The 144,179-nt window shown below is 39.5% G+C and overlaps 3 protein-coding genes, 4 long non-coding RNA genes and 1 other non-coding gene across 11 annotated transcripts in view; 5 read left to right on the top strand and 3 right to left on the bottom strand.

The window, feature by feature from the left end:
- The window catches only part of LOC143860921 (UDP-galactose/UDP-glucose transporter 3-like), a 17,907-nt gene extending 12,288 nt beyond the window's left edge, over positions 1–5,619 (top strand). Inside the window, exons 4-7 of the mRNA XM_077371777.1 lie at positions 1,715–1,745; positions 3,148–3,251; positions 3,468–3,589; positions 4,981–5,619. Of these exons, the coding sequence (XP_077227892.1) occupies positions 1,715–1,745; positions 3,148–3,251; positions 3,468–3,589; positions 4,981–5,383 (660 nt within the window). The 3' untranslated portion in view covers positions 5,384–5,619. The remainder of the gene's footprint in view (positions 1–1,714; positions 1,746–3,147; positions 3,252–3,467; positions 3,590–4,980) is intronic.
- A 10,333-nt stretch (positions 5,620–15,952) lies between these two features.
- On the bottom strand, positions 15,953–17,093 carry LOC143862090 (Serine/Threonine-kinase). Of its 2 annotated transcripts, none has more exons than XM_077373088.1 (2): positions 16,863–17,093; positions 15,953–16,583 (listed from the first exon to the last, which is right to left on the bottom strand). In XM_077373088.1, exons 1-2 carry the CDS (start codon positions 16,950–16,952, stop codon positions 16,059–16,061), a joined length of 615 nt encoding a protein of 204 aa, XP_077229203.1. In that variant the 5' UTR covers positions 16,953–17,093; the 3' UTR covers positions 15,953–16,058. The 2 variants fall into 2 exon arrangements, with proteins under 2 accessions (XP_077229203.1, XP_077229204.1); XM_077373089.1 differs by having other exon boundaries at positions 15,953–16,533; positions 16,863–17,042.
- A 13,489-nt stretch (positions 17,094–30,582) lies between these two features.
- Positions 30,583–108,126, top strand: LOC143861080 (BAG-associated GRAM protein 1-like). 3 transcript variants are annotated; one of them, XM_077371974.1, is made up of 18 exons: positions 30,583–30,944; positions 37,666–37,716; positions 37,971–38,068; positions 38,808–38,883; positions 47,163–47,291; positions 47,381–47,427; positions 65,309–65,423; positions 65,578–65,694; positions 70,489–70,518; positions 70,633–70,732; positions 92,361–92,467; positions 93,105–93,248; positions 93,337–93,441; positions 94,478–94,624; positions 94,742–94,795; positions 96,285–96,348; positions 106,258–106,319; positions 107,750–108,126. In XM_077371974.1, exons 1-18 carry the CDS (start codon positions 30,732–30,734, stop codon positions 107,867–107,869), a joined length of 1,779 nt encoding a protein of 592 aa, XP_077228089.1. In that variant the 5' UTR covers positions 30,583–30,731; the 3' UTR covers positions 107,870–108,126. The 3 variants fall into 3 exon arrangements, with proteins under 3 accessions (XP_077228089.1, XP_077228088.1, XP_077228090.1); XM_077371973.1 differs by having other exon boundaries at positions 93,316–93,441; XM_077371975.1 differs by having other exon boundaries at positions 30,805–30,944; positions 37,647–37,716; positions 93,316–93,441.
- Positions 97,888–100,740, top strand: LOC143861904 (uncharacterized). The gene is made up of 3 exons (XR_013240066.1): positions 97,888–98,096; positions 98,892–98,959; positions 99,704–100,740. It is a non-coding gene; the product is annotated as an uncharacterized LOC143861904 (long non-coding RNA).
- On the bottom strand, positions 102,958–104,912 carry LOC143862255 (uncharacterized). The gene is made up of 3 exons (XR_013240232.1): positions 104,704–104,912; positions 103,841–103,908; positions 102,958–103,096 (listed from the first exon to the last, which is right to left on the bottom strand). It is a non-coding gene; the product is annotated as an uncharacterized LOC143862255 (long non-coding RNA).
- Positions 108,127–115,399: 7,273 nt separating the features above from the next.
- LOC143862740 (U6 spliceosomal RNA) lies at positions 115,400–115,502 on the top strand. The gene has a single exon (XR_013240457.1). It is a non-coding gene; the product is annotated as a U6 spliceosomal RNA (small nuclear RNA).
- A 5,545-nt stretch (positions 115,503–121,047) lies between these two features.
- Positions 121,048–121,560, top strand: LOC143862704 (uncharacterized). The gene is made up of 2 exons (XR_013240436.1): positions 121,048–121,220; positions 121,295–121,560. It is a non-coding gene; the product is annotated as an uncharacterized LOC143862704 (long non-coding RNA).
- Positions 121,561–138,718: 17,158 nt separating this feature from the next.
- On the bottom strand, positions 138,719–144,125 carry LOC143862411 (uncharacterized). The gene is made up of 3 exons (XR_013240291.1): positions 143,392–144,125; positions 139,896–140,235; positions 138,719–138,965 (listed from the first exon to the last, which is right to left on the bottom strand). It is a non-coding gene; the product is annotated as an uncharacterized LOC143862411 (long non-coding RNA).
- Between the last annotated feature and the right edge of the window lie 54 nt (positions 144,126–144,179).

The raw sequence follows: 144,179 nt of genomic DNA, 5'->3' as shown, positions 1-144,179 counted from the left end.
CGATGTATGGAGACATGTTTTGGGTTGGTTTTCAGTTTCTGGTGCATGAGTGCGTATCTTGAATTACTATGAAATCAGTCCGGTTCAGATAGTGCCGAACGGTTGGCGTGCTATGGTCGATTCGCTTTCTTGGTCTGGAAGTTGATGGTTGCTCTCATTTATTTGCACCTGCAGGAGATTTCAACATGTCTATTTTTCTTGATTATAGATATGCGTCATGCAGATTTTTTGAGCTTTTGAACTTCCAACTTCTGCACAGGTGGATACTTGAAGTTTGAATTTTGAACTTTGAAATATAGGTTTTGTATTTTTTTTTCCTTGGGTCCCATTTGGTTTGGATTTTGAGAAACAATTGTTAGTCCAAAACTGATTGTTGGCCAACCTGATGCAAAATCTGGAATCTAGAAATTATTGAGTTGAGAACAGAGATCCCTCTGAGGCTGCAAGGAAGCGACTTGATTCCATAATTACTTCACCTGCTGCCTTCAAGTTAATGATATTCTAAATTGATATATAAGGTCCAAGTAAATGTGAGCAGAGAATACCTGTTTCTATGAATTATTAACTTTTACTTAGAATGTGTATTTACTTAGGGGCTCACACAGACTACAGATTTGGTGCCAGTTGCCAACAGTTACAAATTAAGGCCGAGACAATAACTGTATGGAAATTTGAAATTCTAAATGCATGTTTCAGTTGATAACTTCTGGTGTGGGAAATGGGGGTATCCTTCTCACCTATCAGGCCATTACATGTAACTCTGTTGTTAAAATCTTACGATTTACAATTCGAATCTTACAATTCAAATCGATTCGTGGGTTGAACGATTTACGATTCGAACCCTGTTACGATTTGTAATTCGACTCTGATTTTCAGAACCTTGCATGTAAGAGAAACCCTCTTGGGGCCTAGAAGGCTACAAGCTATGAAGAGACAACAGCTCTTTTTTATTTGTTGCTTCTTAAGATTCCTCCAGGAGCGCTGGTACAGATTTTTCCTGGTTGCATTTTTGTGTTGGACTCTGAAGATTCCATTGAACTTGATCTCCATTTCCTTGGGTTAACTGTTTATCATTGCACGTGTGGGTGGACTTTGGTCCTCATGCTCCCTATTTCTATGGTGGATGACATCTCCATTTTAACACTATGCATTAGTATTTGAATTGAAGGATATTATTGCAATTGACACAAATACTTGGGGCAATCAACTTCCATTGCTCTCTTTTGTGAGTAATCTTTGGCCCTTTGTGGAAGAGTGTATCTTTGGTGGAGCATGGGTTGTCCGAACTTGGGTTCCCAAGTGTATGGTGGAACTGCACCGGTATAATGGGATTTGGATGCGCCTATAATGCAATTCATGGCATTGTTTATCTATAGAATAGTAAAATGAACTCTGCTAATATAACAATTGGGTTTTTTTTTTTCGGATATTCAATTATCTGTGTTTTAACTATTTGTAAATTGATAATTTGATCCTTATGTGGATTAACATATAAATTGTTGATTTTCTTTGAATAATGATATTTGCACATTGGAAAATCTTTTGCCATCCTGGCTTCCATATTGTAGCTTCATTGCATTTTCAGCATTGTCATTGGGAATAGCCTTTAATTCATTGATTTGGTTGCAGAATATGAATGTTCTCAACGTTTGTAATTCTTGGACTGGAGGCTTTCTCAAGGTGTAGCTAATGTGGCCTTGTTATTTGTTGTCAGGTACTAGCAAAATCCTCAAAAATGATTCCAGGTGAGCTTTTAACTTGGTTATAGAAGGATTAATTGAAGTTCTTGACCTTCTCTTGAAACTTTGTATTGCTACTTGTGGATTCTGTATGTTATGTGGGACAATGCCTAAAATTGCTTCAAAGTTTGCTTCTATATGAATCTGAAAAGAAAACAATCCCAGAGAAGTTTGAATTTGTTGCGAGAAATTTAAGTTAGCACCGAACACAGTGGCTGCCCATAAAAACAAACATCCAGTGGCTGGAGAATATATGTAATATTAATACCATGCAAGTCAGAGCTAATGACCTGTAGAGCATGACATTGAGCCTAAATTGCTCATACTTCTCAATACATAAAAAGAATTGACCAAGCAGTCTGCTATTAAAAAAAAACGAGCTCTAAAAAGTGCATTTTTCGTGTACAATAGCATCTGTTGTGAGTTATGATTGCACAATCTGCACAGTAAAATCAGAAGGAACACCTTAGGTTACAAGTGTTGCAATTTCAATGGTTTTCCAAATCTCTAATAACATAAATTTCCATGTGTAAGAACTTGGTCATCAATCGTCTCAACCCTTTAAATAATGAATTTGCAGCTTATTACACATAATGCGAAACTTTTGAATCTTCAAATATTTTTTTTGAAAAATGACAATTGTATTCATACCATGAGAATTACATTGGAGACCTGGAGTCCCAACCTGCATTTACATAGCATGATAGGTCAGGGTGTACCCTAGACCAAAACATGAAAACAAAAATAAGTACCCACAGTACCACTCGTAGCTTTAGTTACTATAAGTTGACTTTTTCTTTATACAATACCAAAAACCTCCATCCCAAAAGGCTCGATCAGCACCCTGAACCAAGAACACCTGTGAGTCATCACGAGATGCTTCCACTGCTGTAGATCTATAAAGTCACTTATCTACCTCCTACTGATTCCAAAAAGCAATGACCATTTCTAAACTTTGCGATCTTCCCACGAAGATCTTGAGAGCAACTACAAAAAGACCAAACCTGCCTCAATCTTCAAATATGAAACAGCAAACAAAACTATCTCTGCTAAGATGCTCTGGATTCTAAAATGCTAATACCACATGATTAGAAAACCATGTGGCTACTCTAAACTTGAAAGTTCGCATACATGGACGATTGGGTTTTAGGCTTTTACCTCAATTTCAACAACAATTTAAGACATGGGTAGGCCATTGAACATTTGTATGTAATAATTGCTTCATATTTAATTTTAGATTCCCCTGAAACCATGTTCCCACCACCCATTCTCCATTTTTTTCCTGTTTTATAACTTCATATATTCCCAACGCTCCAAAGATTTTTAATAGTCTGTGTTTTGGATCTCAATAAGTTTCTTAGAGTAATGGTTGTAACGACTGACCAATGCATTACTTCCCTTCATGCAGTGATGCTGATGGGTACACTTGTTTATGGTATCAAGTACACTTTTCCTGAGTATGTATGCACTTTCCTTGTTGCCGGAGGCGTATCCGCCTTTGCTCTTTTAAAGGTAAATATTTTTATCTCTATTTAATACCATAAATACAAGTCTTGAGTTTGACGTTAGTATAATCTAGCACTGGCAATGCTGTTCACAGTTTTCACCGGACTTAGATTGAAAAATGTGTCCTTTGCTACTTTTTTTACATTAATCTTCTCAATACGAGTGCACTTTTAATTTGAGCTCAACACTTACCTTCTCTCCTCGCCATTTGATTTGTTACAGACCAGCTCAAAGACCATAAGCAAGCTTGCTCACCCAAATGCTCCTCTTGGCTATGGCTTGTGTTTTCTTAACTTAGCATTGGATGGATTCACTAATGCTACTCAGGATTCCATATCAGCAAGGTGTGTTAGTTTAAACATTTGACTCTTTGCCTTGGATTTATGGAAGTTTTAACTGTTGGGAGTTTTGAAATGACAAGGAAGCTTTATTTATTTTCTTTAAACCACTGGATCCTTAAAGACACAAAAGTTGTTTTAGCCGCAAATATTCTGAATTAGTAGCAGATCCTTATATAAAAGCCCACCGCACAAAAAGCAATTTTTCTTGGGTTTCATGTTGCAACATGTGGGAAAACAAAATTCTGGAAATTTTATTTGAAATGTTATCTTTCAAGTTTCAATTCATCTTGGCAAAAGTTTTATGCTGAAACAATAACCTACCATGCGGAATATAATTAAGTGGCCAAATGGTTTCATCAAATTGTTTTAATCTGGATCCATTTTACTGGAAGGGCATGAATTCTCTCAAAAGCCACTGAAAATTCCCTAGATCTAGAACTCAACTAAACCCTATTATGGTACTAATGGAAGGATCCATGTGACAATATTTTACACAGTTAAAAGGTATGGTTCTAAAATTTAGACATGGGAATCTTATAAAAAAAAAGAAAAAAAAATATAGACATGGGATTGTTTTTGGGGTTGAGCATTCTTTTTCATTTGTGAAAGGCTTTGTTCTGCAACCTTGAGGTCAGAGGTTCAATCTCAGCTTACCTACCAAAAAAAAAACAGAGACTAGGACCTTGCTTGGTCAAACTTCTAATCAGTTGTATCACCTTTGTTTCTTTACAATACCAAGTACCTAGTTAAATTAAAATTACCCTTTCATTCTAAAAATAGCTGAAACATCACTTTTTTCCTTGTATGTATCATTTCCTCTCATCATTCAAGGTGTAGGCAAGTAGGTTTTCTTTCCTCAAGAATATTGATCTCGTGAGTAAATGCATTCTCATGCACCCTCTCATAAACTCGAAACTGCCTTTCTTTCTATCTACTCTTCTTACACCAGAAATGCATAATCCACATACGTCACTGCATATTCATGCATCCATGCATATTGATAAAGAAACATCTCCGGAGGTCCCAAATCCTTGACTGGTACTTGTCATCAACTCACAGCATATCTCTGTGCTGCTAGTTGCTGGTTTTCGGAAATTTCAGGTAGTTTCTGGTGTACTGGTGTTGGGATATCCCACCCCCTACCATGTATAGCAAACTTTTGGTTTTAATGAAGGGAAATGATATCAGCACAACCATGTTTTAATAATTGCAGACCCAACTTGTCTTTTCTTTTTAAATTGGCTTGTGAGAGCTTTTTGGGACTGTAATAACCTTTTGACTGCTCTACTAAAAGATTCATTAGTGAAGATATCAAAACACGGGTGTGCTGATATCATTTCCCTTTAATGAAAAACAAAGTTCAACTCACAGCATATTTCATATTTTGTCACCAGGTACCCAAAGACAAGCGCGTGGGATATAATGTTGGGCATGAATCTATGGGGTACCATATACAATGTCATCTACATGTTCGGTGGGGGCCGCCAAGGGAGCGGTTTCGAGGCAGTCAAATTCTGCAAGCAGCACCCTGAAGCAGCGTGGGACATATTCCTCTTCTGCCTTTGCGGGGCAGTGGGCCAGAATTTCATATTCTTGACCATCAGCCGCTTCGGCTCCCTTGCAAACACTACCATAACTACAACACGCAAGTTTGTGAGTATCGTCGTTTCTTCGCTTCTTAGCGGCAATCCCTTGTCTGCAAAGCAGTGGGGGAGTGTGTTCATGGTATTCAGTGGGCTATCTTACCAGATATACCTCAAGTGGAGGAGGCTGCAGAAGAAGAGAAAGCCCATGTAATAAGGATAGAGATGCCTTTTAGAGCTACTGTGTCTTTTCTTTCTGTCCTAATTTTGAATCTAAGCCTAAGGTTTAGGTAATAATCCCTTGATTAATAGTAATTCTTGGAATATTTTGCCAATGTATCTCTATTATTATAACTTTAAATAGCAAAGTCACAATTTTCATGTGTCTTTGTTCTCTCCTATGTATCCAAACGATTCGAAATTAGATATTCAACTCAACTTGAGTATAGAGATCGGTGGGGTTTCCCCTTGTTATTTTAGTTTTCTTTAATAAAATTCTTTACCATTCAAAAAAAAAAAAAAAAAAACTCATCTTGAGTATAGATGTAGATGATTTATTTTCTGACAAAGAAGTTTGAGATCCAGTATTTGGTCATACCGATAGGTCATCATCACAGGGCAAAGTTCAATGTCAAGATTAAGGTGAGCAAAATCAACGGTTCTTAAAGGACCCCTCCTTTCCATCATGTCTGATCAATGATCTGGGATCATCTTGGTGAGAGTGGGACCAAGAGCAATAGATCGGATTTGTGATGACCAATAAAATTCATTTGACTTAATCACTGTACACGTGGCGGTTGGATCATTGTAATCAAATGGCCCACCTAACCGATGTAGTCTAGTCTACTAGAGGCTTTGACTCTAGAACATGGCTGGATGGCCTCATGCTCTATTCTTATAGCTTTGATTTGTATTTGAAATTTGAAACCGATGTTGCTTACTTTTGAGGTTATAGTTTTTGTGTATGGTGATCGAGTATTGACCTCACCTCATTGATTTAAGGGAAAATGACCAAATAGAAGGGGTTTTTACTGACTATGACATTTGAAGAGGGGTGTTTTGTAAATCACCAATCAAGAGTGCATATGACTTAAATGCCATTGATTCTCTCTCTCTCTCTCCCCCTATCAAATCACCTTTTTGAAATGATTACATTTAGAATACAAATCCCAAAACCCACCTTTTTCTCTATTCTTCTTCTTCCTCCCACCTACGTACGTATGAAAAACCCAAAAACCTCCATTTTTTAAACCCAAAAACCTCCATTGTTAGATGCCAAAAGCTCTATTCTATTGCTGAAAACCTCATTTTTAGATGTCAAAGCCTCCCTAACCCTTCATTGCATTGAAAAATGCCTCCATTTACAACAATTATTGCAAAAAAACATTATTAGATTCCGAAATCGCAAAAATCTTCACTAGAAACCATCATTCCATTGCACAAAGCCTACATTCAATGGAAATGTGTGTATTTCTAGCCCTCTCCCATCTCTTTCAATTATAAGGCATGTTTATAAACTTGAATGAAAGTTTTCCATGTTAAACTAATGTTTTTCACTTTATAATCATTGTTATTTTACTGTAAACCACTAATTTCTTAAGTTAAACTATTATTTCATTACGATAAGCCACTACTGAAATGGATGTTTATAAGTGGTTTATATAGCTTCTTTGGTTAAGAATCCTCAGTAGTGGTTTATAATCCTAAGTAGTGGTTTATTAAGGCTTACCAGTGGTTTAGAGTGTTTATAATTGGTTTATAAGGATTAACAATGGTTTAAAGTATTTATAAGTAATTTATACAGGGTGAGCAGTAGTTTATAGTGTTTATAAGTGGTTTATACAGGCTTATCAGTGGTTTAGAGTGTTTACAACTGGTTTATATAGGGTAAACAGTGGTTTATATAAGCCTATCAGTGATTTAGAGTGTTTATAAGTGGTTTATATAGGCTTACCAGTGGTTTATAGTGTTTATACATGGTTTATACAAGGTAAGAAGTAGTTTATAGTGCTTATAAGTGGTGGTTTATATAGGCTTATAAGTAGTTTAGAGTGTTTACAACTGGTTTATATAGGGTAAACAGTGGTTTATATAAGCGTATCAGTGATTTAGAGTGTTTATAAGTGGTTTATATAGGTTTATCAGTGGTTTAGAGTGTTTATACATGGTTTATACATGGTAAGAAGTAGTTTATAGTGTTTATAAGTGGTTTATATAGGCTTATCAGTGGTTTAGAGTGTTTACAAGTGGTTTATATAGGGTAAACAGTGGTTTATCTAAGCCTATAAGTGGTTTAGAGTGTTTATAAGTAGTTTATATAGGCTTATCAGTGGTTTATAGTGTTTATACATGGTTTTTACAGGGTAAACAGTGGTTTAAAGTGTTCATAAGTATTTTATATAAGCCTAACAGTGGTTTAGATTGTTTATAACTGGTTTATATAGGCTTAACAGTGGTTTAGAGTGTTTATAAGTTGTTTATACAGTATAAGCAATGATTTATATAGGGGTAAGCAGTAGTTTAGAGTATTTATAAGTGGTTTATATAGGGTAAACAGTTGTTTAGAGTGTTTATAAGTTGTTTATACAGTGCAAGCACTGGGTTAGAGTGTTTATAAGTGGTTCATGTAAGCCTAGCAGCGGTTTAGAGTGTTTATAAGTTGTTTATATAAGCCTAACAGTGGTTTATAGTGTTTATAAGTGGTTTAGAGTGTTTATAAGTTGTTTATACAGTGTAAGCAATGGTTTATAGTGTTTGTAAGTGGTTTATATAGGGGTAAGCAGTGGTTAGAGTTTTTACAAGTGGTTCATATAGGGTAAACAGTAATTTAGAGTGTTTATAAGTTGTTTATACAGTGTAAGCACTGGTTTATATAGGGGTAAGCAGTGGTTTAGAGTATTTACAAGTGGTTTATATAGGGTAAACAGTTGTTTAGAGTATTTATAAGTTGTTTATACAGTGTAAGCAGTGGTTTAGAGTATTTATAAGTGGTTCATGTAAGCCTAACAACAGTTTAGAGTGTTTATAAGTGGTTTATATAGGGTAAACAGTGGTTTAAAGTGTTTATAAGTGTTTTATATAAGCCTAGGAGTGGTTTATTGTGTTTACAAGTGTTTAATATAGGGTAATCAGTGGCTTAAAGTGTTTATAAGTGGTTTATATAAGCCTATCAGTGATTTAGAGTGTTTATAAGTGGTTTATATAGACTTACCAGTGGTTTTAGAGTGTTTATAAGTTGTTTATTTAGGATTACCAATGGTTTAAACAACTGAGAGGGAGAGACTACCAACCTGTGAGAGGAGGTTCACTCAGAATCAGAGGATACCGGAGAGAGGTGCACGAACCTGCGGGGCATTGTGACCCTCTAATGGACGGTTGGGATCATCCCATGAGAGAAAGAGGGCATTGGGGCCCTCTAATGGACGGTTGGGATCATCCCATGAGAGAGAGAGGGGCATTGTGGCCCTCTAATGAAAGGTTGGGATCATCCCATGAGAGAGAGGGGGGCATTGTGGCCCTTTAATGGACGGTTGGGATCATCCCATGAGAGAGAGAGGGGGGCATTGGGGCCCTCTAATAGACGGTTGGGATCATCCCATGAGAGAGAGAGAGGGGCATTGTGGCCCTCTAATGGAAGGTTGGGATCATCCCATGAGAGAGAGGGGGGCATTTTGGCTCTTTAATGGACAGTTGGGATCATCCCATGAGAGAGAGAGGAGGGCATTGGGGCCCTCTAATGGACGGTTGGGATCATCCCACGAGAGAGAGAGAGGGGGCATTGTGGCCCTCTAATGGACTGTTGGGATCATCCCATGAGAGAGAAAGAGAGGAATTGTGGCCCTCTAATTGATGGTTGGGATCATCTCATGAGAGAGAGAGAGAGAGAGAGAGAGAGGTGACGGTATTTTAAAAATGAGGGTATTTTTGTCCTAAACCCTTGCAAACCAGTCACCATCACTATAGATTGGTTATTTCCAAGTTTCCCCTCTTCAAATGTCATAGTCAATAGAAAGTCCTTTCATTTCGTCATTTTCCCTTGATTTAAAGGTGTCCCAAAAAAAAAATTCAGCAATTAAAGAGAGGTGGGGCCTATTGAAATAAAAGGTCCAATCTGGATTGTAGAGTAACACACAGATATCAAATGGACCACGGTCCAAAAGTTCCTCACTTCAGGCAATCCTAGCTCTTCAATTTGTGCCTCTAAACGGATAGTTAGGGTGAGAAAGGGAGATCATCTGATCATGTGTTCTCAATGGGATTTGGCAGAATGGTTTTCATTCGGATCAATGGATTTAATTATGCAAGCTAGGTAGAAGTGGGGCCCAATAAGTATTTTATGAAGGAGCGTAGAAGTGACTTTCTTTCTAGGATATTCTATTTTTTAATGAGATTCAATGGACTTAGCCATAATGGATTTTTTTGGCTAAAAATAAACATAAATGTCATATCCATGTCTCTTTCATCATCTTTGATTTTGTATTGTACCAAGCATTTTCTTATATACATGGATAATCCTTCCTAAAAATTGGAAGATTTTTTTTTTTTTTTTCTTGAAAGAGAGACAGAGAGAGGGTTAGGATCAACCTCTGGAAATGATTTTTGGGGCATAACCTATTTAGGCTGTGGCCATCTAATGGATAGTTTGGATCATCCTATGGTACGGGCCGTACTGTACTTTTAATAAAGTGAGGAGTGCCCCTCATCAAAATAAAGTAGTGCCGATAACATTCCCCTGCGGCTGGTCTGTTGCATGTCAAACCAGCAACCTCGTGAATGGAGACAAAAGCTGTTGTCTTCATTAACGAGGTGGCTGATCTGATGTGCGATAGACCAGCTGCGAAAACCCTTTTGCAATGGACCTAGCTATTCCCTTCTAATATATATGGATAATCCTTCTTGAAAATTGGAAGACCTTTTTTGTTTTTTTTGTTTTTTTCTAAGAGAGAAAGAGAGTTTAGGGAGAGAGAGAGAGAGAGAGAGTTTTGCTCATACGCCACTCAAAATGCATTTTGAAGGGATCTTACTTGTGAAGGTTGGTGGTTCAACCTACTTACTGCCGGGGTTGTTTCCAACTACTTGCTCTCTCATCTCTTAAATCTTTTTGTCAACCTCTCCATCTAAATCAACTTATAAGATCCACCTTAATCTCTCTCATCTCTTAAATCTTTTTGTCAACCTCTCCATCTAAATCAACTTATAAGATCCACCTTAATCTTTAAATCATCTTACACTACCCATCTTAGAACCCTATGCATATACTACTGTCATATGTCCTTGTGGGCAACTTAAGCGAATATATAGCTGATTTGGAATTCAGCCGTTAGGGGCTTTCTTCACTCATTTAATACAGTTGTTTATCTCTCTCTCTCTCTCTCTCTCTCTCTCCTCTCTCATGCATTGCATTGCATGCACAGTTTCAAAGCCCAACTTGTCAACTCAAGACTCCCAAGTAAACTAGGCTTGAGTTAAATTGTTGGATCAATTCCCCAATAGACAGTGTGTATAAAAAGAGCAATGATAGATGGGCGCCCTTGCATGAAGAGCCAGAAAAGGGCACTTGATTGGATCCACATTGTTAGGAGAAGCCATGGATACTCAAAGTGGATAAGTTGGACGCCCAAGAGTGATCTTTAGAGGACTTAGAGCTGCTCCACTTTCTTCAATAGTCTTTTTTCCACTCCATGGCAGTTCCACCTATAACTTTATTGTGACATCAATACTCATGAAACAAACCAACTGATGAGAAAGGGGCAGGTTGGTGGCTAGACCACTAACTTTGCCACTAGGCCTTCGTCAAGCAGTTCACCACTGTCCAATTCATCATCTATTTGTCAACAAAGTCCTCACCCCCAATCAATGGTATACCCCTGGTGGTGAAGGAAAAGGTTTTGGCTCTCAAACAGGAGAAATTGAATCTTCTTTGATTACTGTAGCATAAGCCTTTGTCGAGATCTCTTATAAAAATTCATTGATTTCTTCTACCGGAGCAGGTGAGTTTGCTAAGCGGTTTCGGGAAGCACGTGATGGAGTACGAACTATAAAATCAGGTTAACAATTTCTAGTTTCAAGGACGTGGATCCAATCAAGGGCCATTTCCGGCTCTTTACGTAAGGGCGCCCTTTGCATCTATCATTGTTCCTAGAAAAAATAGAATAAATGAATTTTCTCCTTTTTATGTTTTTAAAAAATTATTTGGTAAATTGTCATTTAGTAAACAAAATTTCAAAACCATTTCTTAAGTACAAAATTGTCATTTAGTACAAAATTTCAAAACCTAGTCAATCCAGTTGGTAACCAAGAAGCGGGTAATAGTAGTTGATTCAACATATGTAGAGTCAGTTCGTTCTCATCCCCAATGGAGCAAAACCAAGCAGGACCATGACCCTTAGTTGTTCTTTACCTAGCAAGAGCAGATACGGAGGTTGAAACATCACTAGAGGCATAGATAGGAACATATGATCTACTAGTAACCAATCCAATTGACTTTGATTGTTGATCCAATCGATTATGCAGTTGATTGACCGGATTCGTGGAATCGAGCAGCAAGCAAGAAATTAGTGGCTTAGCATTGTGTTCGGAAGCAATTGTCTTTCTTTTTGCTTTTCTTGCTGGTTTCAGCGAGCAGCCGCGACCCCTTCCTTAGCGGCCCTCTCTTCCTTGCAGTTGTTTAGTCCTTCCACTATTAAACCGAGTCTTGCAGTTATCTTTTGCTTAAAAGCAATCCGATAAAAACGGAACACTAACCTAATAATAAAAAAAAAAGGGGTGGCCCAGTGCACGAGGCTCCCACCATTGCAGAGTCGATCTGGGGAGGGCTGGATGTACGCAGTCTTACCCCTACTTTGCAGAGAGGCTGTTTCCGTGTCTCGAACCTGTGACCACCAGGTCACAATGAGGCGGAGGTAACTGCGCTATTATATGGTCTTAAATGGTATCCACTGAACAATTTGGGACCATTAATAGTCGAAGGGACTCGACTAATACTATGGCCTGGGCATCAAATCAGAAATGCGGCCCTTGGCGATTAGCCCACAAGATCAATGAGATTAGGGATTTGGTGATAATCCTAAAACCTATGATTGTGCATCGGCGAAGATCGGCGAATACGGTGGCGGATGCACTTGCAAAAGAGTGTGAATCGGGATTGTATATTTTGTGAGGAATTTTTATCTCCTCGATAGTGTCTTGTTTTCTGTATCTTCTGTTGCTTTTGGTCTGACCGGATTGGGGACGTCTTGTCCCTGCTGTAATTATGGTTTATGCAATAAAATTCTGTTATCTTTTCAAAAGAAAAAAAACCAGGTCACAATGGAGCAACCTTACCGTTGCCCCAAGGATCGTCCTCTAACCTAATATCGACGAAAAAAGAAAACTACAATTAGCAGCATAACCAACACTAGCACCAGATCAATATATATTGAAGTATATAGTGTAACCATCAATAGCACCAGAGTAGTATATATTGACGTATACAGGCCTGTTGTGAGCCTGATCGATATGCTACTGATGGCAACTAGATCTCGCTCTGGAAGAAGGAATATAGATATAGGCTTACTTCCTTCTTGCCGTTGTTAATGACACTTATGGATCAATAGGATCTACTACTTATGTATGGGTATGAGTGTAGACTAGGCACATAGCTATCAGATCTACTATCAGTGCTTTAGCCATAGCCCCCCTACTTCTTTAGGGTATGTAGGTTCCATTGATAGATCATGATCATAAGACTTTAAAGTGTTCATGCTTAGTTTGTTCCAGCTATATATGCTTGTAGTGCGAGATATGCTTATGCCTATGTTTTTAATTTTCATCTATTTGAATAGAAAAGAATAGAAATTAAATAAAGAAAGATAACTCTTGACTTTTAAAGAAGGATTCTTCTTGTTTTTCCCCAACCTCATGTTCCTACTTTAGATTTTCTAATATTAGCAAGTGCTCCTAGGAGTTATGCAGTAGCGAAGGCTTATGCTATAGTAATCAACGAAGATTCAATTTCTTCTGTTTGAGACCCAAAACCTTTTTCTTCCCCACTAGCTTCCAAAGTTAACTTACATGAGAGGGGCCAGCACCACAAATGCCCTTACTAGCACATATAGTAGCATTTTAGGGGATACTAAGATATTTTCTCCTATGCGGGTCCTAAGAAATCCCGGCTTCATGGGAATGAGGAAAGCATTTGGCGTACCCATATGCTGAAACATCATATCTTAGGGCTCGACAACTAAGACAAAGTAGGCTGGGCAAGCTCCCTCTTGTGAAAATGGTGTGGGTTATCAGAGGCTGTTTGTCACCCCATGGCCAACTCAAAGGGGCTTAAGTTTGACAAAAGTTTCTTTGGTTATTAAGTGATAGCAGCACTGAGCAACATCGAGCAACTCTAGTCCTCTGGTTTGCACTAAAGTGCCTTAAGTAGCCCATAATGAGTCCATATATTCTCTCTGCACAAGCTTTCAAAGATTTATTGACAGTAGGTAGCTGGGCATCAAACACCTACCATCGTCTTCTAATATTACCGACCTTCAAATATCGGATTTTAATAAACTTTACATAACATTAAAGCCCTTTTCATCATAAGAAACAACTAGATTTCCTACCTCTTGCGTCACAATCAAATTTTAAATCTACGTACACCTGCTACCTATCCCTACTCTTCTACTCTATGCGCTCCGGAAGCCCGTGCTCCAAAGTTTGAACAATGTTCGCAATAGAGCCCGTATCCTCTAGTTGATCTTGCATCGGTCTAATTACGTTCTGATGGTGGGTGAAATATGTCGCCGAAAGTTTTTCTGTCTCCTTCCCACTGCTCAGTTGTTTCTTACGCATTCATTAGCTTCGTTTGGCTTGAAATCGACCATTCCAAGTTTGAACTTGATGCAACCAACGTTGGTTTGATTCTCCAACTGCTTGTAATGACTGCTTAATGCACTCCGAACCTTTCTTTATAATTTCGTTCTCAATGAAAGGTCTAGCAACTACATTCTGCCACAACTACATTCTGCCAATGTTGGGCATCCAATAGCACCAGAAGAAAATAAAAGTCATGAACAAGAAAAGAGTTCTTAGAGACAAGATTCGAACATCTACCTCCAAGTTTGTGATTTTAACTGCATCAACAAGGGATTTCAGTAGGGGTCTTGGAGGAAATGGTAGGGATCTTCTTGACTAGAATAATGGCCCATTAACCCTCCGAAAGGGCATTTGGTTTGTAACATGACAGAAAATTTAGTTTTTTGCAATCAAATGACCAAAAAAATCCTTTAGATAACTCAAATCATAAATTACTCATGTAAATCATACGAGAAATTGCATCCCTTGCCCAATGAAGTAAATGAAGCTGAGAAATATGCCTCTTGTACGTAATCTACACATTAAAATGTTAATGATCAAATTATCCTTTAACGCATGGATCAAGATGTTAATGGATGAAAATACACTTTATATGCCTAATTCAGATATCCCTCATATCTTTCATGAATATTGATTGCTTCGTGGAGGGAATGAGGAAAACTCAAATGACCATCCAACCCCTTTATGGCCCATACAAAAAGTTAAAGTCTCGTTTTCCGTCTTAATTTCGACTTAAAATGAGCATAACATAAAAGTTACCCCCATTTGAATGGCCGTAAAATTTATGTTACACCTGTTTACATGGAAAGAAATAGAGCCTAGATGATCAAAATGATCTAATTCACATATATTATTATTTTTCCACACGTCTAATTAGCGGAAAAAAATATTGTGACATTTTCGTTCCTACAGAATTTTCCAACCAATCGTTTTTATATAGCGCAATGGACGATTCTATCATTTATAGTCGAAAAGAAAAGTCACAAAAAAGGTTTTTCCAACAAAAGTTTACATTAAATAAAGGGAAGTGATATATCCGCCCCTTTTGATCACTACCCCTGTCAATGTGTGTCTGTGGCAATCATGGGCATTGAATTCTTCTGACAAAAGTACAACAGCCCCTCTTTAGCCACTGATACACTGATAGGGGGTGTTCCTTGTGATCAAAAGGGGCGGATATATCATTTCCCTAAATAAATGGGCTCCTGTTTGACTACCCAAAAGACTGACGTGGTAACTGTCAAAATCTGAATGGTTCAATAATCAACGAAGGACCAGATCTATCAGAATTTCAAAATTGGGTGTAAACAGCTTTACTCAAATATGCATCTAAAGTGTCAATATTCCAAAAGCTATTCATCCCTTCAACACGATCATATTAACTAGTAATGCATACTTCGTTTGTCCAACAAGAGTTGTACCATGACTTCCATCTCAACCCCTTGTACTTTGCTCCTTGCCATAATCATCCAACCAAATAAAACAGTTGTCATGTTTCTAAACAACATAAACTAGTTACATTGAAGGGATTAATACTCTTCCTAAAGGGGAAATTTGTAAAAGCATTGACCATAAATTTTTATACTGGCTTAGGCCCTGTTTGTTTTGGATTTTGATAACTGATTGTGAGTCCAAAACTGTTTATTAGACTAAAAAATAAGGCCCGTTCGTTTTGGATTTTGAGAATTAATTTTTGAGTCCAAACTGATAATTGGACTCAAAACTAAACAAAATTTTGAGCCCAATAATTGGTTTTGGACTCACAATCTGATCCGTGATGTGTGGATAAAAATATGAATTTCTTACAAGGAATTAGTAGGGAAAATGATAAAAATTAATCATTCCCTAGTTTAAATTCAATATCATAGCTATTTTTGGCATTTTAAGAAAAATAAAATCCATCATAACTACTCTGCAATCGCATGAAAAATGGACATGAGAAAGTACCAAAGAATATCCAAACCAAAACCCCAATTACACAAGCAATTTAAAAGAAAATTCACATCTTTTCTTCTTTTCTCCTTTTTGGAAAAAAAAAAATATTAGTCTTCTTCCCCTGCCATTACCATTCTACTAAGAGGACTAGGCCCAAGTTTCTTCTTTCTCATGGAGTTCCTCCTCCTTATAACTTCCACCTGGTTCCTCCTCCTAACTTGCATCATTGCTTCTTCCTCCACCACAAATCTCCTCATCAGAACATCATCAGTTAAGGACTTTCCTCGGAAAACTCTTCGGCTTTCGATCGGATTTCTCACTATTGGGAATTTCACTTGGGGCGCCACAAATGACTTTGTTCTAGGATAACTATAGCTTCTCCTTGGCGGAAGTTCAGAACGAAAAACTTCTGTATAGGAAGAAATCGGGGCGCATAAACAGCCTCGAGTGAATGAAGATGCAACCTTTAGAGAAGAACATTTAGTTAGCTTTGGTCTCTTAGAATTCGCCGGGACTCCCGTGGATTTTGATATTGTTTTCCATAAATTTGCTGCTTCCATTGCTCTTTGGTACCAGGGCTTCCTACAACATGGGAATGGATATTGTGTATGTACATGAGTAAATAAATATACCTGAAAATGAAATAATGTTCTTAGCATGGTTTTATGTATACATGCAAATATGTGTATCTCCTATAATTAAAATGTTATGAATCACAAAACCATAAAACCATGCAAATATATGTATCTCCTATAATTAAAGTGTTATGAATCATAAAACCTATATATCTTGAAAAGGAGTATATAGTTCAAATTTTTAAAAGAATGTTAAATATATATCTACACACACATATATAGAGAGAGAGAGAGAGGGAGAGAGAGGGGAGGGGAGGGGGAGGTGTTTTTCATTACCTTGTTTGTGGGTTTTTGGGATCTTGCATCAACAAGGAATGATGAAGTATGAGGATAAAAATGGGGGATGATGACAGTGAGGAAGTTCATCTGGGGGTATTCAGGGATCTCCTTTTGCTTGAATTTGTGAAGGGGAGATAGGAAGGGAGAATGCTCCTTTTCCTTTTTTTTCCCTTTCTTTATTGCACCATGCTTTTGCTTTTCCAGGTACCTTGAGAGAGAGAGAGAGAGAGAGAGAGTTGCAAATAAAAATATACAAAGTTGAAAATTGGTTTGAAATTTCATTTAAAAGTAAAAGGCTGCTTTTTATTGCACTTATTAAAGGACTGTTCTCTAATATAATAACTGCTTAAGTTTCATTATATTCTTTCTTTCAATCACATAATCGTGTTTGAAAATGCTAAAAAAAGTCACTCTTTACACTCCTTCCTAAATGAGACTTATTGGGCCCCACTTTGCCTCCTTTACTTATTAGATCCGTTGGTCCAAATGCCTTTGAGAACACCTTAATCAGATGATAACAGGGCCTTGATCCATAAAGCCTTGTTTATGGTTTTACTAAGAAAAGTTAAACCATTGATTCTCTTTAGTGCTCCATCTTATGCATTAGATGTTCGTTCAACAACTCTAATTAATTAACCTATAAACTTTACTAAAGTCAGTCTGCCCCGTTTGAAAAGTACATAATTTTCTAAATTTTAGATTACTGTTTTGCATTATATATATGTCCTTGAAATTGTTCTAGCTAGGAATGCCAATTTGAACTTTATTGACATACATTTCATATCATGATCAAGTCCTTTCCAGTTTAAATCAATGATATTCCCATTACCTAAGAAATGAAATACATCATAGAAAGGAAAAATAAATAAAGCAAAAAGAGATGGGAATAAAGATATGTTTCTGTGTAAGATAAGATATTGACAATGGATGGCATCATGATTCATTTGTTGGTGGTGTAATGTCTGAAGGCTGAAAAAGCAGGTGGAGAGAAGAAAAGGATATGATTATTAGGGTTTGGATGTTGGGGTATTATCCAAGCACTATTAAAAACCAAGTTTTTATTTTTAAAAAGAAGAAGAAGAGAGTGGAGCCCACATTATTTGATGATCCAAACCATTCATTTGTTGGTCCCCAACATAAATAACCCATGCCCCAAAACTCATCTCCATATTCGATGATCCAAAACGTTCATTGGTTGGGCAACAATGTAAATTGGTCATGTCCCAATGATCTTCCCTATCCCAAACCGTTCATTTGTTGGCCCACATTATTTCCCCTAACAGCCGATGATCCAAACCGTTCATTTGTTGGGCAATGATCTAAATAGGTAATCCCCCAAAAATCATCTCCACAGGATGATCCTAACCCTCCAATCCTGTAGAGTTTTCTATAATATGCTGTAATCTACAGATGATAAGAAAATTGAAAATGTCAGGAAAGAGAGCCCCCATCTTCACCCATTTGAAAATCCTTTATTCGTCAAAAGGCAAAAGGGAAACAAGTTCGCTTTTCCTTTTGTCATTGTAGACCATGGGAATCATTTTGTCCAAGGGGGTTTTAACATCATGTTGGAAAAATTATTTCACCACTAGATACATCACGTGTAAGAGGACAACTCAACTTGTAGTTTTACCCTTGTGCCATGTGGCATCATTAGATGAATAACACGTGGCATTAATTGTTTCTTTCATGCCATGTCACATTCAAGCCACATGGCAGCATTTTAGCATGACAAATGTCATAAAAAAACTAGCATATTCCACCAGATTATTGAAAAGATTACTTTTATGACATGAGGCTCTGCCCCTAAATCCCAGGGCTCAACCCGCGACAGGCAGTGGAGCTGACCAAGCTGGAGTATGGTTAGGGGTGCAACTCGGGTCGGGTTCAACCCAGGAAAAAGTTGGTTGGGTTGGGTCGGGTTGAACTCGAGTCGGGTTTGGGTTCGGGTTCGGGTTGAATTTTCACAACCCAGGCTGAATTTGCACTAACTTGGATAGAAAATTGATGGAATTTTCAGAATGGGTACCTCTAATTTCTTCACTAATTTCTCAAAATGAAAGATAACAAGGAATTATAGTATCTACAATCAGCAATCCAACCTACCAGATTTGGCAAATTAACTTGGTTATGCAATATAAGAGATATGAGTTCTAACCAAACAAAGTTAAGGAACTCAACTTCAACTCCCATCATCATACCCATTAAGCCAAGAAACCGAAAAATCATGGGTTGAGTTGCTCGATAAGCAACTATTAAAATGAACAGAAGTTAAGTGACCATAAGTTAGTTAATCTAGTAAGCCAATACCAAAGCACTACTCACTAAAAGCAAGACAAGTTTCATGAGAAGTTACTTGCTTGGATTCCACTTCGTTCAACGTAAAATGTACTCACTAAAAGCAAGACAAGTTTCATGAGAAGTTACTTGCTTGGGTTCCACTTCGTTCAACGTAAAATGAGCGTAAATTTTGTTTTACACCCATTATTCCACTTAAAAATGGGTGTAAATTTTGTCTGTTCAAAAGCTAAAGTGGCCCTTGAATCCTATATTTGAAGTGTGCAATCCCGTTTTTGCTTAAGAATTAATGCTTCTGACAAAAGAATCAAAGACAAACTTTGTTTGGTTAGAACTCAAGAATCTGTAGCAGATGAATCTGGTAGTAGGCCCGTGATACTGGATGAGATTACATTTGATAATCCTTCTTCAAATGTGGTTTCAGATCCGTTAGCTAAAGGCAGCGATTCACAAAATCTGAGCTACTGAAAAGGCCTAAGCTCTCAGCAAGGTTGTGATTGGATTATAAATTATGTGAATGGGTCAGGCAGTAATGTTGCTTTGTTGGGCATGTTATCTAACAGTCTCAAGGAAGGAGATGTTACTTAATCTTCTCCTTATTTGAAGTCTAGTTATTCTGGGTACGAGATATACAATCTTCTTTGAATAATCCATTCAGTGAACTTTCAAGTCAAGGTACCCCATAAGCAATATGGGGAAGTAGCCTTTAGTTCCCCTTCATTTTATCAAAATTCCCTTTATTCTCTTCTACTATGGGGGACCCATGGATTAGAAATGCCTTCCTTAATCCAACAAAATATTAGGGAAACTGGTCATCGTGCATGTGTAGATGGTGGCAATGAACTGGTTCTTCTACCAAGCTATGGAAATCAAACTCCCTCCTTACCAATTAATAATAATACTGCAGAATGAATGAATAGACCTGTGGAGCGAAGTCATCAATGGAACAATGGAGAGCATTTTGTTGCAGCCAAGGGTGAAGATGATCTTAGAACTATTGGAAGAGATAATAAAGCACAAGGCCAATCTCTATCACTTTCATCGCTCCCAACTACTGAATTAAACATAACCTAGGTTGGGGGAAGATTTGGGCATATAGATCAAATGAAAAGGAGCTGGCATAAACTCTTGTCTAAAAAGCTTAGTATATAGACAGGATTCTGATTCTAATTCCTTTTTCTACCACTTGTAAGCACAAGTAATCAGTAACAGGAAAGCACATGGTAGCACTCTGTCATGACATTGATTTAATTCTACCAATATTCTTATTCCTTCACTCAACAATATCACAAGTATTCTATTAGGGCCATCCAATGATGAGACCTATACTCCTGTCAAATAAACAAAAAAAATACAGCACCCTAATGAATACAACAAACATGTCGTATGTATTGTGGGCCCTATCTAAATATCGTCAATAGTAGTTTATGTGCTTTGATGGAAGAAATGATGTAGAAAAATGATGCTGCGACCAAATCCACAACCTCACACAAACCACAGACCAATTCCAGTGAGAAGCAACCTGAACTGCAATCAGGTAAACCATTCCTTTAACCAAGAAAATTATCTAACACAATAGTTTTTGTAAGCTTGAGTGCAATTATTCTTCTACTAAAAGCAAGAATTATAATTATTACAATTACAGTGGACTCAACCAAGCTCATCATTGAAATATCCCGTACCATAAAATGATCACACTTGCTAGGAAAATTTCATAAAGCAGTGTTGAGTTGGGTGTCTTGAATTCAAACCCGATCGGGGTCCGAAATATTGTGTGCGACCTGAATAGGCCAACTTGGCGCGGCCTGTTTTATGTGTTTTCGGCCTGATAAGACTAACTTATGGCCCGCTTTATGTAAAACGGCTTTTAGGGCTTATTTCCCATTCTGGTCTTGCAAAGAGGGTTGAGAGCTCAAGAAGGGGGACAAGGGTGTGCTAGGGTTCCCTGTGTGGGTTTTGGTTAAAGACCGTGATCTTCTCTTGTAATATCTTGATCTTATAGTGGATTTTCTCGTTGCCTTTGCCGTGAACGTAGACTTTGCCGAACCAAGTAAATCTTTGTGTCTTTTGTGTGATTGCTTTTGTTTATTGTTTCGTTTTGCTTTGCCATTGAAATCGCAGATCGCTTTAAAAGAGGGGTTTATCATAACAAGCAGGGTAAATGTCATGACAGTAGCCGTAGTAGCAGCAGGAAGAAAACAAAAAATACACAACTATTATAGAATTAGAGGCAAAACTGTAGAAGTTCTTACTGATAACACATACCTTGATGACCCGACCTGCAATTTCGAGTTTTCTGTTCAAACTTTGAGCTGCCTTTGCATGCTCAAGCTGAGCAAACTGAAAAATACAAACAGAAAATTAGCAAAAGAATACAAACAAGACTGTATCTGAACATTTAAATTTATTCTCACTTGAACAAAACCCAAAACCTTTGCATTATTGCATTAGTGATATAAAATTACTTGGGAATTACTTCTTTAAGAAGGGGATTCTTGGAACGTAGTTTATAAGCCCACTAAAGAGGGTTTTATCTTTAGTTAAGGATTAATTCTAAAGAGTGAGGTTAAGAGTTTTTCTCTACAAGAAAAGGGGTTTTCTTCTTCTTCTTCTCTTGCAAGGGGTTTGATCCAATGTTATTGGGTTTCTTTTATGGTGTTTCCGGGGTTGGGAAGACATTGGGAAGAAGGTATTGGGTTTTTGCTTAAGTTGAAAGAAGAGGCTGTTGGTGGGGTTTTACACCATTGGTGGAGAGGTAAGGGTTTTTACCCTTGTCTGTAATTTTCCATCATTGTTAGTGAATTTATACTTGCCGGATTGCCCATGGAGTAGGCCAAGTGCAGAACCATGCAAATCTCTTGTGTCTCTCGATTCCTTGTTTCCTTTCTTTATTTCACTACACACTTGATTTGTTGCACACACTTGTTTGGGCTAATTCTGTGGGTTGTTGGTGGCTATTTGTCATTGTTTGCTTTGAGTAGTCTCCGGTAACCAGATTTCTGGCGGTGGGTTCTTGCCGCAACATGCATTGTCTTGTTTTCAGGTCCAGTGGCAATTGTAATGCCAGTATAAATTGTAGATTCATAAAGGCAGGATAGCCAATTACAACAATCATGTTTATATTTAATAATCAAAAGGGAAATATAAAGAAACTTGGATACAATATGCGAGTAAACATTACTTCTATAAGAGTGAAACTATGCCTACAAGTTTGCATTCACCAGTCAGCTGGAAATGGGCATACACATCAAGATTTTTGGGAAGACAGTTCCAATTGCAAGTTCTCTTTCATTGCTGCGTGGTCTTGCTTAAAATACATAAACAGGTTGGAGTTATTTTTTCTCTAATGAGTGCACAACGATATTTTTAGTAATCTAAGCAACGTTCTCATTACTTGTTCTTTTAAACTCAACAAGGTCATATAATGAAAAATGGAAGCAGAACCATAATCATCAAATTTGAATGTTGTGGAGACCAAAAGAAAAACTAGAAAAAAGTAGTTGGAGTACTCAGTTAAAACATATGATGTGACGAACCTTGTCATCAATAGCATTCTGTAGAGTTTTCATCCTCAAAGACAATGCTGCTATGATATTGTGAAGGACCAGTCTAGTATATTACAATTAAAACATAGAACAAACTCAATTAACCAAATTTCTATATGAAAAATCCCATAAAAAAGGAAGGTTTTGATTTGGTCTTGTCATGATTTACAGGGATAGACCTGAGCATGGAAGTGACTCCAGGACTTACGATACTTAAGGGTAAGAGGTGTGTTTATTTAGGGTAAGAGATCTGTTTATTTAGAAGGTTTTTGCAGTGTAAATGGAAGGAGTGAATAGATATCTTTATTATGATGGAATTGTAAGTAGATGGTCTAATTTTGTTCTACCTTATGGTTCAGGATTATGCTCTTGACCAGATATACTATGTAAATGCATGGTGGGACCTCTGGTGCCAATGTAATTCTCATAGTATAAATATACATTTTTCAACTTTCAAAAAAAAAAAAGAAGAGGTGTGGTACAACAAAACCAAAACAAACAAGTTCATTTCAAATTTTAAGTGGATTGAGTAAATACCCAGTTAGAATAGAACCAACTACATTAACGCAAGAACTTACAGCAAAAAACGAAAAATAATCTGAATCTCCCGGTCTCATAAGGAGGACATGGAAGTCAATGTGGGATCATGTAGAAACTGATTCAGCAGCAGCTGCTCTTTTCTTGGCTAAGTAGTCATCAGCACGAGCGAGTTTTTGTTAAAATTTTTTCAAAATCAAGTGTTTTTTGTCAAAACAATTTTTGGAAAATATTTTCTTTAAGTGTGTTTTGGAAAAAGAAAAACTTTTCTTTGGAAATAGTTGCTTTTTGCAAGAGAAAGAGAATAGTGTAATGTAGTTGAAAAGATAGTCCCAAATCGGATGAGAGAAAAGAAAGAGAAGGGCTTATAAAGCACTATTACTTGTTTGATTGCACATTGGGTTGAACCCATGGTTGGACCCGCGGGACGGTGCAACGCACCGTTCGCGCACACGCACGCGCGGCGTGGGCAATGGGCTATAGGGCGCATAGTGGCGCTTTTTTTAGGCGCACTTTGCACTTCGTGCGATTGGAGCCTTTAATTTTTCCAGATCTGATCTGGACCGTTGGATCTAGACGATTGTGGATCGGTCTAGTGGGTGGGCCGAATAGTTCAAAGGCCCATCAAGCCCAAGCCCGGTGTCGAATAGTTCGATTGGGTTGGGCTTTGATTCGAGCACAACGGTCGGCCCAGCGGGCCCAGTGCTCCAACGGTCAGTGGGTGCGATCCATTGGGTTGTGTCCCTTCCCAACGGTCAAGGATCTAAGGGGTGCGATCTGTACCATAGATGGATCATCTAACGGTTAGATGGGAGGACGGGAATTTAAATATCCCAACAGACTCTCTAGGATTGATCTGGTTCGTTGAATCGCGTATGGGCGCGATCTAACGGCCAGAATTCAAACCGATCTGGAAAGACTCTATACAGGGGTGCTTTTCACACTGAAAAGACACCAGAGGCTCTATAAAAGTTGCAGAACCCAACCATTTCAAAGTACAATCGAATTTACCCATTTCTGGATAAATTCTTAAGACTTCTAGTGCATTATACTTTCTTTCTTGCTCCCACCAAAATTCGTTTTACTAAACTATTTTCTTATTGTTTATCTAATTACTGTTATACTGCAGTAACAGAAATTAGACTGATTCTCTCAGGCTTGTAAGATTCTAAGGGCATTTCGGATTTGACTCCGCTTGTGCATAGCGTCGTCAAATTAGTAGGACATTCCTACTGGCTTCATTGTATCTTGGAGGCAGTTCGCGGATCCCCTTTGCACACTTCTAGTGGGGGCGAAATCTGTCTTAAGGAAAGCGATTTCGTGCCTTGAAGCAAACTGGTTACTGCTTTTTCTTTCCAACAGATACAGAATTATTTCTCTAACAGTTTTTTCGCAACTGATGGCTTCACCCACTTCTTTCGGCCCGGCATTACGGTGAGATCACAACCAGCAGCCTCGACTTTTTCCTTTGCTGATGCAGAAAAGGCACGAGCCTTGACTTTCAGCTTCACAGATAATTTCCCATCTCCCAAAATCTGTAATTTTGGGGGAGATCAGGAAAAGTTGCATAAAAATTTGCATGCGCGCACACACACATCATTCTTTGCAATAATGAACAAACAATTGGAGCCATGCTTATGACTCTGGGTCTAACTGATATTCACTAACCATCACTTGAATTAAGTCCTCAAAAACCTTTCCGACTAACAACGTGGGATGCGCCTTTCCTTTCCACGGGGAAAGATATATCAGGCAACTTGCAGCTCACGTCTTCGTGTATCTTCTCCAAATAAGAAGTTGTTGGTAGGTTCTTCCCCACATCGAAAACATAAGAGAGAGAGAGAGAGAGAGAGAGAGAGAGAGAGAGAGAGAGAGGAATTGATCCCAAAACTCGTATTTTCCCTCCAGTAAGTTCTATTTCAAGGAGATTTCATGGTGGTGGGACATGAACATTTTGATTTCTCTTCAAATAGCAAACAAATGAGAAGAGCATTTTCTTTTGTTCTACAAATGCGACCCATGCCCCTAGTTCAAATATTACATACTATATTATATAGGGATTTGCTAAGGTCCATCGCAAAAGACTTTTCGAGGCTGGTCTGTCGCACATCAGACCAGCCACCTCGTGAAAGGAGACAAAAGCTGTTGTCTTCATTCATGAGGTGGCTGGTCTGATGTGCCACAGACCAACCGCGAAATGCCTTTTGTGATGGACACTAGCAATTCCCTATTATATATGAGGAATGCTGATTAAATTGAAGGGTCCCTTGAAAAAACTAGCTACAAGGACGCCCCCAATGGACCATCTCATCAAAGTGAGTTTAAAAATAAATGCACTTTGGAGACGGTCCACTGGGGCAACATGGGCGCGCACCCTTCATTTTAGCATTTCTTTAGATATGTAAGCAAGATTGTAGTCCATAAGAGAAGTTGGTAATTTTTCTAATTTAAGTTTGAACAGGGATGCATTGCATAGGCTTCGTTTATTTGGATGTTAAATGCGCATTAGACAACTTTAGACTGATTGTTTCCACTTAAAAAAGGGCATCAAATTTGTTTTACATCGATTTTATGTCCAAAGAAATAGATCCGTAGGGAAAATTGTGGGAAAACAACTTAAATGAGTAAAAATCTTGATTTCTTTGGGTTTGAGCGAGCAGATAGGTGTTGGGCTTATCTTGAATTTTGTAAGCAAGTAGCTTACCTAAGGTGTTTTGTTTTAACACCTTGTTGATGTCAAATGGTTTGCCAATGGTTTGGGTTTAGGAGTCCACTGTTAAGAGCCTCATTTAATGGGTTTGTAAATAAGGTATCCTATTTACATAGAAAACCTTGTAATGATTTTGAGAACCTATCCATAACAAAAAAAAGAAAAGAAGCAAAGCTGGCCTAGTGAGGCTTTTAGCTAGAGTACGACTTCCAACAAAAAAGGAAAAAAAATGGAAAATGGCTTCAAGGGTGAATATTACGGTAGAACAAGGATTGAAACTTGTAGGTTTTTCCGGCTCCCTCTTGTGAGAAAAGGATACAAAGACTCAAGGGATATTGGTTCACTTGAGGAGTGAAGGTGAAATAGAATGGTTAACAACAAGGAAGAAGAGATTGCACCGGGATCCTAGTTATGATTAGTTGAAGCAGGTAAAGTACAAAGTCGTTGGTACACGTGTTTTTCAAGCGTAGATTGCACTAGGCTTGTGCTTGTGTAAACCGGTGAGAACTTGTATGGTGAGATCTTTTGAAGTTTTCTCCCATTGTCGCGGTTACACACTGTGGTGAACCACGTATGTCTGGTGTCCTTTATTTGTGATTGTCCTGCACTTTATTTTTTTTTCATGCAAATCTAGTTCAACAAACATTGCATATTGTTAACACATAAAACCAAAAACATACTTATATGTTTGGATTGTTAATGGGTCATTGGTGTGGGCTGTTTAGTGCCCTAAATTCATACCAAGCAGTATTAGAGCTTTAGTTTTACAATGAAGGTGATGGTTTCTAGTGCAACATTTGAAGTGGAAAGACTTGACGGGAACACAAAATTTAATTTTTGGCAAGTCAATGTCAAGGATTTGCTGGTTCAACAAGGACTATACTGAACACTGTTAGGGGAGGCTAAGAAGCTTGTAGAGATGGTTTTGAAGGCCATGAGTTCTATTCGTTTGTCACTGAAAAACGTTGTCAAATACCATGTCGTGTATGAAAAATCTACGGCCAATATGTGATTGAAACTTGAGAGCTTGTACATGACATAGTCTTTCACAACCAAGTTGTACTTCAAACGACAACTTTAAACTGCAAAGATGAATGAAGGGACTAAAATAATGGAACACTTAAATGCATATAACAACATTATCTATCAATTATCAAATATTGGTGTTAAAATTGATTTTGTTGACATCTCTACCTCCATCGTACGAACATCTAGTCACAAATCTACTTTATGGTAACGATACGATAGAACTTTCAGTTTCTAATGAGATAAAAAATACGCTCAATGGTAAGAAGCAAGTAGAAGGTTTAGTTGCCAAAGTAGACCCCAAGAGAGGGAGAATGGGAATAATCGAAGCAAGTCAAGATCAAAATTCAATACAAGAAAACGTAAAGATAAAATATTTTATTGCCATAAAATATGAAATATAAAGATATACTGCTGAAAATATAAGGGACATTAGGAAAAGAAGGAAAAAGAATCCTCAAGAACAAGCAAGTGTGACAGAGGAGATGAAGATCGTGGCAAGGCACTAACAATCTCATTAGGCAGTGATCATTATCATGACGCATGGATTCTTGATACTTTTTACATGTGCTCACATAGACATTGGTTTTGTAGACACCCCATTTTTCCAAGTTTGGACTAACGATAGGTCACCATGAGGATGGTTCTAATGATGAGTCTCAAAAGTTTTGGCACTCTGAATATGTTGAATATTTCTCTTTTATAAAGACAAAAAGTGGAAGAATTCCCATGCTTTGGGCTCTAGAAATACACCTAAACCCAGCTCAAAACTTGTCAAAAACTAGATCCCTATGATCAAGCTCAGAAACCAGCAAATACCAAGAATATTTCAAAGTTTCTAGAACACAGACGGGACTTACAATCGTAACTTCTAGCTAGAATTGTAAGAAGTGATTATTACGATGGTACAATCTAGCTCAAAAATCGTAAATTTCAAATTTTTTTACTCCCACTTTGAAAATTCACATATTTCTCTCCACTTTTAGCGCCTAGCGCCTATAAAAGGCCCTCATTCAATGAGTTCGGGGACAACATTTTCTAGTTTAAATTCTTCTAAAAGAGGAACAATTCCCTCACTTTGAGAGTTTGAAGGGTTCGGAATTCGTTGGAGATGACCGGAATCTGGCCGGAAGTCTAGCCATGAAAATACCAGAGAAGAAGTTGGGCCGGCAAAGGTTTTTCCGAGCTTCACCTACGTGTTTCCAACTAGATCCCTGAGGAACCGGAGCGGCACCCATCGGAAGTTTGAAGATCTGCATTTTTTCAGGTAATTTTCTTCCTTTCCTTCTCTGTAATTTCCAGTGCTTTCCTATTTTGAATTAAATTAGAGGGAGGGGGAAAGCCATGGAAATTAGGGTTCTAAGAACCCTAAATTCCATGTCAAAGCCCCAATTCCATTAGGACTAGGTAGTAGGAATAAATTTCTTTTTAAATTCTGCATGTCCTCTCTTTCTTTCTCTAGTTTCTCAAATCAGATCACGAGAACTACACGAGAACTACAGATATTGTTCCATAATTCCCATATATCTAATGAGAAAACTCAAGAGAATTTAAAATTTCAAATAAGATCTTGGACTGATACTATTTAAAATCAATTAATAAACAAAGCTCTGAAACCCTACTATCACTGGAATTTATTGGATACCTTAAAATCCAAAGAATTATTGAAGTTTCCCATGAAACTTCAAATTTACTATTCTGGAGATCATCTTACGATAGCAAGATGAGATATATGATCGTAAGTTTTGAAGTTCCCGGGAAATTCAAATTTAAAAACTGGCGGGAATTTCCAGATCTTACGATCCTAAACTATTGAGAGGATCGTAAATCATAGGACTTATGATTAGCCACGCTATCATCACTGGAATTGGTCCGATATCTAAAAATCTAGAGAATTGTTGAAGATTCCCATGAAACTTCAAATTTACGATTCCAAGATGAGATATACGATCATTAGTTTTGAAGTTCCCGGGAAATTCAAATTTAAAAACTGGTGGGAATTTCCAGATCATGTGATCGTAAACTATTTACAGGATCGTAGATCTTAGGACTTACGATTAGTGAAAGAATTTACAATCGTAAATTTTTTCAAACTAGAAATCTAGAAATTCTCGATTCCATAATCTAAATTTCATAATTCCAATGTCCAAATCCAACTAAGATTGCAGAATTGATCTGGTGACTGGGATTTCTCACGTAGGAATGGTGCATAACATCTTCCATTCCTACAACTAAGCCACGTATTCGGCTTCTGGTGACAAGATCACCAAAAGCAGAGTTGTCTAGGGTCCTTAGCCCACCAAGATGCTTCGTTATGTCGTTAGAAATGACGAAAATACCCTTTGACCATGTAGGCCTAATATTGCCGTGCCATTCTCGGCTTGTCGGCGTGAATTTTGGAGATGAACAAATTTCAAAGTCTACCTCACTGGGCTTGTCGAGTCCGAATTTTCTTGTTCATACAATGGGTTTTATATAATTACGAGATTAATGGGGGGTATTTTCTCAAAACGACACCCATCGTAACAGTCCGGTGGTTTGCGAGGATGCCGCGCGGGTGCTTGAAAATTGAAAGTTTTTTAATGACTTAAATACCCTTTCAGACTCATTTAAGAATATGGGGCACTTTGGTCATATCAGGAAATTAGTAGTCTCACATGTTCCATGTTTTACGGGTCAAATTAAACACCTATAAAAAAGGGAAATGTTATCAGCAATACGGTATTTTGATAATGGCACTCTCACTTCATTAAAAGTACTGTATCGCCCGCACCATAGGATGAACCAAACCGTCCATTAGATGGGCCACAACCTAAATAGGATGTGCCCCAAAAATTATTTCCATAGGTTGATCCTAACCCTCCGATCTATAGAGGGTTAGGATCAACCGTCTAACATTTAGATCGAAGGGTAAGGATCGACCTATGGAAATGATTTTTGAGGCACAACCTATTTAGGCTGTGGCCCATCTAATGGATGGTTTGGATCATCCTATGGTGCGGGCCGTACCGTACTTTTAATAAAGTGAGAGTGCCCTCATCAAAATACAGTAGTGCTGATAACATTTCCCTTAAAAAAAGCCTCCCTTTTTCCCGTTTATTTCAAGTCTACTAAAAGTGGCATTTTCCACATTTCTCAAGATTAAAGGGATACTTTCTAAACTCTCATGAAATGCTACATTAATCAATAATCATTGTTATTTCCTTCTCATCATTGATGTCGGCACTCGGCAGTCGGTACCACCATGTTTTGATAATGCCACTAAATCTTCTTGTCAAAGTTTATTACAGTTCCTGAAAAAGCTCTCAGAACCAATTAAAAAAGAAAGGACAAACTGAGTTTCTGCAATTATTAAAACACAGCCGTGCCAAAAATCAGTTCTCCTTTTCAATTAAATTTCAAGTGCAGGGGTATTTTTGTCATATTAAAAAAGCCGAATCGTGGCCATCTTCGATGTTTTAGAAACAAACAGGGGTTGAAAATCCCTTGCGTTTGTAACATGTTTAACTATGTGGGCATTTCCGGCATTTCAGGATAAAGAATGGGTATTTTAGGAAATGTACCTCTATAAATGGCCACTTTTATAGTTCTTTTCTCCCTCCAACTAATAACCTCACTTTGACTCTGAAAATGGTCTCACGCTCTTCTCATTCCCTTCTCTCATGGATCTTCTAAACCCTCAAAACCCTAGAAATTCCAAAACCAGAACCTTGAAATTACCTCTCACCGATCCTTTTACACAAAATTCAAATGGAAATTAGTGAAATCGCTTTCAATTTTCTACTTCCGTCATGGTGGGAGATCAAGATCGCAGTCTCGGCGGCGCTTTTTGTGATCGCCGCGTTTTCTTTTCTGACGAATTTCTCTTCTGAAGATGGAGGATTTGGAACTGATCGTTCCCTTGGCGATGATCCAGTCGGTGCCAAAGACGAATTTCTTCGTGATTCATATGACAAAGATAAGGTCAGTTCGTGATTTTTAGGGTGTGTTTGGTTATGATTCTGATTCTGTTTCTCGATTTTTATTTTGATTCTTTATTCTGTTTTTTATTCTAAAGAATTAGAATCATGTTTGGCAACTCAACTCAACTCAACTCAACAAAGCCTTCGTCCCAAACTAGTTGGGGTCGGCTAAATGAATCCTTTAGAAAGATTTCATGAAGAAGGTGAAAGGAAATCATGTTTGGTAACTGAAGTAGAATTTTTTTTTTCTATATTTGGAACAGAATCATGTTTTGGTGATTAATTTAATTATTAGTTACAAGTAGTAGAGAATCAAAAGATAATCAGTTAAAAATTAAAGCAATCAATTAACCAAAGGTAGATAATCGATTGTTGCCATTTCTTTTTCTAAGACCGTTGCCGGGCTTTGTTTATTCATGGGGATAACTGAATTCCAGTTTCACTTTGATGGAGTGATCTCTGGTTGGTGATTATGTATGAGACTTGAGTTTCAGATAATTTATTTTCTGGAATTCAAATCTTGGTTTTATATTTGAATTCTTTGGTCTTCCTTTACTTTTTGTTTTCTTACTGTAGTGTGGAATTGTTAATTTTTTCTCAGTTCTCAAATAGTGAAAATTTTTCATAGACATTTAAGTGTAAGCATTGAAACATGTGGAGGAGTCTGACGACGATACAAAATTCAATTTTACGATGCTGTTATGCTGGTTTTTTTTTTTCTTCTGTTCTTCTATTGTAGTATTTGGATTTCTGTTGACGTTTCTATACTGTTACCTCCATGCTCGTATAAGCTTCTATTTGGAGTTCTTGTTGTGCTACATGTGCAATTCTGACGAGTGATGCGACTTTTTTGTCAACTTCAAGTTCCAAAAGAGATTCTAAGTCATTTCAAAGTTTCTAATATTACACCTTAAGGAGTCGTTTGAACTCAAACTTGATTTTGTTGACTTGGTGCATTTTGGTGGATGCGATTTCAACATTGCATTTTGCTCTAGTACTTCTGATGGTTTCTTCTTGTAGATTTTTCTTTACATGAATGTGTAAATTAGAATATAGAAACAGAGCTATGGAAAGACTTTGATTTTGTTTCGCACGTACTTGTTTCACAATACTTTTTGTTCTTGTAAATTGTGTAGGTCCTAGACATGGCATTTGGACTGTAAAAGTTAAATAAATAGTATAATTCGTGCACAAAGCCTCATCAATGTGCTGCCAATTTTTTAATTGTTAGGCTGATTTAATTTGAAAAATAATGGCTTCCTCCATACTGATGTATCCCTTTGGTGAAGTGGGAAAATGTTTGCAAACCAATCAAGGGTTGAGGGCTGGTAATTCGAAAAATTAAGAAAACAAACATTGCTTTACTAGGGAAATGGTTATGGAGATTTGGGAATGAAGGGTCCCATTTATGGGCAAGAGTTATTGTAGTAAATATGGGGCTCTTCCTGGACAGTGGGAGTCGAAAGAAAACTTTAGACACCAAGGAATCTCAGTATGGAGAGATATCGTGAGCTTCAATAATGTGTTTTCTGCTAGGATGAGATTTAGAGTCTACTCAGGGGATAGAATCCAATTTTGTCTAGCTAAATGGTGCTCTGATAGTCTGGTAAAAGAATTGTTAAATGGTGCTCTGATAGCTGATAGCGTGGCCCAAAGACAGCTTAGTAAAGGATAAAATGGAGAAAAGAACGGGGTAGCTGGATGCTGCAGTTGAGAATGAATTTCTTTGACTGAGAGCTTGCATCTATCGCCCGTCTCCTGGAGATTTTCGAGAGGGGGGGGGTATGTGAAACAGAATGGGGAAGATAAAAGGGTTTGGATATGGAATACATTAGGTGACTTCTCAGTAAAATCATTCTATCATATTCTAGTGGCTAGCCCGACGTCTTCAAGGATAGCTAGAGTGTGGAAAATCCAGGCTCCTCCTAGGGTGTGCACCTTTGGATGGGCGGCTCTAAAGAAGAGGATTCAAACAATGGACTTCCTTCGCAGAAAGAAAATGCTCATTATTGACCACTGTACTCTATGCCTTGAGGCGGGGAATTTGTAGACCATTTATTTATCCATTACAGAGTTTGCTAGGGATTTCTTGAACAAATTATTAAGAGATTCGGCATTAGTTGGGTCTTCTCAGCTAATCTCATTGATTGCGTAGTAGGATGGTCAATGAATCCGTGGAAGAAAAAAGGTAAAATATTATGGAAGATATGTTTCCTCGCTACGATATGGGTTCTTTGGAAGGAGAGAAATGTTAGAATTTTCAAAGGAATTTCAAAGAGTTCTGCTTTTCTTTTTGTTAAAGTGATCGCTTTGATGATTGTGTGGGCCAAAGCTCTCTCTCAGTTTAGTTTTATCTCATCCTATGATCTCTAGGAAAGGTGGTGCAAAATATGTAGCAGTCTTACCAGTCGTAAAATTGTGCAAACATGATCTCCTTTGTCAGGATTCTTCAAACTAAATTTTGATGGGTCAAGTTTGGGAAATCTTGGCCTGGCTGCAATTGGAGGTGTTCTTAGAAATGAATTAGGGGAGGTCTTTGGGGCCTACACGGGTCCTATAGGATTGGCAGATTCTAAGGAAGCAGATGTGCGTGCAGTCCATCAAGGGTTGAAACTGGTGGAGTGAGATCGGTTAAAGAATGTGGTGGTTAAAGGGGACGCGCTGAACGTCATTGGCTGGTTAAGTGGATCTCAGAAACCGCCATAGAGATTTGACAGTCTATTTGATGAAATGTTTGGTTGGATGAAATCCTCTCCTGTGAGGTTTCAAAACATGCGCAAATCGGCTAAGTCGGTAGCGGATAGTCTTGCCAGAGAGGGAAGTCCTAAAGGAGTCCTTGGCTCTTTATGATTCTCTTCCTCCTTGATTTTCTATTTTTTTTCTTTCGACTCTCCTTTCTACGGATGCATTTGCTTTCATCATCTTGGTCCCCTTGCTTTTTTCTATAAATAAATTGGCTACCATTTTCAAAAAAAGTATATATATATATATGTATATATATATATAGAGGAAACTGTTGAGCTCACCACACTTATGGTGAGCTAGCTTGCCCAATCACATGGGTCCCACATTTTGGGGAGTGATCCAAACCATTCATTTGCAAGGCCTTATCATAGAGAAGGGGTGTACCAAAAATCAGCTCCATAGGATCATCCTAACCCCTCCATTTGTGGAGGACAAAAATGGGGCAGATTTGTGTTTGTCCATTTTTGTCCTCCACAAATGGAGGGGTTAGGATGATCCTATGGAGCTGATTTTTGGTACAACCCCCATCTATGTAAGGGACTTTCAAATGAATGGTTTGGATCATCCTAACAAAGTGGGCCCCATGTGATTGGGCAAGCTAGCTCACCATAAGTTTGGTTAAGCTCACCAACAGTTTCCTCATATGTATATATATATATATATGAGAATAGAGTTCCTAAGGTGTCACCTCATATAGCTTATATGAGGTGGCGCTTAAAAACATAAGGGGCCCACTTTGTTTGGATGATCCAAAGCATTCATTTGATAGGCCCTCACATAGATAGGGTGTGCCCAAAAAATCAACTTCATAGGATCATCCTAACCCTTCCATTTGTGGAGGTTGAAATGGATGGGTATAAACCTCCATAAATCTGCCCATTTTTAACCTCCATAAATGGAAGGGTTAGGATGATCCTATGGACCTGATTTTTTGTAGGTACCATATCCATCTAAGGGCCTTTCAAATGAGTGGTTTGGATTACCCCAAAAAATGTGGGCTCCTTATCTTTTGTGAGCGCCACCTCATATAAGCTATATGAGGTGACACCTTAGGAACTCTATTCTCTCTCTCTCTCTATATATATATATATATATATATATACACATTAGTAAAAAACCCAGTGCGATGCACGGGCCGACAAAGAACTGTACGGACCACATCATAAGTTGATCCAAACCGTCCATGTGATGGAACACAACATCAATAGGTTGTGCCCGTAAAATCATTTCCATAGGCTGATCCTAGCCCTCCAATCTATAGAGGTTTCCATAATCTATTGTTCGTCTGAAGGTACCCGGAATTTGTAAATATTTTTACAGGTGTGCGGAATTCGTAATATCCTTAAAAAATTAATGAGGAAAAGTAGTTTTTTCGTAATTGTCATATTTTGATATCTCTTCTTTGTAGTTTTTTCTGTAATTGTCATATTCAGGTACCCGTTGTTCGTAATTTTCCTCCCAAACTTTACTACGCAATGATTATTATTGCTAGCTTCTTTCTATACGTATTATTGCTAGCAACCTTTCAAGAAATAGTATTTTCGTGCAGTTTTTCATCACATATAATAAGACAAATCTCTGGATACATAAAATTGCAAAGGATGGACGAGACATAGCGTTTGGAGAAGGTGGCTAGCAAATCAAGGTTCGAAATTACCAGGGAGGCATTAATGCTACAGATTTTGCAAATAATTTCGAACATTTATACCGTTTTTACCCTCACATAGATAGTATGCACAGATATGTGGGGAGGGCAAAAAATGGTAAAAATCATCCACATTGACGTGGACAAAATTCTCTCCTTTTCTCTTCTGCTATATATATATATATATATATATATATATATATATATAAAGGGGGTGAGGTTTCTGAGCTATAGCTCAGATAGCTTATATATATAGGGTGTTCCTATAAATACACCATCTCCCATGTTGTTTGACTCATCCAACCCATTCATTCCATAGAACCTGACATAGATAGGGTGTTCCTAGCAAACCATCTCCATACAATCATCTTAAGTATTCGATCTGTACAAGCACAAAATGGACCCATTTTCTAGACGTCCATTTCAAACCTCCACAAATCAATGCTTACCATGATCCTATGGAGATGATTTCTTAGGGACACCCTATCTATGTTAGGTCCTATAGAATCAATATGTAACATAACCCAAAAATCATAGCTACCTACCCCATTTATATGAGCTACCTTAGATAAGCTATCTGAGGTATCTCTCAGAAACCTATATCTGATATATAAAACTGTTTGTGGAGGGGAAAGTGGGAAGATTTATGTAGAAATAGTATCTGTCCATTTTTCCCTCCACTTTTGGATGGGTTAGGATGACCCTATGGACCTGATTTTTGGTACACACCCTATCTATGTAAGGGCCTTTAAAATGAATGCTTTGGATCACCCCAAAAAGTGGTCCCACATGAGTTTTTGACTATCGTTCAGAAACAGTCCCCCCCCCCCCCCAACACACACACACACACACACACACATATATATATATATATATATATATATATATATATATATAGAGATCAAACCAACCAATTTAGTGGGTATTGTGAAATTTCATCCTCTTTTCCTTGGATGTCACTCAATGCAGGCCAATGATCACAGAAATCTTGTTTCCTTTCTTCTGTTGATGTGTACTCAAATACATGAACGGAAGACATCAATTTACGACTACGCATGGGTCCTGGTAGACTGGTGTTATCACACACATGTAAAAACTTCTGATAAATGAAAAACAGTGGTGGTTGTGGTTGGGTCATCAGAGGGGTAGGAGCAGGTTGTAGGTGGGGCCCAATCATACAAATTCTCCATAAAGAAAAGCAGCAAGCAAGCAAGCACCATTCAAAAAACAAAAAAAAAAGCAGCAAGCAACAGCTCCACCACCTCTGAGAAACACTAGAAGAGAGCCCATTTGAGGGAGAACTTGTCTTAAAGTTTTGAGGAAAGCAAGAGATGGGTACCATTGAAATTTCATCGAGATTATTTTCTCCCTTAATGAGTCTTACCAAAATATGAACTGTTACAACGACATATCAAACTGCATGTGGTTTGTTTTGGTTCGGGAAACATTAATTAACCCAGTAAACCAAGTCAGTATTTTGTTTTATGTGCTTCTCATATGGTTTGTTGAGGCTATTTATTTGGTTCAATTTAATCTACTAGTCTAACTAATTCAGCTACTTCATAGCTGCGAGCTTTTCATCTTGTCACAATGTGAGCCATTTATGTTTTCCACCATAGTTTTAAAACTCCGCGATGTCATCGTAGACTCCCTCGAGTCGACTCCCTTTTACGTTGGCCGTGTTCTGCGTTTTGTCGCGTGTTCCGCTTTTTGCCCTACAGAGTCAATAAAAACTCCTTTGAACTCTCCCGGATTATGACCACGTTAACCAAGTACTCATCCGTGTCAATTGAGTACTTGACCGCGTCATGCTGAGTCGACTAGGATTTTCTTCGGCCGTGTTCCGCGCCACATCCGCATTTTGAAACAAATTTCCAGCATGTAAGCACCCTACTATATTACATTTAGATTCATCAAACTTTGTATCACAGAGTTGGGGTTATGGTAGCTAGGTGGTGTACTATCAGATATTTTTGCTGCAAATTCTCAGACTCTTTAATTTTAAGCAGAGCAGCAGATTCTTTTTCTGAACGATGTGTAATGATGATGTAGATATATTGTGCCTTTATGATCGATACTTTGATAGCATTTTTAGATTGTAACACTTTCTGATTGCAGTGTTTTCATTACGTAATAACTGTTTTCTTCAAGTTAACGTTGTTAACCTTGTTATGTAGTTGATTGTTCAAGCTATGAAACTAATACCAGTTCTTACGTCTTCATGCTTTGTCCAATGATACACATTGCCTATATTCCAGTTTGCAATTTGTCACCTGTGTCATGCAATAATCTTCCCATTTGTTTGACATGCAGTTCTGCACTTATTTTGTAGATGGTCCAGTTGAAAGGAGAATCACAAGGCGCTTCTACATATGTCATTAAGGTATTTCTGATCTTATACAATCTACACGTAGTATTTTATATATATGTATGCTCTTCTACGTGAATTAGAACTATCATGCCTTCTCTTTTCTTATTTTATTATCATTAACTATGTTGTACTGACAGAAATGTGTTATTAAGTCTGTATAAATGCTTTACTTTTTATTTACACTGAAAAGGATATTAGTACTATTCATTTAATAAATATTTTTGCTTTTGTTTTTTAACAATGCTAATGGTTGTTTATTGTTTCAGTTGGAACTGTTAGCAGCAAAGAACCTAATTGGTGCAAACTTGAATGGAACATCAGATCCTTATGCAATTATTACATGTGGCTCACAAAAACGATTTAGGTGATTCCACCCTGTTTCCTGTCTTTTTTTTTTCCTCCCTTTTTGGGTGGAAGATGTTTTATTATACCTATTTAATTAGTAAAATGTGTTCCTCTCCTTTTTCCTGAGATGATGGGACCTTATGGGATGTGGGACTTGTCATTTTGGTATATTAGTTTAGGCTACTGATATCGGCACTACCATGTTGTAATAATTGCACAAACTCAGCTTGTCTTTTCTTCTTTAGTTGGCTTGTGAGAGCCCTTTGGGAACTGTAATAACCTTTGGCAGCTGTTTAAATAATAAAAAACAAGATGAGTTAGTGCAATTATGAAAACATGGTCGTGCAAACATCAGTAGCCTTAGTTTATTTATTCTAATAAATGTTACATTACTCTCTTTTTATCTATGAAAGAGAATTTGAGTTAATTTTCGCCCTGATGTTTGTGTTTTGTGGTAATGGATAATGTTTGTGTTTGGTGACAATTGGCAATTGATCACATATAAAGAGGTGCCATACTGCTGTGATGGAAACTCTCTGTGTTGTGTTTAGATTTATGGTGCACCTATACTTGAATCACTGGAAGTCCATTTTAACAGCTTCAAGCCTATGTCTTCTGTTTGTTTGCTTGGCATATGGGATTTCTTGGAAAATTTTAATTTATTTTTGGTTGGACATGAAATTTCCAGCTGCACACATGGTATTTCTAAATCCTGGCTTCTCAAGATTTTCGTTCTTTTTTTTTTGTTGCTGACACAGTTCCATGGTTCCTGGTTCAAGAAATCCGATGTGGGGAGAGGAGTTCAATTTTTTTGTTGATGAGCTTCCTGTTGAGGTAGGAGCTCTGAATATCAATAGATTGGCACAATGAGGCTACTTGTTTTGGTTATAAATGCTTAATTGTGGGAGATCTCATATTAAGAATTGATTTTATAATTTTCTAATATATTGTATCTTAGGCCTGGCCTTCTCAAATTCTCTTCACAATTCATTATTTTCTTTTTCTGTCCCTAGAAGGCCCAACATGAGGCAGGCGAAGCTATATCCTGATGGAGTCCATCTCTAGTCTTTCTTAGCCAGAAATTCCTCAGCTTATTGTCCTAATGTCAATATGAGACATAGGTAGATAGAAGAGCAAGTCAAATATATCCTTAAGTGTTGACACATGTATACAAGGTGGCATGGAGTCATCTTTGTCTTGCAGCTGCAAGGATTGACATATTACTCGTTGCTCAAAACTAGGGATGAGCATTATTCGGTTAAAACCGAATAACCGAACTGAACCGAATTGGTCGGTTCGGTTCGGTTTTTTTCTTTTCGGTTCAGTTTCGGTTTTCTTAAAAAAAAATTCGGTTAATCGAATAACCGAAATTATGGATGAAAACCATTTTTTTCCAAAAAAAAGTGCTATATGTGCACTCCGTAGGATGATCAAAACCGTCCATTTGATTGATCACAACTTAATTAGGTTGTGCTCAAAAAATCATTTCGATCGGATGTTCCTAGCCCTCCGATCCAAACCGAGATTTTGATTTTTTCCCTCTTTTTCTCCCACAATTCGGTTATTCGGTTATAACCGAATTTTTATTCGGTTCGGTTTCGGATAATTTTGGTTCGGTTTCGGTTACCAAATTTCGGTCTATTCAGTTCGGTTTAAACCGAATAACCACCCCTACTCAAAACTGGTTAAGAGATCAAACTTTTATGTAGCTTGACTTGTTTGTGGCTGAAAGTTCGGGGCTTTTTTCAGGAAGCTGAAAAATAATGAGAAAAAGGGAAGATACAAAATGCTAAACTTTCCAAAGAAAAAAATCCATTTACATGTGTTGGATATATTGTGTTAACTTACCAACTTCTCCAAAAGCTTAAGCTGTTGGAGAAGGGCAGTTTAATCTTTTATACTTTAACACTCCCCCGCACGTGTGGCCCACTTGGCAAACACGTGTCACATGCGGTCCCACTTTGGGCCGACCATTGCATGTGGATTTTTGCTATCCGGGAGGTTTGAACTCGGGACCTTTGGCTCTGATACCATGTTAACTTACCAACTTCTTCAAAAGCTTAAGTTGTTGGAGAAGGGCAGTATTTAATCTTTTATACTTTAACATATTGTATTGCCTAAGGGCATAGTTGTCATTGTACTTCTCTTGGCTATATATATATAAATACATAAGTGAGGGGGAGCTTTCCCTAACTCACTAATTCTCTTCTCTAATTCCATTAACATGGCATTAGAGCCCTAGGGTTTGGCTCCCTAGGGACCACCATTGTTTTTCCTCTTCTTCTTCTTCTTCCCCACTTGAAACCCTAACCCTAATCTAAAACAACCACCTCTCCACTCAAAACCCACCACTACCACCTCTTTACTCAAAACCCTAACCCTAACCTAATCCTAATCTAACCCTAATCCTAATCCAGCACCCCACCCCTTCGTCTCCCACCCTTCACCACCTCCCGCCTCTTCACCTCCCACCGTCGCGCCCTCTGTCTCTAACCCCCAGCCCCTCCCGCCTCTCCGTCCCTAGCCCCCAGCCCCTCCGTCTCCCACCCTCTAGCCCTCGCCTCCTTCGTCTCTAACCCCCCAGCCCCTCCCACCTCCCACCTCCCACCTCCCCCCCCCAGCCCCAGCCCCTCCGTCTCCCACCCTCCATCCCTCCCGCCCCTCCGTCTCCAAACCCCAGCCCCTCCCGCCCCTCCTATCCCCTCCCCTCCCTTGTATCCCCACCCCCTCAGCCCCCCCGACCACCTTTTTCACTTACTAGACCCCTTTTTTTCATTAATTTCAATCCCCCCTATTTTCTTTCTATTCTTTAATCACACCTCCATTTCTTTCACTCTTTTGTATTTTTTTTCTCTCCACACTTCATACCCTCATGGTCTAAATCGCCTTCTTCAGAATTCTTCTTTCTTTTTGCGCGGTTCCGATTATCTTTGCCTTTCCTTTATCACTCTATGACTTGCATTTCTCGCCCCTACATTCTGTTTCTCCTTCGGGGTTGCGCTCTTCTCTCTGGATCCTATATACGATTTCCTTTTATCTTTCTTTATCTATCTTAATTCTCTTTTCTTCGTTTGTGGGTGTGCTTGAGTTCCTCGTCGGTTCTCCCTCTCTCTCTCTCTCTCTGTCTTTCGGCATGGGTTCCACAAGTGTTACGGATCTTCCTCCTCTTATCAGCCCCTCTCTTGTTGACACCCTCTCTGCTTCGACGCCTTCTTCTTCTTCGAGTTATACTTCGTCATCTTACTCTCCGTCGGTTGAACACTCCTTTCCTCAGATGACATCCGAGTGTCTTGACGGCTCCAACTACTTGAGTTGGAGTCTCGCTGTTGAGACCTACCTCCTCGCTCGAGGTAAGGTGTCTCTTATTGAGCAGGATCCCCCTCCTTCCTCGGATCCTTCCTATGACCGGTGGCGGCAGGATGATGCCCTCATTCGCACCCTTTTGTGGCAGAGTATGGCCCCCCAGGTGTATAGACCGCTGATGACCTTGCGTACCTCTAAGGCCATCTGGGATCATGCCGCTCTCATTTACTTTGGGGTTGATAACCTCACACGTCTCTGCTCCACGTACTCTGAGTGGATATGTCTTCAGCGTGGTGATGCCTCTCTATCTGATCACTACAGCCGGTTTACCTCACTCTGCCAGCAGCTCGACACTTATATGCCCCTGACCACTGATCTGACTGTTCTTACTTGACAACGTGACCAGTTTCGTGCTGTTCACTTTCTCGAGTCTCCGGGGTCGAAGTTTTTACCCTGTCGTCAGCAGATTCTCGGCTCTGGTTAACTTCGATCTATCACCGAGATTTATTCACGTGCTCAGTAGTGCTTACTCGGTGCCTCGTCTACTGTTGTTCCCGCCGACGGTTCCGCCCTTGCAGCTTATGACGGCGGTTTTCGTTCTGGCCATGGTGGTAGCTCGGCCGGGCATGGTTGCGGCCGTGACTTCGGTGGAGGTCGCGATGTTGGTGGTGGTCGCGTTACTGGTGGCCAAGCCCGTTCTTATTGTACTCACTGCCGCCGCGAGGGACATTATATCGATACTTGTTATACACTTCAACCAGAGCTTCATCCATCCCGAGCGGCCCACCGTACTTGATGGCTCGCCAGCACCGTCCATTCTTGGCAGCGCCCCCCGCCCCACAGAATGATACTACGACTGTTTCCAGGGCCGACTACAATGAGTTGTAGCGTCTTCGTCTCAGCAGCCGGCCGCCTACTGCCGGTTATGCCCAGCCAGGCAGTTCACCGGCCTCTCTCCTTACTAGCTCCAGCTCCTGGATTATTGATTCAGGGGCCTCGAACCATCTGTTTGGTAATGCCTCTTCCCTTAGTTTTTTTCTCCATTTTCTCCTGCGACTCATTCTGTTACTTTAGCTGATGGGACCTCTACACCCATCACTGGTATCGGTACTCTATCCCCACATTCTAGTTTTACATTATCCTCCGTTCTTTGTGTCCCCAAATCTCCTTTCAATTTAATTTTTGTTAGGCAACTTACTAAGAATCTACATTGCTCTGTCTCATTCTTTCCTTCTCACTGTGTTTTTCAGGATCTCACGACTGGGAGGACGATTGGCTCGGGCCGTGAGGTGGATGGCCTCTATCATCTCGACAGTGACTTGCCTCGTGTTGCTTTGCACAGCTCTGTCGACTCGTACCTGTGGCATTGTCTTCTCGATCACCCCCCTCTCCAGAAGCTTCGGTAGACATCTACTGTGTCCTCCACTATTCAGCCTTTTGATTGCGAGTCTTGTCAACTGGGGAACCATCATCGTGTGTCTTTCCCCTCTAGGGTCCTTAGTAGAGTATCGCGTCCTTTTGATTTAGTACATTCTGATGTATGGGGTCCCTCGCGGACTGTCTCTTTTTTGATATAGATATTTTATCATATTTGTGGATGATTTCTCTTGTGTTACTTGGTTATTTTTATTAAAAGACCGTTCTCAGGTTTTTAATGCATTTCGTACTTTTTATGCTGAGATTACTACACAATATCAGTGCACCCTTAAATGTTTACGCACTGATAATGCACGTGAGTATTTCTCTAATGAGTTTAGCACCATTTTCTCATCCCACGGTATCATTCATCAATCATCATGTGCATACACCTCCCAGCAAAATGGTGTTGCTGAGAGGAAACTCTGTTACTTGCTTGACATCACGGGCTCCCTTCTCTTTCAGATGCATGTCCCTAAGTCCTATTGGAGCGATGCCGTTCTCACCACTTGCTTCCTCGCCAATCGCCTTCCATCTTCTGTATTGGGGGGCTCCTCTCCGTACTCGGTACTTCATCCTACGGGTGATCCCTTCCCTCTTACCGCCCGGGTCTTTGGTTGTGTCTGTTTTGTACACAACCTATCTCCCGGTCTGGAAAAGTTGGACCCTTGGGCAGAGCGCTGTCTTTCTGGGCTACTCCCGTACCCAGAAAGGCTATAGATGCTATAGCCCTCGGCTGAGACGGTTATTCATCTCGGTCGATGGACCGATGTCGCCTTCTTTGAGTCCACTTCTTTTTTTCAATCTCCAACTGTCCATGATGTTCTCTCTGATTCTGCCGTTCCTCTTCCCCTCCCTGTCCTACCTGATTTTGTTCCATCTACTCCTACTATTCCTTCTCCTCCTCCTCATCCTGTCACATGGTTCTATCAGCGTCGCCCAAGAGATGATGGTCCTGCCCTGTCGCCCGAGTTGACGTCCTCGCGACCGGAGATCCCGCCCTCCTCTTCTCTGGTGCCCCTTTTACCCTCTTCTGGTGAGTTAGTTGATTCTCTTATTGCATGTCGTGCCCGCTCTCGTACGAATGCTCATCCAATTTATTTTGTGGTTTACTATGACCATCTGACTCCTATGTTTCGTAGCTTTGTCTCTTCCTTGTCTTCCGTCTCTTTACCCAGGTCTGTTTCCGATATCCTTGCTCATTCGGGCTGGCGCGCTGCTATGGAGTCTGAGATGGCTACCCTTCGTTCCAATCACACCTGGGGTTTACCTGGGGTTTAGTTCCTCTTCCTTCTGAGGCACAGGCAGTTGGCTGTAGGTGGGTGTTCACCATCAAACATTTACCAGACGGTACTGTTGAGCGCCTTAATGCTCGTCTTGTCGCCAAAGGTTACACCCAGACCTACGGCGTTGATTACATGGAGACGTTTTCTCCAGTTGTCAAGATTCCCTCAGTTCGGGTTTTTATTTCACTTGCTGTCAACCGAGGCTGGCCCCTCTATCAGCTTGACGTCAAGAATGCCTTCCTTCATGATGACTTGCTTGAGGAGGTTTACATGGAGCAACCTCCAGGGCATGTTGCTCAGGGAAAGATGTCATCTTCAGTTTGCAGGCTACGGAAGTTCTTGTAAGGGCTCAAACAGTCTCCTAAAGCATGGTTTGGGCGTTTTAGTGATGCTGTCATGCGATTTGGCATGAGGCAATGTGCAGTTGATCATTCTGTCTTTAGTTGTCATTCTGATGCAGGACATGTTCTCCTCATAGTCCATGTGGATGATATTATTATTACAGGCAATGATACGGTATACAGAGACTCAAGACCTTCCTACAGGCAGAATTCTCCACTAAGGGACCTTGGTCGCCTACAGTATTTTCTAGGGATTTAGGTAGCTTATTCTGGTAGTAGTCTATCTCTTTCTCAGCGAAAATATGTGCTAAATTTGTTAGAGGAGACTGGATTTGTGGGGGCAAAGCCTGCTGGTGTTCCCATGGATCCAAACACTAAATTGCTTGCAGAAGAGAGAGACTTGATGGATGACCCTAGCAGGTACTGTCGTCTGGTTGTGAAACTTATTTATCTCACTGTTACTCGCCCAGATATCTCTTATGCAGTTGGGGTAGTTAGCCAGTTTATGAGTGCTCCACGTACCTCTCACTGGGTAGCGGTAAATCAGATTCTCCGCTATCTAAAAGGGGCCCAGGGAAAGGTTTGCTATTCAAGAAAAATGGGCATGTCAGCGTGGAAGGATTTAGTGATGCAGATTGGGCAGGATCTTCAGCAGATAGGAGATCAACCACGGGTTACTGCACCTTTGTTGGCGACAATCTGGTATCGTGGGAAAGTAAGAAACAAGAGATAGTTTCGAAGTCTAGCGCTGAGGCAGAGTACCGAGCCATGTCCCATACGAGTGGGGAGCTTCTTTGGTTACAGTGTTTCATGTCAGAGATTGGTTTTTTTGTTGCTTCTCCAGCTCAGCTTTACTGTGATAATAAGGCTGCGATTCACATAGCCACCAATCCCGTCTTTCATGAGAGAACCAAGCATATAGAGGTTGATTGCCATTTTATTTGCTAGAGAATCCATAGGGGCGAAATACATGTTTCCTTTACCCGATCTGCAGACCAGTTAACAGATATTTTCACCAAATCATTGCCTAAGTCAAAGTTAAATGATATTTGTAACAAGCTGGGAATGTATGATATCTACATTCCAGCTTGAGGGGGAGTGTTGGATATATTGTATTGCCTAAGGGCATAGTTGTCATTGTACTTCTCTTGGCTATATATATAAATACATAAATGAGGGGGAGTTTTCCCTAACTCACTAATTCTCTTCTCTAATTCCACTAACAACATGCTTAAATGATGCTTTAATGGTTGTTAGATTCTCCACTCATTGTAAGTATTAACTGTCTTATATTTTGGTTTATAGATGCATGTTCGAGTCTCTGCTTTATTTCAGTTTGATTGCTGACTTGGTATTCAAACTAGGGTTCCCTATTTTGGGGATTTGAAACAAAGGGAAAAGGGGGAAAAGGGCGAGAGTCCTTTTCCAACATTTTCTAAGGTTGAGAATGAGTTGAGCATGCAGCTTGTTTAGAACCCATTATGTATCATTTCAAACATATAGAAGTTAGACATGCAAAAATGCTCCGTATATCCCTTAGACCAAAACAAATTCATACTGTCTGAAACAAATCAGTCTATTCTAGATTTAATTTAAACAGATGCCTTGAATTTTGACCTCAAATAAATATTTTACTAGAGATGAAAGTACGGAGGGCTTTGAAGCCATGTATATGTTCCTCCATTTCCATGACAGTAAGATCAAATCTCTCATTGGACTGGCAGATCAAAGAACTACTAGCCACGCCTTATCATGGAACACGCCCTTGTAACTAGTTGACCGAGCTTGTCTTTGTTAAGTGCCAACAAATTTTGAGCAATTCTACATGTAGGACACATTCTGACTACAGCTTGTTTAGGTGGCACTTAGAACATAGTTTGAGTTATTATGTGAATAGGCAAGGAGGAAATTTTGGTGCTTTACATTGGCATAACCTTCCTGGGTGGCCACCTGATATGAAAATTTACATACTCTACTTCATGATGGACTTCTTTAACAGAAAGGAGCATGTCTTGTTATCTTTGTAATCTTGGATTTTGATATTATACAATAATGAGAGGTTTTTTCTTTTAAGTGTTACCCGCTGATAATCTTATCTTTTTTGTTCCTAACCTTCTTCAAACTGAGTAAACCAACTAAATGTGTTTGTATATATATATGTGTGTGTGTGTGCGCGCGCGCGCGCGTGCGTGTGTGTGCACATGTCCATATCTATACGTCTGTACGTGTATGTGCATACATGTGTGCACATACACCAACTGAGTAAACCAACTAAATGTGTGTGTGTATATATATGTGTGTGTGTGCGCGCGTGCGTGCGTGTGCACATGTCCATATCTATATGTCTGCACGTGTATGTGCATACATGTGTGCATGCAATTGGGTTTTTTCTGAAATAACTCTAATTATAATTGATACATCATTTCATTATCCTTACAGTAAGTGTATAGAGCAATATGAAATAATAATGGGAGCTTTGGAAATTCAAATACCTTGCATATTCATTTTGAAGGAATAACAAAACAAAGTAAAATAGAGTGTATCCCTAACAAATAGTATATTCCTTTTCTCTCAACCCCTCTTCAGGTTGGAATGCATGATTTGTACACTAAAAGCTTACTTGAGAGAAGGTTGTGTTTTTCTTGACTGGGCTTTGACAACATATATTGAAGAACGGATACATGTTACAAAACATTTCCCCCAATTTCTATATTGTATTTTATGCTGTTCAGCCTATCTGAGTTGAGTTTTTTAATTATCTTTGTAGATTAATGTCACAATTTATGACTGGGATATAATTTGGAAAAGCACAGTTCTTGGATCTGCGACTGTCCGAGTTGAAGGTGAATGTCAAAGCGGAGCAGTCTGGCACACTTTGGATAGCCAATCAGGGCAAGTAAGCTTTAGTCTATTTAAATCAGTGATATTATATGGTTGAAGTCTCATTCAAACTTTTCTCACTGGGGACATGTATTTTTTCCTCAGGTTTGTCTGCATATTAAATCAATTAAACTCCCTGTGAATTCTTCTAGGTAATTGCTTGCTTTGATTTTTCACTTCCTTACTGTTCCATTCTTATAATCACTCGAGTTACACTTCCTATAACAGCCAATGCATAATTGCACTTCACATGGCACTTTTGATGCGCAAATACTATCTCTCTGTTGGTTTGCAATATGTTGTTTGGTTCAGGTTTCTCGGTTTTCCCTTGATAAATAACTTTGTTTTCCCATCCTGACTAATAGTTTAATAACTGCATTAATTAGATATTTTGAGCTGGTCTTCTATGGTGGCAAAAAATATCTGTTGATTCACAAAAATTTCTGAATTGCAGATTGCTTCTGTTGTTCAGAACCAGATCCATGCCCCTCAGTACAAATTTCGTTCTGGGCGTTTGTTAAATATATCTATTTGTTTCATTTTTTAAAAATGAGAACAAGATTTAGTATTGGACCTTGAAACATATCACAACAAGAAAGGCTAGGAAAGCTCGACTTGATAGTTTTGGGAGGTGACAAAGAGATTGAAAGATAAACATGAAAACAGAAGAACAATGCACAGAATTCTTTGGAGGAAAATTATTTTGTATATCAATGATCTCACAAGTAACTACTAACTATGATTCCTAGTTTATTGCTGTAGCCTGCTTTAAAGTGGATAACTGGCCACATCAATGGAGTGGTGTTGCATTTTGTTGCAGTAAATAAAATGTGATTTTTTCCAGCTTCCATATATGCCCAATAGTCACATTATACAAATTTGTCATGTGTAAAATTTTCACTTTATGCCTGGTAATGCTATGTGAGACTTGTCTGGACCATTGATGCTTCGTGAAAATAGTATGTGGACTATATGGAGTGAAATGCCCCACTCCGTATGTCGTTTGGTATGGGGTCAGAAAATCCAAAGTGGATTGTGGAAATCAATAATGGGGGATTTGATATGCTAGAACCAATTGGGCATGGATGTAGGAGTAAATGCTGCATCTCCTTAGCTGGTAAATGTTTTTTGTTTTTTGGAATGATCTGGAATGATGGTGAAATCAAGGGCCTGATAAGAGAAGCTTCTGTTTTCACATGATGGCCATATGATGCAGGGCAAGTGGTGTAGATATTCCCAGGGCATGCTCCTGCATCACCATACTGCATGACAAAGTTTCAGACATATCTATGAAGATTGCATTTAATCCTTGTTAAACGTCTCCTATATAAATGGTGTAGTACTAAATTACCTTCTGGGATTTCCAAGAATAAATGTACTCTTACTTTAATCATGTGGGTAGACTATTACTTTATAGCTACCCACACAATATTAGCTGCACAACTTTATATATAAATATATATATATATATATATATATATATATATATATATATATATATATATATATATATGTGAGGAAAATGATTGTGAGCTTGAAGCTCATATAGCTTATATGAGTTTGAGGGCCCAAACACATGGGTCCCACAATTTTTGTGGTGATCCATTTGCAAGGCCCTATCATAGATAGGGTGTGTACCAAAAATCAGCTCCATTGGATCATCCTAACCCCTTCAAAAGCGGAGGGAAAAAATGGGCAGATTTGTGGCAAACGGCGTCTGTCTATTTTGCCCTCTACTTTTGGATGGGTTAGGATGATCCTATGAAGCTGATTTTTTGTATACACCCTATCTATGTAAGGGCCTTTCAAATGAATGCTTTGGATCATCCTAACAATGTGGGCCCACATGTGTTTGGGCCCTCAAGCTCATATAAGCTATATGAGCTTCAAGCTCACAATCATTTTCCTCATATATATATATATATTAATATTACACACACACACACAGACACACAACAACTTAGGTTAGAAATGGTTGTTATCACCTGGGCATGACCATTAATAGAATTCTAGCACAATTAAGCACATGGATCCATTGTCTTAACTGGTTGGAGTAGAGTAACTAAAACATTTGTGTTCGATCTTCGATGTATCCAAAGCTCCATGGAAGTAAGAGAACAATGAGAGAGAGAGAGAGAGAGAGAGAGAGAGAGAGAGAGAGAGGAGAAAAGTGTATTCTACCCCTCACTAAATATATTATATGTTGAGAGAAAGAATTAGAGAAGAAAAGTGAGTTAGAGAGATGATCTCTCCCTCACTAATATATTTATTAATAATGGAGAAGCATAATTACATCTATGTCCTCAGGCTTATTACATATATCCAACTATATCCAACACTCCCCCTCAAGCTGGAATGTAGATATTGTACATTCCTAGCTTGCTATAAATATCATTCAACTTTGACTTAGGCAAGGGTTTCGTAAATATATCAGCTAACTGGTCCACAGATTGAGTAAAAGAAAACTGTATCTCTCCTTTATGAATTTTCTGACGAATAAAGTGGTAATCCACCTCTATATGCTGGTTCTCTCATGGAAAACTGGATTGGTGGCTATGTAAATTGCAGCTTTATTATCACAATAAAGCTGTGCTGAAGAAGAACAAGGAAAACCAATCTCCGCCATGAGGGAACGTAACCAAAGGAGCTCCCCACTAGTATAGGACATAGCTCGATATTCTGCCTCAGCACTTGACTTCGAAACAACTTCTTGCTTTTTACTTTTCCAAGACACCAGATTGCCCCCAACAAATGTACAGTAGCCAGTGGTTGATCTCCTATCTGCTGAAGATCCTGCCCAATCTGCATCACAATAGCCTTCTATTCTGACATGTCCATTTTTCTTGAATAATAGTCCTTTCCCTGGTGCTCCTTTCAAATAACGGAGAATCTGAACTACTGCCGCCCAGTGAGAAATACGAGGAGCACTCATGAACTGACTGACTACTCCAACTGCATAGGAGATATCTGGGCGAGTAACTGTAAGATATATGAGCTTGCCAACTAATCGTCTATATCTGCCAGGGTCTTCCAACAGATCTCCTTCCTCTGGAATAAGTTTCACACTAGGATCCATAGGCATAGATATAGGCTTTACTCCAAGATTTCCTGTTTCTTCTAGTAGGTCTAACACATACTTTCTCTGTGATAGAGATATTCCTTGAGAAGAATAAGCCACCTCTATCCCTAGAAAGTATCTAAGTCGACCTAAATCTTTTGTAGCAAACTCTGTCTGTAAGAAACTCTTCAACCTTTGAATTCCTCCTGAGTTGTTTCCTGTAATAATGATGTCATCAACATACACAATCAGAAGGATGCATCCTGCAGAGGATTTATGACTGAATACTGAATGGTCTACTGCACACTATCTAAGACCAAAGCGAATAACGGCCTCACTAAATCGACTAAACCATGCTCTTGGAGATTGTTTGAATCCATATAAGGGTTTTTTAAGGCGACAAACAGAGGAGGACATCTCCCCCTGAGCAGCATACCCTGGAGGCTGTTCCATGTAAACCTCCTCCTGTAGATCGCCATGCAAAAAGGCATTCTTCACATCAAGTTGATGCAGGGGCCAACCATGATTAGCTGCCATGGATAAGATGACACGAACTGAAGGAATCTTGGCTACAGGGGAGAAAGTCTCATGATAGTCAACCCCAAAGGTCTGAATGTGCCCCTTAGCAACCAGACGAGCTTTCAACCGTTCAACCTTGCCATCAGGTAAATACTTAATGGAGAAGACCCAACGATAACCAACTGGTCGAGTCCCAGCTGGAAGAGAAACAAGTTCCCATGTTTGGTTGGATCGAAGTGCCCCCATTTCCAGATCCATAGCAGCTCGCCAGCCAGGATGTTCAAGAGCCTCCTGTAATGATTTGGGTAACTCGACAGAGGACAAGGAAGAAACAAAGGCTTGAAAAGAAGGCGTTAGTTGATCATAAGAAACAAACTGAGAAATAGGATGGGCTATAGAATGAGACCGAGTACGAGTAGCAATGGGAGAATAAGAAGTAATAGCAGATGATGGTAAAGAAGATACCTCAGTTGGCATGAGTGGGACCTCGACTGTAGCAGATGATGGAAGATGAGAAGGAGGTGGGGGCCTCGTCTGCTGCACCCGTCGCTGATATTCTTTTGTAACGGGTGGGCGAATCACTGGAACTGAAGAAGAGGGTGCCGGTTCTGAGTGTGGCGCAGGCTGGAGTGGTACATGGACAGGGTCAGCAAGCGAAGAAAGAAACAAGGGTACCTCATCCGGGATGGAACTAGGAGCAGGAGGAGTCGAAGGCCCAAAAAAAGGTTCTGATTCAAAGAATGTTACGTCGGCGGAGACAAACCATCGTCGTAAACGAGGACTATAACAGCGATAGCCTTTCTGAGTCCTAGAATAGTCTAGAAAGACACAACACTCTGACCGAGGATCAAGTTTGTCCCTACGAGGTCCAAGAAGGTGAATGAAATAGACACACCTAAAGACGCGAGGGAGGAGACGAAACGGCTCCTGTTGAGGATACAACAAACGAAAAGGAGAGGAACCACAAGGACAGAAGATGGGAGACGATTTGCAAGAAAACTTGACGTCAACATGGCCTCTCCCCAAAAAGATTTAGGGACTCGCATTTGAAACAAGAGCGTGGGAGTAACTTCAAGTAGGTATCTCAATTTTCTTTCCGCGACACCATTTTGTTGCGACGAGTAGGCACACGAAGATTGATGAATAATTCCATGACCTGTAAGATAATCCTCAAAACCATGTGTAGAAGAGAAATATTCGCGAGCATTATCAGTACGGAGACATTTGATATTGCAATTAAACTGGTTATTTATTTCAACATGAAATTTCTGAGAAGCACTGAAGACCTGGGAGCTGTCTTTCAACAAATAGATCCATGTCATACGTGAATAATCATCAATAAAAACAACGAAATACCTAAAACCATTATTGGACGCGACCTTAGACGGCCCCCATACATCAGAATGAACTAAACTAAAAGGACTATTGACACGACTGAGGACTCGGGAAGGAAAGGACACCCGGTGATGCTTCCCAAGTTCACACGACTCGCACTGGAATGGAGGAATAGAAGATGGAACATAAGATGACTGCTGAAGGCGCTGAAGGGACAATGGCCAAGACGACAGTGCCACTGAAAGGCATCGACGGATGTATGCAGGTCTGTAGAAGAACGACTGCAGTCAAGGCGGTAGAGACCATCCACCTCACGACCCGATCCAATCGTCTTCGCAGTCGAAAGATCCTGAAAAACACAATACGATGGATAAAATGAGATGGAGCACTGAAGATTTTTCGTTAATTGTCTAACAGACAATAAGCTAAAATGAGATTTTGGAACACCTAAAATAGATGATAAAGAAATATTAGGTGAAGGACAAATTGTGCCAATACCAGTGATGGGAGAAGTGGACCCATCAGCAAGAGTAATGGTCTGAGTTCCTGTCGGAATGGAATGAAAAGAAGCAAGCTGAGAAGAGTTACCAGTAATGTGATTGGAGGCTCCTGAGTCAATAATCCAGGACCGAAGCTAGAAAGTAAGGTCGTGGGTGAGCTACCTGGCTGAGCAAACCCAGCAGTATGATGGGAGGCATTCTGTCTGAACCGCTGCAGCTCATCATAATCTGATCTCGTGAATGTGAAAGGTTCATCAGTAGAAATAGAGACAGGCAAAGAGGTCACACTGTCAGACGAACCGGGCACAGTGAGATGAGCTAATCGGCCTGTGCGAAGCTCTGGATGTAGTGGCATGTCTCAATCTGGTGGCCATCCCTATGACAATGAGTACAATAAGGACGACTACGGCCAGCACCAACACGGCCACGAGCCCGAGTAGAGTAGCCACCTCCTCTAGGTGGTCGAGATCCACGACCATTTTTACAACCACCCACCCCATTTTACATGTGAATAATGCTAGGACAAGCCGCTAGCTTACATGTGTTAATAACCACTATAACCAACCCCCATATGGACCATGTGCAAGCTTTGGCAAGCATTTTGCACATGCCCATTGCTTGCTTGGACAAATGATGCTTGCTGCTTGCTGCTTGCTGGGAGTTAAGGTCGAGGGAGCAGGGAAGATAAGGTTATTCGCTATTGGCTCTTAGAAGAAACTAGAGCTGCACTCTCAGACGGAAGGCTGGGAGATGGATCATCAAGACACTGCTGTGCTCGTAAATAAGTCTCCCGTAAGGAGGGAATAGTGCCCGAGCCAAGGACCTGCTGACGGAAGGAAGCAAACTCAGGGCCTAAGCTCTCAAGATAGTGAACAACCCGTATCTGCTCACGCTGGCGGCGAAGAACATTAATATCAGACGTGAGGGGTAAGTAGATGTCAAGCTGCTGACATAAGGACAGAAACTGGCCATAATGTGTCTCCAGGGACATATCACCACGATGAAGACACATCCACTCAGAGTAAGTAGAGCAAATACGTCGGAGATTCTCAACCCCAGAGTAAGTGTCAGCGGTATGATCCCAAATCTCCTTCGCAGTGGGAAGGAGAATCATCGTGGATGAAATGGCAGGCGTCATGCTCTGTCATAGAAGACTACGAATCAAGGCATCTTCCATTTCCCAACGGGTGAAGGATGGGTCTGTTCGTGGAGGGGGGTCCTGATGAAGAAAACTGACCTTACCTTTCCCAAGGAGATAGGTCTCAATTGCAACTTTCCAGGGAAGGTAGTTAGTTCCATCAAACTTGGCAATATTCAACTGTGGGTATGAACCCTCTACAGGTGCCAAGGAAGGAGGAGACGATGAAGAAGGAACCGACGGTGTGGTAGAAGCATGAGTCTCAGTGGTCATGCCAAGAGATGGATCAACGATGACAAGATGATCCATCAAGACAACAAAGATAAAGAAACAAAGAAACCACAACCAAGGGCTTCAACGGGGAGACGTAGAGAAGATGAAGAAGAACTAACTAATCCACCAGGAAGGTCATAGAAAAAGCGCACAAGAAAGGACCAAGTGCATAGAGAGACCCATATAGAGACTAGGAAGATGCCGAAGACAGAGTAAGAAGAGAGAAATCTAACACATCAAAGAAAGAGGGAAATAAATAAGGCTTTTAACAAAGAAATCCAAACACGGCTTGGGTTTTCAGGGCGGGCGCAAGTGGGTTTGAGAGGGGGCAAAACGCGGACTGCTTGGGTTTTCAGGGGGGCGCGAGTGGGTTTCAGAGGGGGCAAAACGCGGTCTGTTTGGGTTTTCAGGGGACGCGAGTGGGTTTCAGGGGGGGGGGGGCAAAAAGATGAAATCTGTTTTGGATATGGGGAAGGTTAGGGCTAGGTTTGGACTTGGGAGAGATGAAGATGAGAATGAGGAAGGGGTTAGGGAGAGATAAAGAGGAGGATGAGGAAAGGGGTTAGGGTTGAGGAATGGAGAAGATGGAGGCTAAGGGGTTTACCTAGGGATTAAAATCCCTAGGGCTCTGATACCATGTTGAGAGAAAGAATTAGAGAAGAAAAGTGAGTTAGAGAGATGATCTCCCCCCTCACTAATATATTTATTAACAATGGAGAAGCATAATTACATCTATGCCCTCAGGCTTATTACATATATCCAACTATATCCAACATTATATATAAGCGTAATTAGTGTTACACATGAAAAGACAAGAATACCCCTAGTCGGGTATGTAATTACACCATTTCTTCTAGCACTCCCCTCATGCTGGAGTGTATATGTCATACAGCCCCAGCTTGGTACACACATCATCAGAGACAAGGTCGACGGGGAAACTGTCGCCCGGAGAGAAGAAGAAAAGGAGAAGATAATCAACCAACGATGGGGATACCATTGTTTGGAAAGAAGGTCGACGGCATGAACATCGTCGCCTGAAGATAAGAAGAATAAAAGAGAAAGATAACCGACCAACAATGGGGAAACCATCGCCCGGTGAGCGGACCAACGATGGGGATATAATCGCCCGGTGAGCCGACCAACAATGGGGATATCATCGCCCGGTGAGACTAGGTCGACGGGGACACCGTCGCCTATGAACCGACCAATGATGGGGAAACCATCGCCCGATGAAGATAAGGCATAAAGCCGGAAAAATAAGATGGATGCGTAAAAGCAATGCCAAGAACATGGAGAGAAGAAACAACCGAAGAATTAAAAAACACTCGAAGAGTGGTGAAATACATCAAAGAGAAGACAACATAAAGAAGACGAACAATAGAATCACCAACAGTACTCCCCTCGAGCAAGATTACATGAGCTCGGAGATAACAAGACAAGAGAAGACAACAAGGAAGACACACCAGGACAACACTAACACTCCCTCTCAAGAAAAGACAACAAAAACAAAGAGGACAACATCAAGAAAAAGAACAACCCGACAACATCAAGAAAAAAAATAACCCAAGAACTACATGACATCAACAAGAACAACATAATAACACTCCCTCTCAAGTTGCAGGCTGAGCTACGAAAAGAAGACAATCAAGGCACAATACCTCTCTTAGACATTTGATCAAACACTTGTGTGCACCTTGAAGAAGAACGAAAAGGCCATAGAAAACAATGGAAAGAACTACACAAACACAAAGGCCATAAAGGCCATAAAGGCCAAAAATATATAGAAAATAGAAAATAAAGAGAGTTGGAGTTGAGATTGGGTGTTGTGGGAGTAGATCTAGGGTCTTGGAGAATGCCAAAAGGGATTTGGAAAGAAGATTTCTTCTCAAATGGATTCAAAAGAGAGAGAAAGGAAAGATATGGGGTTTTGGGGTTGTGGATGAAGGCAAAGGAATGGGTTTTGGGGTTGTCGCGCAAATGCGCTTGGTGGTTTTGGGGTGTAATACGAGAGAGAGAGAGAGAGAGAGAGAGAGAGTGGACAATGCAAGAAGTTGATGCGCTGGTTGGTGGATAGCGCAAGGCGTTGATGTGCAAAAGAGAGGGAAAATACGACAAAAAATGGAAAGAAAATTTAGAAAGTGAGAGATTGTAGGGATTTGTGATGGGAGAGGGGAGAAACGAGGGATAGAGAGAGATTTGAGGGATTTTTGGGGGATAAAGTAAGGGGTTTGCCAAAAAACCAAAATGAGAGAGAGAGAGAGAGAGAGAGAGAGAGAGAGAGAGAGAGAGAGAGAGAGAGGGAACGTGAACTCTTCTTCTTCTATTCCTTCCCTAGGATCTTTGCTCTGATACCATGTTAGAAATGGATCTAGGGTTAGAGAGGAAGAAGAAGAGGAGTGAAGAGGATGGAGAGTCTCTACTAGGGAGCTCCTCATGTAAATGATGTATATATAAGCCCATCTAGGGCAACATGTGTACAATGTTTGTAACCTACAAGTAATGACTAAACTACCCTGATACATTATTCAACAGTTTCCTTCAACAAAAGTGCAATACCCTTTAATCGACCTTCTATCTGCAGGGATCTGCAAGGAAGCATGATTCTTCCCTGGGAGCCTTCGATTCCCGTTTCGATTCCCGCTCTGGCAACCTTCAGAAGGATTCTTCCCTGGGAGCTTCGATTCCCGCTCTGGCAACCTTGGGGATCTGGCCTAGTCTGCATTAGTCAACCCTTCCAAGTTCATGTGATTATGTCTTTCGAAGAATAAGCCTTTACTAGGATCTCTCTTTAAGTACCAATATCGCAAGGATTGCTTCCTAATGAGAGGTGCGTGGGGAGCTCATGAACTGACTCACTACACCCACTACAAATGATATCTCTGGACGAGTTACGGTCAAGTAGATCAACTTACTCACTATTCTTTTGTACCTTCCCGGATCCTCTAACAAATCCCCTTGATTAGGATACAGTTTAACATTAGGGTCTATGGGAACCTCAGCCGTTTTCACCCCCAAGGAACCTGTCTCTTCTAATATATCTAGGACATTTTCTTTGGGATAGTGACAGTCCACCACGTGAGTAGGCTACCTACTCCAAGGAAGTATCTGAGGCGACCAAGGTCTTTCGTATAGAATTCTTTCTGAAGGAAGTCCTTTAGTTTCTGTATGCCTTCCCTGTTACTCCAAGTGATAACAATGTCATCCACATAAATTACCAGGAAAACCGAGTGGTCTACTACACACTGCTTCACGCTAAAGCGCATAACTGCCTCATTGAATCTCTCGAACCAAGATCTAGGAGACTATTTAAGCCCATATAGTGCTTTACGTGGACGACATACAGAGAGTTGCATCTCCCCCTACATACCTTGGAGGTCGGAGGGATTGAGCCTCTAGCTGAATGGTTAAGGATTTGTTCTCCAACCTAGAGGTTGGAGGTTCAATCCCCGGTTCCCCCACCCTCCCCCCAAAAAAGGCCATGAAGACTTCCTCATTGAGGTCACCATGAAGAAAAGTATTTTAGCATCCAATTTATATGGTGGCCAGCCCATATTCATAGCCAAGGAGATCAATATACAGACTAATGGGTTTTTTGAAACAAAGAAAAAGTCTTGGTGTGATCGACACCAAAGGTCTAAATGTACCCCTTGGCAACTAACCGTGCTTTCAGACATTCAACCGTTCCGCCCAACGAATATTTAACTGAGAACACCCAAAGACATCTAACAGGTTGAGCACTAGGAGGAAGCGACACCAGCTACCAAGTACCATTGGAGTGTAGAGCACCCGTCTCAGCATCCATGGCAGCATGCCAACCTGGGTGAACATAGTCCTCAACAGATCTGGGCATAATAATAGAAGACAAGGAAGATAGAATTGTATGATCAACAGGAGAATTCCGGCCATAGGAAACAAAGTCTGAGATCGGATGGGATACGGTACGTGATTGAGTGCGAGATGCAACGGGAGAATCAACATGAGTAGAACGAAAATCAGTTACCTAAGGATTTGATGAGGATCTATCAAATTAGGGATGCAGATGGTCTCGTATCATCAAGAGTCTGCACGATCCGCCTAGGGCGAGTGTACATCAGCAGAGGAGAAGAAGAATGATCCAGACATAGATGAAAGAAGGGGCAATCCAATGTCTTTTAGGGTATCAACTGCAGAATCAGAGAAGTAAGGTGTAGTCTTAAACAAATTGACATCCGCAACAACATAGTTTTTATTCAAGCAAGGACTGTAGCACCTATACCCCTTTTGGGAAAAAGAGTAACCAAGAAACGCACACTTCTCAGCACAGGGATCTAATTTGTCAAAGCCAAGGGACAAATTATGAACAAAGCAGAATAACCAAAGACTCGTGGGAGATGTGGAAATGGGTTTCAAGAGGGGTGTAGGACCTACAATGGGGTCTGATTATGCAACACAGAAAAAGGGAGACGATTGGTCAAGAAGCAGGCAATGAGGACAGCATCACCCGAATAAGGCTTAAGCACCTTCATCTGGAACATGAGGGTGCGAGCCATGTCAAGAAGAAATCTAAGTTTCCTCTCACCTACACCATTTTGCTGAGAGGTGTAGGCACAAGAAGACTGATGAAGGATATCACAACTCTCCAAAAAATCTGAAACCCATTATAGGATGAGAAATATTTCTATGCATTATCAGTGTGCAAACAACCAAGAGAAGAATGATACAAACAACCAAGAGAAGAATGATACTGATTACTGATTTCAGAATAAAATATACGAAAAGCAGAAGACACTTAATATTTTTATTAAAACTAGCCAAGTCATCCTTCAATAATCATTAAAAAACACAATGAAATACTTATAGCCAAACAAGGATGTAGTCCGACAAGGACCCCGAACATCTGAATGGACTAATTCAAAAGGACGAAAGATACAATTAACAATGCGAGAAAGAAATGACACCCATCGTTGCTTACCTAATTGACAAGACTCACACTGAAATTGACTAACTGGACTAGAAACACCAGCATAATGGTGAAGTTCTTCCACGAAGGGGTGGCCAAGGCAACAATGCCTCTGAAAACTGTTAACTAAACTCCGCAATGCTGCACTAGTGCTACTACTATCAAGATAATATAGGCCATCAACCTCACGACCCAAAACAATCCTCCTTCCAGTCTGCAGATCCTGAAAAACACAATAAGAATGGAAAAAGGTAACAAGACAATGAAGATGTTTAGTAAGTTGGCTAACACAATAAGAATGGAAAAAGGTAACAAGACAGTGAAGATGTTTAGTAAGTTGGCTGACAGGCGAATTTATATGATGGGTGGCCGTGAAAACACGTGAAGTCTAAAAAAAGTAGGTACGACCCACTTTTTTTTATGATCCAAACCGTTCATCTGCTTGGGCAACGTAAATAGGTTGTGCCCAAAAAATCATTTCCATATGATGATCTTAACCGTCCGATCTGTAGAAGATTCCATAAATGATTTTTGGAAATCTCCATATTCAGATCAGTTCAGATCGGAGGGTTAGGATCATCCTATGGAAATGATTTTTGGGGCACAACCTATTTACGTTGTCCCGAAACAGATGAATGGTTTGGATCATAAAAAAAAGTGGACCGTACCTACCTTTTTAGACTTCACGTGTTTTCACGGCCACCCATCATATAAATTCTCGGCTGACAGAATGAAAATTAAATGGAAACTGAGTGACACAAGGTGCAAAAGATAAAGGAAAACTTGGGTGGGGGGAAGCTACACCAACTCTTGTAACTGGAGATGTAGTCCCATCAGCTAAGGTGACCATGGGACCTGAAAATGAGTAGGAGTGGAGGGAAGAAAGCAAATCTGATTTGCAAGTCATGTGGTTGGACGCTCCGGAGTTAATGAGCCAAGACCCAGAACTAGTGGAGGCTCCGAAGTCAATGAGCCAAGACCCATAACTAGTAAGCAACATGATGGAGTGCTACCTTGCTGGACGAGAGTGGCAGTAGGTTGCTTTCCTTTGTCCTTGGATCACAAAAAACGCATCATACTCGGCATGTAAGGGTGCGTTTGGCAATGATTCTGATTCTATTTCATAATTTTGATTTTGGTTCTCGATTCTGTTTTTTATTCTAATTCTGATTCTGAAGAATCAAAATCGTGTTTGGTAATTGTCATAAAAAAATCAATTTTTTGGCTTTCGAAATAGAATCGCGTTTCAACTTGTTAACTAACCAACTTCTCCAAAAGCTTAAGCTGTTGGAGAAAGGCGTTATTTATCTTTTATACTTTAACACTCCCCCGCACGTGTGGCCCACTTGGCAAACACGTGGCACATGTGGTCCCACTTTGGGCCGACCATCGCATGTGGATTTTCGCTATCCGGGAGGTTTGAACTCGAGGCCTTTGGCTTTGATACCATGTTAACTAACCAACTTCTCCAAAAGCTTAAGCTGTTGAAGAAAGGCGTTATTTATCTTTTATACTTTAACACAACTATTCTAATTCATTTTCTTGATTTTGTAATTCTAGTTAGCATTTTCTACATTTTTTGCAACGTACATATTTTATTGTGCCCTCTGGCGTTTGAGTTCATCAAATATTAATACACAATATGACACAAATATTAGAGTATTACCTTAAAATGATGAATTTATGTATGTGTTTGGATTTTGGCATCTCTATGTCTTTTACTATATATTTTCTTTTGTAACTTGGTGTTTGGTTCATTTTACCAACCCATGTTTATATATCAACAACTATTGACTCCAAAAAAAAAAAAACACCACAGTTTTAGAGCTCTTACAATGCACTTGGATGAAAAGTTTCATCCCTGAAACCCAAATGTCGAGCTAGTTTTCAACCTTTAAGCCATAAATAAATGCAAATTTATTATTCTAATGGACTTTTTGATACCGGGCAACCTGTCGGGGAGCCTGATTAACAGTATTTGCTGAAGAATTTAAATTGGAATTAGGTGATAGTTGCTATGATGTCTCAAAGTTGAGAATATTCTGAAATTTATCAGAATTGGACTGCCGGTTGGCAGGATCTTTGCCTCCACATATTGAGATCAGAACCCCTGCAAGAAATCTTGGTTGAAAGAGATATTATGTCTACTGTGAACAATCTCTCATGAAAAGCTCAGGCCATCCTTCAATTGATCTCAATTCAGCAAATGATTAGTGATTACAGCAACCTACTAGCATTAATAGGCAAGGAAGAATCGCTATGACATGCCAAGGATCTCCCACATGCATCAATGAATTTGGTCAATTGAAAGTGGATGTCCTATTCTTGTTAAATCCAATGGTAGCTCAATTTCAAACTAGGCAAGGAAGAATATATAGTGGGCACATATGAATTGCATTAACAAAGATAAATCAAACCACCATATATATAGGGAAATTCTGTAAGGTGGAATTAATTGGCTTTTGGTTTAATCAAGAGACTTGAAAATTGATAAGAATCTGAACTTTAAAATTGAATTTCCTTCGGTAAAAAATGGATAATAGGAGGATGATTCAGTTCTAGGAGGAAAGCTCTCCAAATTCCTCTACAAAAGCAGGTAGGCTATATTCTGATAGTTATGGAGGGCAAAAATTCGTACAAACAGTAATATGCTTCCAGTAGCTAAACTCAGCTTAACGTACCTGAAATCTGCTCCATTCAAATGTCTCACCAAGGTTTAATGAACTAGCTTGTGTAGCACTACTTCATTAATTAGATAGATTTAATAAAGTAGCTTGAACTTCTGGTAAATTAAATTCAAGGTCTATTAATGACTTATAGCACTAGTTCACATAAACATGGATCTAGCAGATTTAATTTAACGAGCTAGCTTGTGTTGTTCTTTTACTTGTAGCACCAGTTCATAAAATTAAGAACCCACATGACTAAACATGGATCTAGCCAATTTACCAACTAATCAAAATTACAGATAAAAGCCTTAAAATGGTATCAATTCAACAAAAAATATAGAAAATATCAACGTCAGGATGCCCTAAAATTCCCGCAATCTGAAAAACAAGAGCAAAAAGAATGGGAATGTGACGAAGAAAAGAGAGATAGGAGAAGGGGATTATTGGTATCTGAAAAATCTGAAGGGGGCTATTGATGAAAGCAAATTTGTGATGCTTTTAGGGGTTGAAAGTTGCTTCATTGAACAGGAATCACCAAATTTTAACATTGATTGCTTGGGCATGAAGAATCGAACCGGGCTTGCAAAAGCTTAATCATAACAACAACAACAAAAAAAGAGGAGATTTGCAATGATTAGGGGGGAAAGTTGGAAAATGAAACGGATATAAGCATTTGCAGTTTGGATTTGGGGCCAAGACCCACAAGATGCAAATGTGTTCGTACATAGAGTTGGCCCAACTGCCTGAAAGTGCTATTGCTTATGTGGAGTCCCTGCAGATGAGAAGGTTCCCTCTTCAAGAAAGGCAATGCTCTGAGAGTGAGGGAGGGAAAGAGATGCAGAGTGATAGGGAGGTAGACGAGCCTTTACCTGGCCTGTCGGACTGTTGACAGTTCAGCGTTCACCGGACGGCAGCCGTTGGTGGCGGCTTGGGGTTATTCGAGAAGACAAGAGGGTTTTTTTGAGAAGAGAAGAGAGACGGGGGTATTGGGGAGATGCGTTAAGAGCCCTCCCGAGAAAGCGATTCATTCCACGTGGGAAACGAGAATTCTACGCTTCTTTTTTTATCGTTTCTGGAACGGAAACAGAAACGATAAAAATGATTCCGCCAAGTCCATATTTAACATGCCAAACGCCATTCTTAGGATTTTCTGATTTTAAAAAACGAAGAAACATAAAAAACGTTTCTTTGAAATGTTGCCAAACACACCCTAAGACAACCAAGGAGTCACTAGGCTCGATTTGGGCAGAGAGGAAGGCATATCTAAATGGCCTCAACTTTGGATGCAGGTCGTAACAAAAGTTGATGGAGTGATCCTCCATACCACAATGAGTGCAAAAACGGGATCCATGGCCTCCCGCACTACTGCCTCCCCTGTGTCATGAGCACCTCCACAGCCACGACGGGCCTCTGCCACCATGAGTAGTATGGTCTCCCCCCAAACTTAGTAGCAAGAGCAGAACAGTCAAGAGGAGACTCAGCCGATTCCTCAATCTTCATAGATCGCTCGCTGCACACAAGAGAACAACTTATTGAGGGATGACATAGACCCTAAACTAACAATTTTCTTGTCGAATTGGTAGGAAGTCAGGCCCTAAGGCATCAAGGACCTGAACGACTCCTGACGCTTGCCCAGGACTGTAGGACCCATGGTAAACAGAAAATACATATCGAGATGCTTTCACAATGCCACAAACTGACAGTAGAAATCGGAGACTGACTAGTCGCCACGCTTCAAATGCAATAACTCCGAGTAAACATCAGAAATCCGGGTCATATTGTTGATGTCAGAGTTAAGAGTGACGCTTCAACTGCAATAACTCCGAGTAAACATCAGAAATCCGGGTCATATTATTGATGCCGGAATTAAGAGTCTCAACCCTCTACCGGATATCCTTAAGGGACTTGAGATACATCATTGGACCAGCCACTTTTAGCTCCATACTATTCCAGAGAAATGTCCGGATCACTGCGTCTTATTGCCGCCGCTTGCCATAGAACTTATCATCAGATGGTGGACGATCGCGCTCGATAAATTCAACCGTACGACGTGCAGCCAGGAAGGTTTCAACAGCCATCCTTCGTGACGGATAGTTCGATCCATCCAGTTTAATAGAGGTCATTTGGATATTTGGGATATCCATAGCAGACATACCTGCGGGGAGAGACAAAAACACAAGCTACTCAAACAATCAACAACACACTAAACCTAACCACAGCAACGTCGACCAGAACATACAACTGATAGAAGAACCACAGACTGAAAGAGACAGAGACAAACCACGGAGCTAACAGTAGTATATCACACATCACCCCAATTTCCATCGGGACACACAATCGTCAACGAACAAAAACAACCGGGGAGAGGTCAACCACACATTGCGAACATCGGGCGGGTACTAGACAGAGCAGTACAGAATCAGAAACCCACAAGGGAGGGAGGGGCGATAATAAAAAAACCCAGGGGGGGTTGGGCGGCAACCAAAGCAAAACAAAAGAGGGGGGGAGGAGAACAGAAAACCCAAACTGGGTTTTTAGGGGGTTGGGGTGTGGCGCGGCTAAGGAAAAACCTGAAATGGGTTTTCGGGTGTGTGTGTGTGTGTGTGGGTGGGGGAGCTCCAAGGGAAAACCCAAAAATTCTGTTTTCGATTTTTTTTTTGTGTTGCTTCACTCCTTCACAATACCTTGATGCCTAGGAATCAAAACCCAAGTCTCTAATGCCATGTTCGATGTATCTGAAGCTCCATGGAAGAAAGAGAACAATGAGAAGAGTGTGTGTGTGTGTGTGTGTGAGAGAGAGAGAGAGAGAGAGAGAGAGAGAGAGAGAGAGAGAGAGAGAGAGCTGAGAAAAGGTTATTCTCCCCTCACTAAATGTATTATATATAAGTGTCATTAGGGTTACACATGAAAAAAGAATACCCCTAATCTGGTATGTAATTACACCTCTTCTTCTAACAATTTGTATTAACCCAATTCACATAGTGATGGGACTTGAATTAATCCAGAGAAGGGATTAGTCATAAACATTCATTATATTTATTCTTCTTTCTAAATGGCAGAGCACAACACTAATTGTCCGAGCATTCAATAGAAACCCATTAAAAGTTTTAGAAGGTTGATCAAAATGGGAAAGTTCCAAACTGATCCCATTAACTGAACTGTTCGCATATGTAGTAATTGGCTTGGCGCAATCTTGGTTTTATCATTCCATCTCCTCATAATCAGGTGCATATCTATGTATCTATGTATCTGTCTTCATTCATTTGGCCACATGTGTAAAATTATCTCTATCTTTTATGTCTGCATATGCTTCATGTTTGATTTAGGTGGCTGCATCCAATGTTTTTATTTTTCATGTTGTGTTATTGTTCTTTGGCATATTTTTTTATTCTGGTCGTCATATAGCTTCATGCTGTGTTATTTTTTCATCCACTATAAAAGTAAGCTCTTATCTGCAAATTATTTTTCAAGTATTGTTACAACATTTAAGGTAACTGACAGTGTTTATTGCTTCCTATTTTACCTGCAAAATGTTGAAATTTATTCACCATGAATGAGTTCCTGCTTGTTTATGGTTGATGAATCTATAAGATTTATGATAGGGCTTTGAATGGCTTGACTGGGGCTAATCCTCGGAGAAGGGATAAGCAAGGGCCCACAGTGGTTCATCAAAAACCCGGGCCTCTGCAGACTATTTTTGTCCTTCCCCCAGATGAGGCAAGTCCTGCTAAATTCTGTCGAGGACACATTTATTAAGTGAAACTCATTTTAAGGTTAAATCAATTCAGAAGATATGAACTTATCTGGGTTTTGAAAGAGCATTTTGGGTCAATGCAACCAGCAATATAATTATTGGCAATTCTTATGTCAGGTTGTTGATCATAGTTATTCATGTGCTCTTGAGAGGTCATTCTTGTATCATGGGCGTATGTATGTCTCTCCATGGCACATTTGCTTCCATTCTAATGTATTTTCAAAGCAAATGAAGGTTCGTTCACTTTTGGTTATTTATGGATCTATTGCTTATTATTTGGATATGTTGTTTTTGTAATGATATGCTTGAATAAAGTTGGAGAATGTGATGTTTGAAAACTAAACAATGCTAGTAATTGAATTAATAACTTACAAACTATGACAGGTTGGAGAATGTGATCCATTGCGCCTTGGAAACTCTCAATTTGAAATTGTGAGAGAAAATGCTAGATGCTGATGTTTTATAATTTATCGGGTGAAACATGCTCCCCTGTTCTAGATCTTATGTTTCCATCCAATTCTAACACCATTTTTACAAGACTTTGCAAAACAGGAAAGAAAACTTGGTATCTTCTGTACAGACGTAGTTCATAGCCTGGTAGTCATGAGCTAAGAGGAAGGTAGCAGGGATCTATATAGCTTCTGTAGAGTCCACCGACTCGGTCTCTGAAGGGATTTGCGAGAGAAGTGCAGAGTAGTAATCTGGATGTACGCTGTCTTCACGATGAACATAGATATCACGCATGGCGACTACCTTGCGATTTTCCCATGCTGAGTACAGAGTCCTGGCGAGGTTTGAACTGAATTCCACAGGTGGATAGAAACGAGAGATAGGTTCCCATGGTCGGTGTTTTCCTCCGAATTGACGCATGATCCGGTGAGGAATGTAGAAAAATGTGTTCTCTAGACCAAGAATACAAACATATTCGGCCTTGGCAGTATTCATGGTAAAAGAGTCAGAACCTGGAATCCTCCAAGAGATGTCATAGCTCGCACGTGTTCCTAACCAGTCATACCACTCAGGTACACTATTGAAGTGAACTTGTGGTCTCTATGACTTAAAGTTCGAAATGCAAGGGATCGTTCGGGAACGAGGGATAGCTATTCGAAGCTTTAGCCATAACCAGATGTAGAGAAGGGTCGGACATCCTGTAAAAGAAAGGTGAGGGTACTGAGAGACACTGTCTAACCCTTTGAAAGTTTCAGCAAGTATGGTGGGTATAGGGTTGGCATCCAATGACAATTGGTCCACAACACTAAGCACGGTGAGAGAAACTACGTTAGTTTCTTGACATAGGAGAAATTTGGCATATACACAGTATATAAGCCTCATGACGACGTTGCTAGAACGCCCGGTCTTCTAAGTCTTCTTCTGGGGCATAGGCATCGATGAGCCAATCTAGGTAAAGACCGTATGATAACATAAAGTCCTCTGGGTCTTGTCCTGGCATACACCGTAGCCGAAGACACATGAATTTGTTCATTCCATACCTAAGTTCAGGACGAATGGTGGGCACGTTTTACAAGTACTGCAAAAGAGTACAACATTCTTCGAAAGTGGGACACACTTCTTGAAGACCAAAGCGAAAGACATAGTATCGGGGATCCCAGCACTGGATTGCTACTTTGAGAAGGTTCCAATCTATTGGGATAGAATCAAACAAAGGGAAGGTTTGCTCATGCTGGGTGAGATGATTGAACCATAAATAGCTCCTTTACTCACCATAACTTCGAATCCATTCGGACATCATTTCCGCAGACATGGTCTGTTCCATACAGAAGATAACAAGGAAATTTTCAGACAAATAAAAAAGTAGATACAATGCCTATGCACATATTTTTATTTATTCATATTTTCTTTTTCTTTTACTTGGCCTGTAGTAGGTTGAAAACAAAACACGATTGGATCCACTCGGTCAAAATGTTTGGGTCCATGATCTACCTATACAGGGGACATAAAACAAAACACGGTAAAACAACTGTAAAACACTCGGTAAAAACATTTATTTTTGTATTTTTGTGTTTTTCTTTGTTTTTGTAATTTTTACAAATTTTGGACAGATCTTGGACAAGGGGTTGAGAGCAAAGTCTGCCCCTGCGGTCTATGAAATGGGAGGACACCCCTAGAAAGATTGAATTTGATTAAGGTTTAGATAAAGATTTAACCCTGATCTTGAGATCACAAAATGGACAGAGGTCCGACACTTTTTCCGTTTAAATTTCCTATATTATAGGTTTTTTAGTAAGTCTCTCAATGGGCAACCTCTCTCTGCGTGTGGCTAAAAAACTACATAAGGGACTCTGGGAATTTCACCTTAGATAAGTAATTATGAGATTTTACATGATGTGCATGTAATGTTTTTTTAGGATGATCCAAAGTGTCCATTTGTTGGGCCACAACATAAATAGGTTGCACCGTGTAAATCATCTCCATAAGTTGATCCTAACCCTCTGATCTATAATGGGATTGCCCATTAGATTGGGGGCTTAGTATCATCCTATGGAGATCATTTACTCTGTGTAGAACATGAAATGTATATAGTGAGTCCCACCCATTAGAACACGAGGTGTAATTAATGGCCCCTATATAGAAATAGGAGGTGTAAAATGTGGGCTCCACCTTATGCATGGTTTAGGGGGAGATGATTGCCCCACATATCAAAACTTGAAGGGCAAAATGGTGGGCCCCAACATGCTAGAACAACCATTTTCTGCCCCCCAAAAGTAGATTCCTGGCTCCGCCCCTACACCCAAATATGAGATTACTTCAAGAAGAGGGTGACTTATTAGATGACCCAGGTAGATACATGAGATTGGTTGGTAAGCTTATATATATCACAGTCACTCGGCCAGACATCTCCTTTGATGTTGGCGATGTCAGCCAGTATATGAGCTCACCTCGCACTTCACACTGGGCAGCCGTCCTTGAAATTCTTCGATACTTGAAGAGTTCTCCAGGAAAAGGTTTGTTGTTTAATAAGTGTGGGCATCAGAAAATAGAAGGGTACACAGATGCAGATTGGGCAGGATCTCCAGCTGACAGGAGATCTGCTACAGGATATTGTACCTTCGTAAGAGGTAACCTTGTGTCATGGCGAAGTAAGAAGCATGCCGTTATATCTAAATCCAGTGCAGAGGTCGAATATAGAGCCATGGCTCACACGAGTGGAGAGCTTATTTGGTGACACTCCCTTTTGTCAAAGATCAGTTTTCCTCCATCATATCCTTCTCAGTTATATTGTGACAACAAAGCTGCGATCAACATTGCCACAAATCCGGTCTTCCATGAGAGGACCAAACACATTGTGGTCGTTTGCCACTTTATCCGGCATAGGATTCAGAAAGGGGAGATATGCACAGTGTTTACTAGATCTGTGGATCAATTAGCTAATATGTTGACCAAGCCATTAAACCGAGCTAAATTGAGTGATATTTGTAGCAAGCTAGGAATGTTTGACAATTACCTTCCAGCTTGAGGGGGAGTGTTAGATATACATGTGTGTCATGTAAATGCCTAAGGGCATATTGGTTATATGTAATTTATCTCTTTATATAAATATATGAGTGAGGGGAGCTTGTCCCTAACTCACTTTTCTCCTCTTCATCTTCTCTCCAACAAACCCATCTAAGCCTTATTTTCTATTTCTCCCACGTCCTTACATTTACTTTTCTCTACTGCTTTCTTCCACTCTCTAATATTCTCTACTACTTTCTTCTATACTAATTTCTACTAAACTACTACTTCCAAGCTTCTACTCCTAAGGCTTCAAAGTACTACACTAATACTCTCTTCTACTCCAAAGGCTTCAAGTATTAAGTAGCATAGATAACCTTTATTCTACTCTCTACTACTGTCTTCTACTCCAAAGGTTTCAAGTGTCTTCTACTCCAAAGGTTTCAAGTGAAGTGAAGGCTTCTACTCCAAAGGAAAACTTCTACTCCATTTCTTCTCAATGCACAATAGTACCCCCCAGTAACTTCATATACATTTTACATATTCAAAAGAGGTACCCATGTATACCTTACTTTTATTCTGTTTCACTTGAATTAAATTTAAAAAACTTGAGTTTGGGACCTTATGGAGGAGCCTCCTATATTGGTTTTACACCTGCTAGATCGGATGACCTGGCATGGGCTTATGGAATGGTGGTCCTGAGTCAACGAAAAAAGTAATTTGCACTTTTTTGTGATAAAGTTTTGTCGGGTGGAGGTATAACTCGATTAAAGGAACATCTAGTAGGTGTTCCTGGTGAAGTAACATCATGTAAAAAGGTAAATCCTTATGTCAAATGGAGAATGGGGCAACTCTTAGAAGAGAAGAAGAAAGAAAAAGCTAGGAAAATGCAGTTAGAGGCTTATAGCAAAGGTAGGTAATCTGTATGGAAAACCACAACAGATGTTGATATAATTAGCTCACCCACGAGTCGTCGTAAGGGAAAAGAAGTTGCAGCAGAAGCAAGAGGGAAGAGAAAAAAGAAGAGTATCGCCGGGGGTTGGAACAATTTTTGCACGACGAACAACCCTTGGATCCCAGCCAAGTCTCATAGATGAAATTCTCATACAACTTTCAATTTCCCAGAGGGAAATGGTAGTTCTCTAATCAAGGAAAACCATGAAACCATCATGTGATGTGGTATGTCCAATTTGATAATCAAAACTCAATCTCACACATCTGCTCTTATGTTTTATTTTGTAGAATTCTTGAAAGCTTCTTATGCTCTTTACAAAGATCATAAAGCCAATTTGACTAATTTTCCCAATTCTTGGGACCATCATATATGATATCATGTTTCTAATTCTGTTTATTTTCTTTATTTATATTTTATATTTAATTTCATATTAATATCAGAAGTAGAGTTTAGTAGAAAGAATTCTACAATTTGTTTGCCTTTCATAGTCTTAGCTTTAGGAATGCATTCTAGATAGATACATAGATCTTCATATATTGGTTGATGGCTTTGACACCCTTCTCATAAAACATTTTTGCACAAATTGCTTCATTTAAAACTGCTTCTTTTCCATCTGATAGGTTATTCTTCCATTTGAAGATATTCATGAGGTATGTACTTCTTATCTTGGTCTTTGAGCTAAATGAATTGTCTTTACACTTAAATTCAAAGGAACACCACATATTATTGTTGATATTTCTGACCACATATAATTGTTAATGCAGATTAAAAGGAGCCAACATGCATTCATCAATCCCGCTATTACTATAATTCTTCGTATGGGCTCTGGTGGACATGGTGTACCACCTTTGGGAAGTCCAGATGGTTAGTGGTTAATTTACTATTACAAGCCTTCTTGAAATTTTTATGCACTTTCCCTTTTCTATTGTGATATCAATTCTAGTAGGAAGCTAAGTTTGTAGTCTATGTTTTTCGGAATTCAAGTTCTCAAGCATATGATAGTTGGGGGAATTATGAGATGTTGTACATGTATCAAAAGTTAATTCAAGAATGCCAGAAATTATGAGATATTTGTGCATGTTTTTTGCATTCAATTTTTCTTCTAGGCATGTAACATCTCAGTGTTCCTCCGGTTTATGTCTTCTATTTTGGGACTATGTGCAGTAGTTTTTTACTAATATTGTTAGAATAAGCTTATGTAGCCTAAGGGCATTATAGTCTTTTCATATTCTTTTCATAATAAATATATGTGTGTTAGGGCAACGTGGCTAACACATAACATTTCATTCTTTAATATCTCTGTTAACATGATATCAGAGCCCTAGGGTTCTTCGATGCCCTAGGGAACACTGTCACCGCCGCCGCCGCCTCCATCCTTCTTTCTGTGCCGTCCCCTCCCAACCCTGTTCCTCTCTTCTCTTTTTTTTTTCCTGCGCCTATAACAATAATCACAAGAGTATTTGAACGGAGGTGCAATCGAAATTAAGTAGTATCAAAACAGTAATCAAAGCTAGTATCGAAACATAAGTCAAAGCCAGAAAGGGTGTTCAGAATATCAGAACAATAGTCATTGCCAAAGGGTGTTCAGACTTCAGAATACAAAGTCCAGAATGCAAACTCCACTTCGAGATCATCGGCATGGTCCATAAGACGTGTTATTGCTTACACCGACCGTCCACAGTGTTAGAACTAGTTCCTCAAAGTTCAGATACAAGTCGACAAAGCCAGCATTTTATCCCACTGACGGGCCAGAAGTTCTAGTGTACTACCCCCACGGCGGTTCTGGAGTTGCCAATTGATTTACCCCCATATGGCAGGGTCCAGAAATAACCCAAGCCTCCTCCAAAGTATCCAGATAGCAGATGCAAAGTCCAGAGTCCAAAACAGATATTTTCCAGAGGTTCAGATATCATATTAAAGGTTCATAACGAACTAGAACTACCAGAGTAGTGGCGGTAACAAAGAAAAAAAAGTGTTAAGTACAAACAGATGTTGTTTCATAGGGTTCCAAAATAGGCATGCTAGACCCAACATAGTTTCAAAGATAATGTAGAGACAAAGGAAAGGTACACAAATCTACTAGTCAATGGTGCGCAAGATCAAATCAAACCCTCGCCAACCCCACCCTTCGCAGCCGCTTCTTCTTTCTGCCGCCCGCCGCTCCCAGTCTTGCCGTTCCCTCTTCGAGCTACCAAGAGCACCGCGCGTCGCCCCACGTATTCTACTCTCCCGCAGGAACCCTACGCTGAACCTCCCACCCACCCACCACAAAGTTTCCAGGCCGGAAATATTTTTCTTGGATTTTTTATTTGCACCCCCCAAATTTTCCCCTAAAAATCTTTTCCCAGACTCGTTCTGCACCCCCCATCCCTCCGGATTTTCCTGAAAATTGGATTTGCCCCCCCTCCCCCCCCCCACCAAATAACTCCCCCGGAAATTTTTTTTCCTTGACCCCCCGCCGCTCCCCAACCCAAAAGTTTCTTCTTCTGGCCCCTCAATTCCTAGGTTTCCATGTAAGCCTCCACTGGATTTTTTTCCTCCTAGGTCTATGATTTGCCCCCGCCACACCCCCAATTTCGTCCTTTCCTGCCGGCCCTCATAACTTTGATTTTTGCCTGATGACTTGAGCTTTGTCTCTATGTTTCGTTGTAGTTCCACAAGTATGGGGCTTCGTGCTTGTTCTTTCGGAGTCCTTCCTCCGCTGGATGTTTGTGGTTTTTCCCTCTGATTGTTTGTCTTCGTGGTGACTTGCTTGCCTATATTTGGCTGGCCTTTCTTTGGATGTCTGTGATTGTTGAGTTTTGGTGTTTATTATGGCCTTGCCATCAACTTCTTCCACCGGTTCAGTTCCGTTCCCGGTGACCTCTATGACATCAATTAAGTTGGATGGTGCTAATTACCCTGCCTGGAGTCGTTCTGTTTCTCTCTATCTGCGAGGTCAGGGCAGGTTACGTTTCATTACTACGGATCCTCCGAATCCCAAAGATGCTGGGTATGATAAGTGGAGTCAGGAGGATGCCCAGCTCCAGTCTCTTCTCTGTCAGAGTATGAAAACAAAGATTGCGAGCCACATGCTATTTTTGGCGACATCACGAGCTGTCTGGTTGCGTGCTGAGACACTCTATTCTGGCAGCAACAATCTCATGCGGATTACTGATGTTTACAGTGACTTCTTTCGTAACTCGCGTGGTGATAAGACCGTCGCTGAGTACTCTTCGGACTTTGTTGGTCTCTGTGAGCAGATTGATATTTATCATCCACCGGCCACCGACCTGATGGTATTGGCTCAACAGAAGAATTAGCTACGTACTACTTGTTTTTTGGATGGCTTAGGGCCTGAGTTTGTCCCCCTTCGGCAACAGATCCTTGGGTTAGGCATGCTCCCATCTTTGGATGAGATCTTTTCTCGCATTCAGCGCCCTCTACGTATTGATCCGGCTATCTCTGTTGCTGGTGACCAGTCCGCCTTTGCTTCCCAGTCTGGTTCCTTTCGGGGCACTCGTGGTTGGGGTCGTGGTCGCGGTCGTCGCAGCCAGGGCCGTGGCTTTAGCCGAGATTCAGGGCGAGGCTGGAGGTCGTGGCTCACGTTATTGCACTCATTGTGACATGGAGGGTCACACTATTGATTTCTGCTACGATATGCATCCCGAGCTGCGTCCCACTCAAGCCACCCACTTCGCTTCTGAGACACCTGTTGCACCCACTCCCCCTACCTCAGACACCATGGTCGTCTCTCGGACTGAGTATGAGTCACTTTTGCTCCTACAGGAGAAATGGAAACAACCGGCTACTCAACTTGCCACTGAAGGTACCAACCCATCTTGCTCCCTTAGCCACTCCGATTTATGGCTCATTGATTCTGGTGCCTCTATCATATGACCGGTAACAGTAAACTTCTTAGTTCCTTTACTTCTTGTGCTCCTACTAAGATGCTCACCTTGGCCAATGGGACTCGATGTCCTATTTCAGGTACTGGACTGTTACAGCCACATCCCACTTATCCCTGTCATCTGTACTCTCTGTTCCTACTTTTCCCTGCAATCTGCTTTCTGTTAGTCAGCTTACTAATCGCCTTAACTGTTCAGTAACATTCTTTCCGTCTCGTTGTGTTTTTCAGGACCTTGCGACTGGGAAGAAGATTGGCTCAAGGCATGAGACAGAAGGCCTATACTACCGGATGATGTTATCACTCCCACGACATTTAGTACCTCAGCAGATTCCTTTATGTGGCACTGCCGGCTCGATCATCCTTCTCTTGATCGTCTGCAGCGTTCTTCAGTTGTTTCTGGTGTTATTAGTCCTGTCAGTATGGAAAACACCATCGTGTTTCCTATCAGTCTCGTTCTGTTAGTCGTGTCAGTAGTCCTTTTGAATTAGTGCATTCTGATGTTTGGGGTCTATGTCGTACTCCGTCTATGTTTGGTGGGAAGTACTTTGTTATTTTTTTTTGATGATTTTTCCAGGATGACCTGGCTTTATATAATAAAGGATCGTTCTGAGGTGTTTTCTACATTTTGTTTATTTTATGCTGAAATTACAAATCAATACTCATGTTCCCTTAAATGTTTATGTACTGATAATGCCCGTGAGTATTTTCTGATCGGCATGGTTTTTAGGAGTTTCTTTCTACTCGTACTCCGTCTATGTTTGGTGGGGTCCATTCTGATGTTTGGGGTCCATGTCGTACTCCGTCTATGTTTGGTGGGAAGTACTTTGTTGTTTTTGTTGATGATTTTTCCAGGATGACCTAACTTTATATAATAAAGGATCGTTTTGAGGTGTTTTCTACATTTTGTTTATTTTATGCTGAAATTACAAATCAATACTCATGTTCCCTTAAATGTTTATGTACTGATAATGCCCGTGAGTATTTTCTGATCGGCATGGTTTTTAGGAGTTTCTTTCTACTCGTGGAATTATTCATCAGTTGTCTTGTGCTCACACTTCACAACAAAATGGTGTTGCCAAGCGGAAAATATGGTCTCTAGTAGATATAGCTCGCACCATTCTGTATCACATGCATGTTCCCAAATCCTTTTGGGCTGATGCTATGCTTATAGCTTGCTTTCTGGCTAATCGTCTCCCCTCTTCAGTTCTTAGCAATCGGTCCCCTTTCTCGGTTTGACACCCTTCTGGGGATCCGTTTCCGTTACCTCCCAAGGTGTTTGGGTGTGTTTACTTTGTTCAGGATCTCACCCCAGGACTTGATAAATTGGCCCCAAGGACAATCAAGTGTGTTTTCCTGGGTTATTCACGAACCCAAAAGGGTTACCGATGCTACAGTCCTCAGCTTCGCCGCACATTTATCAGTGCTGATGTCTCTTTTTTTGAGGATACTCCCCATTTTTTTGCTCTTTTTCTTTACCGGTATCTCCTTCTACGTTGCCATTGCCGGTTCCGGTTCCAAGTTTGCCACTGGATCAGGTCCAGCGTCCCTTACGGGTATATACTCGCAAGCATTCTACTATTTCAGTTGAACCTTCATGTCCTGCCATCTCCTCTCAGCAAGCAGGTCCGTCTTTACACTCATCCTTTGATGATTCTCCTGATGCCCCCATTGCGAGCCGTACTCGTTCTTGTACCACTCATCACTCTATTTCTGATGCGGTAAGTTATACTCAGTTATCTCCTTCGTATACCGCATTTATCTCATCTTTGTCCTCGATTTCTATTCTTCGCACTGCTCGTGAGGCTATGCTTGATTTAGGATGGCGAACAACTATGGAGGCTGAGATGGATGTTTTGGCCAAAAATCAGACATGGCTGTTGGTTTCCCTTCCTCTTGGTGCTCAGGTAGTTGGTTGTAAGTGGGTGGTCACCGTCAAATACTTACCTGATGGCTCTGTTGAAAGGTTAAAAGCTCGTTTTATTACAAAGGGCTTTAGTTAGACTTATGGGATCGATTAGGTAGAGACATTCTCTCCAGTGGCAAAGATTCCGTCCATCCGTGTATTGATTTCTTTGGCCGTGAATCAGTGTTGGCCACAATATCAGTTGGATATCAAGAATGCATTCCTCCATGGTGACTTGCAAGAGGAGGTGTATATGGAGCAACCACCTGGGTTTGTTGCTCAGGGGGAGTTGCAGCATACCGTCTGTAAGCTTAGAAAGGCGATTTATGGTCTAAAACAATCTCCTCGTGCTTGGTTTGAGAGATTTAGTGAGGCCATCCTACGATTTGGTATGAAACAATGTGCTGTAGACCATTCTGTGTTCAGTTCTCGAAGCAAGGATGGTCTGATTCTCCTGGTTGTATATGTTGATGACATTGTTATTACAGGGAATGACAAAACAGGAATACAACGCCTCAAAGATTTCCTTAAGAATGAATTCAGCACAAAAGACCTTGGTGTTATGAGATACTTCTTAGGCATTGAAATGGCATATTCACGAAGAGGGTTTTTGTCCCAAAAGATGTATGCTCTTGATATTTTGGAAGAAACAGGTCTTCTAGGGGCAAAACCTGCACAGACTCCTATGAATCCGAATGTCAAGCTTTCACCTGATCAGGGGGAGCCTCTAGAAGATCCTGGTCGATACAGACGGTTAGTAGGACGGTTGATCTATCTCTCAGTCACTCGTTTGGACATTGCATATGCGGTTGGTGTGGTTAGCTAGTATATGAGTGCGCCTCGGACATGACATTGGTCAGCTATGATTCAGATAGTGAAGTATCTGAAGAAAGCTCCTGGGAAAGGTCTTCTCTTCCGGAAGCATAAGCTGCATAACCATTTGAGAATTGAGGGATACTCTGATGCAGACTGGGCCGGATCTCCTGCTGACCGGCGATCTACATAGTTGGAAATCTAGTATCTTGGAAAACTAAGAAGCATGACGTTGTGTCACGATCCAGTGCAGAAGCAGAATATAGGGCCATGCGCGGCCGGATCTCCTGCTGACCGACGATCTACATAGGTGGAAATCTAGTATCTTGGAAAAGTAAGAAGCAGGACGTTGTGTCACGATCCAGTGCAGAAGCAGAATACAGGGCCATGGCTTACGCAAGCTGTGAATTAATTTGGCTACGATCGTTCATGTCAGAGATTGGATTCTCATACTCCTCACCTGCGTCCCTCTATTGTGACAACGAGTCAGCCATTCACGTAGCTATGAATCCGGTATTTCACGAACGAACTAAGCATATAGAAGTGGATTGTCACTTTATTCGTCACAGGATTCAGACAGGCCAAATTCAAACCGAGTTCACTCGAACGAATGATCATATTGCAGACATGTTTATCAAGCCGTTGAATGGAGTTCGATTGAGTGATTTATGTAACAAGCTGGGCATGTATGACATTCATACTCCAGCTTGAGGGGGAGTGTTAGAATAAGCTTATGTAGCCTAAGGGCATGATAGTCTTTTCATATTCTTTTCATAATAGATATATGTGTGTGTGTTAGGGCAACGTGGCTAACACATAACATTTCATTCTCTAATATCTCTGTTAACAAATAAAAATAGAGAAATTAGAAAAACTTAGAACATTCTGAAGTAATACATAAATGCTCATTTTACTAGACCAACTATCCCTCAAATCTGACTAGCATGAAACCAACTATCGAGTATCCAAATAAGTTCTCAAACCAAAAATACAAATATAATTTATACAAAATATAACTCCAATTTTTCCATATGTTCAACACAAACCCTCCCCTTCATCTACTTTATCTCCTCAAACAAAAAATGCAAATATAATTTATACAAAATAGAACTCCAAGTTTTTCATATCTTCAACACAAAAAGTCAGACTCGAAACCCTCCCTCTTCATCTACATCATGACCCCTCCAAATCCTTCTCCCAACACATCATCGTCGTCGTCGTCGTCCACATTCTCCATTATTGTATTCCAGCAGAAACACTTGGTTTCTCCATTTATTGCTATCCAAGCTCATTCTTCCCAAGAAGATGTAAATCCTTTGTCATCCACTGTTGCATGGCATTGATCTTCTCAATGATGATGACCATTCTTTAGACATGCCATTTTTCAAGACCGGACTAATGATAGGTTGCCGCGATAATGACTCCAATGATGATCCCCAAAGTTTTGTCTCCTTGAGTGAACCAATCATTACCTCTTTTACGGCACGGAAAACAAGCAAACCTCTAACTAACCATGTGGACATAAGATGCATTTCGAACCCACGCGAGCTTGTCAAAAGCTGGTTACCAACCAAGCTCCGGGCTTGCCAAACTAAGATCCAGGAGATCAAACCTAGAAAACCCAGAAAAAATCCAGTTTTTTTACCATCATCCTGCCTTGCGATTACTCTTAATCGCTGACCCCCCTCTTAATCGCATCTTGCGATTAACTCATCCTGGATAATTGCAGGTTGTGATTAAATGTAATTGCAACAGAGCAACTTAATCGCAACATTGCCAAAAATTTAATTCCACATAGAAACTCGAGCCATTTTGCCTTGTTTTCCGGGCCTTTAAATTGGTAGGTGGAAGTGGCATTTAAGGAGAGGCTTCCTGGGTCCCCAAGAACATTTGTGTGGGCCATCTTAGGTCCCTTTAGTGTCTTTGGGCCTCTAACCAAGCCGCAGGACGTCGGCACTCTGCCTGAATCCCGTCGGAACGCTGAGTCGGAGCGGCGCCCACCTTCGCCGGAGGAGAGTTGGGGGATTTCTCAATCCCTAGGTACTTTTGGTTTTTCTTACTTCCTTTGATTCTTAGTTGGTGTGTAATTTTCTTAACTAGTAGAGATTAAGTAGCTTGGAGGTCAACTATGGGATTTGGGGATCCTTTGGCCCCAAGTTCCATAGTTAAAGGCTCCAACCGTATCTAGCATTAGTAAGGTTCCTTCTTCACTCATTCTCCTCCTCTACCCCGTGCCCTACCATAGGTCGTGGGGGATAGAACTCGTGGCTTTAATTGCCATTAGGATGGAGAGAACGGAAGACATCCCAATTAGAGGTCCATTGTGAGGTTTTGAATTGTTTAGTGTGTATGGAGACCATCCTATGGCCAAAAGCCCAAAACTATGTATAATCTGATACGTGTTGCTCACATGACCCATAAAATAGAGTAATATTTGTTGGTGCCAGTCAGTTATCAGGGATTCTAATGTAATTAAATTTCTAATAATTTATGTCATATTTTCTTAAAAAAATATTATTGGTTTTATTGGTGCTATAAAACACGGAGGTATAAGCCAAGGTGTTCCATTCTCTCATGAGGTGAGTCAATTAGCCTCACAATTTTTTAAATTAAAAATTTAGAAAAATAGAAATATTTAAGAAAATAGCAAAAAGTATAAATTTAAAAGAAAATAAGCATAAATCATCATTCAATTAAGAATAAAATATCAACCTCAAACATCTAAAAATGCATTACATTCTAAATTCTCGATACTTCATTCCATGACCTGTTCCGCCCTGGTGATGCTTGAGGTAATTTACACCTCCAATGCATCATTGATTACATAATTAACAATGGAAATGTCCCCTAAGTTGATCTCCAATTGTTTCCCATGCATATATCTGTGCAAAATCGTTTCCTTTCCACCATATCATAACCACGCTACAATCCAAAATGCACCAATATAGCCTAAAACAGCTTAATAAGCTCCTGATAACTCAAAAAAAAAAAAAAAAAACCACACACAAAAGAAAAGGAAAAAGGTGAACTTTGTTGGAGACATGAAGGTAGAGGGGTAAAAAGGTGAGGCATGGGGATTTTCTACTTACTGTTACAAGAATGGCCAGGAAACCCAATAGGAAAGTTTTTGCCACCTAGGATGATCATTCTCATACTTGGATGTCCATGCAATTGCAATTTAAAATTAACTCAATAATGCATTCTTTAAAACTCTAAGTAATTTGATTGACTGATTGCATTCACCTGCTTCAAAATCCGATCAAAGAAAATATAAAAAGAAAAATTACTTGGCTCAACTTGTCACGGTTATTGATCCCCATACTCAACTCAACTCAACTAAGTGTCCCATACTAGTTGGGGTCGGCTAATGAATCCTTGAGAAAATTTTCATGAAGAAGGTGAAAGAATCTACACGGCTCAAATTGAGTAAGTCTTATCTTTGCACTAGTTGGGTTTGTCTACATGGATCATTTTCTTCCATTCTCTCCTATCCAAGGTAATGTTCTTTGTTATGTTCCTAGCCGTCAAGTCTCTCCTCACTGTTTCTACCCAAGTTGTTTTCGGTCTGCCCCAAGGTTGTCAGGGCGGGAATTGAAAGGGGGATTCGATTCGGGATTCGAAAGCGGGAATCGAAGGCTCCGGGGATGGTTGGGAGCGGGAATCGTAGGTTCGCCGGGGAGTCGCTGGGGATTCGCCGGTAGTCGCTGGGGAGTTGGGAATCGGCAAGGATTCGTCGGGGATTCGCCTGGGAATCACGGTTCACAAAATTGGGAATCGGGGTTCTGACGAATCCGAACCGCGTTTTGGGGAATCGGGATTCCCCAGTCCAGGGAACGAATCCTGCTTCCTTGGTCTGCCCCTTCCTCTTTTTACTCCATCAACTTGGCACGAGTCACTTCTTCTCACTAGAGCATCCAAAGGCCTATGTTGGATATGCCCAAACCATCTTAAGCGGTGCTCTCTCATCTTCTCCTCAATTGGTGCCACCCCCACCTTTTTACGGATATCTATGGTTACTGATCCCCATTGGCAAATCAAAATCATTTGTTGGACCTTAATGTTCCTAAACTTATTAGTCAATTTCATATTGATTGTCATCATCAAGTATCAATATACTAATGACTTCCATTGGCCCTTCAGTGATCTCTCTACCCCTTGAGAAAGCAATGTTGAAAAAGAATGTTTACTTAAGTAATCCACTGCACATGTAGGGCTTGTGACATCGTGCATCCCACCTTTTGTTGATTACACTCACATAGGGCATGTATTAGACTCTGTATGTTTCCAACTTGCTTCTATGGCCTCCTTAGTCTTCCCATAGCAAGCTTATCTCAGCCGCCTACAAGGAAAAAGTAACTCTTACTAATGGTTTCTTGCCCGTCAAAATGCTCTTACAGTTGGACCAAATCCCTACCATTTGTGAAATGCTACCTCATCAAGTTCATCACCCATCAATGGCTATAAATCGTATTAGTTGTTTTTTGTGCTCTTCTGATGATATTTGCTACTATCAGGAAGTGGCTAAGTTCTTTTAAATCAAGTATTTATTGTGTCGCGCAAGTGGTCCAATGAAACTTACATAATTTTGTTTTTACTTTTTACCAGCAATTATATCAAATTTCACTATTACTTCTAAATTGCATGATTTTTTAAAGACATCTCCAAGGTGAGAAGTCTGAATGTGATATTTATTTGCTAAGGGAGATTCCATGCATATCTCTCCTTTTTTAGAGTGATAAGAGAGTTTGGGCATGTTATCCCAATGGATTCTTTTCGATCATTGGTCCTTATTAATGAGTTAAGGTCTCCTTCCAGGTCTTTCAAACTACGAATGTACTCGTCCCACCAAGATTTGAAATGTTTTCTTGAATGATATTTAGGAGAGGATACTATGTTTATTCTTAAAGAAATTTACATTAGCAATTATTTGCTTTCTTTATAGGAAAGAGAAGTCGGCTAACTATCTTTTCGTCTCATGCAGACTGGTGGGTAAAGTTTGGTCTTTTCTTCTTAAATGCTTTGGTAAATATAGATCTTTCCGACATGTAGATCTTCTTTTGTTCAAGATCTATGAACAAGTGAGATCCCAAAATATCCATTTTGAAAAAGAAATGAATAGATATGGCTGAGCAGCAAGCAATGCCCTATTAGTCAAGTCAAAGCTGTTGTGCGCCTTACTACTTGAACTTACATGAGAGGGGCTAATTGGGGGGCGTGATCCCTTATGAGTAAAGGTTTTGAAGCAAGCCTTACTAATAGGGGGCTTCAAATCCCCCTCACTCTACTATATTATTAAGGGCATTTATGGCGACATGCCCCCTCTTAGCCCTTATTAGCCTGAGTAAGTTGACTTTAGAAGCCGGGCCTTTAAGAGATAGGGATGGGTGAGAGAGGGAATAAAACCTTGGAGGATGGATCGGGAAAAGTTACATTTGGCTCCGCCCATGACTTCCTTCCCGTCGCGTAGCTCAGGTGACTCCGTTCCCTTTTTTTCTTAGAATGAATTCGCTCGACCCCTACGAATCCAATCTGCCCACTGTTGAGAGAGGTGGAGAAAAGAGAGAAAGTAAAGAGTGAGAGAAAAGATTGAGTTAGGGTTCTCCTCCTCACTCATGTAATATAAATAATAAAGAGTGAAGTACAAAGACAAGTATGCCCTTGGGTATTATAATAAAGACCTAAAGACCTGTTAACACTCCCCCTCAAGCTGGAATGTAGATATCTAACATTCCTAGCTTGTTACAATTATCAACTAACTTAGCTCTACTTAGAGGCTTCGTGAAAATGTCTGCTAATTGATCTGTAGATCTAGTAAACACGGGAGATATGTAGCCTCGCTGAATCAAATCTCTAATGAAATGACAATCCAATTCAATATGTTTGGTCTTCTCATGGAAAACTGAATTTGTGGGAATGTAAATGGCGGATTTGTTGTCATAGTATAACTGAGCTGGAGAAGAAGGAGGAAATCCAATCTCTGAAAGTAAGGAAAGTAACAACATGAGTTCCCCACTCGTATGAGACATAGCTCTATATTCTACCTCGGCACTGGATTTAGACACGATATCTTGTTTCTTACTTCTCCATGAAACAAGATTACCTCCAATAAAGGTGCAATATCCTCTAGTAGACCGCCTATCAGCCGGAGATCCTGCCCAGTCTGCATCAGTGTATCCTTCAATTCTCTGGTGCCCATGCCTCTGAAATAACAACCCTTTACCTGGCGAACTCTTCAGATATCTCAATATCTGAAGTACAGCAGCCCAGTGTGAAGTGCGAGGTGAGCTCATATGCTGGCTAACAGCGCTAACTGCAAAGGTAATATATGGACGTGTAATAGTAAGATAAATGAGCTTACCAACTAAGCGTCTGTATCGCCCTGGATCTTTTAACAGGACTCCCTCTTCAGGGAGTAATTTCATATTCTGGTCCATAGAAGTTGAGGCAGGCTTGACTCCCAAACAACATGTCTCATCAAGAAGATCCAGAACATACTTCCTCTGTGAGAGGTAGATACCCCTAGTCGAATAGGCAACCTCAATGCCCAGGAAATACTGAAGACGACCCAAATCCTTAGTAGAGAACTCTGTCTGAAGGAAGGATTTGAGCCTCTGAATGCCACCTGTATCGCTACCAGTGATAATGATATCATCGACATATACTATCAACAGAACACAACCAGCCTGAGACTGAAAACTGAAGACGGAGTGATCAACTGCGCACTGCTTCATGCCAAAGCAATAAGTGTAGCACTGAACTTCCCAAACCAAGCTCTAGGAGATTGTTTGAGACCATAAATGGATTTCCTCAAACGGCAAACAAGAGAAGATCTCTCTCCCTGAGCAACATATGCAGGAGGTTGCTCCATATAGACCTCTTCCTCCAAATCACCATGAAGAAAGGCATTCTTTACATCCAACTGATGAAGATGCCAGCCATGATTCACAGCAAGGGGTAGCAGGACACGGACAGAAGGAATTTTCGCAACTGGTGAAAAAGTCTCGCCATAATTAATCCCATATGTCTGCGTGTACCCTTTGGCAACAAGTCGAGCCTTAAGGCGCTCAACTGTGCCATCAGGAAGGTGCTTGACTTAATAAACCCAGCGACAACCAACGGGGCGAGCACCATATGGTAGGGAGACCAAATCCCATGTCTGATTGGCCTGAAGGGCCTGCATCTCAAGATCCATAGCCGCCCGCCAGCCTTGATGATCAAGTGCCTCCTGTAGAGTCTTAGGTAGAGAAATAGAGGACAAAGACTAAACAAAACTACGAAATACAGGGGTGAGAAAGTCATAAGACACAAAAAAGGAAATGGGATGAGCAGTACTGCGAGACCGAGTGCGAGAGGCAATGAGAGAGTAAGAATGTACCTCAGAAGTGGGGATCTCGGCTGAGATGATGATGGCTCGGGCGGGGCTGAATGAACAACAGATTTGGCCCGACGCTGATACTGCTTCAATGGTAGAGGTAGAGGGGCTGCACAAGGCACTGACGTCGGCATAACAGTGGAATCAACTGTAGGGGAGGAACTGGACACCGGAGGTGTAGAAACATGGATGGGATCAGGAAGAACCGGAAGAGGAAGAACAGGAGTATGTGAGGAATCCTCCTGAAGTGTAGAGGGGGAGGGATCCAACGAGATGGACAGACTAAAAAATGACTGAGTTTCAAATAATGTAACATCCGCCGAGGCAAAGGATCGTCGCAAGCGAGGGCTGTAGACCCTTTTGGGTCCGAGAGTAACCTAGAAAGATACACCATTCGGCCCGAGGATCCAACTTATCTAATCCTGACCTAAGAACGTGGACAAAACAGAAACAACCAAAAACTCGAGGTGTAAGAAGGAAAAGATCAGAGGTAGGACGGAGAATCGAGAACGGAGAGGTGGCACCAAGGACCGAAGAGGGAAGTCTATTCACCAGGTAGCATGCTGTGAGTACAGCATCAGCCCAATAGGTCTTAGGGACCCGCATCTGAAAGAGTAGTGTCCGGGCCCCATCTAACAAGGAGTGAAGCTTCCTCTCAGCCACTCCATTCTGTTGAGAGGTATGAGCACATGAGGACTGATGAAGAATGCCTCGCGAAGAGAGGAATTCTTGAAAACCATTTGAGTAAGAGAAATATTCCTTTGCATTGTCAGTGCGAAGACATTGGATAACACATGAGATTGATTACTAACTTCAGTATAGAAATCACGAAACACAGAAAAAACTTTAGAACGATCTTTTATTAAATAAGTCCATGTCATACGTGAATAGTCATCAATAAAGACCACAAAATAGCGAAATCCAAATAAAGAGATAGTCCTCGCAGGACCCATACATCAGAATGAACAAGAGCAAAAGGGTGTGAAGCCCGACTAACAGTCCTAGAGGGAAATGGCACACGATGATGCTTCCCAAGTTCACAAGCTTCACACTGAAAAGACCTAACAGATGAAGAAGGAACAAAGGGAATCCTACGTAAACGCTCCATAGACGGGTGACCTAGACGGCAGTGCCACTGGTATGCATCGACCGAGCCATGTAGAATCGGATGGGACGGAGTGTAGTCGAGACGATAAAGACCATCCACCTCACGGCCCGAGCCAATCGTCCTCCAGTCGAGAGATCCTGAAAAAGACAATATGAAGGAAAAAATGAGATAGAACAATGAAGATGCTTTGTTAATTGACTAACAGAAAGTAAACTGAAAAGTGACTTGGGGACACAGAGCACAGATGATAATGTAATACCTGGTGAAGGAGAACAATTGCCAACACCAGTGATAGAAGAGGTACTCCCATCAGCAAGAGTAATAGAACGTGAAACAACATGATGAAAATCATGTAAGGATGACTGGGTACCTGTCATGTGATGAGATGCTCCCGAATCAATAATCCAGGAGCTAGAACTAGAGAGGAATGAAGCAGGAGAACTACCTGGCTGAACAAGACCAGCAGTAGGAGGGTGGCTGGCAGACCTGAAATGCTGTAGCTCATCATAGTCGACACGAGAGACGACCATCTGATCGGTCGGAGTAGCCAGTGGTGTCTGTGAAGGGCTGTCAATAGGAGCAAGCGAATCTGGAAGGGCAAGATGTGCAGTACGGCCCTGACGAGGATATGGAGTGTCACACAGCTCAGGATGGAGATCAAAGCATGTCTCGTGATAGTGACTCTCACGCCTACAATGAGTACAATAGGGCCGAGCTCGACCTCCACGGCCACCGCCATGTCCGCCTCGGCTAGTATCGTGACCACGACCGCGACAAAAAATGCCTCCTCGGGAAGGGTGGTCAGTGGCTCCATAAGCAGTAGTAGTTGAGACATCCACGGGAGTAGGAACAGTTATGCTAAGTGCACACTGCTGAGCTCGTAAAAATACCTCCTGTCGAAGATGAGTGAACTCTGGTCCAAGACCCTCAAGGAAATGAACAACAAGGAGCTGATCCCGCTGTCTGGCTGCCGTGGTAAGATCAGTGGTGAGAGGCATAAGAGCATCCAGCTGCTGGCAATAGGAGACAAACTGTCTGTAGTAATCATGGACTGTAGAATCACCACGCCTGTGACCCATCCAGTGCGAATAAGTGTCGCAGAGACGGGCGACATTCCCCTCACCAGAATATAATGCCGCAGTGTGCTCCCATACCTTTTTGGCAGTAGGGAGATCCATCATGGTGCTAGCAATGGCAGGGGTCATACTCTGCCATAGAAGTGTATGAACAAGGGCATCATCTACATCCCAATCATCAAAGGTAGGGTTAGTCTCAGGAGGGGGATCACGACGAATAATAGAAATCTTTCGTCGGGCCTTCAGATATGTCTCCACAGCAATCTTCCAAGTCAAATAGTTGGATCCATGAAGACGGGAAGTGGTAATCGGTGGGAATGACGCATCCACCGAAGACAAAGACGACGACGCAGCCTGACGCGGCTGGGAACTAGTAGCCATAGCTGGAGTACGAATAGTAGGGTCCTCAATACGAGGGGTATCTTCCATAAGAGACCGGGAAGAAGACTGAAGAGGACCAACAACGAGCAAGTAGAGACAAGGATGAAAACTATAAGCAAGCTAATAGACTGTGGCTTCATGAGGACAACATATGCATAAGGGAGGCATGAGATAGCCTCACGACATAAAGACAAAGTCGAGACAACTCCGAGCCACAAACATCGCAATGATGTAAGTATAAATCCAGATCAACACCATGAAGATAGTGATCAAGCCGAACAAGAAAATCTAGGGCATAGCTATGACCCAAAAGAGGAAGAAGAGATTTACTGTAGCGATTCACTGTAGCGGGTACTGTAGCAAAGAATGGAGGGGTTATAATTAGGGTTAGGGATGGAGAAAATGGAGGTGGAGGTTAAGGCTAGGGTTAGGGAAAAAAGAAGGAAAGAAAAGAAAAGAAAAAAAAATGGCCCTAGGCATCCATGCCCTAGTGCTCTAATACCATGTTGAGAGAGGTAGAGAAAAGAGAGAAAGTAAAGAGTGAGAGAAAAGATTGAGTTAGGGTTCTCCTCCTCACTCATGTAATATAAATAATAAAGAGTGAAGTACAAAGACAAGTATGCCCTTGGGCATTACAATAAAGACCTGTTAACACCCACTATCCTTTTTTTCATTGGACCTCTGCCCAGGATGCCCCTCTTAATTCAATGATTAAGGGCTTCTGCAGGAAACTTCGGAAAGAAAGCGTGTAGGTTTGTGAAATACAAGGTGACAACCCAAGAGGGGGGGAGGGGGTGAATTGGCTACTTAAAAATTTGGGGCTTAATTAATTGGATTACTAAAATCAATTTACAAATTAAGCCTTAATAAGTTTAACCCTTGATTAATTAATTAAAGATATTAAGAGCTAGGGTTTGGATGTTACTTTAAGAATGCTTTCACTAACCCTTGTTTGATTAAAACATAGACACAAGTTGGGTTAGAGAGTACCAATCACCACAATGTGCAAATGAGAAGGAGAAGAAGAAAGTACCCACAAGGCACACGTTTTATAGTGGTTCGGTCACAACTTGACCTACTCCACTCTTCCAAGTTTTCCTCCTTAGGATTCTTCACTAACCAATAAGATTCTTCAAAGGGCAAATCTCGAAGCCTTACACCAATTCCTTCTTCAAAGGGATCACACCCTTTTCTGCACAAAACCTTTCCGAGGACACCTTCCTCGTACAATTGATTTGCCTTTCTTTCCGGATCAAATTGGAGACCTTCAACTATGGAATGAAGAAATAAAATAAAAGAACTCTTAATGCCTCTTGATAGGCTGATTACAACTTTCAAAGCTCACAAACTCTCCAAGGAATATATACAAATGTAAAGCCTATGGAGATCCTCTTGATAGAATGTAAAGATACAAGTTCAAAGAGGTTTAACCTTTCATATAAAAGTTTAGGTTCAAGAAGATGGGATTTTAATCTTGCAAAAGGTTGTGTATAAAGGTTTAGATAGTGTATATATAGCCCACAAGAAAATATGATCGTTTGGGGGTAAAACTGTAATTTACAGGGTTGAAAAAGTCAACCTGCGAAAGCCCCAACGGATCTATTTTTCAGTCGCGGCGGTCGCCTGCCCTTATCGGACTCTTATTTTGAAATTCAAAATTCATACCGGCGCGGTCGACCGGCCCAATGGCGGTCGCCCGGTGAGGGCTTACTGTTTGAATTAAATTTTTCGCTCAAAACACTATCACAGTTGACCGGACCCATGGAGGTCGACCGCCCATACCATACTGGATTGTTTCTGTCTTAAAACAGAAATGCATCTGCGGTCGCCCGGCTTACCCCGGTCGACCGACCCGATAATTCGAGATAGCCTGGATTTTCAGGTTCCATCCCGCGGTCGCCTTGCCTAGCCCGGTCAACCGGCCCTGAGTGAAATTCCATTTTAACTTTAAAATCTAGGGGCTTTTGGGCTATGGTCTTTGCGCTTTAGTCCAAGGTTTTCAAACACATTTTTGGGTGTGTTGATGGTTTTTAAAGATGTAAAATGTTAAATATAAAAATCATTTTGAAAACCTTTTGAAAGTGCATTTTATATAAAATCAAAAGGACTCCAAATACATTCTAAAAATAAGAACCTTGAGTCTTCTTGGAATGTCTTGGCTCCTTTGCACTTTCTTGGACTTCTTCGGCTTGGGTGAACATCTTGACCTTGTCTTGGTTCTTGTGACATCCTCCAATCTTCACTGCATGTTGTGAGGTGCATGAAGTGTCACCAATGACTTGTTCAACTCCAAGCTTCTTCTTGACACTTGCTTAGGAATTTGTGGAATCTTCATGATGAGCTTCTTTACTTGAGCATCTTCAAATGAGGATGACTCCAATATAGGTGCAAGCTGTTGATCAATGTGAGCGTGGGTCCACAAGCCATGTGTTGTGTTAAGTTGTGTAATGGCGATATATCTTATCAAATTCCTGTGTAGAGCACAACATCTCAAAGCAACACATTTGTCTGACAATGCTAATCAATTTGTGTTTGCTAGCATCAAAACAAGAACGTAAGGTGAATGATTGAACCCATGTGCACCCTTGGGCTTACAGTTTTGTTGGTCCAGTTGTCCCCCGACGGTAGCCTGGTAGGCCTTGGTTCAATCTTGCTGATTCCACTTAGACATGGCTCAATAAAAGGGTAAGCTAAAAGTGTTCTTAAAACAAAACTCTCAGTGCAATCGTTTCCAAGCCTTACTTAAGAGGGCTTTAGTTAGGTCCTCTACAGACAAGAAAGCCTCTTGGCTGTACTCTACCGTCCGCCTCTAGAAGTTCTTCTCTTTTGGCTCGGCGGAGCTAAGCTGGGTTCAACTTTTTAGGAAATACATAAAAAGTCCACGCAGCAAACCGAGTCCTTGCTTGCGCCGAACTGCCGACCAATAATAGGTACCCCCACGCTAGGCAGAGTTAGTGAACCGTGTAATAGGGCAACCATTTCGCGCGGTTCGAGGTGGCACTTTAGTCAGCTGTTGAGGCCCGGCTGGTTCTTGACCCCTATCCAATTTTTTGCCAATTCATATTCTTGCCGAATCCGAGTTTGCTCCTCCAACCATTACAAAACTAATACATATTCTGTTTAGTACTTCAGGTGCTTCTGTAGCGTATAATGTAAATCCCATAGCGGAATAGTTCCAATGAGCCTTTCAAACTAGTACTTTTTGTAATCGACATATTGCTTCTTTAATAAATGTTCGTTCTTCGATCAAGTTTTGAATGAATTTCTTGTCAGATCGTTTGGATATTCAGTCCTATTCAAAGCTTTAGACAAAGGTGCTATTGAGATATTGGGCCCTTATGGTATCTTGTACACATTTCATTCGGATATCTAGTCTCATTCGTAGCTTTAAACAAAGGTGCTATTGAGATATTGTGCCCTTATGGTATCTTTACACATTCCGACGATTGGCCGAGCAAAGAAGTCAACTTCAAAGTGGATATGTTCTCTGAAAAGATCTCAAATGCTTTAGTACATGTAGATCCCCTTTTGTCCAGTGCCTTCGGTGAAAAATATCCTTCAGAAGATCAACCCATATGTGATTGTGTGCGGTTTATAGAAGAAGAGGGACGACAAAAATGCAAAAAAGGGGGATACTTTAGTCAGCTGTTGAGGCCCGGCTGGTTCTTGACCCCTATCCAAGTTTTTGCCAATTCATATTCTTGCCGAATCCGAGTTTGCGGCTCCAACAATTACAAAACTAATACATATTCTGTTAGTACTTCAGGTGCTTCTGTAGCATATAATGTAAATCCCGTAGCGGAACAGTTCCAACGAGCCTTTCAAACTATTACTTTTTGTAATTGACCTATTGCTTCTTTAATAAATGCTCGTTCTTCGCTCAAGTTTTGAATGAATTTCTTGTCAGATCGTTCGGATATTCGGTCTTATTCAAAGCTTTAGACAAAGGTGCTATTGAGATATTGGGCCCTTATGGTATCTTGTACACATTCCGTTCGGATATCTAGTCTCATTCGAAGCTTTAGACGAAGGTGCTATTGAGATATTGTGCCCTTATGGTATCTGTACACATTCTGATGATTGGCCGAGCAAATAAGTCAACTTCAAAGTGGATCTATTGTGCGGAAAGATCTCAAATGTAGATCCCCTTTTGTCCGGTGCCTTCGGTGAAAAATACCCTTCAGAAGATCAACCCATATGTGATTGTGTGGGGTTTATAGAAGAAGAGGGGACATCTTGTCCCCCGTTTTTGCAACTTTTTGATGAAATAAAATTTGTTACCGTTTAAAAAAAAAAAGTCTGAAGGTAACTTGTGATGTTGTTGCACAGGTTCTTGGAGATTGGCCAATATTATTCTTCCTGTCCTTGATTCAAATATAGTTGCTCGGATTTATTGCATATACCTATAGGCACAAACAATATGGCGGATTCTTTAGATAGAGAGGGGCTTGGGAGTGCATCTCTTCATATTAGGAATAGACACCTGCTAGACTAGTTGTTTGTGTTTTATTTATTTTGATGTTGTGTTCTTGCTTCTGTTTTGGGGCTATCTCTATCTTTGCTTCTTTATTCTTCCATTGGCCTTTTTGTTATCTCAAAAATAAAAAACAAATAAAACGGTGAAATCCGGTGAAAAATGATCGTCTTCAACCTTGGCTTAGGGTTTGGGCCAAGTGAGGAAACCTTTTTTGGATAGAATGATGCCTTCTGATGCATTTTGGCCCCGCATTCTATTGGGGAAGTTGAATTACCATAAATGCTAGGATATCCAACATTTCTGGCCAAAATGGCTGGAACTTGAATGAAAAAAAAAACCGTTACTGAATGGCTGGGTCTGGCAAAGTTATGATCACTTGACCCTCATCATTTCAGAACACACCTTCAATCATGCACAAGGCCCTTGAGTGCATCCGCAATCATTCTCTTATCTTTCCAACTGCCACCAAATTTGAGTTTCATCCGATTACCAGGAGAAGCATCTTAGAAGTTTGGAGTTGTACTAGAGCAATGTTGACCATACACCACCCCATCTAGTTCACACAAAGTTGAGCAGTGGCATATTGACACTCCTTTAAAATACAGCTAAAAAATGGCTTGCCTTGATACTTGGATATGCTTTCTCTAATTAGTGATATGCTTCCTCTAATTAGCCATGTAACCCAAATACAGATTTCTCTCTTGGCATTGCACTTCCTTCAAAGGTCCATATAGTTGACAAGTTGATACTTCATGAGCACCGCATCCCATCACTCATAAATTAGACATAATCAATTCATCTCCCTGTGATAATCTCAGTGGTGACTTGGTTGATATCTTTTCTCCAAGAAGAGCTAGAATCAAACTATCCTCTCTGGTGCAGGGACTTAGACTGAAAACTATGTAACGTACGTGGAATGTGGATCAGTGTATATAGGTTGTAGGCTAATACAAGTATACAACAAAACCACCTCATGCAGGCAGCTGTACATTTTGTACATATGTTCCTATTTGTGCAAACATGTATATCTCCTCTTAACCTTTATTCTCTTGTTTCATTAATTGTTTGTTCAATGCCAGAAAGGTCTTATTGGCATTTACTCTGATATCAACATAGTGTATGTGTGTATTATGTGTTTGCTAATACTTATATCCTTCCACAAAACATGGCAATCAATACATTTACTGTATTGTAGTCAAAACTGCATAATCAGGTAAAGTTCTCCAGAAGTCATTACAGAGGTTAATCATGATATTATGGTCATTTACTGATATGTCTGACATTGTTTTATCACAATTCTTATATTTTGGAATTTCTTAGAAATTTGTTCATGGATATGCTTGCATGGCATTTTTCACTGAAAAATACTATTTAAGAAAGCATTTTCTCAAGGCTCTATAATGTTTGATTGCAATTTATTTTAAAAAGGAGCCATATTCATATGAGTATATTTTCCTATTGTCCACTTTTCAGGTAGAGTCCGATATAAATTTGCATCATTTTGGAACAGAAATCATGCCTTAAGAGCTTTACAGCGTGCAGCAAAGAATTTTAAAGAGATGGAAGAAGCTGAAAAGAAGGTTTATTTGTTATTCATAATTGTTCTCATAATTTATTTTGCTTGTATATCATCTTCGCATCCTGTTAATTTGCATTCAACATATAAGAGTATGTGTTGAGTTTATGTTGCATGGTTGGTATTATTTGGAGATTATTTGGAACTTGATACCCGTGAGAAAGTTATGTTTTGATGGGTGTGATATTTTTATATTATGAAATCTTCTCAGTTGGCTTGAAAGTTCAATAGTTTCTTGAAAATGATTTCTCTAGCAGTAGAATTTGCAAATGGTTTTTATTTTCTCTGGCTCCTGATTCTCTTCTGTATATTTCTCATCAGTCATTTAGTGCCATATTAGTACTGGTCATTGAGTGTAAACACTGTACTGTTCTCATTACTTTGCCTCTGATGGATGATATAACTTTGAGATCAGTAATTATTTTATTCAGTGAAATATTTGTAATTTCTAACATGGCTTAGTGAAATATTTGAACTTTTTAACTATGGGGTCTACTAACCTATATTGAATTATTTCTTTCTCTGTGGATTTGGTGCAACTACTTGACTCCAGTCATATAGTTTGATCCCTTACTGTTATTCAGTTTAATGAAGATGATCTAGTACTTTCTTTTCTTAACTTTTTATTTTTGGAAGTATAGGAGAAGGCAGAATCTGCATTGCGTGCACATAGCAGCTCTTTTAAAGGCATTAAAAGGCATACAAAAATTCCAGAAGATAATATTCCCAAGACTGAGAAGTTCCAGGCTTTCATCAAAGAAGAAGTTCTAGTTGGCATTGTCAATGTATGCTTCTTTCTTTTCATCTATGGTGAAAGCTGATTCCAAAGAATTAATAACCTGTTTTAATCAGATCCATCAACCTTCTCCCCAGGAAGTATTCCCATGCACAGCTGAGCAGTTCTTTGATCTAGTACTGAGTGATGATTCGAAGTTCTTCTATGAGTATCGGACAGGGAGGAAGGACACTAATCTTAATGTAAGTAGCTATGGCTTTGAAATCCAAGATTACAATATTTGAAAATTTTAACCATGGACCCATTGTTTCTGCCTGTAACTACCATGTGGCCATGATGGATTTTTTTTTTTGAATGGCTATAGATGGAATCACAGTTCTAAATTTCATTTCGTTTCGTCCGAAATGGACGAAACGTTTCGGTTTCGGCCGAAAACCAGAACGAAATGACGAAAATTTCGTTTCGTTCCGGATTTCGGCCGAAATCGATCGAAATTCGACCGGAATTGACTGAAATTTACAGAAATTTGTTGAAATTTACCAAAAAGTTTCGAACAAAATTGTCTGAAATTTTCCAAAATTTCGTTTCGGTGGCCAAAACGAAATGGCCACCGAAACGAAATTTACAACTATCATGGAATTGCTACCTGTCTATTCGTTTGGATGGTCAATTTTCAGATGAGGATGAATATATTAATCTTTTCGTATTTTACAATATGTTTACTTTTCGAACCATCAAATGAAGTAGAGAAACTGGGCTTTAAGATTATGATGTTTGTTTCTGCTTGTAATTATCATGCATTCGTAATTAGAATGACATGGTTGCCTAGGATTTTTTAAGAGGTAACCTTCGGGACTGTAAAAACCATCCACTTTTCCTACCTTGACATTTTAGCAGAGAAAGTTGGCTGTTTCTCATGGCTTCCCAACTCCGATTTTTTTCAAAATCAAGGTTATCCCTTGTTATTTCATTCATTGTTTCAGCCATTCCATGGGTATTTCAGTCTCAAATTCATGCTTCTTATTTGCTAGTATCAGATGATGGAAATACACATTGCTATTTTGAAAAGAAAAAAAGTTCTCTACCATTAGTTACATAAAAGCCATTAAAAAAAACATTATATAAAAATCTCTGCATTAGTTTGATAAAAATCTCTAGTGATTGATTTATTTGATCATATACATGATACAGTATTCGTTGATTATATGTAATTTCTGACTGACGACTACTTATAGAAGTATTTTAATGTTTTGGGTGTTATATTTGCTTTTTCTCTAGTTGGGCCAGTGGCACGTTGCAGATGAGTATGACGGTCAGGTCCGGGAAATAACATTTAGAACTCTATGTAACAGTCCCATGTGTCCTCCAGACTCGGCCATGACGGAGTGGCAGCATGCTGTTCTGTCAGCCAATAAGAAAACCCTGGTGTGATTAACTCAACAAGTACTTAAGTTGTTAATTTGTCTGTTTGGATCCTGTTTGATTTGCCTAGTTTTCTTCTACTGAGATAGGACTTTGACCTATTCTATCCGCCTGTTTCAGGTGTTTGAGACAGTGCAACAGGCACATGATGTTCCATTTGGCTCTTACTTTGAGGTAGTTCCGATCTTTTCTCAGAATGAATTTTTCTTTCAGAATTATAGTTGCTTTCATCATCTTTTATATTATATTCTCAAATTTACTTTGCCGAATGCATGCTTTTTCTTTATGTTATTCTTTGTTTTGAACGTGAACTTAGATGCCATGATGACATCAAGGTCAGGTTATAACCAATTTGCTTCATGAGTGCAAAAGGAGCACCATTCAGAGTGAAAGCCTGTTACATCATGAGAATGATAAGGACAAAATGAGCAAAAATTAGGATGTCTGAAATGAAGGGGCAGAAGTGAAAGGAAGATGGGAGTGGCTGACTTCGCTAACCGTAGCCTATCTCAGGCCCAACTCATCGGTGTCTCAAATTCGTCATATCTTTTTTCTGAAACTAAGATATTATATTATAATCATAGTGATAAATCTGTCTTTGGAATTTTTCAAGGGTATATCTCGGGAGATTTAATTCATTTTAGGGTTTATATTATGAAAATAACTGGAACATAAGAATATTTTAAAAACACAAAATTTAAGAAAAAATTAGGGAAACATAATAAATCATGAAATTATCACATTTTTTCGTGATAAAAAGATGGAAATGGAAATATCATGATATTTTTTTAAAAGGGAAATGTTATCAGCACAACCATATTTTGATATTTGCACAAACCCAGCTGTCTTTTCTTCTTTTATTGGGTCCTGAGAGATTTTTGGGAAATGTAATAACCTTTTGATAGCTCCTTAAAATTTGTATACTTAAAGACATGATGGTTTGTGAAAATATCAAAATATGTTTTGTGCTGATATCGTTTCCCTTTTTAAAATCTCAGGACAATTTTTTATTTTTGTTTTTTATCCAAATGTTGTGAAAAATCACAGTAGTTTGAAAAAAGTCAGTGATGTTCGTAACTATGACTATATTTTTCCGATTTTTCTATTTTTTAACTTCTAAACATTTCATTTTATTTTGTAGATCATTATTTTAGTTAACTTCACTGGCTCATTTGGATTTGGAGTTCACTTCAGTGTTAGAACTTGCTTCTGGACATTGGTTTAGACTGGCCGAAAGAAGCTCATCTTCTACCCTTAATGGTACATGTAGATGTGCATAGTTATTGGTGCTAAGTGGCCTGAAACTACAGCCCCTCTAAAATTAAACACTGGTGGATGATTCAAGATTCGGACAAAGGATAGTTATCATCTAATAATTCTGCTCGGAGAAATTTGCTCAAATTCTTTGTGTATCACTTGTTTAAGGCACCTATACACATAGGAAGGTGAATTCAGTGGTGGAAGAGTTTCGGATAAGGGAGATGAGCAAGTAGATGTGGTTTAGAGGAAATATTAGTGTCTGTTAGCGTCGGGCATTCGGCTTTTAACTTGGCTATTGATTCTTTCTCAATTTTTCTTTTCCCAACTCACACCTATGTGTTTTTTTTTCTTTCATCATTTCTTCTGTCAAATATTGATGGCAGGGTTATTGGTACTGTTTCAGGTTCACTGTAGGTGGTCTTTGGAAACAACCTTCGAATCCTCTTGTACTCTAGATATAAAAGTGGGTAAGTCTGATATTTCTTCTTCACCAACTTCATTATGGTTGGTAATCTTGTATGTGTTGTTACCAATCTATAAAAAAAATTAGGACTCTTGGACTGGTAACTTGACGAGTAAATCAGTTTAGTAGGAGTCTGAGCAGCATTCTAAAGAAGTCGGCAATTTTTGTTATTTGGAAAATCAACTGAGCTAATATCTGCCTCCTATTTTTTTCATTTCATGTGCCGTGCTTATGAAAGAGGGACAAAAGTTAATATTTAATCTCCAACATATATCTTATTTAATTCAGTGTGGGGAGCCTGCATGACAAGAGCAGACAGCAGGCATGGTGTATGGGACCAACCACTTCTTTCTCTCACCACACCAGCCACTTCATTCAATCATATGTTCTATTCTAGGACACTGGCTATTCATTCTTTTTCTTTCTAGTTTAATTGGGGACTTTCTGACTTTCTGAAAAGGTTGGCTTATTACCCGTTGTGCATGATCTGCCATGAACATGGAAGAGACCTAGCAAGCAAAAGAGGGACTTTCAGATGAGCAGAAACTGTCAACTATTATTACTGCCCCGTGATTTTTCTCTCTCTTTCTTTTGGTGGTTTCTTTTGTTCTTTAAATGCTCCTTTACACCATTCCACAATCACCTTTTTCGAAACCTGAGAAAACACCATTATTCTCTTTATTTTCTTATCCCTCTCAATTCTCTCTTAAGTCTTAACTTAATTGTGACCCACGTCTATGGTCTTTCTTCTCCATTTAATAATTATTTTTTCCCATTTGTTGTTATGTATTTTTCTTTTACTATTTTAAATTTATAATGCTACCGGGAGTCGCATAACAGCCCAATTACAGGGGAGATTAATGTCAGGCATATAATGAACAGGCATAACACCTGAAAGACAAGCAGATCTGTTTGGTCCCATGATTTGGCTGTTATATACTATGATACTCAGATATTTGGTAGGTCAAACATACCATGTCCGACACGCTACGATACTGAATACTCGTACTCCGATACTTTGATACTTCATGGATATTTTTCTTGGTTAAAATAACTATAATCTTTGAAACTTATGTCACTCTCCTCGAATGAACTATACTTTTTGCTTGTCATTGACACATTTTTGCAATTATAATTTTAAGCATGTTAGTATTATAGATGCTATTTTAAATATACTATTTATCTCATCTTCTATGTTTGATCTAGTTATAATCTTCTATGTTTGATCTAGTTATATATATATATATATATATATATATATATATATATATATATATATATAGAGGAAAAAGAGTGTGCGGTTGAGCGCACCCACGAAACATGCGGTTGAAGAGAGAGAAGCTATCTCATTGGCTATTGAAACGTGGGCCCATGCGGGAAAAGAAAGAGAGAAATTGCGTTATCGAGGGTGCGTCACGATCTAGCTTCTCTCTCCTCTGCGGAAATCTCAAAACCCAGCCGAAATCTCTCTCCTTCTCTGCGAGTCTGTTGAGAAGAAAAACCTCAAAAGAGTGTGATCGCATGTTTCTTTGGTGCGGTTGGGAAGAAAAACAAAATCCATAGAGGAGAAGAAAAACCTGCGATTTCTTACAAAACCCAGCCGAAATCTCTCTCCTTCTCTGCGACTCGTGCGAGCAAGGGTTTCGAACCAGAAGCTTTGTTCCTTCGAGCTTTCTTTCAATCTTGGATCCTAAATCCGCGTCTCTCTTCTCTCTCGCTTTCTCTGCAAGTCTCCTCTCTGCGGCCCCTAAGGTTAGTGTGATTCTAACTTTAATCTCTTCTTCTCTTTTTTTTCCTGCAAATGATGTGCAAAAAGAGCGTTTCATCATTTTTTCCTCACTTTAATAGGGTTTCATCTATTTTTTAAGTGGGTTTCATCTGCAAATCACTTCAAGAGGGTTTCATCTGTTTTATCACTTTAAGAGGGTATGGCCTGCAAATCATTTTTTAATAGGGTTTCATCTGTTTGTATTTATTTTTAGATTTTTAGTGTATGTAGGGTTTCATCTTCTGCCTTTGTCTTTTTCTATTTTCTTTTTTCTATTCCATCTCCCCCACATGGCAATCTAGCAGAAACCCACTTTTCTTCATTCTCATACCATTCCCTGTTGTTATCTGTATAAAAGTCAGGATTTTTTTTTGCTGCAAAAATCATCAATAGTGCAAATTTTTCGATTTTGCTGCAAAAAAGTTGCAAAAATTTAGCGTTTAAAGTGGATTTTGTTCTTTGTTTCTTTTTTTTCTCATTGTTTATACTGGATTTTCTCTGTTTCTCTTTTTGGTTCCTTCTATTTTTCTTTTATTTTTTTCATGAAAAAATCATGCAAAAATTTTCGATTTTACCTCTGTTTTTATTCAGTCTCCCTCTATAGATAGGAGGTATAGGATCTTCTCTCTATTAGTAGCATTTGCATGAATTTTAAAGTGCATTCTTTTTTTTAATCTAAACTGTATATAATCACTGTTAATAATGTTCTGCACAGAGTCAATGTATAAGGCAACAATTGGAGTTTAAATTATGTCCTTCCATCTCTGTTATGTTTTCAGTTCTTCGTGTTCATCAGTGCAGGAAATAACAACAGAACAGCTTCAAAATCTACTATCCCCTAATACTGGTATGAAACAACTTGAATCGTCACTGAAACCATATTTTGTTTATGTTGCTTGTTTGTGATGCATGGAGAACATGAAGAAATATATGTTTTTGAAAAAGAACATAGTCTGATAGTAAATGCATTTGGTAATTCATTGATCAAGTGACGCAATTTTTGAACAACCTTTTTTTGATTGATAAATTTCTAAACAACTTGATTGACAAAATTATACATGGTTAGAAACTTGCCCTCGTGCATGAGAAAGAAACCTGTGTCGGTGTGCATTCAGCAGAAGGGATGAGAGATTACTTTTTGTGAATTAGATGGGAGAAAACTTTTCCCTCCCCTGTGAGAGAGGATGAAAAACATAAAATGTGGAACTTATCCCTCGAAATGGTGAGTATGCCTTTTAGAGTTCATAATATAAATGTAAGGAAAAGAACAGAGAAACGGAATGGTTGGACGAATTGCGAAGTACAGGTGCATATGTGAACCTTATTGACACCTCAAGAGGTTAGAATCATCAATTTTCTAATGGAACAAGGCTTTATTGCACATTTCGTTTCAAAACAACCCTAACTATTTAATAGGTGGGACTTTTCCATCCTTAATAGGTGGGACTTTCCCTTTTATTATAAAAGTCAGGATTTTTCTGGGATAACTAATGAATCTTTCAATTATTTGCTCAGTTCTCTAAGATTAATTGTTGTTTATTTCTGCAATATGTTTGTGGTTAGTTAATGCATTTTTTTTCGCTTTACACAGGCCTCATCCAACTGAATGCTTTGGTGGTGACCTGGATGGCGATTGGAGGATTCTAATAACCTGAAAAGAGATAGAAGTAGTTGGATGAAAAGGAATTGCTCCACACTCAACGGGGGCAATGAGATTGAATTTGTGCTCTGATGCCGCTTTAGATTCTCAAATCTTTGATCCAAAATTGCATCTTTGCTGTTCCAATTATAGATTCTAAAGTTTGACATCATGCTTGCAAAGATACCTTACAGGGCGAAACTGGCAGTTATTGAATTGCTTGTTTGCATTCTCCAGACTAAAATTTCCTAATTTTTTAAAGACATGTGAATTTCTTGTTTGAACCTGAACTGTTACGCCATCTCAAAGTGAACTGTTGCTTGATGGAATACTGAAGTTGGGTTTTGTTTATATTGGTTCCTATTGCTTGTTCTTTTTTAGGCCCTATTTGTTTAAGATAATGAAGACCGATTGTGAGTGCTAAAACTATTACTGGACTCAAATTTAAACGTAATTTTGAATCCAGTAAATGGATTGGTACTCATAATCGGTTCACATAATCTTAAACAGACAGTTCCTTATCATGTGATTGCCTGCAAGAATATTTACTAGTGAATGTTGTGTCCTTAAGATGCATTGAATGTATTGGCAGATAACTTGTGATGGAAACGAAATTCATCTAACTCTATTGAACAACACGTGATTACTAAGACCCTGTATGTTTTTTATTTTGAGAATAGATTGTGACTCCAAAACTGATAATTGGACTCAAACTGATCGTTTGAGTGCAATGGTCAGTTAGGCTTATACCAATTTGATAATTCCCATTCAGATTCCTGACATTTTTTACAGTTCAAGAAACTTCCTTCTGCTCCCATCAATGAAGGCCTTAAACCCCATTCTAGCTTCCTACGTCTTTGAATTCTTACATCTGCAAGTACATTTCCCTGTCAGATGTCCAATCCTAATTGCTCCAAAGACAACCTTCGTGGGTGGATTTACTTACTGAGTTGCACCCTGAATTGGAGATTAAGGAGTAGATAAGTTACATTCTAAGTGGGTTCCTATGACGACCTGGGAGCCTTGTTGTTGAGATTGTAACAAATATTCACTGGATCAGTTTTCAAGCTTTTCTCGATCTATAGAAGAGCTTTGCTACCATTTTCACTACGGGCCATCATGCGATAGAGCTTCGGGATGGTTGTGAATCATTGCTTTGATTTGTTGTATAACTGTATTATTATGGATGATTTGATTATTATTTGACACTGTCAATGAACTCTGATCATATATGTGTGAGAAAATTGACATAAGCATACTTCAAAAGTCCTACGTCCATACTTTTTTTTACTTTTTCAAATCCTATTATACTTCTACTAACTACTAAAATAACATATCAGGTTACCTGGTGGTGATTCTTTTAAGCCTTTCAATAATGTGCAATCCCTTTATAGACGGAGGGTCAGGATCATCCAATTGAATGATTTTTGGGGCACAAGTGCACAACCTATTTACTTTGCGTTCCAACAAATGAACGGTTTGGATATTCCTATGAAGTGGGCCATACAGTACTTTAAAAAAATAAGGAACTCTACCCCAACATGCCATATAAAATCTCCACTTTTAGAAACAGAAGAAATTCCAGCATTTTATTTATTTTCATTTTTAATAGAGAAATACTTTTAGGCCAAATTGCATACTGGAGCGGGGGAACTGCAGTTGTATGGTATCATCTTTTTACTGGCAGCTCTGAATGAAAATAAATGAAATGCTGGAATTTCTTCTGTTTCTAAAAGTGGAGATTTTATATGGCATGTTGGGGTAGAGTTCCTTATTTTTTTAAAGTACTGTATGGCCCACTTCATAGGAATATCCAAACCGTTCATTTGTTGGAACGCAAAGTAAATAGGTTGTGCACTTGTGCCCCAAAAATCATTCAATTGGATGATCCTGACCCTCCGTCTATAAAGGGATTGCACATTATTGAAAGGCTTAAAAGAATCACCACCAGGTAACCTGATATGTTATTTTAGTAGTTAGTAGAACTATAATAGGATTTGAAAAAGTAAAAAAAAGTATGGACGTAGGACTTTTGAAGTATGCTTATGTCAATTTTCTCACACATATATGATCAGAGTTCATTGACAGTGTCAAATAATAATCAAATCATCCATAATAATACAGTTATACAACAAATCAAAGCAATGATTCACAACCATCCCGAAGCTCTATCGCATGATGGCCCGTACTGAAAATGGTAGCAAAGCTCTTCTATAGATCGAGAAAAGCTTGAAAACTGATCCAGTGAATATTTGTTACAATCTCAACAACAAGGCTCCCGGGTCGTCATAGGAACCCACTTAGAATGTAACTTATCTACTCCTTAATCTCCAATTCAGGGTGCAACTCAGTAAGTAAATCCACCCACAAAGGTTGTCTTTGGAGCAATTAGGATTGGACATCTGACAGGGAAATGTACTTGCAGATGTAAGAATTCAAAGACGTAGGAAGCTAGAATGGGGTTTAAGGCCTTCATTGATGGGAGCAGAAGGAAGTTTCTTGAACTGTAAAAAATGTCAGGAATCTGAATGGGAATTATCAAATTGGTATAAGCCTAACTGACCATTGCACTCAAACGATCAGTTTGAGTCCAATTATCAGTTTTGGAGTCACAACCTATTCTCAAAATAAAAAACATACAGGGTCTTAGTAATCACGTGTTGTTCAATAGAGTTAGATGAATTTCGTTTCCATCACAAGTTATCTGCCAATACATTCAATGCATCTTAAGGACACAACATTCACTAGTAAATCTTCTTGCAGGCAATCACATGATAAGGAACTGTCTGTTTAAGATTATGTGAACCGATTATGAGTACCAATCTATTTACTGGATTCAAAATTACGTTTAAATTTGAGTCCAGTAATAGTTTTAGCACTCACAATCGGTCTTCATTATCTTAAACAAATAGGGCCTAAAAAAGAACAAGCAATAGGAACCAATATAAACAAAACCCAACTTCAGTATTCCATCAAGCAACAGTTCACTTTGAGATGGCGTAACAGTTCAGGTTCAAACAAGAAATTCACACGTCTTTAAAAAATTAGGAAATTTTAGTCTGAAGAATGCAAACAAGCAATTCAATAACTGCCAGTTTCGCCCTGTAAGGTATCTTTGCAAGCATGATGTCAAACTTTAGAATCTATAATTGGAACAGCAAAGATGCAATTTTGGATCAAAGATTTGAGAATCTAAAGCAGGCATCAGAGCACAAATTCAATCTCATTGCCCCCGTTGAGTGTGGAGCAATTCCTTTTCATCCAACTACTTCTATCTCTTTTCAGGTTATTAGAATCCTCCAATCGCCATCCAGGTCACCACCAAAGCATTCAGTTGGATGAGGCCTATGTAAAGTGAAAAAAAATGCATTAACTAACCACAAACATATTGCAGAAATAAACAACAATTAATGTTAGAGAACTGAGCAAATAATTGAAAGATTCATTAGTTATCCCATAAAAATCCTGACTTTTATAATAAAAGGGAAAGTCCCACCTATTAAGGATGGAAAAGTCCCACCTATTAAATAGTTAGGGTTGTTTTGAAACGAAATGTGCAATAAAGCCTTGTTCCATTAGAAAATTGATGATTCTAACCTCTTGAGGTGTCAATAAGGTTCACATATGCACCTGTACTTAGCAATTCGTCCAACCATTCCGTTTCTCCGTTCTTTTCCTTACATTTATATTATGGACTCTAAAAGGCATACTCACCATTTCGAGGGATAAGTTCCACATTTTATGTTTTTCATCCTCTCTCACAGGGGAGGGAAAAGTTTTCTCCCATCTAATTCACAAAAAGTAATCTCTCATCCCTTCTGCTGAATGCACACCGACACAGGTTTCTTTCTGATGCACGAGGGCAAGTTTCTAACCATGTATAATTTTGTCAATCAAGTTGTTTAGAAATTTATCAATCAAAAAAAGGTTGTTCAAAAATTGCGTCACTTGATCAATGAATTACCAAATGCATTTACTATCAGACTATGTTCTTTTTCAAAAACATATATTTCTTCATGTTCTCCATGCATCACAAACAAGCAACATAAACAAAATATGGTTTCAGTGACGATTCAAGTTGTTTCATACCAGTATTAGGGGATAGTAGATTTTGAAGCTGTTCTGTTGTTATTTCCTGCACTGATGAACACGAAGAACTGAAAACATAACAGAGATGGAAGGACATAATTTAAACTCCAATTGTTGCCTTATACATTGACTCTGTGCAGAACATTATTAACAGTGATTATATACAGTTTAGATTAAAAAAAAGAATGCACTTTAAAATTCATGCAAATGCTACTAATAGAGAGAAGATCCTATACCTCCTATCTATAGAGGGAGACTGAATAAAAATAGAGGTAAAATCGAAAATTTTTGCATGATTTTTTCATGAAAAAAATAAAAGAAAAATAGAAGGAACCAAAAAGAGAAACAGAGAAAATCCAGTATAAACAATGAGAAAAAAAAGAAACAAAGAACAAAATCCACTTTAAACGCTAAATTTTTGCAACTTTTTTGCAGCAAAATCGAAAAATTTGCACTATTGATGATTTTTGCAGCAAAAAAAAATCCTGACTTTTATACAGATAACAACAGGGAATGGTATGAGAATGAAGAAAAGTGGGTTTCTGCTAGATTGCCATGTGGGGGAGATGGAATAGAAAAAAGAAAATAGAAAAAGACAAAGGCAGAAGATGAAACCCTACATACACTAAAAATCTAAAAATAAATACAAACAGATGAAACCCTATTAAAAAATGATTTGCAGGCCATACCCTCTTAAAGTGATAAAACAGATGAAACCCTCTTGAAGTGATTTGCAGATGAAACCCACTTAAAAAATAGATGAAACCCTATTAAAGTGAGGAAAAAATGATGAAACGCTCTTTTTGCACATCATTTGCAGGAAAAAAAAGAGAAGAAGAGATTAAAGTTAGAATCACACTAACCTTAGGGGCCGCAGAGAGGAGACTTGCAGAGAAAGCGAGAGAGAAGAGAGACGCGGATTTAGGATCCAAGATTGAAAGAAAGCTCGAAGGAACAAAGCTTCTGGTTCGAAACCCTTGCTCGCACGAGTCGCAGAGAAGGAGAGAGATTTCGGCTGGGTTTTGTAAGAAATCGCAGGTTTTTCTTCTCCTCTATGGATTTTGTTTTTCTTCCCAACCGCACCAAAGAAACATGCGATCACACTCTTTTGAGGTTTTTCTTCTCAACAGACTCGCAGAGAAGGAGAGAGATTTCGGCTGGGTTTTGAGATTTCCGCAGAGGAGAGAGAAGCTAGATCGTGACGCACCCTCGATAACGCAATTTCTCTCTTTCTTTTCCCGCATGGGCCCACGTTTCAATAGCCAATGAGATAGCTTCTCTCTCTTCAACCGCATGTTTCGTGGGTGCGCTCAACCGCACACTCTTTTTCCTCATATATATATATATATATATATATATATAATATGATTGTGAGCTTGAAGCTCATATAGCTGATATGAGCTTGAGGGCCCAAACACATGTAGCCCCACATTGTTAGGATGATCCAAAGCATTCATTTGAAAGGCCCTTACATAGATAGGATGTGTACAAAAAATCAGCTCCATAGGATCATCCTAACCCATCCAAAAGTGGAGGGCAAAATGGACAGACACCGTTTGCCACAAATCTGCCCATTTTTGCCCTCAGCTTTTGGAGGGGTTAGGATGATCCAATGGAGCTGATTTTTTGTACACACCCTATCTATGATGGGGTCTTGTAAATGAATGGTTTGGATCACCACAAAAAATGTGGGACCCATGTGTTTGGATCACCACAAAATGTGGGACCGATATATATAGCTCATATAAGCTATATGAGCTTCAAGCTCACAATCATTTTCCTCATATATATATATATATATATATATATATATATATATATATATATGTTTGTGTCTCATCTCATCGTATGGGACAGCTGTATCCATATCCGTATCTTTGAATTTGGAAAATGCTGATTCATATCTCCGTTCCCACGTCTGGATTCATAAATGGGCATTCATGGGTTATATATGCGCATACATTCTGTAACAAGGCTGGTGTGAGACTGCCAATAAAATTTCTATTATGATTGGCAACTCGCAGATATCCTCAGACCATGTTCTGATAATAGTGCAACTCATTTTGTTTTGCACTTTTAATTGGCTGCTGAGAACTTTTGGGGGATTGTAATAGCCTTTGGCATCTGTTTAAACAATGTAAAACAAGGTGAGTAAGCCCCATTATCTGAACATGGTCGTGGGGATATCAGTAGCCTTTATTTATTATTGCGTTGTTCTTTCTTTTTTTGGACTTTTGGTGAATTTTTGTTTTGATTTTTCATTTACTCAGCCAATCACTGAGTTTTTATTTACAGGTATGTTTAACTTGGAAACTAAAGACAGGTTTCCATGTCGATTTCTAATTTTTGGAGATTGATTGTTACTACATTTTTAGTGTTAGTGAAGTTTGGTTTCATACAGATGCTGGATTTTTCAGGTGTACATTTTAAGAAATGGTGTGTGATGCAATCTAAGATACGGAGTGGAGCTGTCAATGAGGTTTGTATACCCTGAGGAATCATTCTGATTTCTGCCATTTCTCATTTGTTGATTTTTATGCCGCATGTTTTTAGCCCCTCACAGCTTAATGGCTGACATTGCTGTGTAAATCAGTGTCTAAATCATTGTTTCCAATTTTCTTGGTCCAAAAACCATCAATTTTCCCAATCAAAAAATTGGAAACAGAATTGGAACACTAGAATTCTTGTTTTGAATAGGAATTATGATTTGGTAAATTGATAAATGGAAATTGCTGATACAAGGCATGGTATTGGGCTTTGTTGGCACCTGTTGAGACAAAATGTTGTTAATTATTGAATCTATCCTTAATAATCTGATTTTCCTTTACCATTTCTCTCCATTCTCAAACCATACCCTTCATCTCTGCCATGCAAGCTGCAACAATGACTAGCAACTGGATTCAATTGCTAGGGTTGGGATAAAAATCTGACAGGTCTGATTAGAGGGATTATACATTTGATTGATTTGGGTTGTGATTGCGGGTTTTTCTTTTTTTTGATCTGTTAGAATATGTAGAATGCCTAAGGGCATAGTTGTCTTTTTACCTTTACTTCTCTCTTAATATAAATACATAAGTGAGGGGGAGTTCTCTCCAACTCACTCTCTTCATCTCTCATTTCTTCTTCAACATTATCTTTCTTTTTGTAATACATCAAGAGAAATAGCAGAGCATGTTAGAATTTGATTTTCTAAAGCTGTTGGAGATTTCATATCTGCAATGTCTTAGAAGTTTTGAACTCTGTAGGGGAGAGAATACGAGATGGAACTTCTCTGTTAGGGAAAATCTACGTAGGATCTTGTCAGGAATGACCTGATTATAATATGATTCAGACATTAAGAAAGACTTAAGGCCACGTTTGGATATCCACAAGATTTAGATTTGGATTTCTCACATTTGCAGTTGAGATTTGGAACTGGATCAGATTATTTGTGGCAATTACCTTCACCCTCGCTGCTCCTCGACCTTGCTGCTGAAGCAGCCAGACCTCCCTTCCTCCCTCCTCTCCCTTTCTTTCTCTCGTACAACATGAGCATGAGGATGATTGATGTATTTTGTATCCAAATCCAAATACAAAAGTATGAGGTATCCAAACGTGGCCTAAAAGATTTTCCCAGGATGTTCTGTTCTTTGGATTACTAGACTACCCTCTCTCTATTGTGGATATAGGGCTTCAGTATCATCTCTCCTCAAACATCCTCTAATTTCCTGGAACAACTTACATGCAAATTTTTCGGATATTTCTTCATTGCTTTGCTTGTAGAAGGAAACATTATGAATCTGATTCCTATAATTTGCTATTCAGTTATTTACACCTCTGTCAACTGTAATGAATTTGCGATCTGCCATTATATTCTCATTTGGCCAGTACTTCATCACTGACACAATAGAAATTCTTTTTATTCTACAGTACAAGAAAGAAACTGAATCAATGTTGGAGTTAGCCCGCTCATATATTCACTCAAAAACTTCCAGCAGAGAGAATGATCCGGCATCAGAGGCCACCGCCTCTCCAACTCAAAGCAGCTAAGGACAGTCCCAAATCAGGTGTGGCAATATCTTCTGTCAAAGTCCCTGTACCCCTTCTATCTAATAGTAGATAATGGGAATGAATAATGACTCCATATTTATGGAATTGGGCAGTTGTTGTAACATTGTGAATGTAGAAATCCTGCTCTGATCGTGTTTATGTCTTAGCTTGCCGCCCTGCCTTCTTGCAAGAGAACTAGTGGTGTGTTTCTGCCTTGCATAATTCCATTCTTGTTTCAAATTCATCACTTTTTATTTCTTCCCTGAAGACCGATGAAGATCATATGAGCCGTATATTCCAGAGAAACTAATGGCATTCTTGGCCTATGCTGTGCATGGTGCAAAATAATGGGCCCCATCCAATCGAAACATGAGTCGTAAAATGGTGGGTCCCATCTTATGCATGGACTTGGGTGGAGATCGTGGGACCCACCCCATCAAAACATGAGGTAAATGGCGGGCTCCATCCCATGCATGGGTTTGAGTGGAGGTGGTGGAACTCGCCATTTCCGAACAATGTAAAATGGTGGCCTCACCCTATGCGTAGATTTGGTTGAGATAATGGGCTCACTCATCGGTGTAAATGGTGGGACCTAGGCGTGATATGCGTAGGCGTAAAAATGATGGGCCTCATTTTATCAAAACAGGAGGTGTAAGATGGTGGGCCCCACCCAATGAATGCATGGTCTGACTGGAGTTGCTAGGACCCACCTTATCAAATCATGGTGTTAAATGGCAGGACCCATCCGTGCTATGCTATGCATGAGGTGCAAAATATCCAGCATAGAAAAAATTCAAGTAGAAGCATTTGAAAAGGAAAAAGCTTTTCAAGAAAAATTTTTCATAGAAAGAAAAGGAATGACCGTGGGAATAAACTCGTTTAGTATATATTATAAAATTGATCGATATAGTGTCTTGTGTATTTTTACTCTTGAAAATTACATTTAGGGACCGTTTGGATGCTGACAAGATTTTGAATTGGATTTCTCACATTTGCAGCCCTTTTTGTGTTGTGATTTGGATCTAGATCAAATCCTTTGATTTCCAAATCAGCGACTGATAGTGAAAAAAATCAGATTTCCAAATATGCTGTGGAAATAAGTAATTGAAAATCCACAAATCGGACAGTTTCTTTCACCCTCTTTCCTCCTCAACCTCTCCCCTCCACTAGGAAGTACTCCCTCTCCTCTGTCTCCTCCAACATGAGCTGGCAGATCTATTCATTTTGTATTCAAAACTCAATTCCAAATCCAAATACAAAATAGAAGGTACCCAAACGGGCCTTACTGCATTGGATGATTCCAACATTCTGATTTCTGGAGACTGTAACATTATATTTTAAATTTTATATATTGTTCATTTTATATTTTTAATTTTATATATTGGTTAGTTTACAATTATAATGAGGTTGTTGGGATGGCAAGTTTATTTTACAGATGAAATCTTCGTTTTACAAGGTAACTCATTAACAGAACAGAGACCCATTAATTAATAAGTAAAATGAAGAAAATCTCAATATCTTCAACTAGAAAAAATACATAATCACAACCAGCTCAAAACAGCAGTATAATTCAATACTTTAAATACTGGAGCAGACTTGATTAACAAGATGATTGAGAATGCTTTCCCTAAACTAATGAATGAAAGGAACTGAGGTCTTGGTCCAGACTTGGGGCGGCTATGACCTTTACCACAATGATGCTGTACATAGATCAAATTATTTCGTGCATTGGATTTCACTTGATTGTCTGCGTCTCCATTGCTTGTGGTCGGGGTAGAGCAGAGTCTGCCACGAGCATCTAAGTCTTGAGTCTCCATTGTGTGTGCTCGGGGTAGAGCGGAGTCTGCCACCAGCATATTAGTCTTGCGGCTCCATTGCGTGTGCTCGGGGTAGAGCAGAGTCTGCCACCAGCATCTTAGTCTTGGTGCTTCTCTTTTGCTTTCTTGTATTTGATAATCTCGGCCTCGGGGCTTCCCTGTTTTTTATTAGTATATTCCTTTGCCATTCAAAAAAGAAAAGAGTGTCATGAAATGGGACTAACGAAATTTATTACATGGAATTACAGTGTTTTTTATTGGAAATATTCTCAAAAGAAAAAAGAAAAAAAAGAAGAAGGTATGCTACACCCAAGGGCGCCCTTGCAAATATGTGCTGAAAGGGTGCCCCCATTGGCTACAAATCACCAAAAGCGCATTTAATAATCTTTGACGTGCAGCCATCATTAATCCCTCAATGAGAGCGCCTTTTCTGCCCATTTTTGCAAGGGCGCCCCCTGAGTCTAGCATTCCTCAAAAAAGAGATTGCCCTTTATTAATTTTCTCCTTTCATTAGCCGCGGCTTACTTGCTAATTGCAATTTAAGCGGCTACGCTTACTAACTGCAAAATAATATGACTCACATAGCTAGAGCATGTTTTCTGGTTTCAAAACAGAAAGCCAAATCAAATTAGAGCCTACCAAAAACAAGATGTAAATGTGGCAGTTGTTAGTATGGCTTTAAAGCTAGTTTAGTTTCAGATTACTGTGATACGAGTCTTTTATCACTACTCCTTTTACACTACATGGGGTGGCCAATTTAGTTGTTTTGAGTCATGGCTTGTGCGTCAATTTTGAGCTATCTATGTTACACGTTGATCGGATGATCCTTGAACCTTGATTCATAAAGCCTCAATTACGGTTCTGTCGAGAAAACTCATTCCATGGAAAAGTTATGACCAACCAATAGACCCCAACGGGTCACAATGTTGTGTGGGTGCCAATGTATCTAAGATATATTTGCAGGGCCCATGGCCCTCTAAAAATAAGAATAATTTTTAATGCAAAACCAACAAAATCTCCAAGGTGGTAAAATGATATCTAAAGGATTCTCCTTCTTCCACTATAAAAATGACTCAATGACAACACCCTCTTCATTCACCCCCGATCATTAAGTTGTTTGCAAGAGCCGTTGTTTCTTAAAAATGGCTACCGTCGATTTAATGAAACGACTCTCTGTGGCCCTTATGCTCATGCTTTTCATCACATCTTCCGTGTCAGGTAAACCTCTCTCTCCCTCCTCTCTTCTATGCAATGGCCTCTTGTAAAACTAATTTACTTTAATTTGACAGTGGATGCAGCCGAAGAAGTGGTGATGCCGGAGGGGCTCGTATGTATTGGCGAAAGTGGATGTAGTCCTCCCTCCCTTTGCAACCCACAGTGCGTACAAAGGGGTTACAAAAGTGGAAAATGCACTATTTCTGGTTATAGTGTCGGCTGTTGTTGCTCGAACTGACATGGATGAGCTTCTTATCCATGTTACTAGATATGACTACATTTTACTATTAATAAAGAAATAAGTAACTTATACAAGGTTGGGATTTCTCAACTTCTCTACGCTATTCGCCTCTGCGTTGAATTCTTCTCGTTGTTTCTTTACGCAATGGTAACTACATAGTTCAAAATTTAGAACGGGGATTGCAGCCACTTTGTACGGGCATATAAGGCCCGAATGTTTATATGGTGCCTGACTGTCAAGTACCTTGCTAGCGGTACCATCCTTAATAATTGATCCAACAGCAGACCACTGATCCAACAGCAGACCACCGTGATTTATTCATTTCGTTTTTCCTTATGACGGGGTGTCATATTTAGTTCACGGCCCCTTGATTTGCACTCCCATTCACTAATATAAATACTCAAGCCTAAACTTATGTTTGGATTACCATAATAAGGAATTGGAATCAAGATAACCTATTCTGTTTCACATGTAAACAGAATGGAAAAAATTAACATAAAAAAATTAATTTAAAGGATCTCTAATAAAAATTCATTTATGGCAGGCTGGAATTACAAAACTACCTCTTGGGGACAGGAAACAGATTTGCCATATTTCTCCCTTTTAATTTCGCCTCGGTGTCAATTCTGCCTCACTGATTCTGTTCATGTTTTTTGAAGCAAATGCCGGAATCTATTGGAATCGGAATAAGATGGCCATTCCAGCAAGGCAATCCAAAAGTACATTTACCCCCAAAATGATACCACTTTCACTTTGCTTAATTAAGCTTTAAGTCTATCTCAGCTAAAGATAATTACCAAGAGGTCCTCTCCCATAAACCATATTTTGACTTAATGGAGACCATTGTGATCTTCGTTAAGACAAATGATGAGATCCAATTCGATCCAACTTAATCACGAAAAAGCAACAAGGCAAAACATTTCTGTTGGGGGGTACCACACAAATGCAAGATCCCACATCGGATAAGTTAAGAGATGTGGATGGTCTTATAAGGATTTGGGGACTCTTCCCTTAATGGCTAGCTTTTAAGGGTGAGTTTTACCCGGATCCCAACAAATGGTGTTAGAGCTAGGGAGTGGTAACCCCAGTGTGCCTCCGAGGATGATGAAATTCCCTTGGAGAAGATCTCGTGGTTCCCAAGTGTGGACCCCGATCCGAGAGAGATGATGAGGAAACGAGTCCCTACATCCTCTGGATCATCCACATGTGAAGGAGAGCTCTACCAAAGAACTCTCGAAACGGTGCCACCTTCATAGCATAGCATGAGTGGCGATATAAAAAGAAAGAGATACCTCTTGATCAAGAGTCAAAGCTCGAAACCAAGACACACCTAAAATAACTTAGAGTCGCTATCCATGGATAGGCCATGGAACCCCAAAACAAATCCTCTGTGCAATGGATAACCAGAAATATATATGGGCTCGTGCCTGATTACGAATGGGGAAGGTCCGAAGAGCACCCCCAATTCGTCCGAGTATCTTATACAAAGTTGGGGATTTCTCAACTTCTCTACCCTATTCGCCTCTGCGTTGAATTCTTCTCGTTGTTTCTTTATGCAATGGTACTTTAATTTCTTCTTGGTGTGGCTGAAATGTCCTACCTATATAGTTCAAAATATAGGATGGGGATTGCAGCCACTTTGTAAACACTATGATTTATTCATTTCCTTTTATTTATAACAGGGTTACATAGTTAATTTGCGGCCCCATTATTTGCATTCCCATTCACTAATATAAATACTCAAACCTAAACTTATCTTTGGATAACTTTAATCAGGAATACGAATCAAGATAAGCTATTCTGTTTCACCTGTAAACAGCATGGAAAAAATTAAAATAAAATTTTAATTCAAAAGAGCTCTAATAAAAATTCCATTCCGACATGGTGGAATTAGAAAATTCATTTCCTTTTATTTATAACAGGGTTACATAGTTAATTTGCGGCCCCATTATTTGCATTCCCATTCACTAATATAAATACTCAAACCTAAACTTATCTTTGGATAACTGTAATCAGGAATACGAATAAAGATAAGCTATTCTGTTTCACCTGTAAACAGCATGGAAAAAATTAAAATAAAATTTTAATTCAAAAGAGCTCTAATAAAAATTCCATTCCAACATGGTGGAATTAGAAAATTACCTCCTGGGTAAAGGAAACAGATTTTTTTCATATTTCTCCCTTTTAATTTCACCTCGCCATCAATTCCACCTCACTTATTCTGTTCATGTTTTTTGAACCAAATGCCGGAATTTGTTGGAATCGGAATAAGATGTCCATTCCAGCGGGGCAATCCAAAAGTACATTTACCACCAAAATGATACCTCTTTCACTTTGCTTACTTCAGCTTTAAGTTTATCTCAGCTAAATATAATTACCTAGAGGTCCTCTCCCTAAACCATATTCTGACTTATTGGAGAACATTATGATCTTCATTAAGACAAATGATGAGATCCAATTTGATCCAACTTAATCGGAAAAAAGCAACAATACAAAACTTTTCTGATGGGGCGTACCACGCAAAAGCAAGATCCCACATCAGAAAAGCTAAGAGATGTGGATCGGCTTATAAGGATTTGGGAAACCTTCCCTTAATGGCTAGCTTTTAAGGGTGAGTTTTACCCTGAGTCCTAGCACGTGGCATCAAAGCTAGGGCACGGTAACCCGGTGTACCCTTCGAGGATGAAAGAGTCCCTTGGAAAAGATCTCGGTAACCCCAGTGTGCCTTTGAGGAAGGTGAACATCCCTTGGAGAAGATCTCGTAGTTCCCACATTGTCGCCTCATGGAGGGGCGAGATTGTTGGGAATTTGGAGTTCCACGCAAAAGCAAGATCCCACATTAGAAAAAATTAAGAGATGTGGATGGGCTTATAAGGATTTGGGCACCCTTCCCTTAATGATTGGCTTTTAAGGGTGAGTTCTACATTCGTCCCAACAATTTCTATAAGATTACATTATGTAAATTGGGGTTTGCTAGCCAATTTCACGGAAAGCCATTTCGCGGCTGGCTTTTGCATGTGAGAACAGCCACCTCAGATGAATTAAATGAACAAGATAAAATCTGCCAAAAAGTCAATATGTATGGCTGTTCTGACATGCAAAAGCTAGCCACGAAATAGGTTTCCGCGAAATTGGCTAGCAAATCCCATGTAAACTTATTTGGAGAACTTGGATAAGAAAAATGTAATGAGAATTTGCAAGAATGAATTAGTGTAGCTACACTAGCCTATGATTTTAATGGTCTGCTGACAAGAGCGCTCCAGATTAGCTAGACCCTCAATAAACTAGGAATCATGTTGGAGTACAGACTGGTGAGTATTTGTTTCTCATTAGTAATAAATAAAGAAAACAAGATCCTAGGCAATCTCCTTCGTAAGTTCGTATTGAGATGACCAGACTACGCTCCTATTTTCCTTTCTATTTCATGCAACAAAACATGTCTAGGGTTTCTAGTTCTGCATACTAAATTACCTAACTACAATAGATACCTGACCAAAATGCAGGATAGTCTAATTGCCTAATGCTAAGAAGACTATTAATTGACAACGAAGTTCTATGGGCCTTCCCTCGAACTATCTTAAAAACTAGAGCTCTTCTGTATCAAGAAAATGGGGGTGGTCTTGGGTTTGGTTAACGGATAATGGGGGTGGTTTTGGCATGAACTGGTGGTTCAAAGGTTGTGTAGGGCTAAAATAAAGGATTGAAAGGGGTGTTGGTAGATTTTGCAAGAGAAGTGAGTGGGGATAATTAGTGGACAGCGTTTGTTTGACACAGCGTCAGCCTATGCTGGCGGTGGTAGTGACAGAGGAGAGGGTTGGCGGGCACAAAATACTTGACAGAGGAAGGGGTCTTTTGAGTGCACTCAAAAAGATTAGAGGCACTATCAAAATATGGTTGTGCTGATAACATTTCCCTATGGAAATTATGGATATAACTCTAACAGGTCTCCGAGAGCTAGCACAATCAATTAGAAAGTGTTCAATAAAGTGAGGAGTGTCATTATCAAAATAAGAGTGTGTAGATATCATTGCCTTCACCTTTTAATATTTTGGATGGAGGGTGGGTTCCCTTTACTTTTAATATTTTGGGTGGTGAGAGAGAGACGAAATTAGTTGACAGGAATGCCCTCTTAAATGCATAAAAGGACGACATTAATAGAAGGGTATTAAGGTCACTTGGGGTTAGGAAGATAGTCCCACATCGATTAATTCACATGAACTCTTGTGGCTTATAACTTATTGCTTTCATGCTAAAAGTGTCTCTTAGGAGACATCTGATAAAATTGGAACGATACAGAGAAGATTAGCATGGCCCCTGCGCAAGGATGACACGCACAAATCGAGAAATGGTCCAAATTTTTTTGCCTTTCTTTTTCTCATTTACTGTTTACATGTTCACCCTTCTCTAACATTAGAAGTAGCTAAAACCCCATTATTTGATAGGAAAAAGTAGGCAAAAAATCAAATTAAATGTTCCCTACATCATGTGTTGTGATCAAATCTTATACATTGATCTGCTCCGCCTCTTCATTTCTATCACTAAACTGTCACCATTGTTACCAATTTAGGAGTAACATAAAAACCTGTAATAGTAAGATCCACATTCGTTACCTTTTATTAAGTTCTCCTATCAAAATTTTATCCCATTTAGTACTTGAGAATCATTTTTGAAAATTTTTGTAATAAATCCCAGCTTACCTACAAAAAAACAAGGGAAATGATATTCCCTCCCTTTGAGGGATAAGATCCCTCCTTTACCGTTTTCCGTGAGAATGGTTCACTGCTTCAGGATAAATTCACCCCCTTTAATGTTTTTCCTTGCCTTGAAAGTTAACGAATAACGTTAGATTGGGGGGGATATCATTTCCCAAAAACAAATCTAATAAGACCATAAATACTAAATATTTTAGCACATTTCAGACGTTGTACATTTTTCTTGACAGAAATGTCCTTTAACTAAACTCTATGGCCATGTTTGGCAACAGAGAAATTTTTTTCATGGAATATTAGGGCGTCTTCGGCAAGGCTTCTCATTCTCGCCTCAATAATCATGTGGAAATCGGCACTTACGGGAAAGTTGACTTTTGCGTTAAATCGGCATCAAAAGGGATGAAAGTGGACCGGATATGGGGCGAATTTATTAATGCCCAAAAAAGTTGATTATATGGAATTACAGTGTTTTTAATTGGAATTTTTTTCAAAAAAAAAAAGAAAAGATTTCCCTTTGTTAATCTTCAGCCAGCACAAGACTTCGCGCCTTGATCAATGGGTCCCGCTGTTGATTTATCAAATCATTCACATAATAGGTCAGTCTTTTGGATCTCCCATAGCCCAAAAATCGTGCAATTAATCCAATCTAACTTATAATAATGTGTAATTTTTGTGTCAAAATGGACAATCAAATATTACATATAGGCAATCGTTCACATTCGAAAACAAATTACACACATTATTAGATGTTATGAATGGATTATTGTCGTTGATTTGGGGTCATATAAGATTGAGAGCAAGGCATATCAAATGGATGGTTCAGATCAATCACAGATAGGACCCAATACCACACACATGCAGAACACTCTCATTTCTATTAACAAGTACCATGCTTATTCAAAACTGTTAGAACATGTGAGATCTCACCAATAAGTTAGATTATGCAACTATGGTTTGATTAGGTAGAATAAAATCAAATCTTCCACTAGTCTTTGCTTATCTTACAATCAAGCCTAATGAGTGTTTATATAGAACACTCAAGAGGATAAACATAGAAACTAGTATCACAAGATTTATAGAAAGAGATTTGACAAGATATGAGAAGATAATCCCAATACCTAATCTAGCCTGCCTACATAACCCTCCCCAATTAATCGAAATCAAATCTTGGAAGATGTGATTTTATTCTACCTAATCAAACCATAGTTGCATAATCTAACTTATTGGTAAGATAAGCAAAGACTAGTGGAAATCTTCAATATTTTACATGGTATCAAAGCCACTGATCTTGGAGTGACCACAAGACAAATAGCTGCTCTCTCCGGCGGACGGCCGATCTAGCCGTCCGCCCGGCCACCATTACTCCCACATTCTCTTTCTCAAATTAACACCACTAGTAGTGCCTTCCTTTCCAGCTTCTTTAGTTTCAATCTCCTTGCATCCTTAGCATAATTCCTTAGCATTCTTATTCAATCTCCTTGCATTCTTTTCCCATCTAATTTTCAAGACTTTCTTGGTTGCCTTCAATAACCCCTCATCTTCTTGAATGCGCCGCTCTCATTATGTTGTGCCAATTACACGGTCTCCTTATTTTGTTGTCAACACCTTCATAAAAAAAAAAAAGGATTTGCATTTTCAAAACACATATTTGATATTTGCACACTTTTTCCCAATGTCCAATTTTTCGTCGATTAATGTTGCCACCATTCCTAGCCGCTATTTGTCGCTTTCACTTCTATTTCTTTCCTCTCTTTCTTTATATTTTTGTCTTTCGCCTATTTCGGTTGAGGTACTTCTTTGTGGTGCGAGCCCGAACTAGGAGTTCTACTCAGTTGAAGGGCCTCTCTCCTTGAGGTTCGTGCCTGAGAAAGCAATTTCTCTCTTTCATAAGGATCGGTATCTCAAGTTGACCCGTGAAGTCTGCCCATTAAGGCTTTCTTTTGCCCATAGAGGCCATTTCTTGCCCATTCCGGCATTCGTCCATTGTGACCCATTTTCAGAAGGTTCGATATTTTAATCGGCCTAATGACTCGCCCATTCAGGCTTGATTCCAATCCAGTTCATTGAAGTTCTTCGCGGTTCACCTTTTAATGCAACACATTCTTCAACAACAATTGGCCATCATTTTCAACAATATTGGCAACATACATCAAGCAGACATCAATCGTGACAACGTGCAACAAAATTGGCAAATTTTTACATTTTTTTTGGGATATTCATTGTAATCAATCGTATATCGATTTTCAATCCATATACGTTTGAAGGGGCATGTTAGAATATGTGAGATCTCACTAATAAGTTAGATTATGCAACTATGGTTTGATTAGGTAGAATAAAATCACATCTTCCAAGATTTGATTTGGATTAATTGGGGAAGGTTATGTAGGCAGGCTAGATTAGGTATTGAGATTATCTTCTCATATCTTGTCAAATCTCTTTCCATAAATCTTGTGATACTAGTTTCTATGTTTATCCTCTTGAGTGTTCTATATAAAAACTCATTAGGCTTGATTGTAAGATAAGCAAAGACTAGTGGAAATCTTCAATATTTTACAAAAAGAATTTCCCCAAAAGATAGCTGAAAATGACCTGCTAAAAACACTAAGATATTTAATCTGATTGTAGAATTGAATGTAATTATCTGAGTAATTACAAAAAATGTAATGCCTAAAATATGGTTTGTTCCTTAACAAGGGGAATGCAAATATGCAAGAGGATTTTCATTCTTCCAAGAAGTGACTACAGAACATTTACATCTACAGCCAAAAATCCCATTGATCACTGCTTTTATTAAGTATATAAAGCAGCACTGTACATACTGGACTGTACAATGGACATAGCACCCTGAAGAACCAGTAGTAGGACCTTAAAACAGAAAAAACTTGCATTAAAAATCTCTAGGTGTACATACATACTATGTATGGGGTTTCACCCTGCAGCCCACTCCTCCTTGACTGTAACCCCCCTGTAAGACTTGTCCTGAAACTGTATCCAAATGAAAAAATTCTAAAGTACACACAACAGATACACAAGTCGAAACTCTGAATTCTGTGAGGGCATGTGCCCAAGGCTACAACTTGTGAGCCTCCCCCTTTCAGTAGAAGTCAAATCACGAACGAGAAGCTTAACACTACGAGACCCAACAGCCTCCAAGATCTCAATGCACTCCTGCAAATCAGAGTCGCTCGCCAAAATCACCCACTCTTCTTCATCGTCCAGATACTTGAGTTGGAATGCCCCAGTAGGTAATTTGAACCTCTTCCTAATTTCCTCAAACAAGTGAAAATAACCCATCCGCAGCATGAACTAGTCTCACCGTATCTTCTTTGTAAGTAGCCTTCACTGTTACCATGGACCCACCATCTATCGAGTATGACTCACTTGTCGAATGTCTTTGCACACTCATGGTTGGGGAGCTTGATGATGCACTCGCATTCATAGTTGAGCCTGAACTATTTGAAGAATCCGTCATGCCAGATGAAGTGGCTTGGTTGTGGTCTACTACACTATCATCCACGTCAAGCCCACTATCCCTTTCATACGCTTTAGAAGTGAGAAAAGAGATCGAGCTCTCCTAAGTCGAATCACCTTTGCTAGTAGCCCAGTGAAAGAAATTGAAAAATGACGGGAGGAATAAAATTGAAGAGAGGAATAAAAATATGATAATAATAAAATTAAGGACAAGGCGCACCACTTACAATAGGATAATATCCAAAATAAATTGCAGGTGGCTCTTAAGACATAACCCTTACTCTCCTTTATTTCATCCACCCTTTCATCCAATAGATGTAACTATCAGCACCACTTTGAAATTTGAACTTTTGTGGTGTCTCTTAGGTGTAGTTTCTTTTTGGAAGAACCAATTTGAACCATTGGATGGAATTTCTTGTCAACGGTTGAGATCACCCAGAATGAGGAGACATAGCACAAAAGTAATGCTCATGAGACTTGAACCCGTGACCTTAATAAGAAATCAAAATACTTACTAAATATACCCAATCATTTTTCTTGAATAAATCAAGCAATACTTGTAATTTTAAATTGATATTTGTGAAAATAACCCAACAATTCTTGTTTCAAATTCATCACTTTTCTTCCTTGAAGAATGTTGAAGATCATATGAATCATATATTTGGCCCATGCTATACATGGTGTAAAATAATGGGCCCAACCCCATCAAGACATGAGGTGTAAAATGGTGGGTCCCACCATATTGTGCATGATCTCAGTTGATCAGAACCGCAGTATAAGTCCAGCCACGAGATGTTGAGAACACATTGATCGGATGATCCTAGACCCTTGATCCATCAAGCCTCAATTAAGGTTCTGTCGAGAAAACTCATTCCGTGGAAACTAATGACCATCCAATAAACCCGAAAGGGTCACAATTTTTGACGCATCCAAGATATGTTTGGTGGGTTCCTCGTTCATTTAAGATTATGACAACCAATTGTGAGCCTCAAAGTTACATTTAATTTTAAGTCCAATAATAGGTATTGGACTAGATACGAAACTTCTACTCTCGAGCTTTCGGTTTCATGAATATTGTTGGCCATCACAAGTTGGCCTATTGCCCTTCGATCCCATTCTCATGGATGACTCTAGACCATTGAAGAAAAGATGTTTTTAAGTTGTTGATTTTTGGGCATCTCAATTTTGATAATTAGATCTATATTCTGCGTCAGAATTGGACCCGTACGATCATCCTGAGATGGTCCATCAGATCAATGGTTGTGATCACCCACTACATGTCCCACCTATGCATTAGATCATGGTCGGTTACTCCATAAAGAAGGGATTGTGTAGGGAAGTAATTAATATCCGCACTCCCTTGTTTTTATAACAACACCGGGTTTCATTGTGTTACAGCTAGTTCTCTAGTTAGTCAGCCAATAAGGAAGTTGATTACCAAAAGTAGCAATGCTTCAGTGGAGAGTAACCACGTTGGGTTCGAATGGGCCCACAGAATAATTTGCACCTAGCGAGCACTTAAAAGTTATTTTCCTTCCTCAATTGCAATGGACACATTAAAAAGGTAAAAGATTACTTGCCTGGTTTTAAAAGGTCTTCGTCTCTATCACTTCCGAAACGGGCGAAAAGAATGCGGCGAATCTCCACTCGATGTAACCACATAATTTTTAATGCAATCATTTTTAACCCTCTAAAAATAACAATCATTTTTAATGCAAAACCAACAAAATCTCCAAGGTGGTAAAATGATATCTAAACGATTCTCCTTCTTCCACTATAAAAAAATCATTAAGTTGTTGGCAAGAGCCATTGTTTCTAAAAAATGGCTTCCTTCGATTTAATGAAACGACTCTCTGTGGCCCTTATGCTCATGCTTTTCATCACATCTTCCGTGTCAGGTAAACCTCTCTCTCCCTCTTTCTCTCTTCTATGCAATGGCCTCTTGTAAAACTAATTTCCTTTAATTTGACAGTGGAGGCAGCCGAAGAAGTGGTGATGCCGGAGGGGCTAGTATGTATTGGTGAAAGTGGATGTACTCCTCCCTCCCTTTGCAACCCACAGTGCGTCCAAAGGGGTTACAAAAGTGGAAAATGCACTATTTCTGGTTATAGTGTCGGCTGTTGTTGCTCGAACTGACATGCATGAGCTTCTTATCCATGTTACCAGATATGACTACATTTTACTATTAATAAAGAAATAAGTAGCTTATACAAGGTTGGGGATTTCTCAACTTCTCTACCCTATTCGCCTCTGCGTTGAATTCTTCTCGTTGTTTCTTTACGCAATGCTAACTATATAGTTCAAAATTTAGGATGCGGATTGCAGCCATTTTGTACGGGTATATAAGGCGCGAGTTTTTAAATGGTGCCTGACCGTCAAGTACCGTGCTAGCGGTACCAACCTTAATAATTGATTTGCACTCCCATTCACTAATATAAATACTCAAGCCTAAACTTATGTTTGGATTACCAGATATTCTGTTTCACATCTAAACAGAATGGAAAAAATTAACATAAAAAAATTAATTTAATGGATCTCTAATGAAAATTCCTTTCTGGCAGGGTGGAATTAGAAAACTACCTCTTGGGGACAGGAAACAGATTTGCCATATTTCTCCCTTTTAATTTCGCCTCGGTGTCAATTCTGCCTCCCTGTTTCTGTTCATGTTTTTTGAACCAAATGCCGGAATCTATTGGAATAAGAATAAGATGGCCATTCCAGCAGGGCAATCCAAAAGTACATTTACCCCCAAAATGATACCTCTTTCACTTTGCTTACTTAAGCTTTAAGTCTATCTCAGTTAAAGAAAATCACCAAGAGGTCCTCTCCCATAAACCATATTCTGACTTAATGGAGACCATTGTGATCTTCGTAAAGACAAATGATGAGATCCAATTCGATCCAACTTAATCAGGAAAAAGCAACAAGGCAAAACATTTCTGTTGGGGGTTACCATGCAAAAGCAAGATCCCACATCGGATAAGTTAAGAGATGTGGATGGTCTTATAAGGATTTGGGCATCCTTTCCTTAATGGCTAGCTTTTAAGGGTGAGTTTTACCCGGATCCCAACAAAAGGTATCAGAGCTAGGGCGTGGTAACCCCGGTGTACCTTCCGAGGACGAAAAAGCCCCTTGGGGAAGATCTCGGTAACCCCGGTGTGCCTCCGAGGATGGTGGAATTCCCTTGGAGAAGATCTCGTTGTTCCCATGTTGTCACCGCGTGGAGGGGCGAGATTGTTGGGAGTTCGAAGTTCCAGGCAAAAGCAAGATCTCACATCGGAAAAGTTAAGAGATGTGGATGGGCTTATAAGGATTTGGCCACCCCTTATTGGCTAGATTTTGAGGGTGAGTTCTACCCGGGTCCCAACAATTTCCGTAAGATTACATGTACGTAAATTGGGATTGGCTAGCCATTTTGAGGCTGGCTTTTGCATCTTCATTGCTTGAGGATAAATTCACCCCCTTTACTCTTGAGGATAAATTCACCCCTTTAACGTTTTTCTATGGCTAAAGCAAGGCTTGTACAACCAAATGACCAACAAAAGTTACTCAGATAATTGATTAAGAGAAGTGAAGTGCGCGGACACTATACCAGAGAATGAGAAAGCAAAGTTACTTGAATTCTTAATGAAGAGAGTGCTTCAAAGAAAGGTTGAAGACGATCTGCCAGTGTTGCTATGCCTACTCTTAAGCACAGAAGAACAGCGCAATGGATTTTTTGTAACACAGTTGCAGACAATTATTGCTGTCAAGAAAGAGAGTATGTATTAAAGTTGTAATAAGAAGGGGTTTTGTTAATTTTCACCCACTACTATCGCTAAGCTATCAGTTATTCCAATTTAACAGGACATATCTGAAATAAAGTTCATTCTCTATTTACAAACTGTTGGAGAGTTATTAAACAAGCATTAAATTAAGGACAAGTAGAAAAGAAGATGCAAGAAATGAGAACAATATCATTTATCCTTTGTAATTTTAGTTTTTTGTTTTTCCTTCTCCACCCCTCATTCTCATCTTTCTTTTGCCTTATATTTTTCTTGGTGAGAGTTATGTTTTATCTCTATGGATGATGATGTTTTTGGTTTTGTGCTTTGCTTTATAGGTTTTGAGTAAGGTTGGTAGAAGAAGAAATTAGAAGACTGTAAGAGCATCCTGGAAGAGTAGTTTCCCTTAAAATTCTTTGTTTCCCTTTGTTCAAATAGATATATTAATGAAAGCTAGGGTTTAGACATTCTAATCATGCACAATTACTAACCCTTGTTCAAATAGACATTATAATACAACTAGGATTTATATATTTCAATCAAGTGCATTTATTAATCCTTGTTCAATCAAAAGCATAAATATAAGTTATGGTTAGAGTTTACCAATTACCACACGTGCAAAAGAAGGAGAAAGATAGAAAAGAAGAGCCATCCACAAGAAACACAAGATTTTTATAGTGGTTCGGTCTATCACAAGACCTACTCCACTCTTCCAACTTTTCCTCCTTGGATGATCCACTAAAGTTGGGATTCTTGAATGGCTAATCACCAAGCCGTACACCACAACTTCTCCAACTCCAAAGGGCACACACCCTTTCTGCACGAAGCCTTGCAAGGGACACTCCCTCTTACATGATTCACCTTTGTTAACGGGCCGAACCGGAGACCCTCACAATGTCTTCACAATTTTAAACGGGCCGAAGAGAAGACCCTCAATGAAGAATAAATAAAATGAAAACCACTCAATGCCTCTTAATAGGTGGATTACGACATTGTAAGGTCACAATCACTCCAAAGAAAAATACAAATGTAAAGCCTATGAAGTTCCTCTTGATAAGATGTAGCAATACAAGTTTAAAGAGGTTTTGATTTTGATTTGAAAGTTTAAGCTCAAAAAGATGGGATTTGATCTTTCAAAAATGTTCAAAAGCTTGGTTAGAAAGGTTTGGATAGTGTATATATAGCCTACAAGGAAATATGACCGTTTGGGGGTAAAACCGTAAAAAACTGGGTTGAAATAGTCAACCTGCGCAAACCCCAACGGCTCTTTTTCCAGGCCGCCCTTATCGGGTTATCTTTTTTAAATTCAAATTTTAAACCGGCACGGTCGACCGGCCCTATGGCGGTCGCTTGGCGAGGGCATTATATTTGAATACAATTTCGGCTCAAAAACACTATTCTGGTCGATCGACCCATGGCGGTCGCCCGCCCAAACCATGACGGATTGTTTCTGTTTTGACAGAAGCAATTCCACGGTCGCCTGGCTAACCCCCGGTCGACCGGCCCACTATTTTCCTGCAAGTGCTGAAATTCCAGCAAGCTTGCCGCGGTTGTCCGGGACACCTCGGTCGACCAACATTGTATAAAATCCCATTTTAACTTTAAAAAGCAAGGGCTTTTGGGCCATGGTCTTTGGGCTTAATTCCTAGGTTTTCAAACACATTTTTTGGTGTATGTATGGTTTACAAAGATATAAAAAGTTAAGTATGAAAATCATTTGAAAACCTACTGAAAGTGCATTCTACATAAAATCAAGAGGACTCTAAATACATTCTTAAAATGAATACCATTGAGTCTTCTTGGAATGTATCAGCTCCTATGCACTTTCTTGGACTTCTTCAGCTTTTGAGTGAACTTCTCAACTGATTTGGCTCTTGTGACTTCTCATCCAATCTTCAATGCAAGTTGAAAGGTATATGAGGTGTTACCATGGCATGTTCAACTCCAAGCTTCTTCTTGACACTTGATAGAGAACTTGTCGGATCGTGAACTTGATCTTCTTAACTTTGAACATCCTCCAAATGATGATGTCTTAACTATGAGTACAAGCTCTTGATCATCATGTGTGCAGATCTACAAGCCATGTGTTGAGATGAGTTGTGTAATGACGATTACGACATAAAATTCCTGTATATAACACAACACCTCAAAGCAGCACATCAGTCCATAAATTCTAATCAATTTAGTTTGCTAGCATCAAAACAATAACGTAAGGTGAATGTTTGAACCCGTGGAAACCCTTGGGCTTACACTTATAAATGTTAATTTTTCTGTTGCAATAAATATATGTTATCGATATTGGCACTATCGTGTTTTGACAATTTCTCTAACTCACCTTGTCTTTTATTATTTAACAAGCTGTCAAAGGGTTTTACAAATTCTTGTATTGGTGCAAGAAAAGAGGCACGATTTCAATATGTCGGAGTTGAGCTAAGGTAAATCAACCTTGGGCCTTTGTATTGGCAGCTCTTGTACTGAGAAACTACCGATAATGTATAATGTGCGGTGGACCATTATTCCAGTTGCAAAACTGCATTGTTGAACTATTTTAATTTGAAGTTAGAACTTTAGAATGGAGAATGAACGCATCTCATTTGCAAGCAAAGAGGCAATGAGCCTGAAGATTCTTCATTTAAGATTATAATATGGAATATAATGAGGATAATATGTTGGAAAGAATGTATCATAAATAATTTATGAAGATATCAAATTTAATTTAAGTTGGGCCAGCCTGTTTTGAGCAAATGGCCCAAGCACATCTTTAGAATCTTAAGGAAATTTATATCCATATTTTCATCCAGTACGCTTGGTCCCCTCAGTTGAGGTACTATTTTCTAAACCTTTTCAGTATCTTGGAAATCCTCTTTAGAATTTCTAAAATTGTGATCCATACAAAAATGAAATATAATATTTGTGATTTTTTGAGATGGTGGTACTTCCTTATTTTGCTGACATAAGAGAGAAGATGCTCTGGAACATTCATATTATTTTTGGAACTTTTGATAATTTGGAATGAGGGAAATTTTGAAATTAAAAAAAAGCGTCATCATTAGCAATATAATCCACCACATTATTGTTGAGGTATCTGAAGGAGCCCTAAAGATTGACAGTTATAAGGATGTCTTTCCTAAGTTGTCTGATATCTGATTGGGACTACGTCTACCAAACTTAAGTCCCCCTTGTTATATATCGTGATGCATGGATCTTGGTATACAAAACACATAAGTTGTCTGATATCTGATTGGGACTACGTCTACCAAACTTAAGTCCCCCTTGTTAAATATCGTGATGCATGGATCTTGGTATACAAAACACTTTATATACAGAAAAAATTTCCAACCAAAATGTACCACAGAAAAACTTGTACAATAAAAATTTCCCATGCAAAGAAAAACAAATGACAGAGCAAAGAAACACTTGTAGTAAACGTAAGACTTTCTTAACAGAGCAGTTCACTTATAGCTTCTTAACATGATCATTGGTAGAAGGAACTTGGTCATGTCATCGTGAGTGTCGTCATGCCGAATGCAAACCGCATGTGTCTTTCTCAATATGATCTTTCGAAGGAGGAATGTCATCATGTCACCCTGATCCTCATCAAGTCTCTTACAGACCTCATATAACCTTCTTCTCTTCCGATACTTGAATGCAAGTTCAAATGGTAGAGACCAAAATCCTATAATAAACTGTGTATACGCACGAGTCGCACATATGTCTACCACTTCTTCATAGAGATACATAAGCCTCTCTAAGAAAAGCATCACTAAACGGATCTCTACCTCTGATTCTTAAAAATCAATGTATTAATTAAAGCTTTATATATACTCTGTCTAGCTCTTCTTAAAATCCTAAAAATTTAAACATTATTTTGAAGGGTTACGACATCTGCAACGGTCGGATTACCTTATTAATCTTGATTGATTTATTTATTTATTCCTTTCTTTCTTTCTTATATATATATATATATATATATATATATATATATAGAGGAAACTGTTGGGGGCCAATCACATGGGGGCCCACTTTGTTAGGATGATCCAAACCATTCATTTGAAAGTCCCTTACATAGATGGGGGGTGTACCAAAAATCAGCTCCATAGGATCATCCTAACCCCTCCATTTGTGGAGGACAAAAATGGACAGACACAAATCTGCCCCATTTTTGTCCTCCACAAATGGAGGGGTTAGGATGATCCTATGGAGCTGATTTTTGGTACACCCCCTATCTATGATAAGGCCTTGCAAATGAATGGTCTGGATCACTCCCCAAAATGTGGGACCCATGTGATTGGGCAAGCTAGCTCACCATAAGTTTGGTGAGCTTAAGCTCACCAACAGTTTCCTCATATATATATATATATATATATATATTATTATTCCATAGGCTAGCCATATAGGGCAAGCCATGGGGCCTCACTCATGTAAGGACTTGTGTGAAGGGAAGAGAGGCAAAGGCTATATTTATAACCTCCATTCTCTCTTCAAAACTTTGACCAAGTCGATGTGGGACTAAAAAATCCCAAGTGCTTTTTTACATTGCTTCATACTCTTTTGTCCTGTATAATTTTATATTATTTATTTTAAGCATTAGTCAAAGTTACTTTTTTCCTTCACTCTCAAAAGTAACCTTTTTAACTTTTAAAAAATATACCAACAATCCCCCACTATTTTTAAAAGAAAATAAATAAAATTAATAAAAAATTCTAAGTCAATATATCAAGTAGAACTGAACTTACCACCGCAAATAAGAAGAGAAAATTTATCATGAATCTTCCCAGTTGTAGTTTTGTAGGACAGTTACGATACTCAATATACTGTGGGCACTGGTTCACGTGGCGGTCGCGCTTTCTATTTACTTAGGTAATGCGCTTACCTCGTTTCGCAAGTGCTCTAGGACTATACCAGACTAGTCCATAGGAATCGACCCTGACTTCCTCACTTGAATAGGTAGACTTCTCAAGGGTTCTTTCGCAACAACTTATTCACCCCCACTAGATCTATAAGTCTGTTAAGAACTTTAAAAGTTCAGCCTCACCGTGCGAAAGTAAACAATGCATTTACATCAGGAATGGGACTTTTAATAAGAGTCATCTCTAATACTCTTATAAAGTTTAATGCACCGGAAATATAGGCTCTCACTAAATTTCTCAAGAGACACCACTTAGTTGAAATCCTTTGAACTCCTAATGTGAAGAGTGATCTCATACCATTCTGTATTTGTAAACTTTCACCATTAGAGAGTAGGCTCTCACTCTGATGTCCCACTTACTGGTAACCACCCCATTTCCCTTGAGGTTTGACATATTCGATCTCTATGTAATGCTTTACTAACAGGGTTTGCTAGCATTTGATTTGTTGGAAGATGTAACGACCCAGATTATGGGCAAATTTTTAGACATTTTTTCAGAAATCCCAAAATCCGAATCGCTACCCCAAAAGAGAAACAAGCTGACTACAAAAAAGGAAACCAATACGACTCACAAAGTAAAGGTACTTTGTCTGACAAGGCCACATGGCCAAACACTCTTTCTTTTATCCCTTTAGCTCCCTTGTTTGTGTTCATGTTATCATGTCATCATGTCATTATCTGTAGCTAAAATAACTGTAGTAACTGAGTCAAAACAAGCTGAACAAGATCCCTTAGTGGGCTCACATAATAAAAGTGCACAATAATGAAATTGTATTATAACAATGATCCTTATGTCAATGAACATAATAGGCAACAATTTGAATAGAGATATGGAAATTGAAATAAGACTATGAGTACGATAGTCAAAAGACATGAGAACAAAGAAAGATGATATCAATGGATCATAGTAGAGATAAACAACGCAAGAATCAAAACCTCGTGTTGGAGGAAAAACTTAGATAGGTACTGTAAAAAAAAATCACATCGTATACCAAAGTATACGGTCTCAATTCCGAATCATCATATGTATATATCCCAAGTCATCATCATCTGGCCGAAGCGGGTGGAAGCATAAGTCTTTATATATATGCCTAGGGCTGTGCATTATTCGGCTAAAACCGAAATAACCGACCGAACCGAATTCGGTCGGCCATTTCGGTTCGGTTTGTAAGTGTTTCGGTTCGGTTTCAGTTAGTAAAAACATAAAATTTCGGATTTCGGTTTCGGCTTCGGTTATTGTTCTGAAAAAGTCGGTTTATCCAAAAAAAACCGAAGTGGCGGGTTGGTTAATACACGTTACGCACCTTCGTCTTTTTCTTTTTCATTTGTTTTAATGAAAAAGAGGCTTTGCATGTGAATTCTTAGGGAATGTGCGACATTTTTTAAAATTTTGGTGTATGAGTATGAGTGTATGACAGCTGTTGTCTGTTGCCATGTGCCATTTCGTAAAAAACAAATGTACAAAAGGGTGCTAGCTACTAAAAAGACAAATGTAGAAAAGGGCCTCTCTCTCTCTCTCTCTCTCTCTCTCTCTCTCTCTTAAGATTTGAGATCTCTCTCTTACCCATAAAAAAAAGATCTGAGATCTCTCTCTCTCAAGATCTGAGACGAGGGTTTAGGGAAGAAAGGAAAAGGGGACGAGTTTAGGGTTTGGGGAAAAGAAAAAAAATAGAAGAAGTTGAAGAAGAAGAAGAAGAAACAGAGCTCTCTATTCCTAGAGCTTGAGCATGAGCTTGGAGAAGAGAAACAAGAGCTTGGGGAAGGAAAAAAAAGAAGAAGAGTAAGAGTGCTCCAGATCTTGAGTTTCTTTAGGGTTTGGTGAGGAAGGGAATAGGGAAAAAGTGAATCAAGATTCAAGAGATCCCTCTTCGATCTCTATCCAGGTCTTTGGGTTTCAAGCTTGACTTGCTTTTGAATCTGGTCATCCTCTTCTTTTTTTTAACTCTCTCTTTTGGAGAGAAACACTGTGTTGTGTGTTAAACGAATTATTCGGTTCAAACCGAACTAACCGAAAAACCGAATTTGTAATCGGTTCGGTTTCGGTTCGGTTTCTCATAAATTCGGTTTCGGTTTCGGTTCGAATTTTGGGAAACCGAAATAAATTCGGTTTTAACATTTCGGTTTTTTCGGTTCGGTTTTAACCGAATAACCACCCCTATATATGCCACGCATATATATAGGTCAATGACGTTACCATACAGCGACAAGGAGTATATGCATAAGATCATACGTTTTTTTTTTCAAATCAAATTCAAAACTCTCTTTTTTTCTTTCAAATTCCAAGGTACAGAAATTTGATGCATGAACATAGGGAACAAAACTATAATATCAAAACTATTAAAGGAACCATTATTATGATAGTCCACTATCACTTGCCTGGAATTTTTTAATGTAAAGAGATTATGTGAAATGGCTTTAGGTGTCAATCGGAAGGTGACCTGTAAATATAACATGTCAAAAGTATCAATCGGTTTATTCTTCTATTTCCAATCCTATTTGTTTCTCAGAAATTATTTGTTCGTATAATTCTATTTTGAACTTTTTTACTAAACTTTTCGCAATTGCAACCCACTAACCTTCTTTACCAAATTCTAACTGCTTTAAACCCTTCAAGGCTAAATTTACAAAATCTTCCCAACCCTATTTATTGCTGAAATCAGTTGTTTCGATTAAACTTCCAGAAAAGACGACAACAATTTGTGCCATTATAAAAAATAAATCTATTTCCTAATTGAGTTTCCAGAAGAGATACACTTAGTTTATAAAGTTATTAAAAAGATCTTATGTCCCAAATCAGTTATTTCTTAAGTTTTTCAGAAAAGACGAACTAATTTAGTGCGGTTATCAAAATTTGATTTTGTCCCAAAATCATTTATTTTTTTGGTTTCCAACAAGTATAAACATTTCTTATACTATTATTAAAAGTTTTTCTAACAGTTTTCATTATTTTCAAATAAGACGACAACTTTTAGTGCCATTATCAAAAACAAATTTCATCTAGAAATCAAATTTTCTTTTCTGATTTCAGCAAGAATAATAATATCATTGGAAATTTTTATTGCAATTGCGAAAACTGAAAATTAGTACCTTTCTTGAAATCCAAAATCGAATTCGAAAGAAAATTTACAATTCTGATATTTTTAGGGCTTAAAAATCTTAAAAATAAATTATAAATTAAGTATCTTGATTCTTTTTAAAGAACATAGAGAAAATCGAGAAACCTTATTACAATTCAAAAAAAAAATTATAAACACAAAAGTTAAGTTCTCCGGGCACTTACTCGAAGACAAAGCGTACCCTCGAAGCAATCCCTTTCTTCTCCTTCTCTATTTTCTTTTCCTCCCTTTTTCCCTCTTTTTTTTATTGTACTCTCTTTCTCTTTCCTTCAATTTTTAGGTGATTAAAAATAATCCTGGATGGGTTTATTTTTAAACTTAGCCTAGAGTTTTATTTGAAGAAGGATTCTAATTATTAGATTCCTGCTTATAATCTAATACTAACTTAAGAGGGTGGAAATATCAATATTGGATTTTTTAGCTTATTCTAATATATTATTATTATTTAGGTTATATTAGGTTACTTTTACATTTATCTTTTTTTAAATAAAACAACTTAAAAGTTGCCTAATAAGACAAAACTCGTAACTATGACTAACCCTAACAGAAAAATGGTCATAACTTGCTCAAATCATGTCCGAATCGCTAAAACTTGAGTCCGTTGGATAGGTATTCGAAATACCCATCTAGTGGGACTAAAACCATGTCGAACAGACAGAATTTGATGCCCCAAAAATAGGTTATATTAAAAGTGACGAAAATACATTATGATCGTTGATTTTTAAGATCGTTTAATCTAATGCAGGATAGGAAATACACAAGAATCTTACAGATTGGGGACCGATCCAATATCTAATTTACATATCCTACGGTCGAAAAACACAAAATCGAAGATCTAACCGTTAATATTCAATCAAAAGATCTACAGTCTAGATTTAATTAAGGTTTTGTATCTTTAAAGGCATTAGGTAGGACCGGGTCATTACATAAGATATTCCAACAACACCTTTGCCTTCTTTACTAATTTTCGAATATGATGATATGTCGTTGAGATATGTCTTGATTCGCTTGTAAAGCGTTTATTAGTTGCAAAATATATTGCTGACTTATTATCACAATATAATGTCACTGGTTGTATAGATTTTTCAATGAATGGTATATTCCTTAACAATCGCCTCATCCATATAACATCTTTACCTGCTAGAGACATAGAAATGTACTCTGATTCCATTGAAGACATAGTAATACACTTTTGTTTCTTTGATGACCAAGAAACAACTCCACCACCCAAAGTAAACAACCATCTACTAATAGATTTATAATCCTTACCAGATATCCAATTTGCATCAATATAACATTCAAGAATAGAAGGAGTACCACAATACTGTAATCCATAATTTATTGAGGGGAAATTAAAAGAGTGGGATAAGGAGCAGAAAGAAGTGGACCAAGGTAGGAAGAGGATTCTTGAGGACAGATTGATGGAGATAAATACATTGGCAGATAGTGGTTTGGCCTCGGCGGAGGATTATGAGCAACAAGGAAGATTAATTCAAGAGCATAAAGAGTTGTTGATGCTTAAAGAAATCTCTTGGCGCCAAAGATCTCGAGTCAAGTGGTTGTTGGAGGGAGATAAAAACACAGCCTTCTTCCATGCCATGGTAGTGCTCGCAGAAGAAGGAACAGAATTGAATCCTTAGAAGTGGAGGGGGAAATTGTATCTGACAGTGAGCGGATTATTGAAGAAATTATCGCATTCTACAGATCTTTATACTCAGCTGATGGGATGTTACGCCCAATTCCTCAAGACATTTGTTTTGCTAGCTTAAGCCTGGAAGCCTCAGCCGGATTGGAAATCCCTTTCTCTGAGGTGGAAATCCGATCAGCACTGTTTTCTCTGGCAAAAGATAAAGCCCCTGGACCAGATGGTTTTTGTTTGGCTTTCTTTCAAACTTGCTGGGAAACAGTCAAATCGGACATTATTCGATTCTTCATAGAATTTTTTGAGGGAGCCATCCTTGACAAAGGGACAGGTGCAACTTTTCTCGTCCTCATTCCAAAAATTGAAGGAGCAACAAAAAGCTCGGATTTTCGCCCGATTAGCTTGGTGGGCAGCCTTTACAAAGTCCTCGCAAAGGTTCTCGCTTATCGTATCAAAGTGGTTCTTCCTTCAATTATATCGGTCTGTCAAAGTGCCTTTATAAGCAACCGGCAAATTCTTGATTGTTCTTTAACAGCCAATGAAGCCATTGACTATTATCGGAGGAAGGGGGAAGGCGGCATCCTATGCAAGCTTGACATGGAGAAGGCATATGACCAAGTGGATTGGGCAGCATTAGATTTACTCATGGGTCGTATGGGCTTTGGGGGTCGGTGGAGAGGGTGGATCCGGAACTGCTTATCGTCCGCCTGGTTCTCTGTCCTCATCAACGGATCAGCAAAAGGATTCTTCAAATCTTCTAGAGGATTGCGGCAGGGAGATCCTCTCTCTCCTTTTCTTTTCCTGATTGTGGCCGAATCACTGTGCAGACTGCTGAAAAAAGGAAGTGAGTTGGGGCTATATCAGGGGTTCCTTATTGGCGAGAGTAAGGTGGAAGTATCGCTTCTTCAGTTTGCGGATGACACTTTACTGTTCTGTTCTCCGGTCATATCCCAGATTCTCAACCTTAAAGCTATGCTTCGTTGTTATGAGATGGTTTCGGGTCAAAGATCTAATTTCGCAAAATCTCAGTTGTTCGCGATCAATGTTTCTGAGAGCGATGCATCGTTTTTCGCCGGAATTATGGGGTGTGGTTTAGATGTCTTTCCAGCAACCTATCTGGGTCTTCCTCTTGGTGTGGGTCGACTGAAACACAACCTATGGGCTCCTATTATTCAAAGGATTGAGCGACGTTTGGCCACCTGGAAGCGCCAGTTGGTTTCCAAAGGAGGTAGATTAGTGCTTATAAAGGCCGTTCTATCCAATATGCCAATATATTTTCTATCTCTTTTTCAATGTCCCGCTTCGGTTGCTAAACGCATCGAACAAATTCAGAGACGCTTCCTGTGGGGCGGATCAGGGTCTTCCAAGGGGGTTTCCCTGATTAAATGGAGTATGGTCTGCTTGCCTACTAAAAATGGAGGTTTGGGTATCAGGAGGGTTCAGAGTTTTAACCAGGCCCTTATAGGCAAGTGGCTGTGGAGATTTGGCGAAGAACAATCCTCTTTGTGGGTCCGGGTCATTGGAAGTAAGTATGGTTCAGATCATGGGCATTGGGACTCTGTTGATAATTTTAAACTCAAAGGTCTAACGGTTTGGAGGGACATCTTGAAGTTGAAGTCGTTATTTGCTCCTGGCGTCCGATTCAGAGTATATAGGGGGGATCGGATTCGGTTCTGGCAGGATCCTTGGTGTTCGGATGATCCTCTTCAAGTGATGTTTCCTGATTTATTCATCGTTTCATCTCAGAAAGAGGCCTGGGTATCAGAATGTTTTGCAAGGGAACAAGGGAAGGTGGCTTGGTCTCCTACGTTTCGCAGAGACTTCTTTGTTAGGGAGTTAAGCTCTTACAGCGCCCTCCTCTCCTTATTGGACTCATTCTTCATCAAGTCTTCGGGCGTAGATCGTCGGATTTGGATTTGGAATCCTTCGGAGATATTTTCAGTCAAATCTTTTTATAACCATCTGATCCCTTCTTTAGTGGAGCATGTGTCCTCCTCGGTTTGGAGACAATCTTGCCCTCCGAGAGTTGCTTTCTTTGGGTGGTCGGTTAGCCGGGGCCGCATTCAAACTATGGATTTTTTGAGGAAGCGAGGAATGTGGTTGGTAGATCACTGTCCTCTATGTTTATCCGCTGGGGAATCCATTGACCACCTTTTCATACACTGTAAGGTTGCTCGCCATATTTGGGGTCTTATTTTTTCTCGTTTTGGAATCAGTTGGGTCCCCTCCAACTCTATGGCTGAATTCATTCAGAGTTGGGCCTGGACTCCTTGGAAAAGGAAAGGCAGAACTCTGTGGAAGATGTGTCTCCTGGCCTCATGGTGGTTCTTGTGGAAAGAGAGGAATGCTCGTATCTTTGAAGGGAAGGCTAGATCTCCCTATTGGATTTATATTCAGTTGATAGCTGCGGTCATATCCTGGGCTCGAAGCCTTCCTCTGTTTCGTTTTGTTTCAGCTTTCGACATCTGGGAAGGATGGTCAATCATATGCTTGGAATCGGCTACCAAAGTGAAAATCCTCCCCTCCTGGATTCCTCCTCCTCCGGGGTCCCTGAAGCTTAACTTTAACGGATCGTCTATCGGCAATCCAGGAGTGGCAGGAGTAGGGGGGTTATGTAGAAACCACAAAGGGGAAGTCCTCTGGGCCTACTCGGGGCCTATCGGAGTGGCAGACTCAAACGAGGCAGAGGTCCGAGCCGTTCATAGCGGGCTTCTTTCGATGCCTAGTCTGGAGTGCGACAAAATTATCGTCGAAGGGGATTCCTTAAATGTTATTCGCTGGCTTTCGGGTGCCGCTTCTCCCCCCTGGCGATTTTTGCCTTTCTTAGAGGAAATAGAGGACAGAGCTAAGGGCTCCTCAATACTTTTTCGCCATGTCAGGAGATCTGCCAATGCGGAAGCAGACACCCTTGCCAAGAAAGGAGTCCTTCGGGCCGCGTTTGAGTGCTTTGACTATCTACCTCCTTGAATTATTGTACTGCTATCTTTGTATTATCTTTGTTCCTCCAGGACCACCTCGGTTCTGTTTTTACATATATATATATATATATATATATTCTATTGCCCTTTTCAAAAAAAATAATGTATTGTACTCTTTAGATATCTTAATACTCTAAATATTTCATTCTAGTGCTCAGAGTTAGGATAACTGGTAAATCTACTTAAATTACTTACAGCATATGCTATATCAGGTCTAGTACATGTCATTGCATATATTAGACTCCCAATAATTTTAGCATAATCAGGTTGATTAACAGATTTACCATTATTCTTCTCTAATTTTAATTAAAGTCAATGAGTATACCACTTGGTTCACAATCAAAACAATTAAATTTTCTTAACACTTTCTCTATGTAATGAGATTGTGTTAAAATAATTTTTCCACTTTCTCTTATTACCTTAATTCCCAAGATCACATTTGTAGGACCTAAGTCCTTAATTTCAAACACTTGGGAAATGTACTATTTGGTTTCATTTATTAATTCAATATTTGAAGCAAAGATTAATAAATCATCAACATAAAGAGTTATAACAATACATGAACTACCAGTACCTTTAGTAAACATGCAATTTTCTACTTTATTACTCTTAAAACCAAACTTCTTAATTTCTTGTTTGAATTTCTTATTCCATTGTCTAGGTGCTTGTTTTAGACCTTATAATGATTTGTTCATTTACAAACCTTATTCTCTTGTCCAGTTTCAACATAACCGTCAAGTACCGTGCTAGCGGTACCAACCTTAATAATTGATCCAACAGCAGACCACTTTTTCGGAGTCTTATGTTTGATCAAATATCAACGGCAGTACTTCTGAGATACTGCCCCACAAGGGACTTCAAGGTCGGACACCATATAATCTCCCTATAAGGCGCAGGCAAACACCGTGATTTATTCATTTCGTTTCTACTTTTAACAGGGTGTCATATTTAGTTCACGGCCCCTTGATTTGCACTCCCATTCACTAATATAAATACTCAAGCCCAAACTTATGTTTGGATTACCGTAGTAAGGAATTGAAATCAAGATAACCTATTCTGTTTCACATCTAAACAGAATGGAAAAAATTAACATAAAAAAATTAATTTAATGGATCTCTAATAAAAATTCCTTTCTGGCAGGGTGGAATTAGAAAACTATCTCTTGGGGACAGGAAACAGATTTGCCATATTTCTCCCTTTTAATTTCGCCTCGGTGTCAATTCTGCCTCCCTGTTTCTGTTCATGTTTTTTGAACCAAATGCCGGAATCTATTGGAATAAGAATAAGATGGCCATTCCAGCAGGGCAATCCAAAAGTACATTTACCCCCAAAATGATACCTCTTTCACTTTGCTTACTTAAGCTTTAGGTCTATCTCAGTTACAGAAAATCACCAAGAGGTCCTCTCCCATAAACCATATTCTGACTTAATGGAGACCATTGTGATCTTCGTAAAGACAAATGATGAGATCCAATTCGATCCAACTTAATCAGGAAAAAGCAACAAGGCAAAACATTTCTGTTGGGGGTTACCACGCAAAAGCAAGATCCCACATCGGATAAGTTAAGAGATGTGGATGGTCTTATAAGGATTTGGGCATCCTTTCCTTAATGGCTAGCTTTTAAGGGTGAGTTTTACCCGGATCCCAACAAAAGGTATCAGAGCTAGGGCGTGGTAACCCCGGTGTACCTTCCGAGGACGAAAAAGCCCCTTGGGGAAGATCTCGGTAACCCCAATGTGCCTCCGAGGATGGTGAAATTCCCTTGGAGAAGATCTCGTTGTTCCCACGTTGTCACCGCATGGAGGGGCGAGATTGTTGGGAGTTCGAAGTTCCAGGCAAAAGCAAGATCTCACATCGGAAAAGTTAAGAGATGTGGATGGGCTTATAAGGATTTGGCCACCCCTTATTGGCTAGATTTTGAGGGTGAGTTCTACCCGGGTCCCAACAATTTCCGTAAGATTACATGTACGTAAATTGGGATTGGCTAGCCATTTTGAGGCTGGCTTTTGCATGTTCACTGCTTGAGGATAAATTCACCCCCTTTACTCTTGAGGATAAATTCACCCCTTTAACGTTTTTCTATGACTAAAGCAAGGCTTGTACAACCAAATGACCAACAAAAGTTACTCAGATAATTGATTAAGAGAAGTGAAGTGCGCGGACACTATACCAGAGAAAGAGAAAGCAAAGTTACTTGAATTCTTAATGAAGAGAATGCTTCAAAGAAAGGTTGAAGATGATCTGCCAGTGTTGCTATGCCTACTCTTAAGCATAGAAGAACAGCGCAATGGATTTTTTGTAACAGAGTTGCAGACAATTATTGCTGTCAAGAAAGAGAGTATGTATTAAAGTTGTAATAAGAAGGGGTTTTGTTAATTTTCACCCACTACTATCGCTAAGCTATCAGTTATTCCAATTTAACAGGACATATCTGAAATAAAGTTCATTCTCTATTTACAAACTGTTGGAGAGTTATTGAACAAGCATTAAATTAAGGACAAGTAGAAAAGAAGATGCAAGAAATGAGAACAATATCATTTATCCTTTGTAATTTTATTTTTTTGTTTTTCCTTCTCCACCCCTCATTCTCATCTTTCTTTTGCCTTATATTTTTCTTGGTGAGAGTTATGTTTTATCTCTATGGATGATGATGTTTTTGGTTTTGCGCTTTGCTTTATAGGCTTTGAGTAAGGTTGGTAGAAGAAGAAATTAGAAGACTGTAAGAGCATCCTGGAAGAGTAGTTTCCCTTAAAATTCTTTGTTTCCCTTTGTTCAAATAGATATATTAATGAAAGCCAGGGTTTAGACATTCTAATCATGCACAATTACTAACCCTTGTTCAAATAGGCATTATAATACAACTAGGATTTATATATTTCAATCAAGTGCATTTACTAACCCTTGTTCAATCAAAAGCATATATATAAGTTATGGTTAGAGTTTACCAATTACCACACGTGCAAAAGAAGAAGGAGAAAGATAGAAAAGAAGAGCCATCCACAAGAAACACAAGATTTTTATAGGGGTCCGGTCTATCACAAGACCTACTCCACTCTTCCAAGTTTTCCTCCTTGGATGATCCACTAAAGTTGGGATTCTTGAATGGCTAATCACCAAGCCGTACACCACAACTTCTCCAACTCCAAAGGGCACACACCCTTTCTGCACGAAGCCTTGCAAGGGACACTCCCTCTTACATGATTCATCTTTGTTAACGGGCCGAACCGGAGAACCTGACAATGTCTTCACAATTTTAAACGGGCCGAAGAGAAGACCCTCAATGAAGAATAAATAAAATGAAAACCACTCAATGCTTCTTAATAGGTGGATTACGACATTGTAAGGTCACAATCACTCCAAAGAAAAATAAAAATGTAAAGCCTATGGAGTTCCTCTTGATAAGATGTGGAAATACAAGTTTAAAGAGGTTTTGATTTTGATTTGAAAGTTTAAGCTCAAAAAGATGGGATTTGATCTTTCAAAAATGTTCAAAAGCTTGGTTAGAAAGGTTTGGATAATGTATATATAGCCTACAAGGAAATATGACCGTTTGGGGGTAAAACCGTAAAAAACTAGGTTGAAATAGTCAACCTGCGCAAACCCCAACGGCTCTTTTTCCAGGCTGCGGCGGTTGACCGAGGCATGGCGGTCGCCCGCCCTTATCGGGTTCTCTTTTTTAAATTCAAATTTTAAACCGGCACGGTCGACCGGCCCTGTGGCGGTCGCCTGGCGAGGGCATTATGTTTGAATACAATTTCAGCTCAAAAACACTATTCTGGTCGACCGACCCATGGCGGTCGCCCGCCCAAACCATGACGGATTGTTTCTGTTTTGACAGAAGCAATTCTGCGGTCACCTGGCTAACCCCCGGTCGACCGGCCCGCTATTTTCCTGCAATTGCTGAAATTCCAGCAAGCTTGCCGCGGTTGTCCGGGACACCTCGGTCGACCAGTATTGTATAAAATCCCATTTTAACTTTAAAAAGCAAGGGCTTTTGGGCCATGGTCTTTGGGCTTAATTCCTAGGTTTTCAAACACATTTTTGGGTGTATGTATGGTTTACAAAGATATAAAAAGTTAAGTATGAAAATTATTTGAAAACCTATTGAAAGTGCATTCTACATAAAATCAAGAGGACTCTAAATACATTCTAAAAATGAATACCATTGAGTCTTCTTGGAATGTATCAGCTTCTATGCACTTTCTTGGACTTCTTCAGCTTTTGAGTGAACTTCTCAACTGATTTGGATCTTGTGACTTCTCATCCAATCTTCAATGCAAGTTGAAAGGTATATGAGGTGTCACCTTGGCATGTTCAACTCCAAGCTTCTTCTTGACACTTGATAGGGAACTTGTCGGATCGTGAACTTGATCTTCTTAACTTTGAACATCCTCCAAATGATGATGTCTTCACTGTGAGTGCAAGCTCTTGATCATCATGTGTGCGGATCTACAAGCCATGTGTTGAGATGAATTGTGTAATGACGATTACGACATAAAATTCCTGTATATAACACAACACCTCAAAGCAGCACATCAGTCCATAAATTCTAATCAATTTAGTTTGCTAGCATCAAAACAATAATGTAAGGTGAATGTTTGAACCCTTGGAAACCCTTGGGCTTACACTTATAAATGTTAATTTTTCTGTTGCAATAAATATATGTTATCGATATTGGCACTACCGTGTTTTGACAATTTCTCTAACTCACCTTGTCTTTTATTATTTAACAAGCTGTCAAAGGGTTTTACAAATTCTCGTATTGGTGCAAGAAAAGAGGCACGATTTCAATATGTCGGAGTTGAGCTAAGGTAAATCAACCTTGGGCCTTTGTATTGGCAGCTCTTGTACTGAAAAACTACGCATAATGTATAATGTGCGGTGGACCATTATTCCAGTTGCAAAACTGCATTGTTGAACTATTTTAATTTGAAGTTAGAACTTTAGAATGGAGAATGAACGCATCTCATTTGCAAGCAAAGAGGCAATGAGCCTGAAGATTCTTCATTTAAGATTATAATATGGAATATAATGAGGATAATATGTTGGAAAGAATGTATCATAAATAATTTATGAAGATATCAAATTTAATTTAAGTTGGGCCAGCCTGTTTTGAGCAAATGGCCCAAGCACATCTTTAGAATCTTAAGGAAATTTATATCCATATTTTCATCCAGTACGCTTGGTCCCCTCAGTTGAGGTACTATTTTCTAAACCTTTTCAGTATCTTGGAAATCCTCTTTAGAATTTCTAAAATTGTGATCCATACAAAAATGAAATATAATATTTGTGATTTTTTGAGATGGTGGTACTTCCTTATTTTGCTGACATAAGAGAGAAGATTCTCTGGAACATTCATATTATTTTTGGAACTTTTGATAATTTGGAATGAGGGAAATTTTGAAATTAAAAAAAAGCATCATCATTAGCAATATAATCCACCACATTATTGTTGAGGTGTCTGAAGGAGCCCTAAAGATTGACAGTTATAAGGATGTCTTTCCTAAGTTGTCTGATATCTGATTGGGACTACGTCTACCAAACTTAAGTCCCCCTTGTTATATATCGTGATGCATGGATCTTGGTATACAAAACACCTAAGTGTGGTACCCTGATCCCGCGAGGGAGGGTGGGGCGCGAGCCGCCGCGCGCTCTCTCTTGGTCTCTCGTATCCACGCGATTGGCGTGTGCATTTTAATGTTGATTTGAATTAATCTTTCCTGTGAACTTGGGATCACTAAGGCAATCCGAATTCCACATGAAAGAGACTGACAGAGTCGCCACCTAGATGTGGGATCTAGGACCCGTAATTAACCAGAAATCTAGACTCGCTACCTGGTTACGAGAATGGAAGGTATGGGGAGTTATCCGCCACATGCACCATTCCTGCCCGATAATCGGTCTTCGATTCCAAAAGCTAATTCTTTTAAATTTATTTTAAATGGCTCATTCAACTCTATGTTAATGTGCGAACTAAGTGACATGCATCCTAAAATCTAATTTCAATGGGAATCCTAAATGTGTATCTTGATTTATTAATTTGTCTGGGTTCAAGCTAAGTGAAAGTTCTCCTAGAATTCTAATTTCATGGAAAGCCCTAAATGATTTGATTAAGCATTTACAAGAAAATTAATATCCAAAACACCACAATTTGTTATGGTGCCGACTCGCGGGTGGTATGCCGTCAGACATCCAAGCTGCCTACGTACCCAAGCCTCACTGGGATCAGAGTCGACGTAGTTCGGTGCATTTAAGCTAAGCTACATATGCCTAACTCAACTAGGACACCGATCTAGACGGGATTGACTGTTTCAACAGTTTTAAGAGAAGTTATTTAATTCAAGTTGAGGATTTTATTATCTTAGGATTTCATCGAAGATGCTATATGATCCTATCTAAATGCAAGTTGTCCCTTAGACTAATGCAGGTTAGCCTACATCCTAGTTTACTAGGCTTGTCCTAGGGGAAAAACTGGATGACTAGTGTAACTTGACCTATGGCACGGTTGCTATACATAGCAAGCGTCCGTGATGAGGCTGGACTCCTAACTCTAGGACTCCCTAAAACTTAGGACACAACACGACACGACACCATTGTTCCTAAATTGGGCTCTAAGGGTTCTTACGACGGAAACCATAATCCAATGGTTCCGAGAGACACGAGATGAATCGAGATGATGAATAGTGTGAGGGAATGGGAAAGATAGAGAAAGGTGCGACTGAACTTGGGAGTGCCAAATTGCCTACGTACCCCGTGATGGGGATCAAGCCACACGTAGTTCCACTGGGGAGGTTGCTTGGATTTTGGAAAACAGGTTTGGTATTTGGATCAGGAATCGGGTTTGTATTTGAGCATTGGACTTGAGATTCAAAAACATTGATATAGCAATGGGATTTTGGAATTGGGAATTTGCATCAAAGAATTGAGCATATTGGAATCATCAAGGGTTTGAATTTTCGGAATTCAAAGTGGGCGGGCTTATGAGATTCGGCCAAATGGATTCAGACATGCGACTCGGATTGTGTTGGGATATGACTTGGTTGGATTGGGTTAATGGTTAGGGTCAAGTGAGTCGGGTCTAAGTTAGGAGCAAACCCGAGACTAGCCATGGTCTAACTAGGAGGAAGCAGGGTACAAACCAGGGTGCGGACCAGGGTGCACCAGGGTGCGAACCAGCAGGGAACCAGGGTGCGAACCAGCAGGGAACCAGGGTGCGAACCAGCAGGGGAACCAGGGTGCAACCAGCAGGGAACCTGGGTGCAACCAGCAGCGAACCTGGGTGCAACCAGGGTCTAACCAGAGTGCGAACCAGCAGGGAACCAGGGTGCGAACCAATATCGAACCAGGGTGCGAACCTGTAGGGAACCAGGGTGCAACCAGCAGGGAAGCAGGGTGCGAACCAGTAGGGAACCAGGGTGCGAACCAGTAGGGAACCAGGGTGCAACCAGCAGGGAACCAGGGTGCGAATCAGTAGGGAACCAGGGTGCAACCAGCATCGAACCTGGGTGCAACCAGCAGCGAACCTGGGTGCAACCAGGGTCTAACCAGAGGCTAACCAGGGGGAAAACAGACCCTACATGCTTCCTAACATGGTTTTTCTTTTAAAGTAAAAGATATGCATGAAAACAGACCCTACATAGAATTGAAATAAATGCCTACCTCTTTGGAAACCCACTTTGTGTTTGATTTTTCTTTGATGGTAATTCCTTGAAGATGATTCCTTGCTTGATAATGACTGCTTTTGATATATATCACCCAACGTATAAAATCACCCGATCCGGCAAGGATGGCCGAGCCCTTGAAGAGATGAGGGAGAGGGATGAATTTTCTAAGAGAGGGGTTCTTTTTCTTCTTTTTCTTGGATGGTGGGATGAGAGGGTATTTATAGGAGAATGGGATAGGAGGTTAGGTGAGGTTAGGTGAGGTTAGGTAAGGTTAGGTGAGGTTAGGTGGTTAGGTGAGGTTAGGTGAGGTTAGGTGAGGTTTGGATGGTTAGGATGAGAGGAGAGGTTAGGTGAGGTTAGGTGAGGTTTGGATGGTTAGGATGAGAGGAGAGGTTAGGTGGTTTTGGATGGTTAGACCCAGGTCAAGATCTGCCATTGATCTAACGATTTACGGAAATCGGGTCTCGGAATGGAATCAGGGTTCGGGCTATGAAGTGACCCTATCTTATTTTGTCCCGATTGATGATCCGTAAAGTCAGATCAAGATATTAATGACCTAAAACATATATTAGGTTATTGTTGGTTAAAGTAAAGCAAAATGTGGGTGTCTACAGATGCCCCTCTTTGGTAGAGACGACGTAGTCATCGAATACCAAAGTTAAAATGACAGAACCATTTTGCGTAACTTTAATCGACAAAGGAACCCCCTAAACACAATGCAACCTAATATAATGCAAGACCTTAGATGAAATCCTAGAATTGGAATGCAATAAAACAAACCCG

The sequence above is a fragment of the Tasmannia lanceolata genome, unplaced genomic scaffold, assembly GCF_043159265.1.
Source record: "Tasmannia lanceolata isolate RefF3 unplaced genomic scaffold, GAP_Taslan_0.1 ptg000037l, whole genome shotgun sequence".
NCBI lineage: Eukaryota > Viridiplantae > Streptophyta > Magnoliopsida > Canellales > Winteraceae > Tasmannia > Tasmannia lanceolata.
This window is presented reverse-complemented; position numbering and strand designations above follow the sequence as displayed.

Bases quoted from the DNA above. Each gene is read 5' to 3' on its own strand.
- LOC143862090 (XM_077373088.1), bottom strand. From the start codon at position 16,952: ATGAACTTCCTCACTGTCATCATCCCCCATTTTTATCCTCATACTTCA. The intron at 16,584-16,862 runs GTAATGAAAAAC...TTTCATTTTCAG, and splicing joins CCCAAAAACCCACAAACAAG to GTATATTTATTTACTCATGT.
- LOC143861080 (XM_077371973.1), top strand. From the start codon at position 30,732: ATGGAAATTAGTGAAATCGCTTTCAATTTTCTACTTCCGTCATGGTGG. The intron at 30,945-37,665 runs GTCAGTTCGTGA...CTTATTTTGTAG, and splicing joins ATTCATATGACAAAGATAAG to ATGGTCCAGTTGAAAGGAGA. The intron at 92,468-93,104 runs GTTTATTTGTTA...TTGGAAGTATAG, and splicing joins TGGAAGAAGCTGAAAAGAAG to GAGAAGGCAGAATCTGCATT.